Genomic DNA, 144,179 nt, shown 5'->3' with positions numbered 1-144,179 from the left:
TGCAATGAAAATCAAAGGCCACGACTCTGCGACGCCTGCAATTCAAGACCAAGAAAAAAAAGTAGTTGCTTTTCTGAAAGAGCTAAAAAGAGATGAATGCACTGGAGCAAATATTGTGTTGCTTTCAGAGCATATCTTATAAAGTCGAGGAATCAATAAAGAAAATAGAGAATGAATTTTCTTTTTCTTCTCATGTACAAACTGTGCAGTACGTTGTAAAAAATTAGGCACTGTCTCCATTGGCTCTCTCTCAGCCATTATTATCTTTTGGCATGCGCACATTTATATCATCATCCCTGTGCACTATCATTGCTTTAAACTGTGCCTTAATTACATGTGTCTGGAGTGCAAGCCACACTTTTTTTTTCCTGGCACTCCATGCACTACAGCATTATGCATGAGTCCATGTTTGGGACTCCATGCTTTTTATTCATGTTCTTTGAGGAGGTTGTCAGGCCTAATTAGGTCAACATGCTTCTAACCAGCCTGTTTGAGTAGCCTCTGCCTACGTGCACATGTGTATTTGTGCCTACGCTTAGTGTATAGCAAAGAATATGTATGTAAAGACGCAAGCAGTGTAACAGAGATTACACGGACTTTCACAGTTTGAGCAAAGGCAACAGATGGCAGGAAAATACAACACTTGTTGATATCTATGATCTAAATAAGAATAGAATTAGAACAAGTTCTAATGAAAGTGGACACAGCTTAAAGAACTTGATGCAGCTATTACACAATGCATCATTAAAGTCAAGTCCTAAATTTAAGACAAGAAAGACAATAAGAGTCAGAGAAAAACAAAAGGAGATCTAAAAGGAGAGAAAGGGCAGAGTTAAAAAAAATAGTGTAAAAGCTTCAAAGGACACTGTTCTGCTGTTTAATATTCCTGGTAACAACAAGACCACCTCCCCATTCCTGCCACATCTCATAGATTTACAAACATACAGTAAATGTTGTAGGCAAAGAAACTGGCATGAGGTCAGTGTTTGGTCCCCCCCCCCCCCGTTTCTTCCCTTGTGATCCAAGGTTAAGGAACAGCAGCAGGGAGAGATACAGTGAGTGAGCATAACAATTAAAAGGAATCTGCGTCTGTCTGTCTTTTTGTCCCTCGCATATCTCGAGAGCCATCCATCTCATCTCCTTCACACTTTATGGGTGCATTGCTCGGGACCCAAGGACATGCAGTGTCTAATTTGGACCAATTTGGCCACGCGAACCTTTGAGTGACCAAGCGATTGGCGCTCTGCACAGTAGCAGGGGCGGAGCTTCATGTCTTGACTCGAGTCAGTGAGTGAGACACGCATACAGAGAAGAGACTAGAGACGAACAGTCAAAGAAATAAGAGATTTCAATTTCACATGGCACGCTCAGAAAAGAGGACAGTACACAACAAATTCAGAGCTTATAATAAGCGGCAGTGAAGGAAGCTCAGCAATAAACACTGTGAAGGGGGCAACAGCAAAATGAGTGTTGGCCACTTCAAGCACACTTCAAAAACTCAATATCATTTTGAGAGTATGATATATGGCTATGCCTACAACCACTAGACTACATTTCAAAATGTTTCTTCATCACCCCTATCATGTTGAAAGTAATTTCTGCACCACTACTGTTATGGTAACATATTGTGACAACATGCTTCATCTCATCATGTTATTTGGTTATTTCATATTTTCTATTTACTTAAACGGCCATGAATGAGTGGCAAAATGGCTAATGCAGATTGTTGTTACGGTGTTTAAATCATTTCAGTTATTGTACTTACCCCACATTAATGCTAAAATGCTTTTCACAGTGATGATCTTAAGTCTTAAATCTTAAATAAATCTGTTTTGTCGATGTTTTAAGTTTGAAGAGAAGTACTTAAGTAAAATTACTGATGGGAAAAGGTTGCTATGACATATGGTAATTAAATGAATCTATGGGTCACATCCATTTATGATGAGGCATCTGACAAACAGGGTCTATTTTTATCATTATTAATATCATAACACAGCAGTGATTAGAAGGCTAAAATCTTGAAATTTTAATAAGGCAAGTTTTTGATATTTATTCTGGGGAAATGAATTGTTCATTAATTAGTAATAAAAATTTAAAAATACTCTAAATTAGTCGTTAGATTAATTGGCCAATCCCAATAGGGATATTTAGATTAATTCATTTAAAAAATAATTGTTAGATGTAGCCCTACATGACATTACGCCCAGATCCTAATAGAGAGAGATGGGATGAGTTAAACTTCTCTCAGTGGGGCTGGTTATAAACAGGGTGTCAGCTAAGTTGAGTTTTAATGTTAACATTTGAATAACTCTACACAGTCAGTGCCAAGTGCGAAATAGCTTGGATGAGCGGCTCTCTGTAAAGCTGCAAGCAGCAATACCTAAGGAGAAGCGAGTGATCTGCCCACTCTGAACAGGCACTGCAATTTTAGTGTGAAGGCAGAGAAAGTGGCCTGAGCAACATAGAAGGGAGATGTAGGTCTGTTGGTGACAGCACAGCAGCCACACAGGGGCCTATAGAGGCACTCCAGAGGCCCTAATTCAATCATAACACAACCGTGATGAAGACAGAGAGACAGAGCTGGGGGATGAACCGAGGGAGTTAGAGGCAGAGGAGAAGAGAGCGGATAGAGGCATGAGTAGAAAGAATCAGATTACCATGCTGTTAAAGGGGAGGGGAGGATGACACTCATCCGACCTGATTTAAACGACAGAAGCGTAAGGAATGAAGTCCACGGCTCATCTGTCCCCTGACCTCGCCAGGGAGCGACGAGTGTGTGAGAGGGGAGCAGAAGAATCGGTCATGCTTGGAGTGAGATGGTGTCTAATCATCCAGAGGCCTGGATTGAGTAACTCTGACTGGGTGCATCCATTGCAGAGCGAAGGGCATGGAAAATCTGAAAAGCTAAAAAGTCATAATCAGGTTTCTTTACGCAAGCGGGCGAGCTCAATTTTCACGCGGCCCGCTCGGGGCTGTGTGCGATGAGGCCGTCAGCCACTAGTGGTCCTGCAGACGTGACACAAGTCATTTCACCTCAGCTCCACTCCGCTCATGCACATTCACAGGATGGTAATCACGCCCTGCGCTCTCAGGCTGTCTGTGTGAGTGAAGCCAGTCTGTGCAGCTGGTTGGCCGGGGTGATGGTTTTTAGTCTGCATATTTCTGTTTTTCACCCGTCAATTCCACTTTTTCCCCGTGTCCACCTGTTTTTGTTCGTCACATGCTGTGATTGTATCAAACATCATTGAAAAACAATTTATCCCCTCTGTAAGAGCCCCTGCGATTAATGTTGAAGGGCCCAGATATGTTCCTTTAATGTACGTGTGCAGATTGGGTTTTTTTTCCTGTGTATTAGTTTGTGTGTGTGTGCATGTTTGTCTTGCACTATTGATCTGGCCAGCCCAGGGCAGACATTAAATGAGAAGAGCACAGGCTGAGGCCGACAGGAAGGGAGATGGAGAGAGTGATGGATGGCAATAAAATCGGACGGAGTTGTCGGGAGGCAGAAAACTCTACCTTCAAGTGGGCTGAATGTGTACAAGGCCGAACATTTTGAACTATAAAAAAAAGAGTGCATTCAAGAACTGAGAATGTTAAAACACTGCAACAGAAAGGATGTACGTACCCATGCTTCCAGTTTTCCCAGCGACTCCAGTATTACCCAGTTCGGCCACAGCTGGTGACACCCACCTTTGACTGAGGAATGAACTCTGTGTACACAAAGCAGAGATGGTCACAAGTTATTTTTTGCAAGTCCAAGCCTCAAGCCTCAAGTCCCTTATGGTCGTGATAAGCGTTCTATCATCTGCTAAATACCATCCGCTATGCTTAGAAGAATATTTAGATATACATAAAGAATTCCTTCAAACTTTATTTATTACCATACAGTATTAGCATTTATTAGTGTTTTGGTAGATGTTCACTTTGAACAGGTTATTGCAGTGGGACATGAAATTATGTCCAGCCACTGCATCATGCATAATGCCACATCGCAGACATCAATATGTGGAACAGTTGTGCAGTACCAAAGAATGTTTAATGTTCTCCATGAAGGTATGAAGATAAATAAACAAAACCTACGGCTGTGATAAAGTACAGACAATATTTATGCATTGTAATAGTCCGATGAGGGGCAGATTAGGAAAACAGGTAGCCCTCCATCCACTGACAGGCAAAAGTCAAATAGAAAAACGAGAGATCCTGCCAGATAAAAGCAAATAAAAGACCAGAGAGAAGACCAATAGGCAAACCACAGAATATATTCAGCAAAACACCAATCTAGTCAAGTTAACCTCCTCAGCTAGAGTAGTAACAAGCTAACATTAGATAGCCGGTGCTGAGCTTAACATGGCTGCTCACTGTCCATGGGCGCAAAAGTGAACTTTCACATTGCCAAGTGATTCACCTTTCCAGTGCATTTTCAGGTGCCCGATAAAGTTTGATGTGGTCGGTCCAGCATCCTTTACTTTGATACTGCTGATCCTGCACTGGAAGTTCATTTGTTTGGACCTTGTGTGAAGTAATTACAACTAAATGTTATAACAAATATCTCAGCAGCAGCAGGCGCGCGCTCCCCTTGGTGTTGTTATTGCAGCAACACCTAAAGCAGCACGGACTGACATTCAGCTCGTGGAGTCCAAGTCAAATCTCAAGTGTTTTGAAGACAACTCTCAAGTCAACTCGTGTATGATTTGTGTCCAGGTTGCAAACAGAGATGCAGACACAAGCACGATAAATGCACACTTATGAATCCATATAGCTCTGTGGAGCAGACATAACTGGACTGAAGGCAGTGGCTCAGAAATATCAGAACAACCTTGGGGAGTGTGAGCTCACTGTGAACACAGTGTGCCTCCACTACATGGGCTCTTTATATCTCTCCTGTTCAATCAATCTGTTCTCTACTCTTTCATCCATTACTTTGCTTTCTTTCTCTCTCTCGCTCTCTCTACCCCCCACATTATTTGTGTCAGTGTACTCTTTGTCCTGTTTAGTGAGTATCCTAAAGAAAGACACACACACACAGTTGTGTTTCCATCACTGTTGTGGACATTTCATAGACTTACATTCATTTCCTGGAGGCTTAATCACCACCAACCATAACAATAAACACTGCTTGCCTAATCCTAACCCTGACCTCAACCTGACCTTAAAGCAGTCTTCACCCTAATATTTAATGGTTTACGATGTGGAGACTTGCCTTTTGTCAACGTAAATAAGGTGGGTCCTCACAATGCGACCGTGTAGAATAGATTTTTGTCCCCATAACTAAAGGAACATGTGTACAACCACACACACACACACACAGTCTCACACACAGTCACACAATCGTGTGTATGATGCATTCAGAACAGGCAGTGGAAATACTAATATATAATAATATGGCATGAAGCTTTATTAACAAGGTCTATTTAACCGACGGGGACAGCAAACAAACAGGCTCCCTTCATCTGTCATTGTATGAATCGCAGTATGATTACATGTCATAAAACACATATGGGAATGTACATTCTCACATCCAGAAAAACATGTCCTTGCCATCCTGAGTGACTGCCATTTTTCAAGTTCATGCAATAGGCCAATCACAGGGACACACCCAAGTTCTATAAATTCACATGCAAACAGAGACACGTGTGTCAGTTGTTGTTGCATATATGTACAAAGCACTGCATTCACAGGAGGTCGCGAGCACCATCTGTGCATGTTCAATACTTAATTAGATTTGCAGCCACTGAATTATGTATTTGTGAGACAGAAATACCTGAGATTGCAGTTGGGTCTTTTTTTCTGACATATTTCACATAAACAGCTTTGAAATTATCATGTTTTTCTTTTCTATATGTGCACAGCTTGTCTGGTGGGAAGCCAGTTGCTCTCAGTCTCATTAACACGGCTATTTAAGTGATAGTCCACCCAAAACTGATTATCAAACCGGTAAATTTCTCATTGTTGAACAGCAGTTTGTTCTTTGGATTGTGAGTAAAAGTAAAAATCAGAGCTTTTAATAGTGAAAATCCAACAGAGTTGATCACCACCAGTTATATTACAGTTAATTAATTAGGTTTACTATTTTCACCATACCTTTTGGGTACAGTTTTACTTTAAGAAAGATCTTTACAATTTAAGTTGCCTTTTTTTATTATTTTGTAATCACTAAAAGTCAAAGTATGTGACATATTACAGATGATGTCTAATGACTGATGGCACATAAAGGCTTCTTTATGTAATAGAGAAGGTGAGTCAGTGTTACCAAAGTCAAAGTGTGTCATGGAATGTAAAAACTGTGTCAGCCTTGTGCACCTGTCCCGGCTACACCGAAAACAATGCAGAAATGAACTGATATTGAATTGAAACTCAAAAAGGAGGAGCTTCATAGTGCAGACGTATCTCCTTGCTGTCAACACTGACATGCTCATAAAACAAAAGGCCTCATTTTAAGTCAAACGGGAAATAGCCTGCACAATCCTGGGAACAAACAAGAGAGGACAACGGCGCAGTTTGATTGGGCCGTGAACGGTCGCTGTCGTTACAAAGCACCACTGTAAGCTCCATCGATTATCAAAGGGCTCTGAGCTCAGACGGGGAGTCTACTGATCTTTCCCAAGCTCAGACATGAAAAGCCCCCAGTGACAGCTCATAGCCTGGGCTGGATCATGCCGCTGCGGTGATGGTGGGAGGGTTGGGAAGGAGAGGGTGGGGGGGTGCTTCTGCGGTGCCTGTTTTCTAACCACCTGCTCCACAGGCCGTGGTTTTGTTTTCTTGTTTTCTCTCTCTTAATGCTGCGCTCTGTCAGGGGGCGACAAGGATGTGCTTTCATGTGAACTCGAGGCCAGCGAACACATAGGTGTGTGAGAGACACTTGGTAAAACAATGCAAGACAACCTTTTATTATGGCAGCGCCTCATTACTTTTTAACCAGTGTAATCGTACGTGCTGCTCCTCATGAATTATTCACAGGTGAGTTCTCGTCACAAAATGACAGGGGGAGATAGCAGAGCGCTCGCAGTGAAAAAAAAAAAAAAAACAAGCACAAAAATAGGAGAAGGCATATGTCGAGAAAGTGATGCAGTGATTCCTTTCTTCACACCTTCCATTAACTTGTAAAGACTTTTATGCAAAGGCCATTGATTATGTATGTGAGCCTACAGAGCCGACAATTGGGGTTTGAGCATATGGATGGCACATTGAGTGTCTTTTATCTGGTTACTTTCCCCTGAAATAAACTAATTTGAAAAGTGGAGCAAGGTTTGAGCCCCGGTGTGTTCTCCTTTCATCATCAGTATTTGGCAGAGAATAGAAAATATAAAAAAGGAAGCGAGTGCTGCTAAAGAGAGGTGAAAACATTGAGACAGGAGCGTCTTTGTTCATTAGAGCACCTGAGCTGCTCAGTTGGTCCGTGCACTGAGGAGTTTGTTTGTGTGTGTGTCTGTTTGAGAAAAAAAGAAGGAAAGAAAGGCTACACCTCTGTCACTGTTCTTTTCTACAACTGCACCTCATAATTTCTTGACTCACATTTTGTTTCTTTAACTTGCCTTGCGGTGCTAAAATCCTCGGATCAGAGTGAAATTAACTGGCCCTTTCTGAGTCATAGACACAAAAATCTGGGAGTTCTGCAACTTCACTGACTGAACTGAAACTGAAATCCAAGACCAGTTTATTGATTTATTTATTTATTTATTGTGGGGAGGTTCACACAGCTGTGCGACACGATATTGACACAGTGAGTCTATTCATAGACTTTTGTCGACTCCGCGGCTCCCCCGAGAGTCTGCCAATGCCGCCACACGCCCCTGAGGTTCACGCCTTTATGAAACATCCATGATCAATTAGACACCAATTAAACAATGTGTTAATGAGCTGCCTAATGGCTTAACAGCCATATTTCCTCTGTGAGGTCTCTCAGCGCTAACCCATACTGCCTCCGTCTCGGTGAGAGTGGGTATCGGGAGTCACGGAGTGGGTGTGCACTATCACTTAATTTGGCTGTCAGTGCGTCTTATTCTTTTGACCTCTCCTCACTCGTGTTTTTGTGTTTCTCGTGTCAGCTGTTAAACTCTTGCTGAGCTGTTTCCAGAACAGTCTGCTAAGAGAACAGCTAGAGTCAACAGCACATGCTAGATTTGAGTTGAAGCTTGACTCACCGTTGTTTTAAACACTTTTCTGCTCAGTGGAGTGACTGCAAAACATACTGTAACCATTCTGTAGCGCCAAAAATATTGGTATTTGTTACATAATCTGGCCCACTTTGCTAAATTTGCACCAGCATGACTTGTGATATATGATGTTACAACTCAGCATTAGTAGTTTCACTGACCAGCAATGCCCACGCAGGTTAAAACAGCCAGGGCACACAAGTTTGTGTGACTCAGAGCTCGAATGCGTGAGAAAGAAAAATAAAATTAAAGGTGAGTTTGAAAACCTCTAGTTCCACCCTGCTATTCTCTCCCTCCACTCCTCCACTTTCTGAGTCAACCGCCTGCTTTTCAAGGCTTTCATCCACGGAATGCAGAGTGAATCACAGAGTTTATATCATTAATTTTTTTTTTTTTTTTTTTTTTTGCCAAACTTTGTTTCAGAAGTTGAAAATGCTAATGCTATGTAGGAAGAGAGAAAAGACAAGGGAGCTCAGAAGGAGATGACCCACTTAGTGCAATTATCGCTAACGAAGAGACGGGAAAGTTGTGAGCTGGGGAAAACACACAGGCCTAAATGCGTTAAATTAATCCAGATAATTCAATAGACGATGATGAAACGCCACAATCAAGCCCCCTCTGGCTCCAGTGTTTGACTGATAATGCACTGGGCTGTTTTATGTGAATAGTTTTCCATAACCTTGCTCTCTGTATCAGACGGCGTGGCTGTGGTCGGTGCTGCTGGGTTTTGTTTGTCTGTGAAAAGTGACACACTAGCACACAAGCACATTTCCTTGCACGCATTACACACACCCCCACACACACATACGGATAAACACACCACTGTATATAGTCACCCTTGGACATTTTCCGAGCCTCATGTGAGATTCATACAATGCATTCAACCATGGCTGCCCTCTGGGTGTATGCAAGTGCAGCGTCTGAGGTTTAGTAACAAGATCATTAAAATAATCAAATTATGATAAGAGAGTCAGTCGTGCTGAAACCGGTTGTTGTCAGTCCATCAGAAACGATGCTGTTAGTGTGTGTGGAGCGACGACCGAGGGGAGGGCATCATCAACATTAGCTGACAGCATGGGAAAAAAAGCCTGCGGTGGATCTGAGCAATAATAACATTACCGCTGCTTTCTCACAATAATAACATTGCAGGAATAAAAGAAAAGTTCTTATTTTCCTTTTTCTAAGTGTCCCAGTTTTTAGCCTAAGAGCAAAACAATCCTCACTCATCAGATTGTCAGAGAAGACGTCTGACTGGCTCACCTCCTGTTAGCAGGCTGCTGGTCTGTTTCTGGAGGCGATGCAAAGCAGCATCTCCTCTAAATCACCACCACAGAAAGAGAGGGAGATAGAGAGGAGAGCGAGAGACCTACAAGTGTCTTCAGAACGGGTGTCTGCACCTTTATCGCCTGTGCATACATTTGTGTAATGAGAAAAATATTATTCCACCTTTAATTACAAATGTGTCTTTCCTCTCTGCTTACAAACATCTCCTTTGAGACGCCGTCTTATTACAATTGCAGTTTAATCTGAGAAGAAATTAAAGCAGCAGTAATTAGTTTATAGAGGAGTCTAATTGTGTTATTGTGTTTTTAAAAGCATTGCTTCATCTCCTCGGGAACTTTGAAAGTAGGATAGTGTTTCCCCCGTTCAGCCCCCCCCCCCCACCACCACATCAGCTTCTCTCTCTGCTGTACAACAAAACTATTCATTTAAACCAATAATCTCCTAAGTCATTACCACTTATCAAAAGGGCTGCAAATTAATTATGTTAACTGCAAGAATTTTCATTAGATCTTTAAGTTTGTACACTTCATCAGTTCTGAGAACTCAGCAATTTGATTACACTTGATTTCTTTTTATTTAATGAGGCAAGCATTTCTTTTTTTTCCCCTTGTCCTTTATGTCCGTTTCTCTTTTTTTCATTAATTGGATTATGATCAATGCAAGCTTTAATGTTATGGAAAACTTAACCGAGGCCTCTATCTACTATGACACAGTTTTGCGGCGGTAGACTAGAGGATGTCATATCTTCATTCGTCAAATATCAAACTGTCTTCCCTTAACGATGTTGGAATGAAACGTTGCTAATCACTGCTGACGAACGCACACTGCTGTTCTACAAAGATAATGAGTCTGCCAGAGTCAAGGGGAGAAACAAACAGCCGAGGAGAGGGAAGTGAGACGGAGAGGAGGCGATGTGACACATCAACAAAACATAGATTCTCCAAGTGCAACTACAGACTGACAACTAATCTAAAACAAAGCACAACTAGAGGAGAAAAGACAGGGGCAGCACAGGAAATGAAAGAAAGGAAGATATGTAAAAGGGTGTGAGGGGGAGACCGTCACATTGTTTCAGCTTAGAGAGTTGACCTAAATGGAGCTGTGAGGCAGAACAGGAGAGACGGAGTCAGAGACATTACCAAGACACATGTCAACCACCATGGGATGTAAGGTGTGAAAGAGAGAAACAGAGTGAAAGAGGGTGAGAAAGGGAGGGAAAAAAAGATAAAGACAACCTTAGAAGACTTTGACGAGAAAGGGAGACATCCTCCAGTGTGTCCACTTCCGCACACTTTTGTATCATACTGAGACTAAAACTGAGCGCTCTCCACCTGAAACGATGCGTTTAATTACCCCTGCTTAGCTCTGCTTTTGCACCAATTCATCCACAGATTTGGATTTGGATTCACCAGCCAAGACCTTGAAAAGTTGATAATTTATACCTTTCACATACCTTTCACATACCCAAAGCACACACACACAGAGACGATTTATATATATGTGCATATGTGCAATGCACCTGTACGCTTTAGCCTCCTTCACTTTGGAGCCAAAATGTCACACAGACACATAAATACACACACACACACACATATACAGGTGCTGTTGGGTGGACTGTGGGGAAGAGTTGAGAGCGCTCTCGCTCCACTGAGTGGAAAACCTGATCTTCTTACCTCAGCAACTTCAGTTGGAGGGACACAGTGGAGAGACATCTGTGTGTATGTGTGTGTGTGTTGTGAAGGAGAGCCGGTGCGAGAGCCTCACCATCAGGAGGAGAAGGAGGTGGAGTAAGCACAGAGATTGAGACGGGTGTGAGAGATGGACATGCAGGGCTGGAGATGCTGGCTGCTGTCATGGCACCACATTAGCAGGCTGTAATGTAAACAGGTAACTTAATCAGCCCAGCTAAAGGAGCTAATCAGCACTTGTGGTGTGATCCACAGAGCTGAGAGGGAACCGTGTGACCCCCTAGCCTCACGTCTCGCTCATCTGTCCAAGTTCAGGTGGGTCTGCACAGTGGTGTGCCATTCGGTTGGCTCACTACTGAACCAGGAGAATATGCCCACCAGCTACTGCTGTTTGTGTGCATGACCACCCACTATCATCATTAGCATCTGCTGAAGAGAGAGCACCGGTTGTGTGGATTATCACAGCCGCATGTGCTATTATCATAACAGTTACGCTAGCTACGCCTTCGTTGAATGGATAATCAGCAAGGTATTATGTGCTGGGATAATAGCACAGTGTGAAAACTGAGAATGCACTCCCGGCTAACGTACGCACACAACCATACCAATTATTATGAGCGGTGTTCATGCTGCATTTCGTTAAAGCTGTGTACCACCGCAGATCTGATTACGATAACAACAGCGCATTTTCTGATGATGATTATTAGGACGATTGCAGCGATGATGAGGGTGTTCATTCCTGGGCCGAGCTTACCTTTGTGTGATCAGCAGCCGTGTGTGTGTGTGTGTGTGTGTTAGTGTCAGTGTGAGAGAGAAAGCTCAAATGGTTACAACAGAAAGTTGTCTTATCCACTGAAAATCATTTTATGTGTGAAAGAAACATCATCTGCCACATTTTACACTGAAGTAGTGTTATTACTTCAGTAACATATTTTGAATTATTTACTTGAAGAAACTAGGAGAAGATTATCTCATTTGGCAAACTGCATAAATCTCTGTTTCTGCGATGACACACCTGCGTCTGTGGGACTCGAAACTAATGTTAGCAGTTGTCATTAGGAGAGACTTTGCACTAATTATTTCATCACAGACAGTGATAAGATAATTAGTGTCACCGGATTCACATCCTGTAAAAGCTGAGGAATTCCACACGAGAGCATACTCATTTGAAGTCTTTATCACTCTCACTCTCTGTCGAAAAGGTACAAAGATGCTTAATGATGACAAAAATATAACATGGAACAAAAGTGGTTAGCAGGTGAAATCAAATACGATGAAATCTGCTGAGTCGAGAGGTCTGCTCTGCTTCGGCATCTCACCGTCCCATTTTAAGACGGCAGCAGTTTTGTTATATCCCCGTGCTGCTGTGGGCATGTACACATTATTAAGCTGCTCAGGCCTCTCACCAGCACCAGGCCCCCACCCCTTCTCACCCCAAGTCCTCCCACCCAGCTCCCCAGAGATAATCAGGGTATTACAAATGAAAAGTCAGAGCCATAAATCAGGAACCCCCACCCTCCTATTCCTCCCTCCACTGGTTCTTTCATCCACCCTCCTTCCCTCACTCTCCCCTCCTATCGTCATCTAACCTGGACAAACGGTGGCTCTGCCTGTCTTGCTGGTGGGTAAAAGATGCAGACAGAAAGGCAGACATAAGATATATGGACAGAAGAGAAAGAGGGACAGATGAGATGGGTTAGGGGTGAGTAATCCGGGATTTCCACAGGATGACGTCAGTAGTTGGCCCATGTCATCCATCAAACTCACATCTGTGTTGCAAACTGTGTGTCTGTGCATATCAGTGTGTGTGTGTGTTTGTGTGTGTGTGTGTTGCAATCCTTCATGACTCAGGCACAGCTGTTCTGCTCCGTGCTGCTGAAGTGGACGTGTGGGGACAAATACACCAATTTTAGGAATTTAACTTTGATGCTCTGTGTGGAAATCATTCATCAGGCTTTTCTGGAGAAATGAAAAATAGAGCGAGTGACACATACATTTTTACAACACGTTATGTTGTAAAATCTTTCAAAAGAAAATGACTTCCCTCCCTCAGAAAGCTGTACACCAGACAGAGGTTGATGAGAAACTGATGTGGACTGTCTGAAGTCCTCAGATGTTCCTGGTCATAACTGAAAGGTTGCTGGTATTTTGTCGAACACACAAGAGCAGAGGCAGTGACATGCAGCCTGATACGGGCCTCAGACTGTACAGTACAACAGTTAATAGAATGAGGGAAGGAGAGGAGAAGAAATGGAGTGAGGGATAGAAAGAGGGGTGATGCCCCCCCCTCCACCCAGCCTGTCAGTCAGTCACAGAGGGGGAGAACGACAGGCCACAATGGGGCCCTTCAGTGCCTTGCTGAAAGTTGTAATTTAGCATGAAGAGCCATCGAGGGGGCGAGCCTAAATATAGCTCCACATATACATTGTGTCTTGTAGAAAGAATAGCAATTAACAGCCAATTAAATGAATGACTGGGGTCAGCAGCAGCAGCAAACTAATGGTGGGTGTGTTGCTGAGCTACCGGATAATCCAAAGAGACAAAGAGAGAGGTTGGGGCGCGAGAGGGGGCAAATTTCTCCATGTTTTCTCTCTTCTTGTGAGCATGGCAGCATAATGAGATTTGAAGGGCTCCAATTATCTGTGTCACCTGTGCTTCACATACAGTGTGTGGCTGCCATGTAAAGCACTCAGACATATAATAACTATACTGCATGCATGTCATCTTCATTGAGACGAGATGAGAAAGACAGAATGTGTGTGCGTTTAAAAAGTGTGTTTGCATAGGAAAAGGTTGCTTCGACAGCATAGGTGCACCGTGTGTGTGTGCAGTGCAGTCTTACATCATGTGTGTGTGTGTGTTAGTATTTCACCAGTTGCTCCTGTCCGGCGTTGATTGGCCGGTAGGTGACAGCTTTACTAAGCCACTGCTGCAGCCCAAGCACGACGGAACAAGTCCCCCTCTAATTGCCTTGCCTTTGAAAAGGCAACTTCTCGCTTCAAAAAACAAGGCGAGTCATTAACGCCATTCTGGCAGCCAGTCCACCTCTCCTCCACAACCCCCTTCCCTTCCCTCTCTCCCTCCCTCTCTCTCGCTCCCTCTCTCCATCTCTCTGTGCTGCAGCTGATAACACCTTGTTCAGAGCCTGTGATCAAGGCAGAATCATCTCCTCCTCACCCCCATCTCCTCTGCAACTCCACCTGCATAATTGCCGCACCTAACCTTTTCAGTGCTGCCTCCGTTGGGAGTCAGCCAGCCAGCCCAATTGGGCTGCAGGTATTAATAGAATCTCATTTCATGCCTACATCGGATAAAACAAAGGTTGGGATTCACCGAGCAAGTTTGATCTTATTACTGCAACTGTTGAGAAGGTGCACTGTGAATTCAGGAAGGTGTATGTGTGTGCATGTGTGTGTGTGTGCTCATGTAGGGTGATAACCAACAGTGTGGATGATCATAATTAACAAACCTTCAACAAGTCCTCCTAAGTAATGAAGATGTAGTTTGTCCACATCCTGTTCAACAACAGATAGAAACGTTTTCTAATCTTACATGCAACCGTTAGTATTAATGCCACTGGGTGGCGTTGTCACCATTTCGGTACCCCCATAAGCGCAAAGGGCGTAATAAAACTCCAGAGAAACGAAACTGGGTGTAGGAAGCCATCTTGTTTTGCCGCGATATTGCACATGCAAGGACGTTTCAGGTTGTTTTGGAAGATAAATATTCTGTAAAACGTTGCTGCTGGCATGAAATTTCAAACAATGGACATTCAAGAGTAACGGATGATTATGAATCATAAAATGTTGTCCACTAATGAGCTAATACTTGCTGGATGTTGTAAGATGTTCAGAGCTTGTCCAGAGCCTAGTTTTGTGAGAGGCTTGATGTGACTGGCATAGTGGGTTCCATCTAGTAGTTGTGTCACTCTGTTGTAATCCTGGAAAAGTTAGTATATGTTTGGGTTTTATGCATTCATGCTAGTATTACAAATCCTGAGAATGCAAGGTCGTAGTAAGTGAATGTATGTGTTCTTTGCATTAACAGGATGAGCCATTGTAGTCATTTTATTACACTCCGTTGTTATCGCACTCAGTGGTTTACCGTTACTGTAGTACAGACTACAGGAAGAGCCTGGAAGTTGTTTCTTAAGCGGATTAGTTCAGTTTAAATGTGACAGTCCTTAGCTGGTGTGGATTCCTGTTACTATTGACCAGTATTGTACCTACAGCAGCATATCCGCTGTGTATATGCGTTTTTTTGTTTGTTTTGTTTTGTTTATTTCATTCTTTAATCACACTGAACTCTAATTTTCCATTCAGAATAAAGAACATTAAAAGACAGCTTTGCATCCTGTACTGGTTGAATTTCGCCAGGCTGCATACAAATAACTACTGAAAAATAAGTAAGTACAATGATAATGGTTTGGTTATATTTAGGCACACAAAAACCTGTTTAGGTATTATTAAATAAAGAGGCAAAGGGAACTAACAGGTTACCATCATAAACGTGGTAATTTCTTTAAAAAAAAAAACAAAACTGATTGTTGGTTGAACATGAGAAACAAATGGCAGTCTCCTGTGTTAAATACTTCCAACAGGCATATTATTTCAGCAAAATCCAAGGTATGGAAATGATATCACAGAAACGCTCAGTGATGATGGGGCAATGCCCAATCTTTGCATGTAATTCCCAACTTAGAGATGGTAGTGAAAATGTCTTTCATAGTTTTTCTTCTGGTGCATATTTCTGCACCACAGGAATTCAAAAACATCTTACTCTCCAGCAGGTAACCAGGAAGTGCTCAAAGCACAGCAAAACTAAAGGCAAACTTGGTACAAAACAGGCAAATTTATTGTAGTTTCAATGTACTAAGGAGCATCACAGCCATATCAGCCTGCATGGTTGTGATGGTCATGTTTGAGTTCATTTGTCACCACAGACAATCAGGGATATCATTTGTACAAGCACTTTACTGAAGCAGCTGAGCAAAATGCCTTCATAGCACACTGGCAACAATCATGGAGGTATGAACAAGTTCACTCACTGACAGTCATATTCACTGATGTGGCGTATTATGGATCTACAGAGGTGTTTTTTCTTCTCAAAGACAAACAGGCCTGAATGCATTGCCTCTCCGATATGTCTGTTCTTTGTTTCAATGGGGGCACCACATCTTCAGTCACTCAGTTCACAGGTCCAAATGCACGCAAGGAAACAGGCAGTCAGTGCTAACCCAATACAGTGTATTAAATCATGTCGCAACACTTGCTTCTAATGTGCACTTTGACAAAGCCAACAACTGCAGTAAAATTCATGAAATGGCATCAGGCTTTGGTCTAACACAAACCAAATCACTCAAAATGTACATTGTATGTGCATGTATTTTTATTTACCCAGGGAAGATTTGTTGATCAATTTTAAAGTGATACAAGAGAAAGTAGTTTCTTCTTATTATTTTTTAACTGATTCCGAGACAAAGCATCAATGAGGGCTAAAGCTGAATGATTCATTTTACTGACTTTTGTGAGTTCAATATTTGGCAGGTCTGCATCCAGGAGTGTGTGCCATATGTACGCACTCTAATACCTGAAACTTCCTGTCCATGCTGAAATGCAGCCATAACGCCAAAGAACACTTAAGAGACAGCTCGTGGCGCTCGGTGCTCGTCAGAATACCAAAGTCAGACAGTCGATTCAGTGCTTGGTTGACAGATACTCGATGACTTGTTGGATGTAAACTGCACATGTAACTGCACGCTTCGGGGTGACATTTCCCTCCCTTCTGCTGTCTGTGTGTTACTGTTTTCAAAATCCCTGTCACTAAGGGAAACAACAACAACCTCTGAGCTAGCAACCTAAATGCTTTAAATGGGAAGTTGCCCGTACCCAACCCTAACCATGTAAGCTTAGCCTCATGTCTGATGGCTGAGAGGAATTTCCCCACTGGTTGTGCACTCACATGGCTTTGGACATGTGAGTGATATGTGGAGGTGCGAGTGAAGTTCATGACCTTTCAGAGCTGCTGTTAAATGAAACTCGTTAGCAGCTCGATAAAGCATTCGCTGACATATTTTCCTTTTTTTTTTTGTCAGTGCAGCATTTTCATGTTGATGTCCTTTAATTAAATCCCAAATTAGAGCCTGATTGTTCAGTTTGTAAATATCCTGCAGAAAGCTGATCTTGCTCATGAATCATGTATGATTTCTCAAAGATCGTGACATCATAAATTAAGTTAAAAGGTGAATCGTTGCCATAAGGGAATTTTCAGGTTACATGCCTTGTTATTGTTCTGTAATTGCCCTTTCTTGACACACAATGGATCTCTGCATATCAGTAACTATACATGTAAACTGCACAGAGCCTGCTGTTTGAGGGCTCTCAGGAGCTAAATTCGAGGCTGCTTGTCCTTCCTCCAACGTAGGGCCTTTTGAAATGCTGCACTTAAATAGTATCATGCCACCATTTAGAGATCAACGCGAGCCTCGCCATGCACACGCTGATGTTAGCTGCTTCTGGATGAGATACATCTTGGGAAATGTGTCATGCATTCTGCTCGACAGTCAAATCACTAACACACCGAGGAATGCATGGCCACATTGGCATTGAAAATGTTAAACTTTTATCTTTTGCCCTCCGTCTTTCTCTCTGCTTTGTCTTCCTGTTTTTCACTCTTCTTTGTATCTTTTAGCTCTGTAGCCAAGGCTGTTGCAGGCCATTTTTCTAGCTTTAATAATGCATAAATGTTTTGGGTTATGTGGCAAAGGCATCTTTGTTCAGGGATTCCCCGGTGTGACACAAATTGATGGAGATCTATGAGAATCCAGCTTGTTACGAGGGAGCCGAGGCCATTTATGAGAGGGGTGTGGGTGGGAAGGGGTGTAAGGCAGGAGGAGGAGGGAGGGGCGCAGCAGGTCACTGAAGACCAGCCACCAACTCTCATTTAAAAAATGATCGAGAATGACAAAGACTCGCTTTCATCTGGGGTTCGGGAAAGGAACAGAGAAGCGATCATTATACAAGATGCACACACACACACAACACACACACACACTGTTTAGTCTGCTAACCTCACTTCAAACCTTTGTAAAAAAAAAAAAAAATCTGACCAGGAAAAATGTTTATGTGCTATATGTACAATAAGGAGGTGTGTGTGTGGGTGGGCTGCTGTCTTGATTGGGAATTAATGAGGGGGCAGAGTGAGGTAGTGAGGTAGAAGTGAGGGCTGAGAGAAGAGATAGAGAGAGGGAGAGAGACAGAGAGAGAGGAGGGTATTACCTTGCAACCGGATGGCGAGTGGGAGGGATTCTCCTTTCTCTCCTGTTCTCTGGAGGCATGGAGGGACAGGGATCACCCGGGAAACAGCTGCCCCACCCCTCCTGTGTGCACACACAGAAAGATGGGCTTACATCTTCAAGACCTTTGAAAGATATTAGAAGACATGAACATGTGAACCCAAAGATCTCACCCAGGCGGTGCACTCAAATATTTCCTGAACAGTGTAGCACTTTTGTGGACAAACCTTTAAGTCTCAGCAATAAAAAGGTTTTTCCTCAGAGTTGTGGGGATTTATTTGCAGCACTGCTGCAAGTCCGTAGGGACTGCTCCACTTTCACCCATAATCTCTCATTTTCATTCGCATCAGAATACATTAATAAGAAATGAGACCCTGCAATATAATTCCTGGTTAAGACCTTTAAAAGAATACCAGATATAGGAGGCTTTCTTTCTTTCCTTTATCTTTCTTTTTATCTTTCTTTCTTTCTTTCTTTCTTTCTTTCTTTCTTTCTGTCTGTCTGTCTGCCTGTCTGCTTGTCTGTCTTTCAGCTCTGTTTCCACACCATCTCCGCTGGTTCCTTTCTCTCATCTATATTTATGTACTCCGTACTGAAAAGTTCTTTTGCGTTCAGAGCAAAGCTGTGCGTGGCTCCTCACTGCAATTACTGATTAATTACAGGGAATTAAAGCAATTAGAACTGCAGAGATATACAATTAACGAACACACGCTTCATGACGCCACACACAGGCTGTGCAATCACCAGATTGCAATGCAAATACCTCTCTCTTTTAATCTCTCACACACTTATTCTTTTCATTTTCTTGTCCCACTCTCCAGCACATCCCCAACATGTACTCCACACACACACACACACACACACCCACACACACACCCACACACTAAACGTGATGGGGGGAAGGTTTTCCAGTTCATTAGACAGTATTTAATTTGAAAACACCTCTGTGTTGTGGGAGATGTGAGTCCTCCTGGGAGATGAAAGCTGAAGCAGGAGTGGGCGATGAGGACGGGATTCCTCCATCTGTCCCCCCAGTCCCACAAACTGGAGACGAGTCCTCAGCAACCAAGGAAAATGTCTCTGGGATCTCTGTGATGGCATTTGAGTTGTCATTGTTAATATATGGCAGTGACAAACAGAATTATTTGAACAATAAAACTGCAACTTCCATCTTTCCATAAGCTAGTTTAGAAGGAACTAGCTTAGAAGATTAGTTAAAAAAAAGAAGGTTTTCCCATCTATCATATCTCTAACACGGGTATAGCTTGACATTTTGGGAAATATCCTTATTTTCTTTCTTTCCAAGAGTTATATAAGAAGCTTGTGACAATTCTTATGTGTGTAGAGTAAATTTTAAAGCAAGTTATGTAACTTTGTCCGAGCAGTAACAGCAGATGCCACGTGTGGTAATTAAAAAAGGTTAGTGTCGCTTCAGAATCCAGAAATGTTGTGGTGCGGTGCACTGATGATGACAAAATGGAATGGTTGTCTAATTTTAATGCTTTCTAAAGCTTGGAAAAAGCATCAGTGTGGCCTTGGTTTTAAAACAAACAGAACTCTAGTATTCACAGATAGTCTCCTCATTTATTGTTGGCAAAATAAAAACAAAACAAAACATGTGTTTCAGCTAGAAGCCATCATCATCATCATCATAATCCAAAATGGCCAAAAATGACAATTTAAAATAACAGGTGTGGTTCAAACAAGCGCCATTGAGCAAGGAGATCACATCATTGCATAACAGAATCCATCTGTGAATAATGAAGGAGGTGTGACCGTGATAATCAGAAACAACAATAACTGTTATCACAAGTTGAAAGGCAAAAGATAAAATAAGTTGAATGCCTGAAACTGGAAACATAACATAGCAAAAAGGCCATACTATCCAGACTGAATGAAGATGTAAATTAACTGAAAACAGATAAGATGATAAATTAAAAAAACATGTCATTATGTAAATACGTTCATATTGTATATGTCGTCTTTTGCAATAGTGATAGAATTAGTTTGTGCTCTAAATTCATAAATACTTTGTGTAAATAAAAGGTCCAGACTACTCTGCTAACAGACTTATCTCTGAAGCAACAACTAATACATCAGGGAATTAATTTTAGGCACAAATACACAAAAAATTTGGAAAAATTCAGATGAATATTGACCCAAGTAGATCATTAATATCCATATAAGGAATCCAAATATAACAAGAACACACAGAAAGAAAAATTAAATTAAGCTTGAGCTTTATGACCCTGTTACATAGTTTGAACCATAGTGTATGGAAAGCCAAAACGGAAAAAAGTCGAGCCAACATATATAAAAAACTGTGAAGGCTACCATGATTTCTCTGTTATCTAATGAGATCAACATATTTTATATAATGATCCTTTAGCGGGCCTTTCTTTATGAGATTCTCAGATCCTTTCCGGCTGATTGTTTCAAACATTTTATGACTGTAACTCCACTTCATTGTGATTTTCCATGCTTGACCTGTGCCCAATGTAGTGTTATGATTCACATCCCCATACATAAGAAGTTCTACATTAACAGCAAGATCACTTGCAGAACCAAATATGTCTTCTGTCTCTTAAAATGAGTTAAGCATATTGGATGCACACTTTACAAACTGAGAGCCCAAAGGGTGTGAATGAAGACCAAAGTTGGAAGCTATGCTGACCGTTTCAACTTTTTAGAAAAAGTAGTCTGCTGCAGCCAAAACATACGACATGGTGAGTGCAGCACATCATTTTATTGCCTAGAAATCTTTTTGTTTACTTTAAAGCTTCATACCTTTGCTGGTTAGTTTAGCACAAAGAATGGAAAGCAGTGGGAAAACAGCTGGTTCTGTCAGAAGTCAACCTACCAATGTGCCAGTTTTTTTCATTCATCCAAAATCTGTGTGTAAATGTAATGTGCTTTAACAGGATTTTTGTTGTGGGTTTGTTTTGCTGATTAAAAACAAATCTTGTGTAATTAAATGTGTTCTTGCTCCTGTGATGTCATGAAATTATATTGCAGCAAAGAAATCAACAGCTTTGTTAAAATATCACTGGATGGAAAGCAAAAGAAGCTCCTGCAGATAACAGCAGCAGTATAACAATAAGGATGGGTTACTTTTCTTGTTTGTTCTGATTTGAAAACCCAGCTTTTATTTGTTTAATTTTATTTTTCAAAAAAAAAATATATATATAAAATTATTCACTCTTAAAAGTGTCATGCTGGCTCGGTGCTTGACTCCCTGCTTGTGTGGAATTTGCATGGGTTTCCTCATGATGCTCTGCCTTCCTCCCACACTCAGGAAACATTGTTAGGTAAGAATGTGAGATGTGAGAGAGCGTTTGTCTATCTGTGATGGCCCTGTGACTGACTGACTGGTGATCTCTCTCAGGGTCCCTGGTGACTGTGGAAAGGATTGAGTGGGTAGAGACTATAAATGAATTCTTGATTTTTTTCACCCAGTTTGGCATAAATGTGATTGTGCTTTTCTGAGACTGCAAAGGGTGAATCACTGAGAGTTACTGCTACAAAAACTGATTTCCTTCATCTGTTCTGTTGGGATACAACAAATAATTTCAAATGCAGAGGAAAATGGTGGCAGAGGCACTTGAAAAACGCAGCGTACAGTGGTAAATACGCATTTCACTGAGCTATTACAGGCATAAACTGTACGGTTATTGTACAGTAAGTGAAAACTGACAGCAATAACACTGACAGCCTAAAGACAAAAGGAGAGATTTGGAGTTTGGAGGCCTCATTGTTGCCTCTCTCGGGTTTCCACTACAATAACATGCACTGACACTGAGCAATGCATAATTTGAAAAGCAGAGAGGTTGAAGGAAAAATAATCTGTGTAAACAGGTGAAGGGGAAAAACAGCAAAATAAATAAAACCTGAAGGGGAGAGATTGATAGGTGACAGGATGCTCCTCTACTCCTCTGTCGCTCTCTTTCTGGCACTCAGAGTGTGATGCCCTCAAGCAATGCCCACGGATACACTCTCCTGTCTCCCCCCCCCCAACCATCTTTGCCTTTATTTAACAAAAAAGCACACCATCACTGTGACTCATATGAACTCTGAGCTCTCTCTTTGTGTTTAAAAAACTTTTCTCACCTGCTCAAATACATCCTATGCATCAATACCTATCAAAACTGTGCAACACTAGAAACCTTCTTTCTTTCTTTTTTTAATTTCTTTAAAGTGATTCCACTACAGACCCTCTCTGTCTCTCAGAGCTTATATAAATGCTGAAATATTCATTTACATACATATCTTTTGCCTTCCTTTTTTTTCCATTTTCAAAAAGGAACATTTTTCTGCACTTAAAGGTTTGCTATATTTATGAGGAGGGCGGGAAGTGTCCCCATGGCAAACACAGTGACTCATCCCAGGGTCCTGCTGCAGTGAGGAGACAAACATCAGATGACACACTCACACCTGCTGCAACACACATATACAAACACACACATACACACAGGGGAGGGAACAATGGAGAGGTCAGTGTTCTTAGAAAGAGGAAGAAGAATGATGATCATTAGACCAAGCAAAACAGGTCGAATGATTTCAGCATTTCAGTGATGAGCCCTGCAACTATATTTGGGACGAAGTGGAGGATCATCTCACACTGGTGCTTTCAGTAACAATTCATGCTGGCGCCTCTGTGAGGATGTACTGTATAGAGTGTGTTGTGATAAATGCCAGAGGTGGTCACACACAAATGCAAATCACAAACAAGTCACAAGTTACATTAATCGTTATAAATCTTAATGATATGACATTTTGTGACTGTCGGTAACAATCTACCTAAATGATCAAAAATGCAGCCCTATAGCCCAGAAGCACCCTAAAGTGAAGACAGAAGTATATTCTTTGTTGCCCTTATTCTGAAAAGATTATATTCCCAGGACTCTGCTTACGTGGTTAATGAAAATTAATATTGCACTAATACTGCCACTTACATGCAGCTGTGCACACCTTGATAAACAAACACAGAGTCCCTGTTTCATTTGTTCAAACATCTCTTTTAAAGCAATATTCGATGCTATATTTGCGCACATCCCAAAACCTGTCTGTGTTCAAGTCTTTCTGGTGACGTGCAGATCACCTATGATATCTTTCGTATTGCCTCTAATCCCCGCAAACTTTGTGAGTCAAGGAGTATTCATCAGCTAAGACTGCAGCTTCAGATGCAGTCTTTACTTTGCAATCACTAAGGTAAATAGCTGTGTGGTCAGGATTTTTAATTGGTATGTCTCTGGCACTAGTTCCTAAGCTTTTAAAACTACAGTTTTGACCTTTTTGTAGTTTGCACTGTCACGGATACTTAAAGTTGCAAAAGCTTCCTGGGCTTTCCCAATGAGGACATTTTGGTGCAGTATTATTTAAAGAGAATCTGTCCACTTTCTAGTTTTAGATGGCCATTTAAATAATCATTTTTTTAAGGAAATTTTGGAACCAGTCTCAAGTTAACAGCAGCATCAGAGCAACCACTGGGTCCTGGCTGGTTACACTGGAGGCACTTGGCAAGGTTACCCATTCTAAACTTTGCTGCTGTTTTATTTCAGCTTCACGTAACTGAACATTTAGTCTTAGCCTCTCAAGTTCAAAAGCACGCCCTCACTCATGACACCTCAATCAGGCTCTAATGCCTGCTGAAGCTGTAACATTAAGAGTTCTTTCTGCTGCTCAAACATTAAAGTAGCTCCAAAACCACCAAAATGAGGAACTAGTTTGCTGGTTCCATGAGAACTAGTTGCTTCAGTGGTTATTTTTTTGATACTGCACTTTTCGACATTAGGTAACACCTCCTGCTCCACCTGGAGTGCCTTTAAATAGACAAAACCCAGACAGTGTCCTTGCATGCTTGATTGAGCCACTCATTGTCAAAATGCTTTGCAACCTTTGAGAGTTGTTCCAACCTGAGGGCCTTTAACAAGGATCTTCAATTGGACTCTGCACAAACTCCCCTTCAGAGGCCATGACCACATCAAACACTTGAAACCCAGTAAAATGACCTGATCAAACAGGACAACGAACTGGACGAAACTTCATATTAAATTCAAATATAATAAAAGACCGTGTTGCCAGACACAACTGAACTAACACGCTACTGGCGCAATAGCCTACAATAGCTCTCACAGTCGTATTCAACAAATCAGTCATATGGAGCATGTTTTACCCGGGCTACCTACCTAACCGTGGTGCTTTCTGGGTAACTCAGTTCCTAGACTTCATGCAGGAGCTGTGGTGGGTAGCTTAAACACAAAGCCAGTTGACTCGGCTTACATAACAAACTAAATTAAAAAAAAACAGAACAGGTCCAGTCAGTACCCAGATTATGGAGTATTATGAGGGGCTTACAGATCCAGTCTTACACCTCCTGAAGTAATTGCAGACTCATCTGGGCTGTCCCAATAATTTTAAACAAATGCCAGTTGAGAGAGACATTTGTCGACAGCAGCTGACAGTGCTGCAAAACAAAGTTAAACGCTCTAGTCCTTCAGCCTGACATTAGCCAGCATATTATTGCTGACAGAACCTGAATCTCATCTCCAGCTCTTGCAGAAGAGTTGAGCACGTCTCCCAAACTATTTAGCATTGTGACTTTGACCTTTCTCACAGCAAAGCATTACTGCAAACACAACTGTTTTGTTCTTCAACGTGACATCATATAAGGGAGCTCATGCTCACTCTGGCATGACAATCTCAATAATGTCCTGTAGTATGTGACACACAATTATTTTCAGATCCTGCATTGCATTACATTATGTGTTTATGCTCAATAAATGCAGAATGAATTGACGTCTAACATATCTTCAATTTAACATTAAGATCATCTAATTAGCTAAACAGGAGTAAATACAAAGCAGCTAGAATGGGAATGTTGTCAGTTTTGCAGGTGTTTGGACAAACTAACCTTCATTTAATTAGGACGTCTTGCGCTTTTGTTTTTGCTTGTTTGATTGTTTGGTTGATTATTTTTTCCAAGCAAGGCCTGGCCAAAATGGCAGCTTCACTTGAAAACAGCATGTATTTAAACCACACTCATATATGAACCTGGGGACCTGAGGAAAGACTATTTAACAAAATTAAATTGTTAATAAAACAAAATTTAATGTGACTATAAAATGTTTGAATGTAGTGTTTCTAAGTTTGTCTTCCAGGTTATTCCATGCCCAGGGTGAGTAGTATGTAAATGCAGTTTTCCCAGATTCAAACAATACTTTGAGGGCACCAAAGATAAACACTTTAGAGGACAGCTGCTGGTCATATGAAAACATGAATGTGTGTACCACACATATTCAAATATTTTAGTCTGGACCAAAGTGATGAACCAGCTGAGCGACAGACTGACAGCCATTGCCACTACAGAGCTAAAAGACTGCAGACAGGCTATGGATAATCCAAGCAAATGCATACTCCCATCTCCGCTGTTCCTGCGACCGCGTACATCTGTCACTATTATGAACATGAAGTTCATGCCATGACTTGCAGGCCAGCATGAGCCAGTTCGGCAGCTGAACACGCCACAATTGTGCAGCAGTGAATACAAAATGCAAAACGAATGACAGGAGGCCATTTTCATTCCTGATTTTCATCTCCCTGTTAATCCTTTTTCCTCTTTGCTTACAAGCTGCAGAACACCTTAACTACATTCTACACTGAATGTCGTTTACCATCACTCTCCCTGTCCTCCTATTTCCCACAAAACAGTTTAACACATAATGACTGTACTCAGACAAATGGCATCTAATGCATTCAGCTCTGGTAATGTGCGCAGTGGCATGTTGCATTTCCATACTGCTGCTTTGTACATCATCGTCACAAGAAGCCATTATGGTAATACAGCACCTGAGGGAAGACAGACGGAAGGAGGGAAGGAATTGCCAGAGAGAAGGAGGGAAGAGGAAAGACGAAAGGAAGAGGTAGATGTGTGACAGGAGAAGGGTACTTAGTGGTGAATATAGTGCCCAGGGACTAAGGTGCTGTGATTATTCTGATGTGCACTGCAGGCTGATGAAGTAAGTTAGTTTACAGGCAGAGAATAAAAGTAATATTGTTCTTGTGACCTTTAAAATGGTATTTAATGTTTATTCTCAATTACATATATTTTCTTTCAGTACATCCCTTTTGAACTGAAAAACGATATAAGAACCTTCGTGCAATTAGAGCATTAGAGAGTTTTCAGCTGGGCATAAAGTCAGTCTGAAGACATTTTTCATATTATTTTGGACTTCTCTGTCTCATTAGTATTTGGACTCTCCACTAGTCTCCTTCTGGATCAATTTAAATACTCATCAAAAACAGCCCAGTCTTTGGGTTGGCCTAGTATCATTAGAAACTGTCAGTTTCACATAGACACAATATTTTTCTTTAAACATATTACAAACACTTTTCCCATAATGTAAGAAATGTTTATTTTCCACAGTGTGTTATTGTCATGTGAGAGCAAAGAATTCTCATTTTCAACGGGTAGTTTCTTCTGAACTTTAAAGACAAGTGAAGTGAAAACAAAATATTTGTGTCAAAAAAGGCATGTGTGGTGTGAGATCTGCTTCTCAAGCTCAAAGCCTTAAAGCACGATGCCTGAATTATTGTTAAGAGGTTTAAACCCACAGTAACTGACATTTTGACCACAAACAAGTTGTAAATACAACACAGTATTTATACACATATTTCTGGTCACTTAACGAATATAGGTCCAATAATTTACTTCTGGTTTTGTCTCCACCAACTGCCATGGGAAATATCTGCCTCTGCAGCTGTTAATGATTTGCTGTGTTCACCCGCAAATTGCTAACATTGTTTTCCTGCTGTTTGTTACTGAGCAGGTAGTTGGTACAGTTGGTTTTGGAGCTTTACCACTGGTGACAGCAGTGACACTGAAACAAATCCATAAAGCAGAAAAACCAAAACAAGGAGCTGCAAGACACCACAAGACTGTTGGACTACAGAGTCATGTGATTAATCCATAAAAGTATTGATTGGTTCTAATCAATACTTTTATATACATAAATACATTTCTGTATTGCATACCATTTGTCTCATTCCTGCTAATGATATACAGATTGCTGTTATTGACTTAGCGTCATCATTCTGACACTGACATCTCAATGTGAAGAACAAACTTTCACACTCACATTCCCTTCAGATTGGATCTGTTTCCAGAGGAAGTCAAGTTATTATCATTAGTTTAAAAAAAAGGTATTACTACTTGACCCTTGAAGAAATTAAAATTAAAAGAAATTGCTGTTGCTGTTGAACACTTGATGATAAATTCACAAAATATTATGTCCTGACAGACATGAAACTTACTGATATAAACTTTGAATATTTGTATCGTACACTAATGTGACATAGTTCAATATGGCAGATAAGCAAATGTACATGGCATGATAATCATCATTTTACATACCATGTGACACCGTGACGCTAGTACACTGCTGTGACACGTTTAGCAGCCGACCAAAGCCTTTAAGTTAAAATGCAACTTTATCACCTCTGTTGCAACATCCCTTTACACGCAAGTAACTCACTCGTGAGCTCTTTCTCTCACTCACTCTTTCTGCTCAACATTATCACAGTCTCACCTTTCCTCTCTTACTCTCTTTCCATTTCTCTCCATCTCCATCTCCTCCTCTCTCAGCCAGTAACACACAGTGACAGCTTATGTAAGATGCCAAGTTCCAAACTGAACTCAACTCTCCTTGATCTGCAGCCTTTTCCCTCTTCTAAATGACTCACTTCTGTTATAACACTTCAGCCTGAGTGCGAGACACAACGGAGAGGGCGGGAGGAGGGGTGGCAGACAGAGACATGACATGAGAGGAGAGGAAACGCAGTTTTAATTATTCATACCTACTGCAGCAAAAAGAGAACAAGCGAGGGAAGGAGAGACATCGAGAAAGATAGAAAGAGAGAGAGACACTGAAAGAGAGAGACTGACCCAAATGGGGAGGTATTCCTAGGGCAGTAGTGCACCCTGGGAGCTAAAGCTGTGCCACCCTGGGGCCATGGGTGTGAGGGAACTCCACTATTAGCTGCCAGAAAAGCTCAGAGAGGGAATGACTAGGGTGTAGGAGAGAGAGGGAGATATTCATGAATTCCATGAAAAGTAGCCCATTAGTTTTATTCTGCTTCCTTAACGCACTTTTGCTGTTATCTATGTTGAATTCGCTTTTTACTCTCCCTCGAGCCTACCACACCCTATGAACATGACTGCTGCGGAGACTGGAAGTTTTATCTGTAATGCTCACTCGGGACCATATCCTCCAAGGTGTGTGTGTGTGTGTGTGTGTGTCCGCATGTAAATGTGTGTGCAGTGCACTTACGAAGGGTGGGGGGGCTGAACTAGTGGACCCACATCCCGTCGTCCCACTTTGGAGATGCTTCATCCCAGAGATGGCACGCCGCTGCGGGGATGAGAGCGCAGGGCCTCAACGCCGTTCAACGCTGGTGCTCCCCTGAGACCAGCTCTCTTTCATCTTCCCTTCTCCTCAGGGTGCCCAACAACAAACCACCGATGGAGGGAGAGGAGAAAGAAACATAGAAGAAGAAATAGCGGGAAGTTTTGGCCCGTGGGGCAGAGGGTGAACAACAGCAAAGCTCATGCATTCCCGGCTACGGGTCAGCCCGTTTTGTTTATCTTGGTTTGGCTGGTGTCTTCAGGAACCGCATGTCAACATAAACTCCTTTTTTCCTCTCTTACCAGAGGTTACTGATATGAAACACAGGAGGTTTTATGTGCACGCCAAAGCACAGTTCTTTTTATTTTATCTTCGAACCTTTTTGCTGCAAGAGACAGCAACGGCCTGGATGAGCCTGCTGAAACTGTGACTTCTTAATATTTCAGCAGGAGAATGTGGGCCTGTGTGGTGGTAGTCCTGCTGATTAGCAGTGATGTATCTTTGTTGATGGTGGGAGTGAGGAGGGGAGGACAGGACTGAGTGGAAAAAGGGAAGGAGTTTTGCAGAGATGAGTTGTGGCAGGTGTTGGACAATGACGGGAACTAAAGAGAGATTTGAACATTTTACTTCAAAAAAAACCTTTCCCCTTTCTATTCTGTGTGAGCCCTGCCTCATCCACCACTGAGCCTTTCTTCCCTTCCATCCTTCCTCTCTTAATTGCTGCTTGCTGAATCCCTTGGTCTTTCTTCTCATCCCCCCTGCGTTCTCCTTGTCTCCCTTCTTTGCTCCCTGTGTCCTCGTCTGTGTCCCTTCTTGAAACCCTCCCCCCATCGCCAACTCTCTCGGTCTCTCATCTCCTTCATCCCTCTCTCCTCGGCTCTGCGTTCCTTTGTGATGAGACGCGAGCACGCAGTTGTTGAGGAGGCAGCGAGTCGTCACGGCCGCAGTGACTAAACTTCCGATAAAATCAATGTTTAATTCAGATGACTACAGGCCATTGACAGAAAAAGTGGAAGCCTTTCATCTATAAAAGGACTGAGAAAAGGGGGTGGGGGAGATGGAGGGAGAGGACTGACAGGATTAATGGAATTGTCATCAGTTGTATCTTTAGCAATGAGAAGGAGCCATCAGCCCACTTTTGCCACCTCTTCATAGCCTGCACATGTTTGTGAGAGCAAGTAGGTATCCTCCTGTTTTTTCCCGCACCCAGCTGTATCATCCCTTCCTCACATTTTTTCCCGATGTCAGTCACAGCTGTCCTTCGCTTCCCATTTTACAGTTTTAGATAATCAGCCATTATACAATACTGATGCAGTGATGTTGGAAAAGATAATAGCGAATATGAAAATTGACAGTATAGCAAAGCTGCAGAGCTTGTCAAGTTCATATGTCAAATATGGAACAACACAAGTAGGGTGAGCTATTTGTTTAAGGTCACAGACATACAGACATGCACGAATGCTTGCTCACATAATCACACACAACAGGCAGAAATGTCTGTTGCCTCCCTTGCACGCGTGTGTGCACACGACGTCACGTGTATGTGAACATCAACCCTGCCGGCACTGTGTTCAAATGTCAGACCTTTAACCTTTTGAATATGACCTGAGGTGGCACCCGGGCACGTCAGCTGCCGAACACCATGTGAGGAGAGACGAGCTATAGGCATGAAATATAAAAAGGCATAAAAATAAAATGCAGACACTCAATCCTTCTAGCTGTTGTAGAACAGATTGAAGTGTCATGTGGAGAGAGGAGAGAATCTGTTCCCATACAGGTGGTGAACAGAAGGTGAAGGCTGAGGGGAGGATGAGGTGGAGAGAGCGAGGTGAGGAGAGAGAGAAGGAGCGAGAGGATGGCTGTTACTCCCATTACATAATGAATGAGGTGAGAAGCCACATATTTTCTGTGGAGGCTTTATTCATTTTTTTCTGCCGTGTGTTGGAGACCTTGATCCCAGCACCTTTAAGCACATAAATTCATACTACTGTACTTTTGGATACATATTGTAAGTATTCACTTACAATATGTATCCATTATATAGAGGCATTCTGTAGATACAAGCTTTATCTCTAAGCCAACTATAAATGCATGATCAATAGTTAACCTTGTTTGTCCCCACATTTCTCTTTTCACAACACGATGAATAAATAACACATGCACATGCGCTCATATTTTATTTCTCGCGTAGTGTGTGTATGTGTTATTACTAGGTGAGAGCAGACATGCATGAGTATTTGTGTTTGTGTGTGTGTGTTCATGCGTCAGATGCCCTTGTGTCAGTACAAGTGATGAGCTAACAGGCAAATGAAAGAATGACAGGTGACCACACTACAAAGATAGAAATGTCAAGCTGAACTGGGTGATGGTGGTGTGTGTGTGTGTGTGTGTGTGTGTGTGTGTGTGAGCAGGAAGCCTGGAGTGATGGGTACATCCCCGCAGTCCCTGTCACTTTCTATTAGCACCCCATACACACAGTGATTGTAATTAATTCATTGGGCAGGTTTGGAATGTGTGTTTGTATGTGTGTGTGTGTGTGTGTTGGTTTGTGGGGGGCGGTGTCTGTGCATGTGGCAGTGCACGTACCTGCATTAATCCATGTGTGTTCATGAACATATATATGTCTGTGTGTGTGAAAAGCACATGAGCATCACTGTAAAGAATGAGAGCTGACAGAATCTGTGATGGCATGCTGTGCCTTAAACCAATGGGATGCTGCTCCACACACTGTGACACCATTACCACACTCTGCGGTCTGTCATGCCCACTCATGAACCATGGATTACTGCCAGCTGTGTAGCATCCAGTATAGGCATTTACCAAAAAGAGGAGGGGGGCATTGAGGTGGGTTAGTGAGGTTTTAGTGAGGATTTTTGTGGCAAACCATTTTTTCGGTGAACCTCATATGCACAGTCCCATTTCTATCACTAACTGTATGTTCCATGTGATTTATTGCGTAGCTTGGAGGTGTTCAGACAGAATCTAGCCCTACCCCTGCGTTGGCGGAGGCATGTTGCTTCAGGAACCGATGACACATGAAATACGACCCAGATTAAGTCCAGTTTGAATAGCAGATCCTTGAGTTTGAAGGCTTATCAGACACTAAAACACAGAGGCAAGATTTTACAACTCTGGTGGCAACCGTATCATCTTTCATCCAAACGATTATAGGTAAACAGTAAGAATACAGTGTTCACATTACAAATCTACCAGGAATGTGCTCTTCTATGTATTTAATTGGTCAAAGCACTGATGATGTTGTGTGTTGTGGCAAAAGTCAAGTCAGGTTCAATTTATTTGCTGTAGCCTTCTACAGCAGTTTTCTTTCTTCTTGTTTCAAACAGCTACCGTGTGCCTTAACTGAGAAAATAAAGACTGAGAAAATAATTACTGTTGTTGTACATTCAAGATAACTTGAACACACAACCATAACTGCCTGAACAAACGCAAGCGACTCTATCAGAAAGCGTTCACTTTTAAAGTGTCCTTGATTAAGACACTAATTCTTCAGAATCCAGAGAGCCACAATCAACACCCCCACTCCTAGACTGACCCTGTGCACACAGTAAAACTACAAAGCATATCCCACTTTTTACACAGTTTGTACAACTAGTGTCTACGTTTGTATTTTAAGTTGAAGAACCTCTTGGCAGTAATGTGCATCCATAGACTGTTGTTTTTTGTTTTCATCGTGGTGGCTGGAGAAATGTCTTTGTTTTGCTGTAGTTTTTCTGCCATAGGAGACACAGACCAGAATTGTCGAGGGACTGCATTGTTTTTTTAAACTCTGCAGGCATGGATAGATCTGGGGACTGCACGCAAAAGGCTTTTAGCACCCCACACTACAACAATTTAAATTCATATTTACATAAGTATTTTGGACATACAGCTAGATATCCTATTCAGGAAGACTCACAGTGAACACTCAGTCAGTTAAATCCCTAACAATACCGACTAATTCAAGATTCAGGTGCTCATAAAGGTGACATGCGTGTTTTCAAGAGCTGGAGGAAACAATATCATATCACAGGTGAGTGTGTCGCTCTGTAACAAAACAAAACCTCTGTGTCAGATCCAGGTCTGCCCAGAAACCTGTGGGTGGTGCTTCACAAGTGAGGCCCACTAATCTGAGAGTGGGCTCTGACCCAGATCTCACTGAGTGGGAACCACCCTGACCATCTGTGGGTCTCCACACCCTCCTGGCACTGTGCACTGCACACACACACACACACGCACACTCGCACATTAACTGTAAAACAAGAGACAGGGCAAGAGAAAGAGAAGCGAGGAGGAAGAAGCTTGAGGCAAACATAGGAAGACAGAAATATGAGCATGCGAAAGTGGGGAAAAAAGGGAAAGATGACTTTAAAAAAGAGAAGTGTGTGTGTGTGTGTGTGCGTGTTCTCTGGTCAGTTTAACAGAAGGTCATTATTATATATGCACCTGCTTAATGACATAGATGGCACAAACTAGCTTTCAATACCATTTTCTGGCACTTTTTCTTCCTCTGGCAGGGAGCTGCTGGTCTGGAAGGCGGCATCGCAGGGCAGGCGGGCGGCGCGGTCAAGTCGACCTTCTGCGATGGCTGGGTGGGAGGGCAGGAGGACACCCTGCGCCCCGGCCCAGGCCTGCCGAGAGGCCATCTGGACGGGGGAAACACATGCAGAGTACCTGGCCAGACCTGGGCCTCAACTCTGACTCACACAATCGCACAAACAGGCACTTATACACTAACACACGTATATGCACATACAGCACATGTTAGACACATGCTCACACAAACCATTCACACGTACACACATGCAAACATACAGCTGATATGTGTTCCTGCAGAACATTTAGGGGGATGTACATCTGTGGGTGCATATGTGACACCCAAAATGAACATTGTTTGTATAATCAAGAACACATCAGCACACTATCCAGCCTGAAACTCCCACTCAAACCCACACACGCCTTCCACACTGCACTCGTTGCTTTGCAGTGATGTTAACGGTAAGCCCCTCTGATTCTGTCCGTCGATGAGTGTTTTACATTTGGTTAAAACAGATTCTGCCTGTACTGCTTTGGAGAGTGCTACATTTGGTTAAAAGCCATTATTATGGTAATGTGAGGGTGCTTGAGATAATGGCAAGATGAGAGCAGCTCGACTGCCTCTGACATAACAACCCTACTCTATCCATCTCTTCAGCTTCTTCTCTCTATACTGTATTTTGCCCACCCACCCCCCTTATCTATACCTCGCAGTTTCTCTCCCTGACTCACCTCTCTCACTGATTGCAAAGCTGTATTTTTTTTTTCCCACAACATACCTGCTTGCAGCAGAGCTATTTTGTCATTTAGATCAAACATTATTGTCGGAGAGCTTTCACTGTGGCCACATTTCAACAGTGTTTAAGAGATTGCCTTTCATCGGTTATCCTATATTTGTGATATTGTGGAAAATTATATGGTATCCCACTTCAATCTGTTGCCATTAAGCCTGGGTGCTACCTGTGACATGAGGAGCTAACAGAGTTTGTCCCTGGGGAGAGAGTGGATGGCAGAATCGCTACTGGCAGCAGAAAACAGAGGATCAGCGCAGAGAAGAGGAAGGGACCGTATAAGTCACTGGCAACAAATTTTTCAGGTCACTAGCATTGAAAATCAGGAGGCGATGGTGATGATGACAAATAGACAGAAGGACAGGGAGAAATGGAGTAAAAAAAAAAGTCAAAGAGAGAGAGAGAATGAGGGAAAGAAGAGCAAAAAGAGAAGAGAGGGGAGATTGGGAGCAATGTAATGCCATGCACATCGAATTTCCCTTAATATGATTTTGTGTTCTGTGTCTATTCAAGTCAGCCCTGATTTGGTTGTGTGTTATAATCGCATCAGAGCAGGGATTTGCTCTGGCTTTTTCACTGCTGTTGTGTTGTTTTTTTTCCTCTTATTGGAGTTGGCATCAGCCTTCATGACACAAATCCCCTCTGATAAATTAAAAATGATTGATTCAGAGTCAAAGATGGAAACTGCACCGCAGGGAGTGAGCAAGTGTCCCCACTTGTGTCCGCACACAAGTGCATGTCTTTAAATGCATGCATGTGCATGAGTGCTGCGCTGTAACATCGAGTGCAAATCCTCAGCTCATGCAAGCGTGTAAGTGCTGTCGCTGGAGTGAATGCGTGTGTGTACAGTATGCGTGTACATTTGTGCGCACTGCAAGAATGGAAGGGTGGGCTTATTACATTGGATTCCTGACACTTTTAAAGAATGTGAGAAGATGGCAGATATCCGACGTGTGAACCTCAAAGCCATCAGCGTGCATGTAATGCTCTAAGCTGCGTATCTTGCCAGCATCAACTAAAAGCGTGAAATTCTGGACCAAAAAGTGTGAAAATGCACCAAGAACACGGAGTGAGCTGTGAATACCTACATTAGCGCTATTACATACATTTACCCACCAACACACAATATGTGGGCTTAATTATGTGAGCATATATGAGTCTACTTTGTCTTACATTCACTTACTCTTCCTAAAACAGATACACACTCTTTTTGACACACACACCCGCGTTGCGGGCTCTGGCTCTCCCAATTAAGCGGAGGAGTGTTGTGGAGCATCGGTGTCGGGGGATTCTGCTTTCTTCTCCTCTGTCAGGTCCCATCACAAAGGCTCCTCATTAGTGTCAACCTCAGCTGTGCCACCACTCTCTCCTTCTCTCTCCCTCTCCTTATCTCTTTGACTTTTCCTCTCTCTCTCTCCACATCTCCATCCCTCTGTCTTCCCCCTATTTGACTTGTTCACATTGCATTTATTGCTGAATACCTTTCCCGAAAGCCGCTGCTGATCACCCCGTTGTCACTCCGGCGTCCGGCGTCATTGCAGCCACCTCTCGCTCTGACGCAGGCTCATCTCTCATATGTGTGTGCCGGCTGCAGCGTCGCACGCACACACAGTGAGAGCGGTTTGTCACATCTGCAAGAAACAGGTGTGTGAGCTTTAATGACAATGAGCAAAGAGACATTTCAGCGGGAAGAAGAGGTTGCAAAGTTAGTTCATTAGACCAACAGAGAAGAAAGTTGATTTGTGATTCGGCATGCAATATCACAGATATATAATGATGTTAATGATCAGCGCGCTGTGAACACAGCAGCGGCAACAACATGTAAACAAGGCAACAGGGGAGTTGGCGTGGAAGCGTGGAGTTCAGAGATCACTCGATGTACGCAGAGGACGAGATGTGGAGGAAAGGCAGTGAGATAAAACAGACGATTGTTGTTTGTTTGTTGTTGCCGTTTTTCCCCTGAGCAACAGTTCCCTCTACCCTTTTACCCCCTACTGTTACCCCTTTCTTCCATCTCTTCATTCCCTTGCACCCTTTTTTCCTCCCTGTAGTCCGTCTCTGTCTTTATCTCTCTCTGTGTGTCTCATTTTATTCCATAATTAAGAAATTGAGCTTTGATTTCAAGAAAGGGTTATGGGTGCCATATTGGGATGCAGCGTAAGATCCTCCTCTCATCGACTTCCACTCCCCAAGTCCCAAGTCCCAAGTCCCAGTCTAAACCTCCCAGTACACTCATTTCTTTCTCTCCCCTGCTCACTCGCTCTCTCACACTCTCTTTTTCTGCACAATTTGGTATCAAAGACATGATAATTAGGCTGAACAGAAGTTCATCTGGCTTCTATTATTTCTCTTTAATTAATAGTGTATAATAATGACATAAAGTTACTCCAATGCACTTTGTGACTCATTGTGTGTGTGTGTGTGTGTGTGTGTGCGCAAGAGAGAGCGAGTGAGTGAACTCACGCCTGTGCGTGTGCTTCTGCATGAATATCTTTTACAGCACACTCAACTTTAAACCCTGAGATACTGCACAGATAAAAGGCGCCAAGTGTCAAAAGCTCGCAAACTTTTCTCTCCTCTCTCCTTTCCTTCTACCTCTCCTCTCTCCTCTCTCCTCTCTCCTCTCTTCCCCTCCCCTCCCCTGCTGCAGCATGCCTCTCTTCAGAGCATTTGTGGAGACCTAATGAGGACATTTCTGTCACGCTCCTCAATCACACACACAGCTGCCAGCCCCAGCCAGCTATAAGTCCCAGGTATCTGAGACTTCACTCCTTTTTCCGCCAGATGAAAAACAACAAATAAATAAATAAACAAATAAAAGCACATTTAATGCGGCGCAATGATGTGAAGAAGAAGAGGAAGGGGGAGTATAAGAGGGAAGACTTAAAAGGAGACACAGTGGAAACAGAGCAGGGCTGAATTCACTAATCTCCGAGGAGGCATAAAGTGAACATGCCAACCACCTTCGGCTCCAAGGAAAAATTCCATTGGTTTGGTGGTAAATAGGATTTAAGTTAGGGTGACAGCTCTTCTGTTTATATGTGTGTGCATGGAAGTGCGCGTTTGTGTGTTTTTGTGTGCCTAAGCACATTCGACTGATACGCAGCAATGGGCATCCTTCCAGCTAGCCCCGGATGCTTTGCTCGGCGCTCGTTGTGACTTATCTCTCAGAAACAAAGATGGATGTGTCAGTGCGCTTATTAAAACATGCTTTTAGCCCTGGCCGCCACTCTTCAGGAGGAAATCGCTTTCTGGCGGAGATTGACAGAACAGAAAAGAGAAAACAACATCCTCATTTAGGCCCAACATCTCGGACATGATTGCTCGCTTTAAGCTGGGTGTTCCTATTGAGGTTTTTTAATTGTTGTTTGCTTCTTTTGCTTATAGCTCTATATTCACCAGCCAGGCGGCCATAGCTGGAATCTTTAATTACCTTCAATACTTGCCCCTTTATTTCAAATAAATGCATGAGTGAATGGTTACTCTGCAGTGTGCTTTTTCCTTAAAAAAATAAAATCACCACATTTTAAGTCAACAGTTTTGTGTTGGTTGGTTTGTTAGTTAAACTGTTGAGCTTTTATTTTTAAAGCCACAGTGCAAAAACCCACAAAGGCTCCACTTGTATTGTGGCGGAGTCGCAGCCCAGTTTGTGAACGCGCCCTGCTCAGATTCAATCCAGCTTTGCCTCTATCACATTATCGCACAGACATGATGGTGTCAGCTTACAGAGGAAATGAAAAGATTGCTGTTGACAAATCAACGCTGACAAGAGTAGCTGAAGAGATCCCTCCAGCTTCACACAGGATTAGCTGTATGCCATCTTAAAGACAAACACAGTGGCCCATGTGTTGCTATTTCCATCAGCGATGGAAACAAAGGCGGGGCGGGGTGCGGATTGGGGGGGGCGGCTTGTGTTAAGTCTTGGTGAGATGATGGGCTTTCTTCATTCAGTATTAGCAGATTAGACGTGATTTATGAGCCAATCGCCCCAGATGATATGCTGGCGTGTGAGGATGGTTCACTTATAGATTTATAATTAAAGATGGAAAACAATGTAGAATGAGAAATTTTTGTCATCCGTTAGGATGCAGCGTTACAGCAACGTACCTACTCTAGCTCCATCTTCTGCAGGGCCTTTGAAGAGACTGTCAGCTGAATTGAAGTTTGCTTTATGGTTGATCTTAAACGGATACTTTATTCATGATCCACACGGTTAAACCATACAGCTGACAGTTGCTGTCGATCCTTAGGTTCAAATGCTCCAGAAAAAAACAAGGAGAAAAAAAAAAGATTGTATTTGACCAAAGTATATCCCACTATGCAAGATGGCAGCTGCCCGCCAGCTATGATAAAGCCACACTTTCAGTCATGCAACAATAATTCTTTGCTTTCCTTTCTCCCTGTTTCCTGATTTCCTTCTGATGTCTTGCCAGAGTAATCGAGGTAATCTCTGGGAGGAGAAGAGAGGAAAGGAGAGAAGATGAGGAGTGTGGAGAAGCAGGCAGAGAGGGCCTGCCAGCACATCAGATCAGAGCTTACATAAGTGGCGCTAAAACTCCTGGGATTCACTTCTCTCTCACGCTCCTGGGCCACCGACAACCGAGGGCTTCCACTGGGTGCTCAGGTTTTGTGCCTAATTAAATGCAAAGCTCTCTCACAGGTGTGTATTGAACTCTTGCAAACAACCACAACTGCAGTTATTTGCCAGGGTCACAAACATGCAAGACATCAGATATGTAAAATTTTACTCCTTCTATCTTCAGTTGTCCCACCTTTGCTGATATGCGCCAATTTTCCTACAGCGGAAAGAACAAGTTAAAATAAATGTGACAGAAGTAGAAAGATCGATGGAGGCTCCGTTAGCCGTAGTCAGTAAACAATTTGTCAACAAAGAAATCACACACTGAATGTTTCTCAGACCATAATGTTCAGAGAACGGTATCATTTGAAGCTGCAAGCCATGAAAATGTGCCCTCAATATGAAAATTCAAATGATGAAGCCTATCCTAAAAAAAAAGTTGTCAATGTAATAATCTCTGGACAATGCAGACAATATGATTTTCCTTTCACAGTAATATAATCTTTCTTGATGAATCTCTACTGTCAGAAATCATGATTGGATGAGGAGGCAGCTCATCAGTCTTTGTAAGTTTCAGCAGGATCTTCAGCTGGCTATGGTAAAACACTTGAAGCACCACAGGGGGAAAAATAAAACAGTAAACGAGTAACTCTGCGTTTCATCCCACTGACAAATGTGCTTTGCTTTACTTCTCATGTTGATATTAAGTTTTAACATAACCTCTATTTTTCCACCTTTCAGCCTCTTACACCAGATACATGATGCACAATGAAAATATGTATACCTGTTACTGTCAGGTAACAGTGTGTGAACAAACTGGTCCCATCAAATGACCCTAAACAGAAGCTACACGTGGTGGAAACGGTGTCAAGTTACTTCCAAAGCACACTTGCCTGGCCGAATTCTTTGCCCACTAGAGGGCGCTGGTATGGAGGGGAGGTTGACAGTAACATGATGTCTATGTTCAATATCTACGTATAATGCCAAAACAATTTGGTTGTGTTGTCAGGACTGACAGGCCTTGGCAGAAATCTCTAGAAACAAGACCACGGACACACTCTCATACACTCTGTGTCACTCACACATATGCCTTTGTACATCTGTCCTTAAAGGAGCATCCCTTCCCTTTGCTGTGTTTACTCCGTATTCCCTATCACTAACCTTAACTAACCGCAGCACCGACCTAATCCATCCTATTGTCACCTTAACGCTAAACCTAAACACTAATTTATATAAGTGAAAATGTCCTCACTCTGATGGCATAAACCTCTTGGCTCTCACAAAGATAGATAGATAGATAGATATACAAAGAAGTATAAGACAACACACACACACGTGCACACTTGGCTCCAGCAGGCCATTGCTTGTATTAGCTCCTAATCAATTCTGTCAGCCTTTAATGTGGCTCTGAGTTTATGGGAGGTCAGGATGTGGTGGGTGCAGTCTGCTGCCCATGTTAGAAACGCCTCTGTCTGCTTCCTGCCATGTCCAGGGGGGACAGCCTCTACGATTCAGTCCTGGCCCATCCCGTGCCCTCATGTGCCACCCTGCCTAGTCGTGTGGACATCTGCCATTCTGACTGGTGTCAGCGCCTGTTGCCTCTCTTTGGCTAACGGCTTCTGACACCCCTTCACCCCCAGGCGCCACGCTGCACTGAGTGGTGGGCATCTCGTTTGTGTAGCGCATCTACAAACCAGCAGACACATTGACCTATTCTTCTGGCTTTAGCATCAATGTCAGACTGCGGACCTCCGCTCGTTCACTCCAAACACCTCCAGATAGACCCGGATGTCAGATAACCCCTTCACTGGGAAACATCAAAGAGACAAATAAGCGTGCCGGCAAACACGTCTATCAGGGAGGCACTGGAGTTAACCCTTTCAGCGAAGCACCTCTGGGACAACTTCAAACACTTAATGATGCCAGGGGCAGGAACAGCTAGTGATTACCACAGCAACTGCCTACAGTGGTTGCTATAGAGACAGCTCAGGATTCAAAGAAAGTCTGAGCATCCAACCCAGGTCCGTTTCTGGTTCTTGCAGTTCTGGCTATCGAATACCAAACATAAACTTTTGTAGAAGTGCTATCAGCACAAGTTTATTCTAAACTTTGAGGCAGTGGAAAATAATGTGGGATGCATATGCACATCAGCACATCAGGCTCCTACAGGCCTATATTAAATGACTCTACTGTTGACCGACAATAGTATGGATCCTCTGTGTGCTATATATCCTGGATATACTGTTATATAAGTGTTACCTTGGGGGCCGCTCTCTCTCCTGTCTGTCTGCCCATCCTGCCTTCATGCTCACCCAAAGCGTACATTTTGTATCAAACGACATAGCGTGCTTCTATTTCTGTGCACGCTGCTATGAAGACATGGTTTTAATGCTTCTGTGCTCTGACGCTATTCCTCAGTGTAAACACACAGAGAGATAAGGGAAATATAAAACAGTCACTTCATCCTGTGCTGCTCAGCTCTGACACAAAAAATGTGACATGGTCAAGAGACCGAAAAGAGCACTGGGTCACTGAATATTCCCACTGGTTTTAAGACTATCAAGCCTCGGTCTGTAGCCTCTATATTAGATCAAGTATACACATTATAAGAGAAAAGGGGCCAAGGTGTGTTTGTATGAGTCCCAGGTACGGCAAGTTATGATTACCTATGGTGGGATAATCCTCAGCTTCATAAAGATGGTGGGTGCAGAGCAACGTCCAGAGGAGCGTGAGTGTGAGTATATGCGCTTTTTGTCGGTGTGTATGCACTCATGTATGAATCTGTGTGTGCGTGAGAGCTAGGAGGGTATCAGTGCACCAAAAGATCCATTTAGAGTTAATATAGTCTTTGTTTTTAAAGGTGAGATGGAGGGAGGGAGGTAAAGGAGTACGAGGAGAGAGACGAGAAAAGGTGTGGACTTAAAAGCCTCTGGGCCTTTAAGAGATTACTGCCTTATTGCTTTGAGACTATCCAATCTGACATCGGTTGTGTAGCACTAAGAACAGCTGACCACACATACACGCAAGTCCAGCAATAAAGATAGCAACACACAACTCTGTAAAAACAGGCATAAAACAATGGCGCACAAAGTGTCAAAGGAAACACGGCAACGAGAAAGAAAATTAAGAACAGGTGATGAAACAAAAGTCAGTGACCTTACATGTGAACTATGGCTGTTAGTTTGTGTTGGGATCAATGTGAAAAAGAAAGCTGGCAAATTGGAAAAAGTACATGGAGGAGAAAGCGAGAGCTAAAACAGAGCAGGAGGTTCGGGCAAGTGGGTGGCTGTGGAGGTGGAGAAAAGGTCTTTCCTCAGACCACTGCGGAGTTCAGAAACCTCCATTCAAGAGCAGAGGGGTGTGGGGGAGAGACTGAGGACAACCCAGAAAGAAACACAGAGCTGAAACACTGTGAGAGATGCAGGGGCCGATGCCGGAAGAAAGTGAAAGATTGTGTTGGCGGGAAAGAAGAAGTAAAAAAAGAAGAAGAAGAAAAAAAAAGAACGAGGACAAGAGCCACAGGAAGGGGGCGTGCAGTATGAGTTGAAGAGACAGAGAAAGGGAAAGCGGTAGTCCCGTCCATCGCCCCCTCAGCCCAGCGACAGTGTCATGAGGAGAGAGGAGAGCCTGGCTGCTGGTAGCCACCCACAGAGCAACAGTAACCAGGGGAGCCCTGCTTCTGCCTGCCTGCCTCCCACTCTACATCCAATAACAGCCAGTACCTTTCCTCCCACCACACTGCTACTTACAGACTCTACTTATTACCTCACCCACCCACACACACACACACAGATCACATCACATAACACTCTGTATCACTCTACACACAGGCAGAAGGCTGATTAGTCAATAACGGTGGGAATGAATTCCGAAATAAACCGTGTGAACACTGTCATATGATATGGAGGTGTTCTTCTCCTCCATGGGGTTTCCTTTGGCATTTTGCAGAGGTGGTGTCACGTCGACATGCTGATTCTTGTTTCATGCTTTTGTGATCACAGATGGAGGTAGGATGACGACGCAGTCCGGTCAGTTTCAGCACACTGAACAGCTCCGCGGAACAGAACAGCCTCACATTATGGTTTAAAAGATTGTAAAAATAGGATTATGAATGAGAATTTTGACCAGCTTTATCCTCTGGGGACCATGAATGGCTGTCTGGACCAACTAACCAACCAATATTGCTTCAACACTACCTTCGAGAATAAAATATTAACTTGGAAGTTTCAACAATTGCTGATGTATTTAAACCAAAAGCAATTACTGTGAAAATGTACGAACTGAAAATAACCAACATAAAAATGTCTGAAGGTCCTCATATTTGCTGCCAGCAAAGCATCTTTTGCACTTTTGTCATTGAACACATTAGCAAGAGAAAGGATGGGGATGATAAAACTGGACAAAATTATCCCTTTGGCCTCTCTTGTTACTAAATTCTCACACAGACGCACTCTCACACATGTAAACCTGCCAGGGCTCTCCCAAAATACAGGCTCCATAGGAGGAACTCAAGCCATGTCTTGGTGTATGGAATAAAGTACAACCCTGAGAGGAAGTGAGAGAGTGAAAACATCAAACTGAGAAAGACTTCAGAAAGGGCAAAGAGAGCGATAGAAAAGAGAAAGAGACTGTGTGTGTGTGTGTGTGTGTGTGTGTGTGTGTGTGTGTGTGTAGTTGCATACACACACACACATGCACGAACACATACACATAGAAATAGAGAGGGAGACACAGTGATGCACAGAGAGGTATCCAGAAACAGTGAGTGGGTGGAGGTTAGCCCTTGGGCTTTCCCCAGAAAACAGCAGCCTCATTACAAAAGCAAACACACACACACACACGCACACAGATGTACAAAGGGCTTCCCCACGCTGTAACAGCTGTGAGGCCTGAGATCACAGTGAGATATCAAATGACAACACATAGTTGGCAGACAGCAGGTAAAACATAAAATATGTATTATTCACTGGCCCTAGTGCTCTAAACACAATGTGTCCTAATGAATACACTGATTGTGACACATGTTCACTGTGAACAAATGTATTTGGTCAAGTGCCTGCAGCATTGTTGTCTGAAGGCCTTACAACATGCTGCATGTGCATGGAGTGCGTCTTCCGACTTTTCAGGAGTTTCTGCTGTTTGTGTGGCTGCTTTGAACAAATAAGAAGGCAGGATTACATGGAAGGAAAACCCATTAATGTCAGAGTATTGATGTAATATTTATGAAGCCATATCAAGAGGGTCGTGTTTCATTATTCAAGGTGACAGTTGTAGTGTGTGTGTGTGTGTGTATCTGCGTGTGTGTGTGTGTGTGTACACGCATATTGTTGTAGTTCTGGGGACAAAAATTTGTTTACGTGGTCACATTGTGAGGACCTGCCTGACTTACGGGGACAAAATGCAAGTCCCCACAATGTAAGTCTATGTAATGTACCCAAAAGTGATGGAAACAAGACTCTGTATGCATGTGTGTGTGTGTGTGTGTGTGTGAACACTCATTAACAGACTGCAACAGTAGATGTGGGTGGAAAAGGGCTTTCCCAACACCATGGAACAGTGAAATGCCTGGTACTCTTATGTAAGCAAGAACTCAATGGTTCTTTTCTGTACAGCAAACACCCACACACACACACACACAAACACACACATATGAGGGATGTATGTCAGCTGCTCAGGGCAGCAGTTACATAAAGACAAATAATTAAATAATACAGGAATACTTGGTGATCACACACAGACAGACACATCGATGAGCATGTGCAGACAAAGAACACACACACGCACAAGGTATCTGGTATCACACCAACAAAAGAATCATATCAAACTGGCCACCAGATCATTGTGGCCATGGGAGCTCAACACACTGCAACTTCACATGCAAACAAACAAACCACAAGTAAATAAAAACAAAACAAACAAAAACGTTTTGATCAATTTGACAACATGGATGCAAACACACACAACACAACCAAATACAGAAACATGTTTTCTCTGCTTGCATGTGTTTTCTAAAGTGGCAGTGTGTTGTGCTCTCTTTGCTACTCTACAAATACTATTTATCGGCCTAAAGATTCAAGTATTACAAGCAAAACATGCAAGTAACAGAAACATGATCAGAAAAAAAGTTGTTGCCCAAAACTTCAGATGCATCAATAACAGTAAACTTGAAATTGATGTAATGAGCACGTCATACCTTGGATTGTTACAGCCTTATCTTCTATTAAAGGCCAACATTCATCTGAAAAAGGATCACTGCAACCTCACGGCAGAAATGAATGAACACCTCTGTGACACAGGCTCAACAAAAGCTACATGTCAGGAGTTTCACAACGCCTTTAACGACAACACAGTGAAAGCCTGTTCTGAGTAGAGGTTATCCAACATCTATGTGAAACGGAGGCGGCGAAAAGATGAATGACGTCTACTCTTAGTGTTGAACAGAGTTATCTGCGCTTTTGTCAAATAAGATTCATTTGTTCTGATGATTATCTTGCATGTACTCTGCAGCCACAGCCACTGCAGACTGAGTGATTTCGTGAGCAGTGGGATGAAGAGAACATGCTCTTTGGAAATTGATTTGAGTTAAGGGTGCTGGCTCTGAATATGCTAAATAAAAAATAAAAATGTTACGTCACTTTATTCAATAACCGTCGCTGTAGCTCTCAAGTGTTAATTTAGTTCAATAACTGGCTCTCGCCAATTACAGCTATAGGGTTGGGAATCTTTTTGAATTTTAGTGATTCTGATTCTGATTCGGTGTGTCTGTTGTGAATGATAATGAGCTTCAAACAATATAATTTGGTTTCTGTCACTGACAAATATAGAGGAAAGCGGCATTGCTTTAATTAGATGAATTCAGGGATTCTTACCTGGGAGATTGTTCAGTCATATCTCCATTCACATAACGATGCCATTGATCGTCGCAGTTCACCGTTACTGCTGTCAGTGAGTTGATGTCAGCCCTGGATGACCTGGCGACCTATCCAGGGTGCACCCTGCCTCTCGCCCAGCGCTCCAGCACCCCTCAGCCCTGCGAAGGATAAGCGATATATTTAACTTACCGGTAAGACAAATTCACCAGCTAGTCAAACAACTCACCAACGGCTAAGTAGGCTGAGAGTAACAGACTCGCGATTTAATAAGACAAATACATTAAAAGAAGGGCAGACGTGCACGCATTCATCTTCACTGACTGTTATGGTCAGTGTCTGCAGTATACTGGTTATTTAAAACTAGAGTGAGTGGAACTTGTTTAGGAACTGTTAAGAACTTTTGATTCTATTGGAATCTGGAACTTTGGAACGGGTTCTGTTTGGAACCCCACTGACATGAGAATTCTTCATTTTTGCCTTCGTAATTTTTGAGGGGAAGTTTTCTTTTCAATGGGCCTTGACAGAAGATGGAAGATAAATACACAAGTAAAAGCAATGCATTTCCATTATTACTGTTGTTGTTGTTGTTACTATTGTTGTTGTTAAGAAGAACCTAACTTGTGTCTCTGCATGTTTCTTAATTTTCTTGACTGCCTAAAGTTGTTGTGAAGGTGAAGGTGGCCTTGCTCTTTTCTATTTGATGCTCATTTGTTATGTGCTTTTGTCATTATGTCAGCTTTCTACGAACACACACACACACACACGCTCTCACACACACACACACAAGTGTTAATGCTACCATCTGTCTGCCCTGTTCTCTGGACCATGATTCATTTGTTCTGTTGTCTTCCAAATTCTCTCTTCTCCATTATTGATGAACGCTGCAGTACTTTCTTAGTTCTTGGTGCACTGTACATCGAGCTTGGTGTATGTGTGTGTGTGTGTGTGTGAGAGAGAGAGAGAGAGAGAGAGAGTCTTACATGCAAATTAAATGTCCCCATAGTAATAACAGCCTTATTAAAGCACAGATTATTTGAGCGTTAATTAAATTCTGCTTTATGTTACATTATTATGTATTTATGCTACAATCAACCTACAGTGTTTTTCTCTTTGTATCCCTCCATAATCATCTGCCACCACGGCAGCCCATCATCGTTCCTTCATTCTAACTCCTCTCCTCCTCTTCTTTGTCTGTTTTTCTCTGCCACCTCCAGCCTTTCTTCCCTCTCTCTCCTTGTTTCTCTCGTTCCTGTCTGTTCAGCACATTAAAGCTCAGCGGATGCCCTGAGTTCTCGTGACTCACCCCTCCTATGTGCCTGCGTGTGTTTGTTTATGTCTGTGTGTGTGTGTGTATGCTCATTGGCCTGGCATGAGGAAACAAATTGGCTTGTTTTCACTCTTCTGCTCCGTAGCCAGAGAGGACTTCGAGGCAACTGTCAGGTCGAGCCTGTGTCACTCATGTGTGCCTCAACAGGACTGCCTCATTCACTGTCTGTGGGTTCAAACTACTACAACCACATCCAGAGCTTCAGTGTGCGTCTGTGTACTGTATGCATGTTTGTATGTGTGTGTGTGTGAATGTGAGGCAGAGGGGAGTCATGCAACATATGGAAAACAACAATGAGCCATATGAAAACATTGCACAGAAGCCTTCAGTAAAGGAATAAGCACCATCAGAGAGGAATTCACTCATCCAATTAAAATTACATGTATAAATAATAACTTTGTTTATAAATCCCTTTTTGATAAATTGTCAGATTGCATTTGCAATTAAAAAATGAAAAGTGATTTTAAAGAAAGTTAACTCAGTTACTCAGTTGTCTTATGATTACAGAAAAGCTGAAGCTCCCACAAAAATTTACAAAATGTCATTATAACAAGGTTAATCTATGTGTATTGCCTATATTCATAAAAATTCACCCACACACACTGATGCAATTAAAATATGAAAAATATAAAGAAATTAGTTTTGTTTTTAGAGATTTTAAAGAAGAAGCTGGTTTTGTTGCTCTGATCTCTACAGGCAGGCCTTTCCAGAGTCAATCATCAGATCTCAGCCATGGAATAACCAGAGTGTTAACAGCTCAGTGAAGACACCATATTTAAAAAAAAACAACAACAAAAAAAAAACAGTTTAGACAGGCAATCATGAGGCAAATTTATAAAATACGCTTGTGTTTCTTGGTTTCAGTTAAGATCCTAGCCGCTGAATTTTGAACAAGCTGCAAATAAGAAAGTTTTTTTTTTTTTTATTTACTCATACAATAAGTGGGTCATTACAGTAGTCAAGATGGGACGCGATGAATCAATAAATCCAGTTTTTCAGAGAGACAAACAGTCTAACCTTAGAACTGTTCCTGAGCAAAGAGGACCAGGGCTCCACTAAAGAAACGTAAAACCACAATTCCTGCAGTGATGGTTTAAGGAGTAGGTGAGCCAGAACTATCTGAAACCTGCGAGTAATGTGCCATCCTGGACAAGCTGCATGTGATATCAAGTTGGTTTTGTTATCAAATGTTTGGAGCCAGATCATATCAAAAGAGGACTGCTGCTTCTCAGCTGTGCTTCTAGATTGCTCCCAGCACCAAGAAGAAATGGGAACCTCAGCATGGCCCCTTGTTAAACCTCCCCCTGTGTACACCACTCAGCAGCTAGGGAGAGGAGATACTCGTCTACGCGCACACACATTGGATTACACACCCCCCGCCACCAATGGCCAAGGTACCCCCACCCCCCAAAAAAAAAAAAAAATCTGTGTCGGTTATGTAAAACACTGGGCGAGGAGTATGGGAAAGGTCCCCGGAGAGCGACGTTGTCATCATACATTAAACAGCACCCCAGGTCTGACTAAACACCCGCTCATTAATAAACAATGAGGAGAGTGGTTAAATATAGATCCCCCCTCCCTCTCCTCCCTCCCTCCCCCCCTGGTTCTCCCCCTCTGGCAGTAGCCTCTCCATAAGGAGAGCAGAGGAGGCCTGCCCTGTTCTGCTTGGGCACTGTGCTGCTTCATGTTGGGTTCAGCACCATGGAGAGCAGCACTGTGACTGCTGCTGTGTGTGTGTGTGTGTGTGTGTGTGTGTGTGTGTGTGTGTTGACAGCTCACCAGGTGTCCTCTCAGTATGAGTTCCTCCGTAAACAGGAGCCGAGCGGTAAACAAGCCCTGCTGACAGTAATGATGTCAAACCCACGTCTCACCTTATCTGCCCTCTTCCAGCTCTCTCATCGCTCACTCCGTCCATCCTCTTCCTCATCAATCTGTGCTTTTTTTCCTCTCCTTGCTCCTTTTTCACTCTGCCCTCTGCTCTAACTGCATCTAACGCTCTCCTCACCTCTCTTTCACCACACTTTTGACTTTCAGTGCTCTCCTCTGTTACCCCCCCTCACTTTCCCTCCTTTCTCCCTCACTGTCCATAGCTAATTTCAGCTACTCGCTCTTTTTCTTTCACCAAATATTTCAGTGCTTCCTCACCTCAGCACTCTAGCCGACACTTTAGTTTCCACGCGCCGTCTTTTTCTTCTTTCTTAAGGACCTCGATCCATTCTTCTGTCTGATTTAAGCTGCAGGACTATTTTTTACTCTTTCCCCTAAAGGGCAGATGGATTTCTTTTCATGAGCCTGGAGAACAAGAAAGATGAGGAGAATTTGAAAACCCCAAGGAGTGATAGAGGGGATAGGAAGAGGAAGTGGATGATGCGTAGAAAGAAGCAGACACCTTGGTAACCTTAAGCTTTTGGCCAGAATGGAGCAAAGATATGGTCAAACTGTGCAGAATAGATTTGTAAGTCAGAGTATTAAGAGACAAAAATCAAATATTGCCACAGCATGAAAACTTTTTGATATTCCCCTTTTTCCCAGTAGAGTGAAATTGTTGTCTTCTGAATGAAAATAAACACATTTGTGTTTTTACATTTATAAAACAGGATTGTCTTCAAATCACATCACCTCAAAAACTTCAGAAGAGCTGGTCTTTGTAAGTTGTAACATAAATGTTAGTAAGTGAAGACTTATGCAGTTCAACACAGGTTGGAGCACACATACAAGTTCCTATGTAGATATTAGCTTTACTAAATATTTACACCTACTGACTGCCAGGTGTAAACTGGTATGTAGCTAACTGAACGAGCTGACAAAACTATCATTTACTGAAGAGTAAAATAGGAAATATGTCGGACATATCTGATACGTTTTGGGGGTGGGGGGGCTTTATTTGTAGTAGTGACAGCTGTAGAGAGATAGGAGAGGGGAGAGAGCCTTGAGGGAAGGAGAAGGGCCTCAGGCTAGAATCAAACCAAGGCCCCTGCGGTAAGAACTCAGTCTGGATGCGTGGTATGTGCCCTACCAGATGAGCTGCTTGGGTGCCAAAATGCTGGTAACAATGAATGTAATCTGACAAAATTTTAAATTACACAAAATTACTATTGATATGATCTAAATAGCATTGGTTGGATTATCAAACTATTTCCTACTAACTATAAACATCATGAATGCTACTAACTTTGGTAAGATATTTCTGCAGAATGCATAAAACAAATTAATTGTTAACTAAGGATTAGTTGCATTTAATGTCAAGATTGTTATTTTGGTGGTTATTTTTTTGACTTGTGCTGACTTTTTTAAGTTAACATATTTCTTAAACCTGTATTAGTTACAGTTAGTACAGGATTTTTTTTTTGTCAAGTTGTTTTTGAGCAACATTATCATTCCATTGGAGTCATCTTTCTGGCCATCTGATCAATTTAAGTCCAATGTTCACTCTCTGTAAGCTCTGGTTTTGATCTTCGCCAATTCCCAAGGGAAATATCTGGCTCCTTAGCTCCTTATACGCTCCACTGTGTTCGCCACCTAGTTGATAACTGTGTGCGGTGGATTTTTAGAGTGTTTTCACCAAAAACGTTTACCCGCTGCAGCCAAAAAGGACCAAAACAACCAAAATGGTAGAGTTGCAGCTGGACAGCTAAGCAAAGAGCTTAATCCCAGTATAATAATCTATAAAGCTCAGAGGAGCTGGGGAATAATTCTCTGCAGGTTTGTCAGAACAAATGACTACTTTCATGTTGTCACGTTGTTTTTACATTGTCATCCGATTCACTGCTTACATGCAACCTGATTTAGTAAATGATTAATTTGAAACTAGCAAGAAGTAACTAAGGAAGGACTTTATACGCAATCACACTAAGTGATTTAGCTGCAGAAAGAAACACAGAATGACAAATTTTTTATGTTTAGAAATAAACACTCCTGTTTATTGTTGCCATCCTGAAGCACAAAATATTCTGGGTGCCTGTGAACATTTTCAGATAAATTAATCAAATGCTGCTGTGGACTCCTGGAGACTATGAAGGTCAAAAGCTCCACCTCTGGTTGGCAGCCAGCTGTCAGTCTGCCCAGTCAGGGTGTGTCTATGTGTGTGTGTGTGTGTGTGTGTGTGTGTGTGTGTGTGTGTGTGTGGCGGGGGGAGCCTTATGATAATACACCCATCCAAAACAACAACAAGGAGAAGTTGCACAGGAGTGTGGTGCACCTTGCGGTATTAAAGTGACTGTGAGGAAGCTGAGAGGAAGGTATGAAAAAAGAGAGGGCAAAAGAGAAGACAGAAGAGGGGAGGACAGGTGGGTGAGATATAGCGATGAAGGTGGAGTAGCAAAGTTGCCAGTGGAAGAGAAAAGGAGTGAGGCATGGTAGAGGAGCGGGTGGAGGATGATGCAGGAAGGTGAGCCAATCATCCTGCTCACTTGACCCTTCCAATTACCACAGCGATGGTTAATTAGCGCAGAGGTAAGCTCCAGTAATTACCACATTGTGTCTCGGACAAGAGGCTACACATGCAGATCACACACACACACACACACACACACAAACATGTTGCCATGGATACCTGCAATCCCTTCTATCACTGTGCCAGAAAAAAACAGACAAAAAGAAGATAGGAACTGATAAAAGATATGAGGCGAAATAACAAGAAACAGGGAGAAAGCAAACAAGTGCTCTACAAAGCCAAAGGAAGTAGGAGCGGTGTTTTAGTTCAGAGAGAGTGGTTGGCTGTGTGTGTGTCGGCCACATTTCGGAGACGCATTTTAACAACAAACTCTCTGTCTAGGAATGACAGTTGAAAAGAAAAGCTACAAATCGTCAACAAGCAAACACGTGAGCATTAAGAAACTGTTGACTCTAAAGGAAAGATCTTTTCTTGGGGACAAAACAAGCTCTAAATGCAAGCAATAATGCACCATGATGTGTCCTGGTACAAGGAAATAAAGTGTGGATGTAAACAACAGCACATATCAACTGTTTGACGCATCAGATAGCCTATTAGTGATATTCCTCATCTCTGGAGCTACATACCAGGAGCCTGTGGGGGTGTTTCTCATAGCAACGCCGTTGTATGTGACATATTGACCCTTGGTACAGCCACACACACATGCAGTATATTGTGCATCCTAATTACACACATACATACATACACGTGCACTGGTAAAGCCACATGGACCTAAAACACAGATAGGTCCTGACACTCTGACCGGACTCCTTGGCCCTGCCAACACCTTCAACCCTCTATAACACTGATACTGTATGTCCTGAAACACACGTGTGCACATACACACACACAGAAATGTCGCTCCTGTTTAGCTGACCTGTTACATAAGCTGTCGAAAACTGTACTTCACAAGGTTAGAACGCAGAAGGCACAGTAGCCTCCTTACACCTCAGTCGTGATGTGCCCAAGCAGCCCCTGACAGGCCAGTTTATGGGGCCGTGTTTGGGTTAAAAGACATCACCTGACTTGATACCTGGGAGGAGAACAAAATATGTCATGAATGCTGCACAGCAAGCTGACTCTGAAATAGATTGCATGTGGAAATACATTCGTGCTCTCTTATGAACAGTTGCTAAGTGAAAGCAATCTTTCAGTTTCCTTCAAACCTCTGTTCAATTTGTCCACATTTTCAATTAAAACAGGTATCATACAGTGCGGCTGCCCCCCAATGCTCACAGGGTTTACCACATTGACATTTGCTGTAACTCACTTTCCTCTTCTCTTTTCCCTTGCTGGGCAGACAGCTCCATCAAGTGTTGAGAGCTTGTGTTACATCTGTTCTGTGAAAATAACACCAGACACCACAATTTTCACTGTTGCATTGTCAGTTTATAATGTCTAATTTTGCTTTCCTTTAGGAGCTGTAAACCTTTTGCACAAGAAAGTCAATCTGGTCTAAAAGTTCATATTGATGTACCATAGAGATCAAATCAAAGCAGGCCTACTTTTAATCATTCACCTCATTAAAGAAGAGGTAACCAAGATTTTGTTTTGTAGCTCTTAAGTTATGATGCAAACTCCCCCTAAGTGTCAGGTCAGTAAACTCTGGCTTGTTTTAATTCCTACCTCAATGCCTATTTTTCACATAGGCATTTTATTAATATTTCATCTTGCACAAGAATGAACAGGACCACAAGATGGCAGTAAACACCAGAGGAACCGTCGACAGAGATTTACATGTGCTGATGAAATTTTGATGCAGTAGTGCTGTACTCCAATTTTTTGCACTTCCTCAAAGTATTTCTTAAAACTCTGTGTAAGTACAACAATAGCCACTAGGAGTCAGGAGTCAAAGTTCTTGTGTACATTGTATACACTGGACAATAAATCCAATTCTGATTATGCATTATATGCAGGTGGCGAGTGAGTACTCTTTTGTGAGGTAGAGTGGACTAAAAACTGTGAATCATAGTCAAGATGTTGAGTAACTTCTGAATGCCGCCAAGAGCAGGAAGAATGTCAACCACATGACTTCCTCTGTGCTCTGGCAATGTCGTCAGAGGGTAGACCACACACACCTACAAGATGTACAACTCAAGTGTATTATTTGCAGAGAGAAGACAAAGAGGGTTCTATATTTAAGTCCATTTAACAAAGGGTACAAAATCATTTACAAATCAGAATCAGCATTACTTTTTTCATCCCCAAGGGGAAATTCTTCTTTCTTACAGACATTGCAATTTGCAAATTAATTAATTAATATAGAGAAAACATTTCAGTCTTAGGTCTTTATCAAGGAAGCTACTTTTCAATGCAGAATTAACATGTTTGGGGAGTGATCAAACTTTCCAAGATTAACAGTATAAATATTTGAGAGAAAGCCAAACGTAACAAACACGAAAGTAATTTGTTTCAGCCAAATTGTCAGGTTGTAATCTTTTCCCACATTAATGTGAAATCAAGCCATGGTTGTAATATGCACCATGGGCCAGCATGGGTTCACTTTTTAACACAGGGAAGACTGAAGCCTGCACCAGTGGCAAATAAGGCTGTAAGGATCTTGGAGGTGTGAAAGGGTACGCGCCTTTATCATTTTATAGTTTAACAGCAAGCACCTTAAAGTTCAAACCCAATTTTAGAAGATATCAAAAAATGAATGTGCTGTAAAATATATCGTACACAAGTGCCATACAAACCATGTATATGACAGATGTCAGAATTGTAAACACTAAGCTACTTGAAATGATGGTTGTCCCCAAAATATGTTACTGACTGTTAATAGTTTTTACACACATTTTTACACATTCAAAAAACCTGAGTGTTTCAGACTGCAAAGTCCACATTACCTTTGTCCTCGTAGGATTGGTGAATTCTCATACAGGTGGTTGAGTGGCTCCCTGTCTGGAAAATAAAACAACCAGCGAGGGTTGAGGAGAAAACCCAATAGGTGGCACAACATGGCATCCTGCAGTGAATGACAGGATGTTTCCCAGCTTTACCGGTCGTTCTTCTGATGCATAACAAATGAAAATTATGGTTGAACCATAGTCATAGTCAATGGTCTTCATTAACCCTCTGAAGTCATGTATAATTGTCAGTTGTTGACTATTTTTGATTCTAATTTTATATTTCAACTTAGAATTTTTTTTATCTTGCCATTTTGGAATCATTTTTGATCAGCACAACCTCACAAGTGTGATTTACTGTTGTTTTTTTCATTTTAACATACTGTATTGACACACTGGACCTAAAATCACACAAAACTCTAAAATCCGACTGGGGAAAATGCGCTGAAATGCGCTGAATGAAGTGCGCTCAATGCGCTGGTGTTTACTGCGTCTTCTTGAATAAAATGCGCGCCCCAAACGCGCACCAAACGTGATGGCAATGGTCATGAAAAAAACAGTGCGTATATTTTTTATCATAACTCGGGTTTTACTTGACATATTAACAAAATAAAAAACTGGTATATAGTTTGAAGTGCCCACTTTCGACACAAAAAAAACTGGGATTCAGCGAGGCTGCATCTTGCAGCTACGTCGTCTTAAAGTGGTCTTGTGATAAGGACGCGCCGGCGCGTCTGTCGACTCCTACAAGACTTTTCCTCTCTTTGAACAATGATAATTAAATATAAAGATGTTTAGTTATATTAGCTATAGCAGTCAAAAACAAATTGCCCATATGCATAATAAATAATTTTGATATGTTTAAAGGACACACACTGTCCATTGATTTCAATGAACAAATTAATATTGTTTTCACCAAAAATTACAGAATTTCTTTTTGCTGCAAGTGAAATAGGGTCTGGCTTTGACAAAATTATATGTCTTCCTAAGCAAATGTCACTTCGTTTGGAAAAAAAAGGGGAGCGGGCATTATTCAGCATACTAATGTTAACAAAATCACAAGAATGTGAACAGCAGTTTTGAAACGCACTTTTATTGTATTTTCAGGAGCATTTAACCCATTTTCTGAGTGTTTTCTTACTTTTAGACTAGGCAGTAAAATTGGTTGTCAAGAACATCTCTGATTTGTATATGGGCAGAACACTTCTGAAAAATCTAAATAGCTGATAAGGCATGAATTAAATCCATGTAAAAGCCATAATTCCAGTCAAGACAAAAGACTATTCCATATTCATAAACTGTCATGCTAAGTAACAAACAACAGATAAATACAGACTAATATTTGCATATGTGTTGAATTAATAAGACAGGTATACTGTTAATGCTGGTTTATAACAGTCTGCACTATTTATAGTGTGTATTCAAACAGTGTATAAACCATATCACAGTAAAGAAAACAGAGTTGCTGTTACGCCCTCATTGAGTCAGCCGGAGGCTGTAACACAACAACCAAATAATTTAATGGAGCCAAGGTGGTAGGGAAAAATAAAAATGTTTTATTTTTATAGCAAACTAAATTTAACAGGAATTTAAACCAAAAAGAATGGGAAGGGGGCTGTGTGGTTGCGCCAAAATAATCAAAAACAGTACAATAAAACTAGGCCTGACTAATCACTACTGATTGCAATAAAAGAACAAACAAAAGGCCTACCTCTCTTATCTAAAAAGAGACTTAAATAAATGAAATACAATGGGTGGCACCAACCAATAAAGCTAGTGTATGTAGACAAGTAACTTCTATTTGCTGCAGAAATGTATAGGGTGTACATCCCAAACTAACCTAGTTACCCCTATCTCCCACCACATACCTTTACCTTAACTTGCCAAGTAAACACAAGACTCAGCATGAAAGACAAGAATCAAGGTCCAGAGAGAGCATGCAGGTGTGCCAGCTTTTATATATAGAGGCCCCTAATGATGATTGGCCAACTTTAAGCTTCAATGGACCAACAGCAGCACAGCCTGGCTACACAGGTGGATCCACTCTAGGAACTTTCACCTGTGGAACACAAGAGAGAAGAGGAGGAGTGAGTGAATACTTTTGGCAATATAGTGTACATCCTTGAGAGACACTTGAGGGTTGTGGTTGGTAAGGATCTGAATGGGATTAACACTCGACCCCAGGACAGCAATAGCTGAGACCTTGGCATCCACAGGACACGCTTGTCCACTACCAACATGATGACCAAGATAGAGCACAGTACCTTTCCCAAATTCACATTTGGCAAGATTCAAGGTAAGGGATGTAGCTGAAAGGCGTCTGAAAACTTCCCTTAATGTAGTTATATGACTCACCCCATCATCAGAGTAAACAGCAATGTCACCTAGGTACGACCTACAGTTCAGAATATCTCCTAGCACCTTATTTACCATTCAGGTTGCAGGAGCATTTTCCAAAGGGGATTACTGTGTACTGGAGGAAGTTTTCTACTTCCCAGTCTTGGGCCCCTGTGGAAGGTGCACATGAGTCACAGGAGGTCTAGGATTGGCCTGCAGTCGGCGACAGGCTCCCCACAACCTGTGCCTAGCTGTGCCTGTCCGGCGTCTGTACCTCCAGTCCCGACTCCACACGCCAGACCGTCCGCCGCAGTAGAGACCAGCGCTCCTGTCCCGACTCCACGGACTAGGGCGTCCACCGCTGTGGAGACCAGCGCTCCAGTTCCGATTGCACGGACCAGGCTGCCTGCCGCCGTGGTCCATAGCCCTCCAGTCGCGACTCCGGATTCCCACGCCACAGCAGAGTTCCACGCCATGCCTCGCCAAGCCTGTATCCCACGTCAGGCTTCCATGCCATGTCTCATCAGGTCGCCACGTCAGGCCTCCATACCTTCATTCACAGTCCTCCTCCTCGTGTCTTCCCCAACCAGTGGTTGCCCTCCGCCCAGAAAAGCTTCGGGCCGTCGATCTTGAACGCTGATCTTGAACGTCGATCTTGAACGCCGATCTTGAACGCCAATCTTGAACGTTGATCTTGAATGCCGAGTTGTTGAAATAAGGCTTAGTCCCGGGAGCTCGAGAAGCCGCTGCTCTACTGTGTGCTGCCATCTTGTACTTGATGACTGTCGTGGTGCTTAGGGTCCAGGAGAGGTGAGCTGATATGAGGGTGCCGAGGAATTTGAAAGTGTGTACTCTCTACACAGTCGTTTTTGATGTATAGGGCAGGAGGGGCTGCTATGTTTTTCCTGAAGTCGATGGACAGGACGAGAACGAGGCATGATGTCTTCCACACCACAGTGACTCTGTGAAGACTCACTTCAGAAGCCAGTGCTGAGTGTGCAGGTAGGAGAGACTGCCAATCTTCCCAGTCTTGGGCCCCTGTGGAAGGTGCACGAGTCACAGGAGATCTAGGATTGGCCTGCAGTCGGCGACAAGCTCCCCAGAACCGGTGCCTAGCTGTGCCTGTCCGGCGTCTGTACCTCCAGTCCCGACGCCATGGACCAGGCAGTCAGCCGCCATGGAGATCAGCACTCCTTACCAGACTCCACGTACCAGGTCGTCCGCCACCGTGGAGACCAACGCTGCCGTCCCGACTCCACGGACCAGGCCGTCCGCCACCGTGGAGACCAACGCTGCCGTCCCGACTCCACGGACCAGGCCATCTGCCACAGTGGAGACCAGCGCTCCTGTCCCGACTCCACGGACCAGGTCGTCCGCCACCGTGGAGACCAACGCTGCCGTCCCGACTCCACGGACCAGGCCATCTGCCACAGTGGAGGCCACAGTGGAGACCAGCGCTCCTGTCCCGACTCCACGGACCAGGCTGCCTGCTGCCTGCTGCCTGCCACTGTGGTCTATAGTCCGGTCGTCAGCCGCCTCGGATTCCCACGCCACAGCAGAATTCCACGCCATGCCTCGCCATGCCTGTATCTCACGTCAGGCCTCCATGCCTTAATTCACAGTCCTCCTCCTCGTGTCTTCCACCAACCAGTGGTTGCCGTCCGCCCAGAAAAGCTCCAGGCCGTCGATCTTGAACGTCGATTTTGAACGCCGATCTTGAACGTCGATCTTGAATGCCGATCTTGAACGCCGATCTTGAACGCCGATCTTGAACGTCGATCTTGAACGCCGCCCAGCATTTAGGCTGGGTCTGCCTGCTGTTCACGCCACAGCAGAGGGGCAGCAGCTCACTGTTCCCGGGCTGGGTCCGCCTGCTCATCACGTCACAGCAGAGGGGCCGCAGCTCACTGTCTCAGGGCTGAGTCCGCCTGTGCTCGGCGCCACAGCAGACAGGCCTATAGAGTCCCCTAGAGCATCGGAGGTTCACTCACCATAGTCTCACAAAGTCCTGTGGGAAAGACTGGAAATTACTAGTCAATACTCAAAACCATGAATGGCTTCTGCTGTATCTAAAACAATGTTAAAATAAATTAAAAGAAGAAGAACAAACAAATAAATACAATCTTAATGCCTATACTGTGAAAAAATGCAGTCATACACACCAGAGGCACTGGGAGTCAAGTCGAGGTGTACCTCTGGTCCTTTAAACATGTCAGACTGCTGATGCTTCCTCTCAGCAAGGGCGATCAAGGTCCACGGACATCTTATTTGGGTCAAAGAAGAGCGATCTGAACCTGCTTATTGTTCTTGTACATGTGTCTGTAGTCCATTTCGAATAACGGGCTCGAGGCTGGAGTGCTGGGCAAATTTTGCAACAATTACCCATGCGTCACCCTAAGAGCGACTTAACAATACTCCACGGACCGGGCCCTCCACCACCATGGAAATCAGCGCGCCTGTCCCGACTCCACAGACCAGGCTGCCTGCTGCCTGCCGCTGTGGTCCATAGCCCTCCAATCGCGACTTCGAGGGTCCAGTCGTCAGCCGCCTCGGATTCCCACGCCACAGCAGAATTCCACGCCATGCCTCGCCATGCCTGTATCTCACGTCAGGCCTCCATACCTTAATTCACAGTCCTCCTCCTCGTGTCTTCCACCAACCAGTGGTTGCCGTCCGCCCAGAAAAGCTCCAGGCCGTCGATCTTGAACGTCGATTTTGAACGCCGATCTTGAACGTCGATCTTGAACGCCGATCTTGAACGTCGATCTTGAACGTCGATCTTGAATTGGTGGCTTGCTAGCCTTTAGCTGGGCATGCGAGCCTGCCCGCTTTCCTTTCTTTTCTCTCCGGGCACATTGTTTCTTCTTGTCTGCCATTCCCTGTACTCTGCTTGCGCCACTCCCTTGTCCTCAGAAGCCCCTGTCTTCCAAGTGTAAATTTCAGCTTCGGTGAGATAATAACTGAAGTATCTCTGATGAACATAATTTCAGTTTGGCTGCACTTCACACGCAGACAGAACGAGAACGAGGCATGATGTCTTCAACACCACAGTGACTCTGTGAAGACACACTTCAGAAGCCAGTGCTGAGTGTGCAGGTAGGACAGATTGCCAGTCTTCACAGTCTGGGAGTGACTGGTCAAAAGTCTTTGACCCAAGCACAAGTGAGTGAGGGCAGGCCTAAGGCTGCCATCTTATTGACCAGGATGTCTGGGATGATGGTGTTGAAAACAAAGCTATAATCCACAAACAGCAATGCTAACATGACACAAAACAAACAAAAAAAACAAAAAGCAAAAATGAACCAGAAATATGATAGTTATACAAAACATTATACACACACATATACACTGCTCAAAAAAATAAAGGGAACACTAAAATAACACATTCATTACATAGTAGAATATGTTGAGTACAAAATAACATAAAAATGATCAATGTAAATCAAAATTAGTATCCCATGGAGGTCTGGATTCAGAATCATATTCAAAATAAAAGTGGAAAATCACATTACAGGCTGATCCAACTTGAGTGAAAATTCCTCAAGACAAGTCAAAATAAGGCTCAGTAGTGTGTGTGGCCTCCATGTGCCTGCATGACCTCCCTACAACTCCTGGGCATGCTCCTGATGAGGTGGCAGATGTTCTCCTGAGGGATCTCCTCCCAGACCTGCATTAAAGCATCAGTCAACTCTTGGACAGTCTGTGGTGCAACGTGGCGTTGGTGGATGGAGCGATGGATGGATGGATGCTCTCATCCATGAAGAGCCCAGGGTGCCAATGGCGAACCCGCCAGTCTTGGTGTTCTCTGGCAAATGCCAATCGCCCTGCACGGTGTTGGGCTGTAAGCACAAGCCCCCTGTCTCCGGGTATCTCCTCGATGCTCTGGACACTGTGATGACAGACACAGCAAACCTTCTTGCCACAGCTCGCACCACCTGCAGAACCACTCCTTTTTAGTGGTTGTCTTGCTAATTGCTTCTCATTTCCACCGGGTATCTGTTCCATTTGCACAACAGCAGGTGAAATTGATTCACAATCAGTGTTGCTTCCAAACTGGACAGGCTGATTTCACAGATTGACTTGGAGTTACATTGTGTTGTTTAAGTGTTCCCGTTATTTTTGTTTGAGCAGTATTAATTTGCATAGCACCTTTCAAAAACCAGCTTTCCCAAGTGCATAACAATCATTAAAAACAAAAATGACAATTTTTACACAAATAGAAGGCAATAAACAAAATAAATAATAAACAAAACATAAATAGACAAATTGTGAACAAGGTTCAAGATTTACATTTTTAAAAAAGGAAATATACAATTTAAAACCAATAAGTTAAAACAATTAAGTTAAGTTAGTGAGTAAAGCTGAGCCAAATATAACACGTAGCTTTCTGGCAGTGAGTTTTTGACTGGTGGACAGAGGACCAAGGTTGACATCGTCGTGGGGAAATGGGGGGGCTAAACAGTATGATTTCTTTTTTTAAATTGGTGAGTTGAAGAAGGTTCGACTCCCTTTCGATCGGCCGGGGGCGACGTAGGCCATCGCCCCATCCTTCCGAACGGCGTTCGTCCATTTCTTAGGACTAACTGACCCATGTTCAACTGCTGTTCACATGGATTAAAAAACTTTCCAAAGCCCTTGGTTTCCTGTCGCATCATAAGCAATGCCGCAAGAATTCTTATCTTAGTCCTGCTGTCTGCATAGGTAATCAAACGTTCTGCTTCGTGATCGAGCACAAGAGCGCCGAGGAGACAAGCGGGCAGGGCAAGGAATACAGTGAAGCCGCAGGGGGCTGCTCTTCCCCACAGATGACTCCAACTGTTCTCTAAATAGATGAACTACAGCACTGTTGAATTCTTCTGTGATGGTTTTTCTGATCACTGTCATCGAACTGTTTCTGACCATTTCCTTCCAATCCTTCTCCAATTTCTCACAAATTTCATGGTGAACTTCGGGCAGAAATGAGAAAGACTGAATTGCCTGTTCTCCACATTCCAAATGATGTTTACACAGACCATGTGAATTTTGAGCCAGCGTCACAAGGGTTTCATGAGCAGACTTAATACTGCAGCGTAGAGTATTTTTATCATTGTCTTCAACACGTGACAATGTCTTGTAGACGTCACTTTTTTTAAAAATGCTTCTCAGATTCTTATGATCCAAACAGAAAGAAGTGCCCTTGCTTTTTTCAATATACGGATAAAAAACACTGCAGGGACATGAGATAGTGGCATAACTGAGATTTTTAAAATAATTTGGACCGTTTAATCCCCATGACTTTGTGAATACCACATAAGTGTAAACACCATAACGCGTAAACCATGCAGCGGCACTGTCTATAACCTGAAACATACAAGGGTCAGGTCTGTTCCTCTTTAAACACGGGCTGTAATACGTGTAAATCAAAACTTGTTTCACCTTTGTTCCATTTTGGCACATAAAGTTATCCAGTTGTTTAATTAAAATTTCTTCACTGTGGATTGCTGTTTTTGGACCACCAGACTCTTTGTTGGTTGTAAAATCTGGATAAACTGGTGGAAAAAACATTTGTCTGTTGTCTTTCATGAGGATGACAGAAAATGCATATTGCTTCTCTCTTTCAGCTTCTTGTGGTCTTATATAAGGATGCAATACCCTCTCAAAAGACACATCATTATCATTTTCCTCTCCTTCAGTTGAAAACTGTCTCACCAGGAGATTAAACATTTCTGTGTTGTCACTGTGGTTTGTTGTTTGTTTCCAAATGTCTTTTAACGATTGAATACTTTCCATCATATTACAAATTAAATCTCTTCTTATCGCCGCGTTGCCGTCGCGTTATCGATGTGATGGTTTGGTTCTCAGAATGTTACCGGTCCTTTCATCAGCGCGGCGGTCGGCAGTCAGGAAACGAAACCGCTGATGTGTAAAGAAAACTTATAGTGATGGAAGGCAAGGTGCGTGCCTGTGTCTCTGTCCAGGAAATACACGACAAGATAAGATTATTTCATATTACACGCAAACTATGATCGAATTAAATAAAAATCCTAGTATTCGCTTCAAAGACTTTGTTTTAAGGTAAACACTTTTAGCTTCCCTCGTGACCCTTTATCATTATACTCTTTATACAGCCAAGGAAAAAAAACAACAGGAAACTGAAGACAAGAAAACTTACATCAAGAAGTGTCCGCTACTGGATGATGCAACTGAAGTCAAACTGAAGGCCAAGTCATTCATACCAATATTTTCTGGAATACAGGTTGTCACTCTGTCCAGGAAATACACACCATGTAGTTCTTCTGTTACTGATTGATTTATTTATCCCGACTATATCTCTGTCGCCGAAAACCGCCGTCGACTTGTTTACACACATATTACACTGTGTTAAGATTACTTCATATTACACACAAACTGTATATACACAGAGAAACATAAAAACACATAAATGACATAAATGAACAAACCTCGCTGGCTGCACAAGACCAAGATCAGTCGACGTCCTTTTCCAGTCATTTGAAAGAAACTTCGGTGGGAGTAACGCCCTTTCCGCGGACTTTCCCGCCTGAAGTTCAAAGATGGGGTCAAGCCAGCCTCCATAATGTTTTCAAGTGCCTCTATATAAGAGACACTATGGTAATACGAGTTCCAATCGATTTCACAATAAAGGCAGCGGAAACTGGGAAAAGTTACATTCAGTCATTAAATCAATTTCAAATCAAACTGTTCAGTGCAGCAAGTTTCCTTGAAACAGCACTCTGAATTCAGAGAACAAATTTGATGGCATATTTAGAGCTTAATTTGTTTATTTGTTCATTATTTTATTTATTTATTATATCAATGTGATCATGTATTGTTGAGTGAATGTAACTTTGCGGCCCTGCGATTGACTGGCGACCAGTCCAGGGTGTACCCCGCCTCTCGCCCGTAGTCAGCTGGGATAGGCTCCAGCTCCCCCGTGATCCTGACGGATAAGCGGTATAGAAAATGGATGGATGGATGTAACTTTGCCTAGTTGCAAGAACACTGCTTTTATTGTGAAATCGGTTCGTTATTACCATAGTGTCTCATATATGGAGGCATTTGAAAACTTTGGCGCGACTACAGTGCGGGATATTTATTTATAGCGTCTGTGCAGTGATGGGCACGACAGTTACTTTAGATGTGATTCGTTCACCGAATCATTCCGTGCTTGGCGGGAGGAGACTGGTTTCAGGTTTCAGGTTTCAGTTCAGTGCACAGCTTCCGGATCGGGAGACGAGAGTGTTGTTGCTGTGTTGCTTTGACAACACGTCTGTAAGAGTAAACTTGTTTATAAATCACGATGTTTCAAGTGTCCTGTCCTATGGAATGCTATTTAACTGGTATTCTCGGCAAATTGGGCTCAGTGCCCTGCAGTTCATTCAGTGAAGGATTCACACTGAACACGCACTGTTCCCTCGCAAATTGTTGCAATGAGAGTCACAAACTGCAGGTTTTATACACTACTTGTTACATGCTGTGTCCTACTGTACGTGAGTTGTTGCGGTGGCAATTTAGCAGAGTTTAAAAAAAGCGAGTTTTCTCCGAGATACACTTGAATACAACACACCCCTATCTCCCTGCGTTGCTCCTGCCTTGTGCCTGCTGATGGGTTTCACTCTCTTCATTACTGCCAGCCTAACGTTTTAAGTTTGTTTATCTGGAAACTAAATCTGTTAAAACAACCGGGGACAATGGTCACCATGAAAGTGTATCCCTCAGAGGAAAATGACTCAGGAGAGTGTAGTTCACTGAGTGATTCAGGCGTCCACGAGGTGGCGCAGTCGACGCCCGCGGTCCCTCCCTCGGGTAATATTTGCTCTTATTGTCGTTTGGCAAACAGGTGCCAAACAGGTGCCAAACTGCTCCCTGTCACACAGTGCCTAAAAATGATTGGTCTGCCCATTCAAAATCTGTCTGCTCAAAGGCTGTTCAAGGAAAAAAAAAGCTTTGTCCCCCTCAGCCACTGAAGCTCTTAATAAATTTTCACAGTGACCACGTAATGTCATTATGTTTGTTCTTATGTGTTTTCTGTTAGACGTGTTGTTATTGCATTTATGTATCCACGTGCCCAGTGTTAGGAAACATGACATGAACTAGTTCAAAGTTCAGTTCACAATTTTTAAATTGAACTAGTTCAGTTCAAAGTTCATAATTCAAAATTTTGAACTAAGTTCAAGGTTCCAAAAACGAACTAGTCCATAGTCTTTTTTTCTTCAGTACGCTGCTGCGAGCTATTATTTGTCAAAATTATTTCCACAGTCCACAGAGAACCACAAACAGCAATTATTTTAGCAGCTTTAAGACTGAAACTATGTGGCACATTCATCTTCGTATCCAATCTTGAATCCTTGTCCAACCAGGGTTTACATTAGCATTGAGGCGACAGCACTTAAAATACTGGTATTTCCCTAACGCAGGGGTCGGCAACGCGCGGCTCTGGAGCCGCATGTGGCTCTTCAGCGCCTCCCTAGTGGCTCGCTGGAGCTTTTTCAAAAGTGTATGAAAATGGAAAGAAATAGGGGGGAATATATATTTTGTTTTAATATGGTTTCTGTAGGAGGACAAACATGACACAAACATTCTTAACGTTTTCCAGTGCTGTAAAAATGTTTATAATAAATATTAAATTTCAACATTTCTGTCAACGACGATGTGCGTCACAGCCTGCGACACACGTTTTGGCGCGGCGCGGTGCCAGGCAGGTGGCTGTTGGAAACAAACCGGCGGGTGTGTCATGGGCCATGGATCCCAAAGGGGAAAAGCGAAAGATAGCTGATGAGAACAGAGGATTCCAGGAAGAATGGACCGAATCATTTGCTTTCATTGCCGATGCGGAAGGATTGCCTGCATGTTTGCTTTGTAATGAGAAGTTGTCAAATAACAAAAAGTGCAATTTGGAAAGACATTTCCAGGGAAGGCATGCTAAATGTGCAGCAGACCACCCAGTTGGGAGTGAGAGAAAAAGTGCGATTGCTTTACTTCTGGAGAAATTAGAGGAGCGCAAAGACAGATTTAAGAGGTGGATTGCATCTCCAAACTCCACTTCTGCTGCTAGTTTTGCTGCAACCCGGGAGATAATAACGCGTGGAAAACCTTTCACAGATGGTGAGTACGTGAAGGATTCATTCATCAAATTAGTCATTTTGGTAAGCTAATATACACTTACAGCCTGTGTTCCCTTCATACAAGGCTTATATAAGGCTTTTAATTTTTTGCGGCTCCAGACAGATTTGTTTTTTGTTTTTTTTTTTGGTCCAATATTGCTCTTTGGACATTTTGGGTTGCCGACACCTGGTCTTAACAAACACCAGATATAATTTCACCATAAGGTTGTGCTTTGCGGCCCTGCGATTGACTGGCGACCAGTCCAGGGTGAACCCCGCCTCTCACCCGCAGTCAGCTGGGATAGGCTCCAGCTCCCCCGCGACCCTGACGGATAAGCGGTATAGAAAATGGATGGATGGATGGTTGTGCTTTGCAACAAAACTGTTACAAGTTGAGCTATTATTTATTTCCCTCACGTTGGGTCCTGTAATTAGCCAACGCACTTTTCATATGTGTAGGTAGTTTCAAAGATGAACATTTGCCATTTGCTACATCTCTGTTTTGTGACAAAACGTAGTTTAAACAGTCATAACTAAAAGCTCAAATTCTATACTAAAAACATAGAATTGGAGGATTGGAGAACTGGATTTTGCATCAAGGAAGGCCGGAAAAGTCAGGTTTTAGTTTTAGTTTGTGTTTTGTGTTCTTAGTGCAATAGTGTAATAATTAGACTTTATTTAGTGTGTTTTTTGTGTGATGAAGGATTTGTGCTATTTAGAATATTTATTCTACATTTTATTTGTATATTATTCTTAAGATTTTATATTATTGTTTGTTTAATAGGGGTGGGCTCCAGAGAGAGGAAGAGAAGGTGTTGTCCTTTGCATCCAGGACAGGATTAACATGATGGCCCTGTTTAGTTCCACACAAAAACTGATCTGTTCACATAATTATATTGTCATAACATCATCATCATCAACATAACATTGATCATTATTGTATAAATTTGTTGTATAAAATAAAATCTAAATGTATGCAAACTCATTCACAAAGATAAAGTAAAGGTGTATAGAATTTTACAAAGTTATTTTCAATAAACTGGCAGGAGACAAGTGATAAGTTAAAGGGACAGCAGTGAAATGCTTTGTTGATTTTTAAAGCTGAGTCCTGCTTCACGTCTCCTGTGCATCTGTTGAAACAACTAAAGTGTCCCCCGTGTAACATAAAGTCTATGCACAGCACCGAGGTTTCTACATGCCTTGTAAGTTAAATCACATAAATGAAGTATTACACAACACAACATATCAAATAATGATATAAATAATATTTATGTTACACAGGCAACGGACAAAGATTATTTTTTTAGCTCTGTCAATGGCTGACAGACTGCTGACATGAAACTGAGATTTTCTTGACCTAACAGTATAGTTTGTCACCTGATAAACATTCTCGTAGTGTCTCTGCACTGCTTCTATGTCGGCTCTCAATACATCAACACGTCAAAACACACATCGGTGCTTCACCTACTGAACCTGAAAAGTATCATTCCAAACTCTCAAAACGAAACTTACAGACAGCTGACTGTTGAGTCGTGAATTAATTATGATTTCACAGTGTATATTTTGACAGGACAAGTTTATACCTGGTAATAGCACTATTATATTATTATAATGTTACTGTATTTATGTATTATGTTATGATGTTACTGTAGTCTTACATGACTCTGGACTGTTTGTATATTAACTCTCTATCGTAACTTTAAAACACACAGTGGCGCTTTATCAACTTTGAACTTGAAAACCCTTTCGGTTTCAGTTCATAACAAAACTTGCCATCGCAGCAACATATTGCCCAACATGAAGACAACTCAAAGCCGGAGAGAGTTAACCTTGTTAGATTTCAAGCTTTTTAAGTTTTGCTTACTTGATCTATACATTCTAGTATACATTCAGTCGTCTTTCAAGTGATTTTTTTAAATAAATTAAATTGTTAAGCTGACTTAACATTGGGAAAACATGTTTTAAACAAATATTATGTTAACTCAATACTGCTCTGATAAACCTTACCAACGCATTTGTTTTTGACATTTTGTCAGTTTGAAGAGTCATGTCTTTACATCACATGAACTTTAAAACACACAGTGCTGCTTTATCAAGTTTGAACTTGAAAATCCTTTCGGTTTCAATTCATAATAAAACTTGCCATTGCAACAACCAAAATGTCGCCCAAAATGACTGGCTGAGGGAAGGCTTTATAGGCAACTCAGTGCCAACACACGATCTTTTTGGCGGTACTTTCTCCTGACAAGGACTAAGAAGACAACCCAAAGCCGAGGAGAGTAAACCTTGTTAGATTTCAAGCTTTTTAAGCTTGGCTTCTTCCTTACTTGATCTATACATTCTAAAGACTCTTTATGAATTTAAGAAGAAGATCATTTTACTGTGCCACGGATACAAACACAATTGTTATGGTTTGGCTTTGCATGTTTTTTGTTGTGTTTTTCTCCTTGTGCTCTCTCTGTTCCCCCTCCTTTTTCTGTTCTTTTTGCAGAACCTGTGTGTGGCAGGGGATGTGGTTGGTTCCTCCATTTGGCAGCAGAGGCACACCTGAGTTCTAGGCCTGCACTCCTGCTTGCTGCCGGATTATTCTGCGCTCTACCTCTGTGTGCTGTTCTCCTGTGTTATGCTGCCGAAGATTTCTTCCTGCCAGCCAGCTCCCTGCCTCCTCAGCCTGCTTTTGTTCTGCATGGTGAGGCTAAAGTGACATTGGCCCACTCAAAATGTCCTGTGAAATTTTCTAGTTTGCACTGTTACTAGAACTTTAACAGTGTCACTGCGCTGCACAAGGATGTTTATAATAAACTGAAAAGACTTTAAAACAAGAAGTGTTCAGACATTATTGCTTGAGTAAATGGCATAATCTCACAGAGGACTTCTTATGGCTCAATTAAACTAGTTGGAATATAATTTCTTTTATTTCTAGTGAACTACAATATTTATTATCACCATCAGGCATAGTTTTATTAACTTTCTTTGTAAAGTATAGGCCTGGTGTTTGTCGCCATATGAGCAAGTAACAGGTGAGGAGGTTTTCCTGTGCTTGACATATCAATGGCATGTTAAGGATAAACACAAATAAGCAGAGGAAGGTTAAAAGTCATTCATTTTATTTTCAAAAAAAACACCACCAACATGAGTCTGAAAATGTCATGTACACACCATCATGTCGGGTGACTGCGTTGAAAGTGATGTCCCACGTTGAAAATGAGAAAACTTTCCAAAGCCCTTGGTTTCCTGTCGCATCACAAGCATTTCAGCAAGATTTCTTATCTTAGTCCTGCTGTCTGTATAGGTTTTCAAACGTTTCGCTTCGTGATCGAGCATGAGAGCGCCGAGGAGACAAGCGCGCAGGGCAAGGAATACAGTGAAGCCGCAGGGGGCTGCTCTTCCCCACAGATGACTTCAACTGTTCTCTAAATAGATGAACTACAGCACTGTTGAATTCTTCTGTGATGGTTTTTCTGATCACTGTCATCGAACTGTTTCTGACCATTTCCTTCCACTCCTTCTGCAATTTCTCACAAATTTCATGGTGAACTTCGGGCAGAAATGAGAAAGACTGAATTGCCAGTTCTCCACATTCCAAATGATGGTTACACAGACCGTGTGAATTTTGAGCCAGCCTCACAAGGATTTCATGAGCAGACTTAATACTGCAGCGTAGAGTATTTTTATCATTGTCTTCAACACGTGACAATGTCTTGTAGACGTCACTTTTTTTAAAAATGCTTCTCAGATTCTTATGATCCAAACAGAAAGAAGTGTCCTTGCTTTTTTCAATATACGGATAAAAAACACTGCAGGGACATGAGATAGTGGCATAACTGAGATTTTTAAAGTAATTTGGACCGTTTAATCCCCACGACTTTGTGTAAAGCACATAAGTGTAAACACCATAACGCATAAACCATGCAACGGCACTGTCTATAATCTGAAACATACAAGGGTCAGGTCTGTTCCTCTTTAAACACGGGCTGTAATACGTGTAAATCAAAATTTGTTTCACCATTGTTCCATTTTGGCACATAAAGCTATCCAGTTGTTTAATTAAAATTTCTTCACTGTGGATTGCTGTTTTTGGACCACCAGACTCTTTGTTGTTTGTAAAATCTGGATAAACTGGTGGAAAAAACTTTTGTCTGTTGTCTTTCATGAGGATGACAGAAAATGCATATTGCTTCTCTCTTTCAGCTTCTTCTGGTCTTATATAATGATGCAATACCCTCTCAAAAGACACATTATTATCATTTTCCTCTCCTTCAGTTGAAAACTGTCTCACCGGGTGATTAAACATTTCTGTGTTGTCACAGCGGTTTGTTGTTTGTTTCCAGATGTCTTTTAACGATTGAATACTTTCCATCATATTATGGTATAACAGATTTGTCTCACTGTTGTTATGGTTTTGTTATTGTCGTGTTATCGATATGATGGCTTGGTGCTCCGATTGTAACCGGTCCACTGTGAGCACTGTGGTCGGTAGTCAGGAAACGAAACCGTTGATGTGTAAGAAAACTTCAAATTCGCATCAAAGATTTTGTTTTAACGCAAATACTTCCCTCGTGACCCTTTGTCACTTTTTATATGGCCAAGAATAAACAGGACACTAATACAAGAAGTGTCCGTTTATTCATTCCGATATACTGGTTGTCACTCAATACACACCATGTAGTTCTTCTGTCACTGGTTGATTTATTTATCCCGACTGTATCTCTGTCGCCGAAAACCGTCGTCGACCTGTTTAAACACATGATGATGAATACAGTTAAGAGTACTTCATATTACACACAAACTGTAAATATACACAGAGAAACATAAAAACACATAAATGAACAAACCTCGCTGGCTGCACAAGAGATCAGGCCCGCATCTTTTCCAGTCTTTTGAATGAAACTTTTGAAGGAAACCTTTGAAGAAAACTTTAGCGGGAGCACCGCCTCTTTATTGTGAGATGGGTTCGAACTCGCTATTACCATAGTGTCTCGTATATTGGGTCACTTGAACACATTGTAAAGGCTGGCTTGACCGCAGTCTTTTTTGTGCCGCCTACACGTTACTTACTTACTTCCACTTACTTACTTACCTGCACTACAGATGTCATTGTAGATATGGAGAAAAAACGATTTCAACACTTTGCTTTGTTGAATGTTAACTCTCTATCGTAACTTTAAAACACACAGTGCTGCTTTATCAAGTTTGAACTTGAAAATCCTTTCGGTTTCAATTCATAATAAAACTTGCCATTGCAACAACCAAAATGTCGCCCAAAATGATTGGCTGAGGGAAGGCTTTATAGGCAACTCAGTGCCAACACACGATCTTTTTGGCTGTACTTTCTCCTGACAAGGACTAAGAAGACAACTCAAAGCCGAGGAGAGTCAACTGTATGAAATGTATAAAATGGAAAGAAATAGGGGGAATATATATTTTGTTTTAATATGGTTTCTGTAGGAGGACAAACATGACACTAACAGTCTTAACGTTTTCCAGTGCTGTAAAAATGTTTATAATAAATATTAAATTTCAACATTTCTGTCAACGACGATGTGCGTCATAGCCTGCGACACACGTTTTGGCGCGGCGCGGTGCCAGGCAGGTGGCTGTTGGAAACACACCGGCGGGTGTGTCATGCTAAATGACATGCTAAATTTGCAGCAGACCACCCAGTTGGGAGTGAGAGAGAAAAAGTGCGATTGCTTTACTTCTGGAGAAATTAGAGGAGCGCAAAGATAGATTTAAGAGGTGGATTGCATCTCCAAACTCCACTTCTGCTGCTAGTTTTGCTGCAACCCGGGAGATAATAACGCGTGGAAAACCGTTCACAGATGGTGAGTACGTGAAGGATTCATTCATCAAATTAGTCATTTTGGTAAGCTAACATACACTTACAGCCTGTGTTCCCTTCATATAAGGCTTTTAATTTTTTGCGGCTCCAGACAGATTTGTTTTTTGTGTCCAATATGGCTCTTTGAACATTTTGGGTTGCCGACCCCTGCCCTAACGCTTTGTTGCCGCCCATTCAGTCCACACTAGTAGCAGCTTCAGCTTTCACGCCTACAGCATATTCTCAAAAACACGAGCAAAACTTGCTGCTTGAATCGTGTTTATCTTTATTATGAAAACAAAACCAGGACTGTAGTCCTTAAGGTGCAAATGTTTTTCCATTTCAGTACTTTTTGAAATAGTCAAACGAAGTTGAGTCTGAGCGGTCCGAGCTAGCGCTGCCTTCGTCCATACTCCGTCTTTTGATGACGTATTTGTTACTGCGACAGGTATGACAGCTGTCGCCAGGTTGGATGCTTTTTCCGCTACATATTAAGGGTTGTTCAGCGTGGGTTTTCGCCTGATAGGCTCTACTGAAATCTGGCACGCTCTTGAACGAAATTATACTGTGAGAGAGCGCCGTTCACAAACGCCAGAACTAACGCGTTCACAATAACGATCATCAAGCGGAAATACCGCACGTTCAGTTCACGTTCGCTCAAAATATGAATGAGTTAGGAGAGGAGATAGGAGAAACAATCAGACAATCTGTAGTTTTTCCTGTGTTTTCCAACACCTGTCGGACAGTCGGTAGCAGGGATCTAGAGAAGTAGCAGACGCAAACCCAGGAGCAATACCATAGCTTTCAACTCGCAGCATCACTGCAGTTTGCAGCAGGTTGTCCATGCATACTTTTTTCGAAACTTTGCTAAATAAATTGATTATTTGTCAAAGCAACAAAAAAAAAAACCCCAAAAAAGGTTCGTGCTTCCTGCTATAGATTGTCTTTGCACAAAACTATTGCTGGCATAGATTCACTCATCTTACTCTACTTTTGGCGATGCAAAGATCTTGTATAAAGCCGACATCCTACTTTCTCGTGATCGTTTCATCATTGTGTATGTGTGTAGGAGGGTGAATGATCGGTGGAGTGATAGCTCTTGCCGTTAATACGAGATCTCCAAGTTTTTGGGCCACGTCAACAAACTGCTTGTAGTTACACGTCCGGATGGGGACGAAGTGAAGGTGTCATCCTTCGCGCTATGTTTTTTTTTATGTCTTAGGCACGTGCGAACTGCGCAGCCGCTTTGCATGACACAAGGAGGGCGGCACGAGCGCTTGGGAAAACATGCGCCGCTACATGGTTTTCTATTATCTGTGATATCACTGTGTAGGGAATCGGCAAATGGGCGCCCCCTGCAGCTGCAAGGTGCTTGCTGAGAAGCTGTCGTGCACTGAAGCTGTGTGTGAGAAAGGGAAGGGGGGGCAGTTCACCTCTGGGTGGGTCTCTCCCAAATTGAACGGGTGGGGGGAATCCACTGTTTCTGTCTTTTCGTGAAATGGCCAAATGAAAATAGGTAATACAAAACGATTATGTGGTCACCAAGGTGAATTGGTTTAGTCGACTCCTGGTCGTGAGTGACAGCGTTGAGAAACTTGATGATTGTCGAGTGCCGAGTAAACGCAGAGATGGACAGAAAAAGGTCAAAGCCATCAGGTGGCCAATTTAGGAAAGAAATAAAAGAAGGAGAGGTGAAACGAGCAAAAGATAAAGGTATGCAATGTTCTCTCTGTATGATTACAGTATCCATGTCATGAACGAAGGGCTAATGTTAATTGTTAGCCTTCCTGCTATGATGCTTGCTGTGCTTATACAGCAGTAATTCATCTTAACAAACACCAGATCTAATTTCACCATAAGATTGTGCTTTGCAACAAAACTGTTACAAGTTCAGTTATTATTTATTTCCCTCACGTTGGGTCCTGTAATTAGCCAACGGACTTTTCATATGTGTAGGTAGTTTCAAAGATGAACATTTGCCATTTGCTACATCTCTGTTTTGTGACAAAATGTAGTTTAAACAGTCATAACTAAAAGTGTGCCAAGCATAGAATTGAAGGGCTGGATTTTGCATCAAGGAAGGCCGGAAAGGTCAGGTTTTAGTTTTAGTTTGTGTTTTCTGTTCTTAGTGCAATAGTGTAATGATTAGACTTTATTTAGTGTGTTTTTTGTGTGATGAAGGATTTGTGCTATTTAGAATATTTATTCTATATTTTATTTGTATATTATTCTTAATATTTTATATTATTGTTTGTTTTATAGGGATAGGCTCCAAAGAGAGGAAGAGACATCTAAATGTATGCAAACTCATTCACAAAGATAAAGTAAAGGTGTATAGAATTTTACAAAGTTATTTTCAATAAACTGGCAGGAGACAAGTGATGAGTTAAAGGGACAGCAGTGAAATGCTTTGTTGATTTTTAAAGCTGAGTCCTGCTTCACGTCTCCTGTGCATCTGTTGAAACAACTAAAGTGCCCCCCGTGTAACATAAAGTGTAGGTATTGTATTGTATTATTACAAATCAATATCGCAGGAAGTTAAATCACATAAATGAAGTATTACACAACACAACATATCAAATAATGATATAAATAATATTTATGTTACACAGGCAATGGACAAAGATTATTTTTTTGGCTCTGTCAATGGCTGACAGACTGCTGACATGAAACTGAGATTTTCTTGACCTAACAGTATAGTTTGTCACCTGATAAACATTCTCGTAGTGTCTCTGCACTGCTTCTACGTTGGCTCTCAGTATATCAAAACACACATTGGTGCTTCACCCACTGAACCTGAAAAGTATCATTCCAACCTCTCGGAACGAAACTTACAGACAAGCTGACTGTTGAGTCGTGAATTAAAGTCCTACAGCTGGCAGTGAGTGCAATTAGAGAAACTCAGGGGAATGACAATATAGATTTTTGATAGAAAGGTAACTCACTCGTTAAACTCAGGTAGCACGTTAGTTTTGGCAGGTTATGGCTGTTATTCTGTGCACATTATTTCAAGGCCAGTGCTTTTCATCATAGCGTGTGATAAAGTTTCATTAAGCCAATTCTGGTCTGACCACATCCACAGTTGTTCCACACCCATGGATAACATTTACAGTGAACAACAATAGTGGACTCATTGATGTCATAAACCACATGCTTTTCATAGCAGGAGACTCACAGGTGTAGTGCTGACTTTCTGTTCGTCTTACTGAGACATTTACAAGAAACTGAGCTGTTGGTACTGTTATTACGTCCACCAGTGTTTCTCCTGTTGTGACAAGTGAAAATACTGTGTTATCAGTCCACTGACAATATCTTTTAAATTGAAGATTGAAAGATTTAATTTCTAAATGGATTGATACATCCATTGTTGTTATTTTTTATTATTATAATTATTATTTTTTTTAGTTTAATCTATGATAGTAGATCATGATATGATATTATATTCTGTTCTTTGGTCTGGTTTGGAAATGCTTCTCTCTCTCTCCCCACTCCAGCCTTTTCCAGGTGCTTTTCTTTAATTTGATGAATAAACCTTAAGTGATGCCTTAAATATTTGCGTTAACATGAGTTGAAAGTCTCCTTTCAGGTGAATGATTTTATAAATTAAATTGTTAAGCTGAGAGAACATTCAGGAAACATGTTCACTAAGGTATTGCATTAACTCAATACTGCGGTGATGAACCTTACCAACACATTTGTTTTTGACATTTTGTCACGTCTTTACATCACATGAAAAAGATCATTTTACTGTGCCACGGATACAAATGCAATAAGTAAAACTGCTCTTGGTGACTGTGAAGTGTAAGGGACGTGGAGACTGGATTCAGTGCGAGTCCTCATGGTTCCTCAATGTGAAAACAAACAACTATAACTTGTGTTAAAATAAATCAGATAAATAAAACTTTTATATTTGTAATAAGCTAATGAGGAGAGATAGAGTGATTCCACTTAATTCCTGTATAATTTCATAGTGAATATTTTGACAGGACAAGTTTATACCTGGTAATAGCACTATTATATTATTATAATGTTACTGTGTTTATGTAAAAGAGACTAGAGATGTTCTAAAGACTCTTTATGAATTTAAGAAGAAGATCATTTTACTGTGCCACGGATACAAACACAATTGTTATGGTTTGACTTTGCATGTTTTTTGTTGTGTTTTTCTCCTTGTGCTCTCTCTGTTCCCCCTCTTTTTTCTGTTCTTTTTGCAGAACCTGTGTGTGGCAGGGGATGTGATTGGTTCCTCCATTTGGCAGCAGAGGCACACCTGAGTTCTAGGCCTGCACTCCTGCTTGCTGCCGGATTATTCTGCGCTCTACCTCTGTGTGCTGTTCTCCTGTGTTATGCTGCCGAAGATTTCTTCCTGCCAGCCAGCTCCCTGCCTCCTCAGCCTGCTTTTGTTCTGCATGGTGAGGATAAAGTGACATTGGCCCACTCAAAATGTCCTGTGAAATTTTCTAGTTTGCACTGTTACTAGAACTTTAACAGTGTCACTGCGCTGCACAAGGATGTTTATAATAAACTGAAAAGACTTTAAAACAAGAAGTGTTCAGACATTATTGCTTGAGTAAATGGCATAATCTCACAGAGGACTTCTTATGGCTCAATTAAACTAGTTGGAATATAGTTTCTTTTATTTCTAGTGAACTACAATATTTATTATCACCATCAGGCATAGTTTTATTAACTTTCTTTGTAAAGTATAGGCCTGGTGTTTGTCGCCATATGAGCAAGTAACAGGTGAGGAGGTTTACCTGTGCCTGACATATCAATGGCATGTTAAGGATAAACACAAATAAGCAGAGGAAGGTTAAAAGTCATTCATTTTATTTTCAAAAAAAACACCACCAACATCAGTCTGAAAATGTCACGTACACATCATCAGGCAGTCGTGGATCAGCGGTTAGGGTGTCGGACCCGTAACCGGTGGATCGCTGGTTCGATTCCCCATCCCGGTGTCCATGGCTGAGGTACCCTTGAGCAAGGTACCTAACCCCCACTGCTCCCCGGGCGCTGCACGCGGTCGCCCACTGCCCCGGGTTTGCTGTGTGTGTGTGCACGTCACTTGGGTGGGTTAAATGCAGAGAACAAATTTCGTTGGAGTGAGTTCCCTCCAATCACAAAATATGTCACTTTAATCTTTAAATCTTTAATCATGTCGGGTGACTGCGTTGAAAGTGATGTCCCACGTTGAAAATGAGAAAATTTCCCTCCAATCACAAAATATGTCACTTTAATCTTTAAATCTTTAATCATGTCGGGTGACTGCGTTGAAAGTGATGTCCCACGTTGAAAATGAGAAGACTTTACAAAGCCCTTGGTTTCCTGTCGCATCACAAGCAATATAGCAAGATTTCTTATCTTAGTCCTGCTGTCTGTATAGGTTTTCAAACGTTTCGGTTCATGATCGAGCACAAGAGCGCCGAGGAGACAAGCGCGCAGGGCAAGGAATACAGTGAAGCCGCAGGGGGCTGCTCTTCCCCACAGATGACTTCAACTGTTCTCTAAATAGATGAACTACAGCACTGTTGAATTCTTCTGTGATGGTTTTTCTGATCACTGTCATCGAACTGTTTCTGACCATTTCCTTCCAATCCTTCTCCAATTTCTCACAAATTTCATGGTGAACTTCGGGCAGAAATGAGAAAGACTGAATTGCCTGTTCTCCACATTCCAAATGATGTTTACACAGACCATGTGAATTTTGAGCCAGCGTCACAAGGGTTTCATGAGCAGACTTAATACTGCAGCGTAGAGTATTTTTATCATTGTCTTCAACACGTGACAATGTCTTGTAGACGTCACTTTTTTTAAAAATGCTTCTCAGATTCTTATCATCCAAACAGAAAGAAGTGTCCTTGCTTTTTTCAATATACGGATAAAAAACACTGCAGGGAGATGAGATAGTGGCATAACTGAGATTTTTAAAGTAATTTGGACCGTTTAATCCCCATGGCTTTGTGTAAGCCAAATCAGTGTAAACATCATAACGCGTAAACCATGCATCGGCACTGGCTAGAACCTGAAACATACAAGGGTCAGTTCTGTTCCTCTTTAAACACGGGCTGTAATACGTGTAAATCAAAACTTGTTTCACCATTGTTCCATTTTGGCACATAAAGTTATCCAGTTGTTTAATTAAAATTTCTTCACTGTGGATTGCTGTTTTTGGACCACCAGACTCTTTGTTGTTTGTAAAATCTGGATAAACTGGTGGAAAAAACTTTTGTCTGTTGTCTTTCATGAGGATGACAGAAAATGCATATTGCTTCTCTCTTTCAGCTTCTTCTGGTCTTATATAATGATGCAATACCCTCTCAAAAGACACATTATTATCATTTTCCTCTCCTTCAGTTGAAAACTGTCTCACCGGGTGATTAAACATTTCTGTGTTGTCACAGCGGTTTGTTGTTTGTTTCCAGATGTCTTTTAACGATTGAATACTTTCCATCATATTATGGTATAACAGATTTGTCTCACTGTTGTTATGGTTTTGTTATTGTCGTGTTATCGATATGATGGCTTGGTGCTCCGATTGTAACCGGTCCACTGTGAGCACTGTGGTCGGTAGTCAGGAAACGAAACCGTTGATGTGTAAGAAAACTTCAAATTCGCATCAAAGATTTTGTTTTAACGCAAATACTTCCCTCGTGACCCTTTGTCACTTTTTATATGGCCAAGAATAAACAGGACACTAATACAAGAAGTGTCCGTTTATTCATTCCGATATACTGGTTGTCACTCAATACACACCATGTAGTTCTTCTGTCACTGGTTGATTTATTTATCCCGACTGTATCTCTGTCGCCGAAAACCGTCGTCGACCTGTTTAAACACATGATGATGAATACAGTTAAGAGTACTTCATATTACACACAAACTGTAAATATACACAGAGAAACATAAAAACACATAAATGAACAAACCTCGCTGGCTGCACAAGAGATCAGGCCCGCATCTTTTCCAGTCTTTTGAATGAAACTTTTGAAGGAAACCTTTGAAGAAAACTTTAGCGGGAGCACCGCCTCTTTATTGTGAGATGGGTTCGAACTCGCTATTACCATAGTGTCTCGTATATTGGGTCACTTGAACACATTGTAAAGGCTGGCTTGACCGCAGTCTTTTTTGTGCCGCCTGCACGTTACTTACTTACTTCCACTTACTTACTTACCTGCACTACAGATGTCATTGTAGATATGGAGAAAAAACGATTTCAACACTTTGCTTTGTTGAATGTTAACTCTCTATCGTAACTTTAAAACACACAGTGCTGCTTTATCAAGTTTGAACTTGAAAATCGTTTCGGTTTCAATTCATAATAAAACTTGCCATTGCAACGACCAAAATGTCGCCCAAAATGATTGGCTGAGGGAAGGCTTTATAGGCAACTCAGTGCCAACACACGATCGTTTTGGCGGTACTTTCTCCTGACAAGGACTAAGAAGACAACTCAAAGCCGAGGAGAGTCAACTGTATGAAATGTATAAAATGGAAAGAAATAGGGGGGAATATATATTTTGTTTTAATATGGTTTCTGTAGGAGGACAAACATGACACAAACGTTCTTAACGTTTTCCAATGCTGTAAAAATGTTTATAATAAATATTAAATTTCAGCATTTCTGTCAACGACGATGTGCGTCATAGCCTGCGACACACGTTTTGGCGCGGCGCGGTGGTGCCAGGCAGGTGGCTGTTGTAAACACACCGGCGGGTGTGTCATGCTAAATTTGCAGCAGACCACTCATTTGGGAGTGAGAGAAAATGTGCGATTGCTTTACTTCTGGAGAAATTAGAGGAGCGCAAACATAGATTTAAGAGGTGGATTGCATCTCCAAACTCCACTTCTGCTGCTAGTTTTGTTGCAACCCGGGAGATAATAACGCGTGGAAAACCGCTCACAGATGGTGAGTACGTGAAGGATTCATTCATCAAATTGGTAAGCTAATATAGCTAACATACACTTACAGCCTGTGTTCCCTTCATATAAGGCTTATATAAGGCTTTTCATTTTTTGCGGCTCCAGACAGATTTGTTTTTTGGGTCCAATATGGCTCTTTGAACATTTTGGGTTGCCGCCCATTCAGTCCACACTAGTAGCAGCTTCAGCTTTCACGCCTACAGCATATTCTCAAAAACACGAGCAAAACCTTGCTGCTTGAATCGTGTTTATTTTTATTATGAAAACAAAACCAGGACTGTAGTCCTTAAGGTGCAAATGTTTTTCCATTTGAGTACTTTTTGTAATAGTCAAACGCAGTTGAGTCTGAGTGGTCCGAGCTGGCGCTGCCTTCGTCCATACTCCGTCTTTTGATGACGTATTTGTTACTGCGACAGGTATGACAGCTGTCGCCAGGTTGGATGCTTTTTCCGCTACATATTAAGGGTTGTTCAGCGTGGGTTTTCTACTAAAATCTGGCACGCTCTTGAACGAAATTATTCTGTGAGAGAGCGCCGTTCACAAACGCCAGAACTAACGCGTTCACAATAACGATCATCAAGCGGAAATACCGCACGTTCAGTTCACGTTCGCTCAAAATATGAATGAGTTAGGAGAGGAGATAGGAGAAACAATCAGACAATCTGTAGTTTTCCCTGATGTGTAATGCGGGCTACTCGAGCACAGTTTCCAACACCTGTCGGACAGTCGGTAGCAGGGATCTAGAGAAGTAGCAGATGTAAACCCAAGAGCAATACCATAGCTTTCAACTGTTTGCAGCAGGTTGTTGTTGAAGCACACTTGCTTCCCCGAGTAGGTTGATGTGAGAGAGTTAAACAGAGTCAGTTATTTATTTAGAAACAAAGATCTTTGGAGATCCCACCTCAGAGTACAAGTCTGTTTCAGCCAAACGCCAAGTGGGATCTAAAGCACTCAAGGAAGTACATCATTATATACTTTAAGATAACACCGGGTGTTAGTCTCAACACCTTTCCACTCAGTCACTCGATTTTAATTAACCCCTTGGTGTCCATACCGGTGTGTTCTACACCCAATACTAGGTAAAATGATTTGGCGTTGGGACTAAGAGCGTAAGGACCTTGTTCGAAGTTGTGTCAAAGTTGCGTTGGAATTTTACCTGGCCCCATCTGCTTTGGGATGGTGCCTTTAATTTATAAGGGCTCCAGTGTCCGCCAGTGTATGCTCTCACCATACTCCAGTCACCACACCATGTTCCCATTATGGCCTTGCCTGCGGAACATTCTGCATTAGTGGGGTTATCATTACATAAATGAATGTCATATTCCTTCCAGTCACTAGGTCGGTTGCCACAGGGGATGACTGAACACAGGTCAAATACAAACGTGGTCGTACTCCCTATGGTGTAATTTAATTCAATTCCGCCGTATTGCTGCAAACAATAGTCTGTTGTTTTGCCTGAATGTGCGGTTGCTCATTTGACTCTAGAAGCTATCGTGGAGGAGGCAGGGTGTTGGTCAGTGGATTCACACAAGAGTAATATTAAAGTTACAATCAGCACGGCCAGCAGGCTGAGTCCTGCTAGCCATTTAGCATTACCATACATCACTTCTCTTTTCTTTATCCTGTCAATGTTTTGAAGTTGATTATGCAAGCGTGACTCAATTCTAGCAGCCACGAGGCTGTACAGCTTATCCCGTTTATAGTCTGGTATGACCGCACAGCAAAAGTTTTATTAGAGCAAGAGCCAAAGCCACACATACAATAAACAAACAAACAATAAAGAAAGATACTTGACAGTTGGACATCTTTGTGTCCTATTTAAACTTCTTAAATTCTCAAATCATACCGTCTCACCATCTGTCTATTTTGACATATAACATCTGATTTCGTCCAACGTATATGTAATGTAGAAAAGCCCAATTGGAAAGTTTATCTGTCATCTACAAGTATTGGTAATAGACCTGAGTGCATTAGGCTGGAGTGGACAGTGTAGTTCTCCTAAAATGTCGGTGGTGTCCCACCACTCTGCTCACTTCAGTACAGCTGAAGGAGGAGTTTTAATCAAATCTGTATTTTGTCTGAGTGATACCACCGGCTCGGTCAATTTGTTTTGTTCTCTGATTATTGTATTCATAGATTTCAGAGGTGTCTGTTTTGGAGGTTGGTGGCTTGGCACGCCACATGCAGGAGAGGAGCGTTATTTCACCTCCTCCCTTGATGTCTTCTCTTCTGTTCCGGTTCAAGTTTGATGGTCGGTCTGGCATTGCACTTGGTGCAAAGTTCACATGTTCTTACCCAGTGTTTTACCATATCTTTCAAGTGAGGATGCCGCTAGTTCTCCAGGTTTCTCAGCATCTGTGCCGCTCCCACGTGTCCTACTATTTGCGCCTCGTCTAGCACTGTTTTTCTCATGGGATAGAATAAGACGTCCATCTGGACTCCTCCCACCTCTTTAGCTCCTTGGGCTTTCCAGAGCGTTTTCTCCTGTGGTGAGACCCCCTTTTGCAATCTTATAATGTCAGTTAGTTCTGGTTCAGTTCCATCTCTTCTTCTGAACACATTAGTTCTAGTTTTACCTGATACCCAGCCGCCATCTCTGCTGCATGATCTGACCCTCCTGCATTGTTCCCTCATTTCTGCCTCGTGTTTGATGGATTTGTTTATTGCAGTTATGTACATTAGCACTGTTTTTTCTCCTCCTTTTTTCTGGAACAGAATGCCATTAACAACTGCATCTGTTCCAGAAACATCAAGGTAGAATGGCAACGTGTAGTCTGGTAAGGCCAATTCAGTAGCAGTAGCCAATTTTTGGAGACATCCCTGCTCCTTTCTGGAAGATCGCTCTGCCTAGGAATAAAACCTGTTTCCTAGCTATCTGTAATTTGGCTTTACTTACCTTAAACCCTTTTCTGGCTAAGTGTTGCAGGACAGAGCTGGTTGCTGTAAGACAGACAGTAGCTGTGGGCGCCGCCAGGAGGAGACCATCTACATACTGAATGAGTGTGGTGTTGTCTGGCAGAATGCAGTCACTTAAAGCCTATTTGAGGAACTGATTGAACAGCCCTGGTGATAGTGTGAACCCTTGTGGTAGCCTGGTGTACCTCAGCTGTCGACCCTTGTAGGTAAATGAAAAAATGTCACAGCACTCTTCTGCTAATGGGAGACAAAAGAATGCATTAGCCAGATCAATGCATGTAAACCATGATTGAGACGAATCCAGATTAGTCAGAGCCACATATGGATTAGGCACGGGCACCGTAGTAATAGAAAGGATGTTATTAATGGTTCTGAGGTCATGTGCCATTCTGTATTTACCTGTCCCTTTCTTTTCTACTGGCAGGATAGGGGTGTTCCATGCGAAGTGTGAGGGTTAGCCATGTCGTATGTCAATCAATGCGATATGTCTTAGCTTAGTAGTAAAGATGAGGGATTTGTGTGAGTGTCCAATCAGTCTGAGCCAGAGCGTGTTTAACCACACCTCCCAGGTCTTTTGCCTGATGTTTAGGATGTAATCCTAGTGAGACACGAGGAACCGCCTCTTCTGACACCATATACCAATCTAGTTTATCTTCTGTGAGCATGACTGCTGCTGCAACTCCCTCTGGAGCCACATATATGTTGGTGGAGTGTATTTGCCAACTTTTACCTTGTAGCTGTTCTTGGAACCCATCTTGATACCACTCAGTTTGCAGTCTGTCATAGAAGAGGGTCACGTGGCCTGGGTCAGGAGGATAGATGTAGGGCTCGAGAAGTGAGATCCAGGGTTTCCACTGCAGGTAGGCTGACAGGATGCTGTTGTGCTCAGGCGTTTCAGGTTGCAACAGAGCCCAGCAGATGTCTGCATACTGTTCTTCCACAGACTGGAAGAGGTATTGCCCTGTGGTTCTCAGACCTGTACAGGGGAGTCTGGTGCCGTCTGTCAATGTCACTATGAGTCCGTCCGGGCTACACAGTATGGATGCCCCCAGCTTGATGAGGAGATCTCTCCCCAATAGATTGACTTTATAGACAGCATCGGGTCTGCTGTCGTGGTCTCTCTGTGGTGTGTTCCCCACTCCTCCCAGTCATCCCAGTTCACCATGGGATACTGGATACTGTAGGTGCTGCTTGGTGATTGAGTGCCTGCGTCAGGCCTGGGTGTGGTGGATTGCCTCGACCTCAGCCCCACCCTCATTGCGGTATACTGGAGCAGTCTTTCACCCAATGTCTTGGTTGGTTGTAGTAGTAGCACACGTTTCCTCCCGGCTGTCCCTTTGGTGGTCCCCCCCTTCCCTCATGTCCTCTCGTCCCCTCTCCTCCCCACGGTGGCCAGCCCCCGGAGCCTCCACTTTTTGTCTGGCCTCGTTCAGTTGTAGCTTCAGTAATTGACCCTGAAGCTCTTTAATAGTGTCCCGCTCCTTTTGCTGTTCGTCTTGTGATCAAGTGAGGTGATGCACTAAATGTTTTTTTTCCTCTAACCTCCTCTGGAACACCCTCTAACACCGCCATTCTCTTTGTACCCCTTTTGGCCCTGGGTGGACACCTGTGTGTTTGAGCCACGTGTCCTTACATTTATTTAGAAACTCGCATGGGTGCTGTTCAGGCGCCCACTGTAATTTTGGAACCATTGCAGCGTTGGGCAATGGATACTTCTCTCTCATTGCTTTGCCTATGTCAGTGCTTACCCTAGTGATTGGTGTGTTATCAGTAGAGTGTCTTGTATTAGCCTCCTCCTAAATCTCCCTCAGGTCTGCTCCCGTCATGCATCCAGCTGCCACCGCTCTAAAGTCTCCAAGCGCCACAGTCTGTCCTGCAGTGAGACTATCTAGTTTGTTTAGCCACAATCCTCCACCTTCTGCCACTGGAGGCATTTTATCAACTATCGCTTGCACATCACCTAGTCCAAATAATTTGTATTTGACTCCCTAGCTGGTGGTGATTAAAGGGAAAATGTTTGCAGTTGAGTGTGTGTGTTATCTCAAGGTCATAGGGTGTTTATGCTGCTCATGGGGCGCTTCATCCTCGCCTGGTAGGAGTGTGTGTACGGTGTGTAGTCATTGAATAGCCTTAAAACAGAGTTATTTATTTAGAAACAAAGATCTTTGGAGATCCCACCTCAGAGTACAAGTCTGTTTCAGCCAAACGCCAAGTGGGATCTAAAGCACTCAAGGAAGTACATCATTATATACTTTAAGATAACACCGGTTAGCACTGTCGCCTCATAGCAAGAGGGTTCCAGGTTCGAATCCCGGTCTGGGCCCTTCTATGTGGAGTTTGCATGTTCTACCTGTGCCTGCATGGGTTTTCTCCGGGTACTCCGGCTTCCTCCCACAATACCAAAAACATGCACATTAGGTTAATTGGCTACTCTAAATTGCCCCTAGGTGTGAGTGTGAGAGTGTGTGGTTGTTTGTCTTTGTGTGTGGGCCCTGCGATTGACTGGCGACCAGTCCAGGGTGTACCCCGCCTCTTGCCCGTAGTCAGCTGGGATAGGCTCCAGCTCCCCCGCGACCCTGACGTATAAGCGGTATAGAAAATGGATGGATGGATGGATAACACCGGTTGTTAGTCTCAACACCTTTCCACTCAAGCCAGAGGGGAGGGGTGGTGTATCAGTGTCTTCGCCCATCGGTCAGAGTGACTTGAGATATGGTGTCCTTCTCCTACTATGCATGATACCTCTATCTCCCTCAGAGTGTGCAGTCCTGAGACAAACAACCAGTTCTACATGGTTATAACATTATGAATTATACCAAAGCATATAACAGAATAAGGCACGGTAAATATTTATTAATCCACATTGTCCATGCATACTTTTTTCGAAACTTTGCTAAATAAAACTTTGATTATTTGTCAAAGCAACAAAAACATGGTTCGTGCTTCCTGCTATTGATTGTCTTTGCACAAAGCTATTGCTGGCATAGATTCACTCATCTTACTCTACTTTTGGCGATGCAAAGATCTTGTATAAAGCCGACATCCCACTTTCTCGTGATTGTTTCATCATTGTGTATGCGTGTAGGAGGGTGAATAATCGGAGGAGTGAGAGCTCTTGCTGTTAATACAAGTTTTTGGGCCACGTCAACAAACTGCTTGTAGTTACACGTAGGCACGTGCGAACTGCGCAGCCGCTTTGCATGACACAAGGAGGGCTGCACGAGTGCTTGGGAAAAAATGCGCCGCTACATGGTTTTCTATTATCTGTGATATCACTGTGTAGGGAATCGGCAAATTGGCGCCCCCTGCAGCTGCAAGGTGCTTGCTGAGAAGCTGTCGTGCACTGAAGCTGTGTGTGAGAAAGGGAAGGGGGGGCAGTTCACCTCTTGGTGGGTTTCTCCCAAATTGAACGGGCGGGGGGAATCCACTGTTTCTGTCTTTTTTGTGAAATGGCCAAATAAAAATAATACGAAACGATTATGTGGTCACCATAATAGTGTCTCTGCCCCGCTTCTACGTTGGCTCTCAGTATAGCAACACATCAAAACACACATTGGTGCTTCACCCACTGAACCTGAAAAGTATCACTCCAACCTCTCAGAACGAAACTTACAGACAGCTGACTGTTGAGTCGTGAATTGAAGTCCTTCAGCTGGCAGTGAGTGCAATTAGAGAATAGGCAATATAGATTTTTAATAGAAAGGTAACTCACTCGTTAAACTCAGGTAGCACGTTAGTTTCGGCAGGTTATGGCTGTTATTCTGTGCACATTATTTCAAGGCCAGTGCTTTTCATCATAGCGTGTGATAAAGTTTCATTAAGCCCATTCTGGTCTGACCACATCCACAGTTGTTCCACACCCATGGAAAACATTTACGGTGAACAACAATAGTGGACTCATTGATGTCATAAACCACATGGTTTTCATAACACGAGACTCACAGGTGTACTGCTGACTTTCTGTTCGTCTTACTGAGACATTTACAAGAAACTGAGCTGTTGGTACTGTTATTACGTCCACCAGTGTTTCTCCTGTTGTGACAAGTGAAAATACTGTGTTATCAGTCCACTGACAATATCTTTTAAATTGAAGATTGAAAGATTTAATGTCTAAACTGATTGATAAGGAAAACAATACAACCATTGTTGTTATTTATTTTATTTGTTTTTAGTTTAATCTATGATAGTAGAACATGATATGATAGCATATTCTGTCATTTGGCCTGGTTTGGAAATGCTTCTCCCTCTCTCTCTCCCCTCTCCAGCCTTTTCCAGGTGCTTTTCTTTAATTTGATGAATAAACCTTAACATGAGTTCAAAGTCTTATCTTATCTTAACTGTCTTAACTTAACTCTCTATCGTAACTTTAAAACACACAGCGGTGCTTGATCAGGTTTGGACTTGAAAACCCTTTCAGTTTCTGTTCTGTTAAAAGCCTTCGCAACAACATATCGCCCAAAATGATTGGCTGTTGGAAGGCTTTGGGAAGGCTTTATAAACAATCCACTGCAAACACACGATCTTTTTAACCGCGATACTTTTTCCTGACAAGGATTAAGAAGACAACCTTAAGCCGGGGAGGGTAAACCTTGTTAGATTCTAAGTTTTTGAAGTTTCCTTCTTCTGATCTGTAAATATTTATCAAATTATATCCTCAAGTTAAATAATAATAATAAAAAAATCTAGAAAAGAAAAAGATCAAAAACAAACTTTGCCCTCCCCTGCTAGGGTGGGTCACTGCAGAGGACCAAATCTGGTAAGAACTGATTTTCCTGTGTTTTGCAGCTTTGTTTCATGTGTAACACAACATTGGGCAATTATGTCCCGCTATGATAAGCAAACCAAATTCAAAGCAATGATACAAAGTAAAAAGCAATATATTCTCATTTTCAATGTTAATGTAAATAATCAAAATTTTCTCTCTCTAGTGTCCACAGTTTCTTGCCATGGAGGTAACTGATTACTCTTATCTTAATCTTTTATGTATCTATGTATTAGCTAATCAAAAGACAGTTCTTCAAAGAAAAAAACTAGTTGACAACTCTTGCAGTTGTCAGGAGTTACTGACTTATTACATAAATATTCCACAATAACATGTTGTTTGTTAACCATCACATTGGATATATAACACTTTAAGCCAGGGGTCGGCAACCCAAAATGTTCAAAGAGCCCTTTTCCCCTTTGGGATCCATGGCCCATGACACACCCGCCGGTTTGTTTCCAACAGCCACCTGCCTGGCAACGCGCCGCGCCAAAACGTGTGTCGCAGGCTATGACGCACATCGTCGTTGACAGAAATGTTGAAATTTAATATTTATTATAAACATTTTTACAGCACTGGAAAACGTTAAGAACGTTTGTGTCATGTTTGTGCTCCTACAGAAACCATATTAAAACAAAATATATATCCCCCCTATTTCTTTCCATTTTCATACATTTTTGAAAAAGCTCCAGAGAGCCACTAGGGAGGCGCTGAAGAGCCGCATGCGGCTCCAGAGCCGCGCGTTGCCGACCCCTGCTTTAAGCCAATAAGAACATAATGCTGCAATAGGCAGTAATAAAACAATTTTTCTTCATTAAGCAGGAGGGCAGCAGGCAACAAATTCCAGAAATGCCTGAGAGAGAAGAGATGGCATCAAGCAATTCGATCGAGCTACAACCTATCTCATCTCAAAGGTTCGCCCTAAGAAATAAAATGCTGTGTTTAACTCAGTTTATTTATGTCAACTTGTCTTATGTAAATGGCTCGAGTAAAAGACTTGAAAGACAGTGAATCATTATCAGGGTTAAGAAAAGATAACTGCCTTCACTCACTTCAGTCAATACTAAATAATATGATAATTAATAAATGGTTAAAATTATGCATTCAATATTAGTAATTAATAAACCACATTTTAGAAACATAATTAACATAGTTTATAATATTATAATATTGTCACACATTGAATAGAAAAGATATCAACTTTGCAAGGATACTTTAATATGGTGCGCCACTTAAGCCCTAATCCAACACAAATCCAATCCAGCTGTGAAACAATGTCTTACTGAGCCTTATAATGTATGTTGTTTAATTGACCCAGATTCATATATATTTAATTTGCAACAGCTCCTCCAAATGAAATCATAAAATACATAGTTTATGTACATCCTTCTGGAGGGTTTCTGATTTGACGCTGCTTTCAGCAGGAGGACATCATTTGCCTGTTCCTTTCTTAAATAACATAACGTTTAATGTATCTTTTTTTCATATGAATTAAATTAAGTTCAACTTTTTTATTATCCAGGAAAAAGGACCAGCAGGAGAAGAACCATCACTCTGGCTGCAAGAACACTTATCTAGTTTTGTATTTGGAAATGTTACTTAAAGAGCCTCAGTCACCTGACTTGCTCAATACAAGTCAATATGGAAATATTAGTGGTTCAATCGATTTGAAAAATGTCATAATTTGTGACATCTCAGACCAGTTACATGACTGGCATGATATAGATATTAACATAAATCTAAATTTAGACTTACCTACAAATCAATCAGACAAAAACTCAAGTGATCTACTTTCAACATCAAGCACAACAAAATTTGAAATAAAATATCAGGAGTTGAAAAAGCATTTTGGACAAAATATACCACATCCTGAGAGGGGTAAGCAGTATGATGACATAATGTCTTTGCATACAAAAAAAAAATTAGGAGTACATCAAGTCGTTGCAGGACCGCTCTTGCTTTATCTCGTAAATCACTACCGTAAGAAACACAAAGGAATTGGCAAACAATATGCCTTTGCTGTTGTTGTTTTGAAAGACAGACTTGTAATTTCAGCTCCTGCTTACCCAAAAAGACAGGAGAAGAATAAAGACAATGATAATAAGCACAGTGAGGAATTTCTAATTGAAAAACTTTGTACATTTTTTCAAAAGTATAGAAAAAATGTGGAAAATATTTATATTTATACAACCAACAGCCCATGTTTGAAAAGAGAAAAAAAACATCTTATCTCTTGCATGTTCAAACTTTTACATAAATCCTGTGAATGGCTAACTGAATATGGGTTTCTCACCACTGTGATATTCTCAGAGTTTTATGGATTTAGTGGCTCAAATTATTTTCAAAAGGCTGACATTTCAGATATTTTGGATGGCTATTCCAATAAATGCCAAGGCGACTCCTTTGTATTAAACTACGAGGATTTTAATAAATTAAAACCAGGAGATATTAGGACAGTCTTGGACATTGAACCCAAGCATAGAAAGCAGCAATTGGATGTTGTGAACTCTGCTCTCAAAGAAATTAAGAGTGAAACAAAAAACTTGTGTCTGATAAATGAAGAATATTTGAACCATGGAAAGAAAATTATCCAAGATAAAATGCATAACCAACCAGAAAAGACAATTAATACTCTGATTGGGGAATGGAATAAAATGGTAGATAGAAGTTTTGAGGAATATCAAAGAAAACAGATCACATCAGATTTCAATACTGCAGTGGTTCATGTTTTTGAGAAAGAGCTGAAGTCATCATTTGGGAGCAACTGCCCTTTACAGCTTTACCACCTTGTGTCCAGAAGTGAGAATATACTGAATTGATTAAATTAAATGACTTTACCTTGATCACATCATTACACAATATTCATAATATATAAACATGAAATATATTTCTACTAAATATATTTTATTTTTGAATAGATATTTTTAATATCTACAAAAGTTGGACCTTCAATTTTTGTAGGGACAGAAAAGTTTGTGGCCTGTCTAGTATGATATATATGTATGTACATATATATATATGTTTCAACTGATAAGGTTGTTTTTGTAATTGGAACAACAACGACCATTGTAACTTAGGTCTATGGATTTTTTTTTCTGGAATTTGTTGCTTGTTCTGCCCTGAACTCTTGGCAATTAAATTTTTTTAAAGGAGACTCTGTGTGCTTTGTTCCTTCATCATCAAAATATCTCCGCTTGTGGTTAAAATACTGAAGTGGACGAAAGCCTATACAGTGGCTGAAACATGATAAAGTGCCCTCTATGGCTGCCCAAAAAGCATAACAACACGACAAAGTGGCCACCTCTCCAGCAGACAATATGGGAAGAAGTGCTCCATAGTCTGCCCTACAAACTATGGAAAATTATCTTCACTGAGTATTTTTATTACAGAGGTGTATAACGTCAGAGTCACGTAATACATTTAAACTGTGATCTTAATCAGGGTCTGTTAATTGGTCACTGGAAAATACTGAAGGTTGAATCTCAGTCGGAAGATATTCAGCTTCATCCAGGCTTGCGCTCAACCTGTTTCTTCAGGACCTTTCATTCAGCTGTCCAATCCCTGGCAGCCAAATATTTTTCATATTTGTTAATAGTGTGCAGAAAGTCAAACTACCTTTTTTAGTGAGTCAAACTTGTACTTGTATTTGAGAGAACCACCAGGAAAGCAGAAGAAAGTACCAGTGCATGTGTTTACAGGGGTGTCTTCTGTTGGGTGGACAGTTAAATATCTACATGGTTGGTTTTAATCACTTATTGAATGTTTCTAATCTAATGCTTCTTTAACCTTCTATTTGCATTCATGATTAGCATTTTTTTTATTACTGTTAATATTGTAAAGACACCCTGTAACCAGAACCAATGTAAAATCAACACTAAACAGACAGCAGTTTAAAATAGAAGCTTTCAGCATTTTCAAATACAAAAGTTTCAAAATGTTTTTTAAGAAATAAAATCTGAAAAATTAGGTGGATATTTGTCCTTCCCCTCGAGAGCTCCAAGAAGGTTGTGGCATACACTGAAAAAAATGATTTTTTGTCCCTGCAATTATTACTTCAATTATGTATATAATTCTACAAACAAATAACATTTAAGTGCTTAAGTACTTTAGAATGTCGGTTTTCATGTGGCGTTTGTAAGAATGTATCCTCAATTTTGCATATAAATTTTACTCTTTATTCCAAGTGATATTCACTAAACTACTCCATTAACTTTATTAGTTGAAATGTGCAAGTAAAATGTACTTGGGTGATATCAGTGAACCTGGCAACCTCCTTTGCACTCGGTGTGTGACGTCAGGCCGTTCGTTGCACGCTGTGCTGTTGAGTGCGCAGGTAAGTCTTGACCAGGGGTCGGCAACGCGCGGCTCTGGAGCCGCATGCGGCTCTTCAGCGCCTCCCTAGTGGCTCTCTGGAGCTTTTTCAAAAATGTATGAAAATGGAAAGAAATAGGGGGAATATATATTTTGTTTTAATATGGTTTCTGTAGGAGCACAAACATGACACAAACATTCTTAACGTTTTCCAGTGCTGTAAAAATGTTTATAATAAATATTAAATTTCAACATTTCTGTCAATGACGATGTGCGTCATAGCCTGCGACACACGTTTCGGCGCGGCGCGGTGCCAGGCAGATGGCTGTTGGAAACAAACCGGCGGGTGTGTCATGGGCCATGGATCCCAAAGGGGAAAAGCCAAAGATAGCTGATGAGAACAGAGGATTCAAGGAAGAATGGACCGAATCATTTGATTTCATTGCCGATGCGGAAGGATTGCCTGCATGTTTGCTTTGTAATGAGAAGTTGTCAAATAACAAACAGAGTCATTTGGAAAGACATTTCCAGGGAAGGCATGCTAAATGTGCAGCAGTTGGGAGTGAGAGAAAAAGTGCGATTGCTTTACTTCTGGAGAAATTAGAGGAGCGCAAAGACAGATTTAAGAGGTGGATTGCATCTCCAAACTCCACTTCTGCTGCTAGTTTTGCTGCAACCCGGGAGATAATAACGCGTGGAAAACCTTTCACAGATGGTGAGTACGTGAAGGATTCATTCATCAAATTAGTCATTTTGGTAAGCTAATATAGCTAACATACACTTACAGCCTGTGTTCCCTTCATACAAGGCTTATATAAGGCTTTTAATTTTTTGCGGCTCCAGACAGATTTGTTTCTTGTTTTTGTTTTTGGTCCAATATTGCTCTTTGGACATTTTGGGTTGCCGACACCTGGTCTTGACAAAAGCTAACAAGCACACAAACGTTGTAAGGCCCGTTTTATGTGTTATTTTTTTGTGTAAGTCGGCGGTTTTTGTTTTTCGTCGTTGTCGTCTTCTAGCTAGCTAGCTAGCTAGCTAGCGCACTTGTCGTTTCTGCCTGGAGGCTGTGGTTTTATCAAAGTTGGATATGTTGCTGGCTGGCTTGCATGGTGTGTCTGTGTATGTGTCGCCCCATAGTCTTCCGCAACTCCCGACCATGTTTGCAAAGTTTGGATGAAAACAAGTGCAAAACCGGATACCATTTGAGAGGATTATCGCGTCCGCGTGTGAGTGTGTGTTTTTCCATCCACATGGGGACAAAATCCTGACTTTTACTATACTGGTGGGGACTAACTGTCTCTTTGTGAGGATCAAGACTTGGTTTTAGAGTTTATGTTTGAATTGCGTTTTGGTTAGGTTTAGGTTAAGGAGCTAGGTAATGCATTATGTCAAGATGAAAGTGGAACATCTTTCAGGTCTAAGCCATGGCCAAGTAAGTTTGAAATACCGCCCTTTTCTTATGATGTTGACCTTGTACTGGAAACTGGAAACAAGGATTATGAAAAGGAAGGCACACTGTTGAACAACCCAAGAGTAACAAATAACATACTTGAGAAGCTATCAGAGACAATATTTAGCTTCACAGCATACCCCACTGGTGTCCAGATTTTAGCTGTTGCTGAAGCTTTTGGTAGAAAAGTACCCATGCTTCAAAGAGCCAGGGTCTTTTAATGGCTTATATGGCTGGCAACAGAGGATCAAGTATAAAATGGGCAATTACAGGGCAAAGTTAGCCAGCTAGCCATTTCAGAACTGGAGGTTAACACACTGAAGAAATGATGCATCAATGAAGATGGTTCATCAAAAGGGCGAAGAAAGTTGAAGTGAATTACCTGCCACCACTGCCATTAGGAGAGACAGAGGAAACTTTAGAGAATGAGAGACTAGATCTGCTCAAGGAAATAAAGAAGAACAACAACGGGAAGATAATTAACGAGAAAATGGAGAAGTCTTTCGCTCTCAGAAGAAAAGAGGTTGTCAATGACTGCCCCACAGTCCAAGACCTCATGGAACAGTGGCCTGGTCTGTTGAGTGAAACTCAGGTAACTCCAGTTCTCTCTTACACTACGAGGTTTGTCTGATGGGGACCTGTTCATTCAATAATGAAGTGTACCTGGGGTCTGTTGAGTCATCTGGATATGATATTTGTGTTTATATATTTTGTGTTTATATCTTTCGTTTCAGATCAAAGAAGAGTTCAAACGAATAACCGCAGTTCATCTGGAGCAAACGTTTTTGTCCAAACTGGACAGGCACACCACCAAACTTGTGGAGATATTTAGGAAGAAAGGCGGGATTGCAGGAATCAAGATAAGACCGATGTTGGACTCACTAAGTGAGGTAAATGTTTTAATTAATGTAACTGCATCATCTAATGTTAATGAACGTATTGCTGATGTCTTATTTTGATAGTGTCTGTTCACCTCAAACTTCTCTCTGTATCTCATCACTGTGTGTGATTTCTCACAGAAATGTAGACAATCTTGTCCTCTCTCGTATTATGTGCTCAAAAAAAGCAGAGACATTTACATAATCTTCACTGTGAGTCTCTGAGTGGTCTCTGGGTTTGATTCCTATTCCTATAGCTACAGTTGAGCCCTTGATGGAGCACATTGTCTCAACAGATACCATTAAGAAATATATTTTATGTTGCACACTTCTAATACACTTACCCACGTAGAATGCTGGTTCTTCTCACATTTCCTTCTGTGATCACAGCGATTCAGTGTTAGTAGACAGTTGATTCAGTTGCTGTTGTTGCAGTGATACCTCTTCTCTGTTCTGAGGTTTAAAAGAAAGGAATACCCTACATATGTGAAATTGCCAAGGTGTGTGTGTGTGTGTCATTTCTGAAAGTCATTTCTTCCCCGATTTTTAGAAATCTGTGAACATTGTGTCATCAGCAGCAGGTCATGTTTTCTTTTAAGAGGATATTCACACTAATTCTCCATTGAGTGTGTGGAGGATTCCTCACCTGCAATACCTGCAATAGGATGTTCACGATTTCTCAGCCCTATTGTGTGTGGACAGGAGTGTGTGTGCGTGTGCATGCGTGCATGAGTGGGTGTCTGTCTGTAATGAGACAGAGGTGTGTGTGTGTGTGTTTTCAATCCTTGTTCGTGTACACCAAAGGAAGGTTATGATGTTATGTAGACATACATATGTCAGTGCAAATGGGAAAATAAAATGTCCATTTGAAAAATTTAAAATGTTTATTTATTCACTTCACAGAAATGGCAACAAATTTATTGTGGTAATGTGAAGTCATAAATTAAATTTAATTCAAGTAAATATTACTTAATCATTTCATAGAATTAAACAAAGAAAAGCTTAGTTAAATAAGAGTAAGAACCAGAAATATTTAACTGGATTTTGCAATTAAAATGCAATGGTAATTGAGTAAAATTTACTTCCAATAGGTGAGTACTGCTTGTGAGATTTACTTGAGTATTTTTTGTAAAGAAAAGGTGTTTTTAGGAAGTAAATGCTACTTAGAATTATCCTGAGTAAAAATTACAAGGGATTTCCATGTGGAAAAACTTGCCTAGTAAATGTCACTCCAAATTTTTTTCAGTGTAACCATTTGGCTTCAAATATATAACAAGCAGCAATACACTGATTTGATTTCCTTTATTAGTAGTTTTATATTACTGATACATGACCTTGTTAGATACCATTGTCCCAACACACATACTGTAATCCTTTTTGACACGGAGCTTTGAGAATTGGCACAAACAATACAGATGAACATCCCTGTATACAGTACTGATTTAAAATAATAAATATCCAGAAACTGCATTAGTGTGAGATATTATTTTTTTAAAAAGCAGGTTTTTATGCCTTTATTAGGCAAAATGGCTTAATTAATAAGGTCTTAATCATGTGCCATCTTCTTTTAATTCAGTGGAACATTAAATTAAAAAAAAAAAAAAACAGGCTGGATATCAAATTTTGGCCCAAAAATACTTTCCAATCAGTCTGAGTAGAGCACAGGATGTGAACGTAAAAACATCAGTTCAGATTCTCTGCTTTGCGATGGACAGGAGTAAAGGTGTCAGAATAAGAGAAAAAGAAAAGTAAACTCGTTAAAAATACAAAACTCACTTCCAACACCAGAAGCCCATACTAACAAAGTCTAGTTTCAATAAGTGTGATTTCTCCAGACGATAAATAAAAAAAAAAAAGCACAAAAATGATTAAAAAGTTAAATGAATTTGAGCCCAGAGAATGAATAAGGCAAGCAAGCTCATACTGTATATACAGTCAAGGTTACTATTTACATTGTGTCTATGTATGGTTTAGTTTGACTTTGCCAACAACTGAAGTGGGGGTTGTCTCCCCCTACTGGGTAATACTAGTACTACACTGCAGACAGCAGTAATGAGAGCAGAGCAGTCTCATGCTTTTAAACTCCTCATTATAGAAGAAACCAGGCCCAATGCAGTGGCTGGCAACCAGAGGAGCTCATCCCAGAAGAAAAGTCCAGTGTTTAGAAACACCCACAGCCTGGTCCAACACTCCCTCACATCTTAAAAAGCAGCATGGGGATCACAGACTAATTCCTCACAGTCTCCTGATGTCGGCTTTAGTTTAATTATTTCCATAATGCTTTGCTTTATCCAGGCTTCTAAGATCAGTAGAAATATTATAAAGACAGCTGGGCAAAGGCAGTGAGAAAGTGCAAAGCCACTCCTTAACCTTCTAATGTAATGACACAAACAATACACAGACATTACAACTGTACTGAAAGGAGATATGTTACTTCTTATGTGACTACTGTATTGCGACAGCGTTCAGTTATAGTGTTATGGATATGCACAACTGATGATACTTACTTCTTACTAATATCACATGACCAAAAGAACCGGGATGAATAGAGACTAAAAGAGAGTGAAGTCTAGATGAAGGATAATTAAGCCAACATTAAACCAACAACTCCATCACCAGTACACGACTTGAAAATCGCACTAAAAGCAATGAGGAAGAAAGTCGCTGTAAGTGAAACCTGAACTTAGCAGAGTCAGACTCACTCAGAGGTATTTAATCACGGAAGGCTAAACTTCAAACTCTTCCACAAGCTGTGACGCTTAAAATTCTGTCAAAAACTTAGAGGGCCAAAGCAGATTTTTATAACAAATTAAACGGTTACATGAACTTGGTGGTGGCTGAAGGACAAAAGCAGGAACTACTGGGTCTGCAACTGTCAACGTGGGCCTTGAAGTGGATCCCAACCACCTTCTTATGCTGCAGTACTGCAGCCAAATGTCTGTAGAAAGCATCTGAGGATTTCTACCATCGTGGGCAGATCAAGATGCAGACCAAGACCTGAGGCCTACATGCATTCAGAGGGTGGTATTTCTTAACTGTAGGAGCAGCTCAGAGGAAAAAAGGGCCCAAAGGGGTGAAAAATGTGATATTTTACTTAAGATACTTCAACCAAAGACAGCCTCAATCAAGAATGTCAAAATCTATGCAGGAGAAAACGAGTCAGTGAGACTGGAGAACTGCAACATGGCCAGCTTGTATTCTCATCTACTAAAGGGATCTACATATTTGTCTAGAGCCTTTATCAATCTATCACTATCCATGTCTTTTCCTATGTATAGGAAACATCCCGACTGTTAAATCAGAGAGGAGCTCGCAGTAAGTAAAGATAAAATATACAACTTGGTAAAGATAAAAGAATTGTTCCCATCCTAAAGGAGGTCACATACACATACCTGTATTTTGCTCTAGAAACCAGCAAAAGTGACACAATTTCAGTGCTTGATATATACAGTGTATATGTGTTTGTGAGGAGACCAAACGGAGGAGGCAGGGCCAGCAGGCTGTGGGTGGAGTGAGTGTAGGTTGGTGGACAAGCACAGCCGGCCTCATGGCGGCGTCTCTGCATTAGTAGCGGTGGTCTTTTTCTTTGTTGGCTTCTTCACTGTCTTGGACTGAGTCTTGCAGAGGGAAGAAAGGGACAGGGGGGAAGGGAAAAGTAAAGAAAAATTAACAAAGGTAATAAAACAACAAGGAAAGAGAGGTAACAGTGAATAGTAAGTTGGCGGGGGGTTTATCAAATTTATTTATTGATACTCGAAAAATATTTCACGTCTTTGAGGTGATTCCCTTTTGCAATTGCATGTTTTCTGCATCGTACTGAAAATGGTGAGGGGGAAAAAGGTAGAACACTAACTTCTCCAGCAGCGTTTCTACTGACCAATCAAGCACATCAGCTTGAGCTTTTCAAAGATTAACTAGCCAATCCACTGGAGCCAGCCAGAAATCACACTGAAACAGGGAAGGCATGCTCGAATTTGTCCATCGTTTGAAGTAGGGCCGCAATTCGTACAGCAAGAAAGAAGTGTACCCTTTCAGCTTGAAACTTTAAAGAGAAACTAAAGCTGGAAAGCTACAAGCATTTTACATGCAAGGGAAATCAGAGATGCTGTTGAGTTGCATTATAGGTGTTGCAGGATCCAATGTTGACCCACACACCAACCTTTTTTTTTGTAAATCTGTTACTTTCAACTCCCAACTTTTTATACGTGCACTTCTAGACCGCCTGATGTGTAAACCAAGTAACAACACTTTCTTTTTTGAACTGTAAAGACTGACAATATGAAAACTGATGAGCATTTCTTATGAAAACTCGGCAAATTAAACCAACTGTTACTGGCATGCTAAAGATTATTTAAGAAAGAACAAAACAAGAATTATTAAATATTGCCATTTAGTTCAAAAATATTCTGAGGTAAATTTTAAGCCTTATAGCCAACTGCATGATAAGTTACAGTTTTATAATGTGGAAATCACGCATATATTCTTTTGGTTACATCAACAAACATGGACATCAATAAGGAGCTGCCATTATGGTTTAAAACAATGTTGTGCTCACCTGGACTTCATTTTATGTTAGAAAACTGATTTTCTCCCTTTCAAAAATAAAAAGTTTGTAAAACCTAAAAATGATTTTACTGTGCTCTCATAAAATACAGCACAAATGAATGAGCATTAACTCATTACGTGTGTGTGTGTGTGTGTCGTCACTGGCCCTACCTCTGTCTTGGCAGCAGCAGGTTTCTTGTTTGCCTTGACACTGGACACTCGTTTCGGAGCTTTTTCTCCCACCTCTTCATCAGAGTGTTCAGTCCTTGTGTCTGATTGGTCAGAACTGTGTTGGGATGATGCGTCATCAGCAAGGGACGTGGCTGCCAAAGAGCGAGCTGCAGGATTGGAGAAACAGGATAAATACCAGTCTCTTCAGCACAGCCACCGTTTACAGTATCTGGGAATATATGCATCGATTCATTGAGATCCACGCAGGGTCATCAGAGGGGCATCCATTTCAGAGCGCCCACACCGAAAGCCACACGAGCAGCTGAGCGCTTTGGTCGCTGTCTGCTGCTGCGGCGAGCAAATCTGGACGCCAAGAGACGGTGGTGATTAAGCACTTAAAGCCAGGATGTGGAAAAACAAAACAAGCCTCTTTCACTAGGATTGGAAAGCCCTAATCTAAACTTTAACCATGTACAGAAGTGGTTCCCAACCTTGTTTGTGTTGTGTGAGTTCACAACATGAATCTGTTGGGTCATGAGGTGATTGCAGAGGTAGGAAAGAGTCAGAAAAACATTCCACCACACTAAAATATGTTTCATTTTCAGAGTTTTCTTCCTATCTTCTTAAATATAGATGTCTTTTATATTGATGACTTTTCCAACCCCTCCCCTCAGACAGGGGGCTGAGGAGCATCTGGAGCAAGACCACCAGGCTCAGAAACAGCCTGTTGTGCTATGCTGCACATGCTAGAACTGGCTTCTTTATTTATTTATTTCTTTTTCTCAAATGTTTAGTTTTTATATTGTATTTGTTTTTAGTTTATATATTCTATTTTTACCTCTTCATTTCAGTCCTAAGTTTGTACCATAAACACGTAAATGTGAGCTGGTATGACAATAAATTTTCTTGATCCCTGATCCTTGATATCCTGTTAGGAATTATGAAACTACTTAAACAATCGCAGTGATAAAATATCTCACTAAAATTAAAAATTGAAAAATTAAAAAAATAAAAATCAGTCTGCTCTGTTCAAGGTAAGACAACATTCTCTTGTTGTTACAGAAAGCTGCATGCATAAATCACCCTGAAGAGCCGATTTTAACTCCAGCTGTCTGATTCTTTCACTTGAGTGTTTTGTTCCATCTGTCTTTCAGACAGACCTTTTGAAGTCGCACATGTTTTGTTATTAGCACAAATTAAAATGTGCCACTTTGTGCTGTTCGCTCGTTGTTTGTGTCGGTCCTCTGCGTCTCTCTCTCTCTCTCTCTCTCTCTCTGTATTCAGTTCACAGCTCATCAGGCCCACACGGCCAGCCAGCCAGCAGTGCAGTGAGAAACAAAGAGTCCTCCTGCCAGGCCTCTCCTCCCACTGGAATCACATGCTTTCAGCCCCACTCGATACTTCTTTCCCTGCCATCCTACAGTGCTTTAAATCACATGACTCTACTCGGACCGACTAGAATCAGTTATGAATAAAGGAAGTCATCTCTGTCCAAGTAAAGATAGTAATCTGTGAGAACACTCAATCAACTAACTGGACACACACTATGTATGTATTTATGCAGATGTGTGTGAGTCCACATATAGTCCTAAAGAAGCAGCATGGGTATGGCTTACTCTGACGTGCAGTGGAGCTCTTGGCCCGGGGCAGCGTGCTGGCCCCCGAGCTCATCTCGTCCATGGGGTCCCGTCTCATGCGAGAATCTGAAGTGTGCAGAGCCAGGTCATCCTCAGCGTTGATGAGAGTCAGATCCTGCATGCTGAAACTCCGCAGCTTGTCTGACAGCACGCCCTGCCCCTGGGGATCAACGGAAAAGTAAACACAGACATGTCAGATATGTGACTGTATGATGATATTAAACCATTCAATTCTCATATTTGGTGAAACACTGACTGATTAAGTTTGTCTAATGAAAGGCTGACAAGATAGGGTAGATTTGTTTATGGCAACTATATTATACAGCCAGGATTCTGAATCTAAATATCCCATTTATTTCTTGTACATGTTATATTACTGGTTTGGCACCATTGGATTGGGATGCGATGATTATTCCATTCACTGATTAGCTGATCAGCAGAAAATGAATAAACAACTATTAGTGATGATTTGTTGTTCTCTGTGTTTCATATCAGTGTAAACTGAACACATCAGTACTGGCAAAGTCTTGAAGTCTGTTGCCTGGAACAAGTTTCCAGTGCAAGTGAAAATAAGCTTTATTTATAAGCTTTATTTCTGCAGTCAAAGATCCTTCTGATAAAAAATCACATGTGAGCAGGGAAGCACAGTGCCATCTCAGCGTGACTTGAAAAGTATTTGAAACACATTCTAACATCAGCGTTACACTGCATCTTGGTTGGGCTCAGTCTGCACTGATGTGGATCTAAGACCGTAAGTCTGAACAGAGCTAAAGACAAAACCTAAAATGACAACACGATGACAAACATGAATGAATTTGTCTGAGTTATTAACCCATAATGGCAACCTACTTCAGAGCACACAGCTCACCTTGGTGGCAGCAGTGACAGCAGCGTTAGCAGCCAGGTTGAGACCCCTCTTTCCAAACCTCATCATGGTCTCATAACTCCTGTCTTTGGCCTGTGCGATGTACTCATCTATTTCCTGTCGTTGTTGGGGAGGAGTGAAGGAGGCAGTCGAGACAAAGAACAAAAAGAAACATTAGAGGAAAGGACAGATGGCAATATTTGAGTGTCAATGTGCAAACCATTTGCAAATTGGGCTTAATGATTTTTTTTAAAAAAAAGATGACGTTCCTACCTTCTCTTTGTTGGACAGGGTTGGGTGGACAAACTTGCGGTAGAGCACGCTGGAGCCCTTGGTGTATGGGGACAGGAGCCAGATCACAAAGGCAATCTTCAGCTCAAAGTAAAATGGAAACCTGAGTAATGAAAGTTGAGAGTTAAACCATCAAAAGAGAGAAAAAGAAAACATAAAACTTTGACAAAGATGCATATATCTGAGTTGTAAAGAGAAAAACACAATTGGAAGGTAAGACACTATCTCAATAAGAAACCACTGTACTAAAAATATCAGCACTAGATACACACATGAATGCATCTATTGATATTATATAAGCTAGCTGAGAGTAAAGATCATGAGCAGCTCCTGACTCACCACGATAGGAGCAGGTCTGTGGCCGTTTCTGCTGTCGTGAACAACGCAAATACTATCCAGTACATCATCCACTTCACCTGGAGACACACACACACACACACACACACAGGTGAGTAAGCTAACATGACAAAAATAGCACATGAAAACTCACAGCATCCAGTCTACACGTGCTGAGACACGTGGCGCTGAACAGATGCACAAATGAAACATGTTTCAGTGCTGTCAGATCTCATCATTGTGGATGGTTAATCTGCCACAGACAAGGAAAATGTAGCTCATCGTCCAAGCTAAATGAAACGCTACAAGCCAGGCCAGACTCAGAGCCAAACTAACATTATGAAAGAAATAATATACACAGGAGGTTTAGCGTCAATAAATTATCAATAATCAAGCATTTTGCTATATAAAATGGTACTGAATCAGTTGCCATGGTAACCTGACAGGAGGAGACTGTTGTTCACTGCAAATCTAGGCAGAGGGCCAGAGTGCTATGAGGTAAGCAGGGAGGACCTCATTTCTCAGCCATTAACACAACAGGAATCTACTGACTTATCCTGGAGCGCACTGGGGACACTGGTTATTCAGTCTTAAAGTCACTACCACTTTATTTGTTGTGTTAAATATTCCACCTTTTATAACGCTGCCAAATCCCAAACTTTTCTCTCAGGTCAGTGTTAGTGTTTGAATGCTTCTGTGTGCGTAAAATTCCAATGGCAAACTGAAAGGAAGGAAAGGAAATCTGGTGTTTAGCAGACACCACAGGGTGTGTCATGACAAAATAAGGTAAGGAGTATCAAGGGACTGGCTAGTTTCATGCTCTTAATATGCTATGGGTGTCACATCAGTGGTTCCTAACATTACTGGTTGGTTTCCTCTTTAAACAAAGCTTTTAACAGTGGAGTTGGATAAAAAATGATCAACTCAAACAAATCAAAGACTACCCTCAAACACCACTTTCAGCTCTTCTTTTATTCTACATGGACCACGTAGAGCCATGCTATGTTCTTGGCCCCGTCTGGGATACACTGATCATTATCAAACATACTTGATATTTTGGTAATGAGTCTTTGAATGATGACCTTCAAAGAAACAGAACAGTCAGTGTGGCAAACACCGAAACAGAAATTGCTAAGGTGATTAATGTGTCCTCCAATTCAACAAAGTCAAGTGTGTGTCTGGCCTTAAGTCCATCTGTGTGCTTTGTACAACATTCACTCCCACAACGAACATTGAAAACATTAGTGTGAAAATAACTTAAAGCGTCCCAAAGTGCTACTCACATATTCCTTTACATTCTTCGTTTTGACAGCCTTATAGGAGGAGTATGCTGGATAGAGCGTCCCAAAGGCAAGGCTGTAAGAAAAAAAGCAGAGGAGCCAAGAAGTCCGGGTCAGAGGAGGCGGGTTCAGCTTGGGTGTTGACTCTGACATCTAACAAATGCTGACAGAAGTGTCCCTGCTTAAAAAGTAGGTTAGCCTTGTTGGTACAAAGACACTGCATTTTATGTTTTACCTCATCATTTTCATAGTTTTTTTGTTTTTTTTTAAAATATATGCTTATTCTGAATTTGATGCCAGGAAAACATTTCAGAAAAGTTGGGGCAACAAAAAAACTGTACTAGTGATGGAGTACTCTAAAAACACCTGTTTGGAGGACTCCACAGGTTAATTGGTAACAACTGGGTTTAAAAGGACCATCCTCGAAAGGCTTGGTCACTCACATGCAAGGATGGGGCAACGTTCACCACTTCTGGAAACACACGACTGTATAAAGGATATTGCTGCATGTGCTTAAGAACACTTCATAAACCTTTGTGCAAAAATTACTGCTACAGTTACATACGTTTTCAACACCTTCCCAACTACTGTGGAATCAGGGTTGTAAATGTCACAGCAGAAAGCTAAGGCACAGTGGTCAACACACGCTAGCTTAATAACCAGCACAAAAAAAAAATATACAGGACATCAAGGAGTCAGGAAAACTGCAGCGAGACAAAGTGGAAAAACACACAAAGTCTGCCAGGGGTGGGTCACCACGTGTTAATCCAATACAGACTGCGACACTGTGCACGCAGAGCCGTGTTTTTGATGTGCGTTTGGTGGCATCCTGTGCTGCTGTGGTGATTTGTGCTGATGTGACAGGATGTCAAATGCTGTGTGAGAGGACAGCATGGGGAATACAGTTCAGAAAGTCACTCTCCATGCATCCAGCATAAACCACTGATTGTGACTCCTAACACTAAACTAAAGACCGAAATTTTCACACCATGTCTGCCTACGAGGCTTGCGCCTCCAGCTGCTGGCAGCCTGAGCACATATACATTTTTTTGCTAGGTACAGAAGTAGATCTTCTTTCCCAGAGTGTGTCTGAGCTGTTCAGTCATGTGTGCAGCGCCTCTCAGCTTTGTACAGTAAGCTGAGGCGGCTCTTAGAAAGGCCTCTAGGCCAGTAGACTCCCTCAGCAGACGCTCTGTGCCTCTTGCTGTCCCCATCTCCAGTTCACTTCTTCGAGTATGAGGGTGCCCATCCTCTCACGGAAACTCAGAGATCAGAGACACTGAGCAAACTGTGTGTTTAAGCTGCTTCGAACAAAATTTTAAAAAAACACTCCTGTGTATCCATTAAAAAGAGGCAGCTGCATGTTTGAAGCACAGAATAAGAAATGAGAAACGACTGATCCTGTGTCAGATGTGCAGCAGCCATTATGATGCATAAGCAGTCACATTGTTTGTCTCCCATCGGCGCATGACTACCTGAGGTGCAGTGAAGTGGAAGAGCCAGCTGGAAGTGGCTAAAAGTAACAATTTGCTAATGTGTTATCTTATGTAATCCAAGGAAGCAGACTATTTACAGGGATGAAACATCAATAACATCTGCATCTGGGCCTTTCAAAAAAAAAAAACAAAACCACACAACATTTTAGCTATGTTTCAGGATTATACTACCAAGCTTTATGTACAGTCCGATTAAATACACAAAATAATGACAGTATCATTGACAGACTGCTTAAAAACCTAACACCTGACATAAGGCAACACTAAGAAGACATTTTAAAAGCGTACTGATGAGGACGAGGACAGCTGCTGTCTTTAGTTGAGTCATCCACACTGTCTGGATGTGGTGTGGAAAGGTGGAAACTGAGGCCTGACCTGCTGATAATGCTCGCCTGACCACAGCTAAGAATAAATCTGCAACATTAACTAATAATGAAAATGTAAGCCATTCACGTTGATCTGGACAGCTCATGAACGCAGGTCCAGCCATGGACAGACAGACAGACATTCATTCCTGACCGGCCTGCTGGGCCACCTCATTTTCACCAACTCGTGTTACCATATGGTGCTGAGATGTTAAATATTATATAACATTTTTTTTAAAAAAGCCACGCCAGGCGGTTTGGAGTCCGTCCCCTAGTCTGCAGCCGGTATCTTAAACAGGTTTCACCTAAAAAATGTGGCCGGCTGACAACAACTCCTCTACCCTGCCGAGACATTATCTGTCAGTTGGCTTTCACTTAACTGGCTAGCCAGCATACGTTAGCTACCAGCAGCTAGCAAGCGCTGGATGCAGAGCGTACTGCATCGTTGTAATAAATGAAGAAAGCGACGAACCGTTGCAGCGGTTTATGCCGACTACCGCGGTGCTCGTCGCTTAAATAGCAATTTAGCCGAAGTATTTTCTTACGTCCTTGACATGTAACTTGTCATATGCGGAAAACGGATAACCGAGCACACACAAGCCTAGCTCGTTGCCGCGGCGCATCGTTCAGCATCAGACAGCCGATGAATGGAGGAGCCGCTGGAAGAGGCTAACGTTTAAACACAACGGGTGCAGCCCTGCCCGTACTCACACTACTATCCTCGAAATAATCCAGGACACCATCTTGCTGGACCACCGGCCGTTAGCCTTCTTTGCTTCTAGGAAATGCTGTTAGTTAGTTAGCTAGCGGGCTAGGTGCCCCCCATTCCCGTCCTGGACGCGGTTTGTTGTGATGGGAACACAGCCTGGTTGCCCGGCTCCGCTCTGCTGTGTTGTGTTATCAGGTGTGCCGACAGCATCTGAGGATGTGCTGCAGTCTCTGGATCCAAGCTGCTCCGCTCCGCTCCCACTGCTTTAAAGAGGGACTCTTAAAGGGGCCAGAGCCTTGTCAGAGCCCCTTTAAGAGTCGTGTCATTTAACTTTAATTAAGTGTCATTTTAACTTAAAACTTAAAAAACAAAACATGTGCTCCTCCTATTCAGAGCAACAACAGAGACTCATATAGACTCAATAGTCCAATGAGGTAAATCAATTAGCGGAAATAACGAGCCAAAAGCCAGAGATCCTGTGGTTAAGTGACAGATGATGAGATGTTATTAAAGAAAAAACAAACATATGTAGGTGTGTTATGTGAAGAGTTGGTAATACAAAAGATCTATCTGCTCCTCGGGCAGGTACAGTACGTTCAGTCGTCCCCGTCCCAATTTTGTGATCTACTTACTAATTCAGACATGAGCAGTGAAAACGAGGCCACACAGGACAGATAGTGTAAGAGCATCGGTGAGACAGTCTGATATAAGGTACTGTGTGGGGTTTACATTTAAGACCATGTAAAATCATGTACTCATTATTATCATCGAATATCTGTTTTATGATTGTAAAAAAATTCAAAAGACCTTCCTTATGTCAGTTAAGGCAGAAAATAAGATCAAATTATGCACACACAAAAAATGAAATTTAAGCCACCGTGGTTGAAAATGTTAATTTCTCCTCTTAATACAACATTCTGATACTTCCTTGAGTTAATTTAAGATGAAAACTCAATTATTCAATACCACGCACTACCTTAGATTCAGACAGACGTTCAGACATGCCATGAAAAAAAAAATCTCAGTTAAGAGATAATTCAATCATCAGAAAAGTGTCAACTATTTCAATAATCCATTGACTGTTGAAGGCATTTCTCAGGACAGAATTCAAAATATTTGCTGTCTAAAGGTAACATTAGCTGCTTCTGTTTATCTTTTTTGGACTTTGGATATTACCATGTCTCCCAGGCACACTGTGTGTACACACAAAGAGGTTTCATGAGTAAAAACCATTAACAAAAAGTAGTTTTTGTAAACTTTATTGTGAAAAATCAAACAGACTGCTAAGATCAATATATATATTGATACAATGTTAATGGCCAGTAGTTCTGTTCAGCTGCAATTGTGATTCTTGAAAATGTTGTTGGAAGTCTGCAGTTCATTCAGCTCACGGGACAAAGATAAGTGACCAAAAAAGAAAAAAAAGAAAAAAAACCCACTGCCCTCTCAGAATTCTCTTTTGATCATTACCTTATGGTGTAGAAAATGAAAAGACTTCTTTTAAAAGTGAAATAAGAAAACAAAAAATACAAAACTTTGGTCTGCTTCCCCTCATTGGCTGGTTTGAAAAATTCATTTTAGCCACAGAGGGCAGAAGCAATCAGCTGTTTAAAAACTCCAACAACAACAAAAAAATCTACAAAAACAGGTTAACTTCGCTCCTATTGAACAAAAATAATAGCAACGGCATCAAAACAGGAAAGTTAGCCCAGTACTCACATTTTATCGTTCATTTATGTGGTAGCTGAATCTCTGCCCCAAAAGCAGGACAGCTTTTACCTCCCTTACTCTCACATCTTACATATACAATGAAAACAACAGAACAAACACACTGACCTTAAATACAGAGTTAATCCAAAACAACAGCAAAAAAAAAAAAAGAAAAAAAGAAAAAATTGGAAAACAACTAGACATGTTTGAGCATGTACTGTGTGACAGCAATAAAGGACTTCCTTCATCGACTAATCCCTCCCTCTCTAACCCCTCCCCAAATCAAATGTTCTCTTTTCCCAAACCGTGACCTTCACTGCCCTCAGAAACCTAGGCTCTATCTTTGTACTCTGCACTCTGCAGCTTGTACTTGTGTATGTATGTATGTAACGCATACTGTGTGTGTGTGTGTGTGTGTGTGTCTGTCTGTCTTGTGGAGTGGTCGTCAGGCTGGTTGTTTTGAGACAGCGTTAAGTGAGTGGAATTAAGGGCGTGCTAGTTTAGCTTCGTGCGCCTTCAGTGTCCCGACGGCATCCTTCACTGCGTGATAAATGATGTTCTTCACCTGAGAAAGAACAGACAGCAGAAGTCTGTTAAACGAAGACAGAAATGGAGAAGACGTCCTACTCCCAGCACACGTTAAAACGCCTCACACCGATCAAACAGCAGCAGGTGTATAACAGCTTCAAGCTCTTATTGCACTTACAGTAACCTAAGATTACCCTGACTTGTCTTTCCTGTGCTCTGTGTGTGCGTGTGTGTGTGTGTGGAGAGCAAACGAGACGAGAGAAACTAGCCCCACCCTGCAATGCAGCAAAGACTCACACAGAGCTGAAACGAAGCAATTGCATATAAATCATGTGAATAACACTCAGGAGCTGCACCAGCCACTTTATATATGGCAGAACTGACAATAAAGTTGACTTTGAACATGTTGGGTCTGGTCAGGGAGCGCAGAGTCAACAGTTAGATTTACTCTTGCTATAAAATCACACCAAAACTTAACTGTCTCTGGACATAAATGCGGCTGAAGGTGAATAATGCGCAACATAAGGTAAATGACTGAGACACAGATTTGCTCGCAGCACCATGGCAGGGGAAAAAACAAACTACAACACAGCCTCTACTTCTTCTAACTCTCCTCAATTAAGATTAAGACAACAAATTCAAAGGAAAAGGATTTAAAAATATAAATGGTTATTCAATCCAGCCATAAGCAGATGTGAACATGTGAGCAGATGCGGGCCATTTCATTTTGTCATGTTCATGTGCCAGCATCATATAAATTAATATAAATTATAGCAACCATTAAAACTAGTCTAAATGAATCACTTGTCTTGTCCAACAAACCAGCTGTTAAGATGTAAACAGAGATAAACTGTGGCTTACTGCTGAGACATAAGATCATTTTCTATTTGAACACATTCAACTGGGACAATAGAATTACATGAGAGAAAAGCACACCAACCTGTAGCTTGTCTTCGTGGTTTGTATGAGTAGTGGACAGGTGTCTGAACTCCTGGGTCAGTCTAAAACAGTGCCTCACGTGCTCAGGAGACACAAAGTCCTCAGCCACCTTGATACAGCTGTACAGGTTGTGCACCTGAGAGGCAAAGGTTAGACAGGGAACAAATATGTTACGGAGTTTGAATCATGGACCATTCATAAATGTCTAAATAAATGGATACCTATATAGCAGGTTTTCTTAAAGCAACATGTCTGACCTGGTGTGGAGCCCCAGCAGGGATAAATACGGCATCTCCTAGGAACTGTACAATGGCCCAACCCTGGACGCCATATTCTTCATAGAGCCTGCGGCGAAGCACCTGGTCCAGGTACCAGCTCTGGTCATGAATGGGATCGTGGTCTGGAGGGTTCTCTTGACCCTGCTCCTCTCCCACCTGACACACACATGCAAACCGTGGTACAACATGAAGCAATAAGAATGCTCATTTAATAAATAAGGACCTAGTGCATAAAGGACATATGTGGATTCAGAAGAACATAAACTGACAGAATATAAGTAGTCTTTAAATAACACAAGATAGTCTGCATAAAGCGTCTCTGAAGTGACAACTGACTTTTTGTCCATTACATTGGCCATCTGTTGCCATCAGGCCACATGACGGCTTCCACTCGATTCATCACTGTCCTTCTAAAGGACCCTGGGTCTGAGGTTAAAATTGCTTTACAAGTACAAGTATAGATCAGGCGCTATTGTGATGGAATTTTTGCATGCTTTGTAGTAACAATGAGATAATGTTATACTTTTATTTTATAATTGATATAATTATACTATAGCTTCAGTTGTGTACTGTTATAGTGGTTCAAAAGATAACCTGGTGAACCCTACTGCTATAGTCCAATTGTAAATAACTTTCTGGGTATGAAGAAGATGGCAGGATGATATCTTGTTCGCCACAGCAGATTACACCCAGTTGTAAATTCCTGAAATGGGTCACTGCCTTTAATTGTATTTTTTCATCTGTAGAGGAATGTTTGTGAAGCTCCAAACAAAGGACCAGAGGCATATCAGAAAGTATAAAAATGGGATGAACCATGTGAACTGCTTACTTTTCCTGTGTGTTGCCTCCTCTCTATAGAGATTAAACATTTTGGTGCATGCTACCCTTCCAGTCTTGTGTTTTTTTTTAAACTCACTACAGACAGACGAGTAATTTCCGTAACACTATTTTAGACAGAAATCTACTGGCTGCTGACCTTGCGGAGAAGCTCTCTAATCTTCTCAGCATCCTTGGCAGCATAGATGTGCCACAGAGCTCCAGGTTTCTCCTTTGCTTCATATATCCTCCTTTTTGTCATTTCATCCACATCTCCTTCCTCAATGGTGGTCATGACCTCTGGAAAACCAAACATAAACAACAAAGCACACACATACAGGACACCAGAGGGGTCATCAGCAGTGCCTTTATGATGAAAAGATTTTACAAAAGAGCTTGCTCTTTAAGTGGCCTCGTAAATTACAACCGTCAACTGTCTTTTCCTATTCCAGTTTGTTGACTGGCTGAACATATAAAGTCTGAGTCCTGGGACAGTGACAGCAACTATCACGATACATCTGCATTTCTCATTGTCTGTGGTATAATACCTAAACTGTAAGCACAGCCATCTTATTGCTTGAAGCAGATGGTGTAGAGGTGTAGTTCCCAACTGGTGCCTCATGACCCAGAAAAGGGCCACAGGTCCATTTTAAGTGGACAGCAGGACTATGGGCCGCAATGGTTTTGTACACTAATTTTCCCAAGCTTCTCTTACAATACTGTTTGTAGCTGCATCGTGTGGCCGTCGTGACACAAACGTCCCAAGCAGCAGAGCTCTGTGTTCATGTCATTCCTCAAAGAACGGTGTCTAAACAGAAATTATTATTATGTCACTGGGCAAAATGTGAAAATGCATGAAAGTCTCGGAGATTACAGATTCATCCGTTTTGAGAAATAAATGTAAATAGTTCAGATTTTCAATGATGTTTGGTTTGTCACTAAAGACAAATGTGGATCCTGTGGCTGGACCAGTTGAAAACCACTGGGGCAAAACAAAGGACGAGCTACAGACTACACAGTCACAATCACTGACACAGTGTTCACATAACACAGCCTGAGGTCGATCATAGACAGCAGCTAACACGACTACCTGAAAATATTTTGACCTCTCATTTTAATACTTTGTCAGAAGGATGAGAAGTGAAACACACACATTCCTGACAAATGTGTTTGTTTCTGTGGACCTTTGTCTTTCATCATTATTTACAGTGTTTTTCTTGGCTACCTACCCATGTGTAAGCATTTAGGCATAAAGCAGCAAAGTCATGTATATTAACAACATCTCTGTCTGTGTGTGTGTGCTGACAGATATTATCTAGTCTCTCACAAATGATTCCGTCACAGCCTTAAGTTCAGTTGCTTGGATCAATCAGTAAATGTTTGGTTATTTTGTGTGAAAAAAAATCCTCTGGTCCCAAAAAGAAGAAAAGGGACCAGTATATGAGTGTGGCGGCATGCCTGTGGTCATACTGTTGGGTGTGCATCAGTGTCACCATGAAGAGCGACGGGAAGCCAGAGAGGGAATAGGGAAGCCAATTCTAGATGCCCTTCATTGAAAACACTCCTATGCTAGAAGGACCAGAGCACAGCCCACCCAAATGTCAAACAGGGCTTGAAGATATTCCTTGTGCAGGAAGTCACTGAAAACTTGTATGAACTCCATGTCAATTCATGGAAAACACACTGCTGCACTTACTGAACCCCAAACAGTACACATTTCAACTCAACCCTGAAAACTACATAGACAGAGAAAGTCAGAATCTCCAAACGGCAATAGAAATTTCTGTGCAACCTGTTATTCAGTAAAGGTGTTAAAAAGAGTTGAATTTGTACATAATGAAAAAAACATGCCACAATTGGTCCCAGTGCTCTGGTCCCTATTTCACAGATAATAACAGAAGGATGGGTGTGGGAGGTGGGGGGGAAGGAAGGGGAGTTAGTCGAGAAGAAGGGCATGCTACTGAAGTGATACAATTGAGAGTCTACAGACCTTTGCGTCCAGAGATATCTGCCTCTGTGAATGAGAAATTTTGTCACAATGTAAATGAGCGAGACCCACTGAAGGGTATTTTCAAGGTCCAATCCAAGCCAATCAACTTGAAGCAATTTAAACAGTAGAATACGAAACAGCCGTGAAAATAATCTCAAATATTTTTAGGAGGGATTGGTTAGATCAAGGACGAATTATTAATTATAAATAATTAAGATTGGACGGATTGAAATAACTAAAAATGTACATATAGTATTGTTAATTGTAAAATTTTACTTCCCAAAACACACTTTTACTATGTAAGTAGTGCTTACACCTGCTAGCTCAATATATAGTGTCATGTAAGAAATGTTTATTAAATATGTGTGTGAGTGAAGAACAGGGGCGCTTAAACAGGCACAGAGTGTGTGTGTTTAAGTCCACTGACCTTGCTCCTGGTCTCCCTCTCCTTGCGGGATGCCAACATAGACCATGACATTGACAGCATCAGAGACATCCAAATGGAGGTTAGTGGTTCCCACCTTCCTGTCTTCAGACGAGATCAAGCCTGAGGGAAAGAACGTCGGTGAAGGAGTGAGAAAGAGACATCTGACTGAGTTTAAAGTAAATTAAACATTTCTGCCACAACCACCCAGTCCTTCTCACCATAGGCGTTGTACATCTTAGGTCCAAGGTCAGGACGCACAAAAAAGTTAGGCAAACGAGCAGCAAGGTTCAGACGACCGTCTCTTTTCGTGTACTCAGGCAAAGGGAGGTTCTCCATCAGGTCCTCAAACCTGAAAAAAGTAGGGGACGGCATCACATAATGAAAAGTAACTATGCAAGTAAGATGTGCAAATGTGTTTTGTGTCTTATACATAAAACTATTAACAAAGAACACCAAAGTTAAATCCAAGACATATGCCTTTTTTTATTTCACAAGGGAAATAACTTGTTCACAAAAATAGTTTTGCACTTATAACCCGCATTTAGGAAATTCCTCAAACAAACATAATAACACACACAAGAAGCAACATTTTTCTGTGTTTCTCACCGTGTAGGCATCATGTCCCTGAAGTCTTCACCTGGAGGCCAGTCCTTCAATTTCAACACCATGGGACTGCCGCCACTATCTTGCAGTCGCTCTGCATTCACAGAAAAATACATTAGCTGCAATTTTAGACATCAGAGAAAAACAGGAGCTAAAATAACAGTGACATGCACATTAACCAATCAATTCAAGCGTCATTCAGGAACAATAGTTTGAGCACTCACTAGAGATGACCTGAAAGCCGTCCCAGAAGTCTCGCACCTTCACGTCAGAGATGATAGCACAGTTTCTACAGTTGACCAGGTCTACATCCTGGTCTCCAAACTCCCTACTGAAGGCATCAGGCTGCCACAAATGACTTTTCAGACGTTTATCTACCCCCGACACCAACACAGGCTGGACACAAAAGAGATTAGATAGAAGACAGAAGACAGTGTTCTAAAGTTTAGAAGCATCTTTCATGAGCAGCAATTTCTCTGGTTCTGGGCTATCACGTTTCTGCCACAGAGGCATCAGAAGTTACAATACAAATTTTGGTTCTTACTTGTCCCTGTTTCCAGCACTCTCTGAAGATCTTCCAGTTGTTGCTGTTGCTAGGATCCTGTAGGCAGAGGAGTCGCCCGTCACATAGCCAGGAGTGCGAGGTATGTGGTTCCAGAACACTGAGGCCCATTACTCCGTCTTTACGCGCCCCCAGCACACCAAGCTCACCGCCCTCAGAAGCCCCAGTCCGACGGCCTTCTGCCTTCTTGGTCTCCACAACTGAGGCGATGATGTGATCCAAGAAGTTCGGAAGGCTGCTCTTCAGCTTATCACTCTGACAGACCGAAGAGAAATTTTGATTGGACTGGAGCCATTCATTTTTTCCCTGCAAGTTCCACCATTTCAACTCTTTTTGCAGAACATGTTTCAGTTGACTCACCATCTTTTGAGCTTAGGATGCACAGATTGACTTGCGTGCAGGCAAATATGAGACTATAACACTCATTCCTCACTACTTCCTATTGTATTTTTCTGACTGCATTTAACATTGTGAAACATTTTGTTCACACCCAAAAAAAAACACTCTAAAACACTCTACATCAATACATAAATGACGTAAAGTTTAGTTTGAACTGAAACACAGAACAACAACGAATGATACAAACATTGTACTCACGCCTGCTGAGGTAAAGACAGAGGGAAACGGTACCCCGCTCTCTCCAGGGCCCTGGGGGAGTTTGCCAGGTCCGGAGTTGAGCAGGTCCCGGAGACTGGACCCTTCAGGTTTGGACTGGGCCATGCTGGAGCCCAGTAACAGGCTGTTAAATAGCTTAGGGCTGGAAGCAGAAGGCTTTGACAGGGCACCGAGTGAGTCCAGGCCAAAGGGAGGCCGGCTGTCTCGACTCATCATAGAGCGAAGTGAACCGGATTCTGTGAGAAGATGGCAAGAAGACGGTGATGTAAGTTCAACGTTAATAGTGATTTTGACTACTTAAAACACACTGCTTACGCTGAATGAGTTTTTTGTTTTTTGCCTACTCACCCTTGGTGTCGTCCTTGGCTTTCTGTGTGGCCAAGTCTGCCAGCCAGTGCAGAGCAGAGCTGTTTCCCTCTCCTGATGAGCGCGACTCCTTGGCAGAGGACTGGCTGAGGTTACTGGGAGAGGATGTAATACTGGTGGCATTACTGGTACTGCCCACAGATTCTCCTCCACCACTGTCTGATTGTGCTGCTGTTTGAGTGGTCTCCGTTTTGACTGCTGATGTTTCACCGTCTGACTTTGGAGTTGTGCCTATACCAGAAGCTGCAGCTGCAAGGATGCCACCACTGTTTGTTGCAGACTGCTGGGACAAGCACAGCCAGACATTAGAGTTTCCATGTTTAACACTCTTCGAAAAGAACTTAAAAAAATATTATGTGGCACAAGATTACCTGTGAAATCCCATTGGGGGCATTAGGGCGCACTAGAGGCTTTGTCTGTCGACTGGCACAGGGACAATTGGCCTTAATACCCCACTTTCCCCTTGCTGAGTGCACCATGTCACCTATGTTGTAAAGCGCTAAAGGAGAAAAGTGATAGGGAGACAAAAATTCATCTGCAGTTTTAAAACTCAATGCGCATGAGGAGGAGATTTATAGATTTGCAATTCACTCATGATGTGTGTGTTACCTGTCCCAGGTATTATTTGCGTAGGCATGAGGTTCTGTGGCTCATGAGGCTGGCCTTTGGCGCATTTCAACCAAGCAAAAACCTCATCCTCTGGACCTTCATCTACATCTGAAAGAAAGGACATATTGTCCTGTGTGTTTTCAAAGCACTCACACACAAAAGGTCTCGCTGTTAGCCCTGTCAACAATGTTCCTATTACTGTAACAAAAACAATATGAAGTAAAATGAAACTAGTTAGGTTAAAAAGCAACACTGTAGTGGTTACCTTAGTTCTAAAGGTCATAAAGGCCACCATAATGACTCACCCTCCCTTGGCCTGTTCCTGCGGAGCCGATAGCAGTCCAGACACACTCCAAAGCCACACTTGCGACACACCCAGTGGATGTTGAACAAGGTGGTCTCACACACATCGCACATTTCTCGGACACCTCGCACAGCACGTTTCCAGGCCACTTTCTCTGAAGAACAGGCAGACAACAAACAGGATTATAGACACAGATCAAGTGGTGACAAAATATGAAATGAATGAGACAAGATAAAACACTAAATGTGAAAAAAAAAAAAAACATGGGTTCAGGTGAGATCAGTAAAATGTCTTTATGCTCACGGTGAGGCTCCACCATCATCATGGCCTCCTTCTCAGACATGACCAACTGACAGAACTGGTCTCCCACATTCGCCAGGATGTACTTTGATGTATCGAGATCAAGGCCCTCTTGGACAGTTGGAGCAGGTAGCCACAGACCCATGGCCATGGAATCGCTTTGCTGAGGACTTAGGAAGCCTTCCACACGCAGTACACCTTTACGAGTGAAAGCCAACCTGGTCACGGGTGAAAAAAGACTAATTCAGTAACACATTCTTGTCTGTGATGATTGTTTCCTCTCTCCGGACAGCCTTGCTCCATGACACAGTGCAAAACATCAGGGATCACCGGCATATAAACACATACCTTCTGAAGTGGAAGAAACGGCAGGCAACATTTGGGTCGTCATCATCATCACTATCTTCGTCCGTAGTTCGATATTTACGGTAACGCTCCAGGCGGCACTCTCGACACTTGTGCAAGTGAGGAGCGACATTGATGCAGGAGCCATCCTGGAGAAAGGACTCGCCAGACTGCTTCAGACGACGCACTTTACTCTGGTCTTTTAGTACAGACTGGCCAACTGGAGAAGACAACTTAGTGTTAATTTTATTGCTTTTGCAGCCATAAATGATCCTGCGGCATTTTAAGAGTGGGCAAGACTTACCTTTAAAAGGCTTGTTACGTGGACGGCTCTTTCCAGCACCTTGGACTTTAGATTTCTGTAACATGGACCCATCCTTGGGAGGGTGTGGTGGTACTCCTGGGACTTGGCCTTTCTCTGGACCCTCCTCATTCTCACTCAGGTCTGACAGGTCACTGTTGCTGCTGGAATCAGAGTCACGTTTGGACGACTGGCCTCTTTCCTCCAACGTAAACTTCTGAGACTGGCTCTGGTCAAAAGACACAGGGACCTCCTCTACTCCACTAGGGCCAGTGCTTCCAAACATGGCACAGCCTGCGGTGGATGAAGGCATCTCCCCAGATTCTTGCTCCTCCGTTGTCACAGTCCCTTCACTCTGTGACCTCTGTGATGAGGTTGGTGTTGGAGAGGAGGAAGAGCTGGGTGAAACAGATGCTGAGAGTGCTGGGAAAAGGGAAGGCAGAATGCCTTTAGGCGGCTCAGCCATGGTGAATAGGTTTGGCTTGGTGTCCGAGGCAGGACCAAGGGTCTGCGACTCAGCCCCAGTGAGGCCAGCGAAGGAGGTGTGGGAGGTGTTGTCCCCATATGACAGAAATGGATTAGCGGGCTCTTTGGAGGCCTGCAGAAAAAGGTTCTGGTGACTATCTGAAGTATTAAAACCAGACTGCAGCCCTAAACCTCCCACAGAAGCCCCGTTACTACTTCCCTTCTTGGAAGTACTTTGAGCCCCTGGGGCTGCAGCCAAACTACCAGTACTTAGACCAGAGCTTCTTCTTCCTGCAGAGCCACCCATGCCCTGGAAAGCCGATGACGATTTGTTGAGCACACCATTTCCCGTTGGATGGGTCTCAGGCACTTTGGGTTGCTCCGGCTTTTTCAGCCCATCAGTGGAGGTTGTGGGCTTGAAGAGGCTTGGGGGCTCTTTGTTCAGGCTCTCAGACACAGCGGTGAAATAATTGGTACCCTTGGACTGGGTCTGACCAGCAGCTAGGCTTGGGCTGGAGCCAGAATTCTGGGTCATGCACTGGAAAAACAAGTTTTGGTCTTGCTGGGATTGAGTCTCAGTCTTTGCTGCACCAAAGCCGAAGCCAAACGGCCTCAAAGTGTCCTGCGAGGTTGTGGTAGTTGTGGTGGGAGCTCCATTGGTCTGAGAAGTAACATCTCCAAATACAGAGGCACTGGGCACAGCCTGGGGCAAACGAAAACTCGAAGAAGTTTTAGAGTTCTGCAAAAAACAAAACAACGTTGTAAGGTAAAATGACAGTAATGGCAGAAATAAAACAATGGCGACTTCCAAACATATCATATAACAGTGATGACACAATAGATCATACTGAGTGTCTTACCTCAGTCTGGCTTCCCCAAGAGGGAGCTTTAGGACTAAAGCCAACAGAAGGAGAAAGTGCCACACTTGGACCACTGTCATGTGACCAAGAAATGGTGACAGGCCCCGGGGAAACAAGAGCAGCTGTTTTGGAATAAGCTGATTGGGAGGCCTCCTCTCGGTCTGGTTGGGGGGATGGGGAAGTCTTGGGGGCTGGAGCTCCAGGGACCAGGCTTGGCATCTGGCCAAGAGAGGGGAAGGATGTGGTGGAGAAGGGAGAGGGTGCTGGTTTGAGGGGAGGAGGGGTGGGGGTGTGAGTAAAGGCAGTGGTTGAGTCCGCTGTCCCTTGTGTGGAGAGTGAGCGACCGTTTTCCTTGATGTGGGCAGGATAATGAGGAGGAGTGGTGTTTGATTGGTCCATCTGGAGTGAGGAATTGGTGTTAGGGGATGACACTCTGCCCTGAGGAAAGGTTCCTTCGGTAGAGCTTCCATTTTTGGATGTGCTGCTGACTCTTTCACCAGAGTCTCCACCCCAGATCGCCAAACCTTCCGCTGGAGTTTTGTTAGAATCGCCACAGTTTTGGCCATCAGCTCCCGCATTTCCTGCTCCTTTAAAACGCTTCAAGTTCAAGTCATCCTCACCTTCGGAGGCAGTCCTGCGTCTGCGTCCACTGTCACCTTTCATCGTTTCACTGTCTCTCCTTCGCCGTCCATTCTTACCAAGCTAAAACAGGCAAAATGTTAGGAAGGAATTCCAATGTATGTCAAAAAATGTTCAATCTTGAATTTAAAACACTTTAACACAGCATACAACACAGTACTATTACACAGTATTAGAGTATAGTCAGCTCTATAATACAACGACCTTACCTCCTCCTCTGCCAGCATGACATGTATTACACGAGGATCTACCATCTGATTTTCGTCTCCCTAGAGCAAAAAAGATGTTTTTAATTAACTTTCACGCAATGACTGAATATACTATATTCAGTCAAAACATACGCTTTATTTTAAGAACAGTTTGTGCTCAGGATTTTTAAGGTCAGCCTGGCAGTTACTGCTGACTTAGATTATTTATTATTACAGTAAACTGTCACTCGTAGGTGATATTATGGAAATTCTAATCATCACAGATATTATGTTGTATATATTGCAATACAATGAAAAAATATGACAATAATAAAACAGGAGAGCCTGTTTGAGCATGCATATCTAAAATACTAATCATGTGAATACACTTTCATCCACATTTGAATTTGTGTGGGATATTGATTTAGCTAAACTGGTTCGTCACATTTGTCTACTATTGGGCAGCCCCTACTCCTCAAATTTCTTATTACTTTCAAAGCGCTTATTTTCAATATTCTAAGTAAATATTTGTCCGTTTCATCCATCATTTCAGGAGACATTACACCTAATCAGGCAAAGAGAAAACTATCTCAACCCATAGAAACGTTCGTAATACATTCCATTTCCTTCTATTTCCACGCTACCCAAATATGATGCTGATATTACAAATCTTCTCCCTCCTATTGCTCAGTGTCTACCACAATTTCTTTCTCCCATTCTTGGTTAGAAAAAAATAAATATCTGTGCTGCCCCATCACATAATAATTTCATGTCAAACACTGTATCCTGTATTTCAGTTCACAGTAGCAGAGCTAATGTGAACTGAAATGAAAACAACAACTGAGGCAATACAGTTACTTGAATCCAACTTATCCAGTCCGAAAGTGACGCAGAATCTACGTTCCTCTAAATCCTCTAAATCATATTCTGCTAAAACAGACACTGAAACTGAAGTGAATTGCTGGTATGATCAGTGTCAGGTCTACTAAAGAGCATGTTAAAGAGTATGGTCTAGACCTGCTCTATTTGTAAAGTGCCATGAGATAACATTTGTCGTGATTGGATGCTATATAAATAAATTGTTCTGAAACTGAATTGAATTAATTTTGATGAGACATGTGAGATGTTGAATCTCAAAGATGATGCGTCACTGCAGCCTCAGTGTAACTCGGTAATGCATGTGAGCTGCACTGCTCATGCAGGCTGTGTTGCTGCTCTTATCTAATTAACATGGACAGCAAAATGAAAAGCAGGAGGCTTCATGAGGCATACACTCTGCTCACGCAGGCAGTGTGTCCTGGCCATAATAAATCTGCATCCCAAAAGTGTTATTTACCTTATCTAATGTAATTTCCATGATGTGTGAGATAGGGTCGTGCTGTGAGACCAGTCCTGAGGCCCAACACTCTTCAAATTCAGGCTGGTATACGCGAACCCTGCGTCCTTGAATTGTGTATGAACCTGCGGGCAGGAACAGGGAGAAAAGTTGAAATTTAGTCTGGCAGATTTAAATTAAACAGAGGGGATAAAGATTGTATGATTTACTAGCTTACTTAAAACAGGACAGGTTAGTTTTGTTTGAGGATGGAAAGCATCACCACACTGGCTACACTGTGCTACAATATTCGCATTTTCGCAACGCTACCTATTACATTAGCCCGTTTTTTGTTTGTCCCGGTCCATGTTAGAGTTATGGATAATTGAGCTATGCTCACAGGAATGTACAGACCTGACAGCCAAAGGGAAGGCCTGCCAGATCAAAAGAACATTTTTTAAAGGCAAAAATAAAACCACATATTCATTCCTTCCACAATTTTGAGATTACCAGTTTATTTCGACTTTCTTTTCTATCACATTCATCCTCTCTGCTTGGTGTTGTTGTGGTCGTTAGTGGTGAGGAAGTCACAGACGATACAAATTCTAGTACGACTGCTACAAGGTTCATGCAGCCTCATCACTCCTTTCTCTCTATGTATTTCATTAATGACTTTCATTCACTGTTCTTTGTCTGTTAGTATCATGCTTTCACTGCTTATCTATTCGGCCTTTCGAGTGAACATTATCTCCAAGGTTGCTAACTTGAGCAGGAGCCCAAACTAAAAGCATCACAAAGGAAACACACAGAGGTAGTTGGTAAAACAGTATTTAAAACGTGGTGATGATTTGAGTCTTACCCTTCCTGAAGATCTCTTGCAGTTCAAAGTCAGTATGCCAGGTGGTGATGGCAGCCTGCAGGGAGGGCTGCTCCAACAGCAAAGGGTGTCTTATGTCTTTATCAACCTGCACAAGGACATAAACCATACTGTCTTGAAATAGTGACAGGGTACAGCAATAATGTGTAACAAAAACATGTGTGAAACAGTCCACTAGAAGATTACAGGGAAGAGCAACTAACTGTTGCTGATGGCACTGTGTTGTTGTTACAATAGTTTACCATTTATTTTAAAAATGTCAAATAACAAATAAAATAGAACAAAGCAAGGAAATAAATATAATCAATGATCTATGATAAATATTATAAATAGTTAATCCATTTTGAACTAAATGGTTCCTGAACTAATAATTTCAGTTTTTTCCCCACACCTTCATTTAGCTGTGACAGCCCACCACAATATCAGTTTTGCCTGCCACATGTTAATTTCCTAATTTTGGGGCTGTGTTTCTCTCTCTTTTTAGTCAGCCATTAATACACCTATAGCAAAATACATTTGGAAACCCAGTCTATTTTAACCTAACAGTACTAAAGGATTAACAAACCCTTTAAAAACATGCATACACACCTCAAACCTCTGCACAGTTGTGTTATCAGGCAGGAACTCAAAAGTCTTGCTTCCAAAATACTCCACAGGAACCAATGAACCTAAACCCACTCTGTCCACCAGGGGGCGGAAGACCTGAGGAAAAGGAAACAACGTGTAAATCTTTGATCTTACGGAAAAGTGCTTAATACTGCAAGAACTTTAATTCACCAGATAAGCTCTAAATGTAATTTAAAGCCATCTAGTCTATGTTTACATGGAAGGTCTAGGTGTCCTGAACTTTTAAGTCATTATAAAATGTATCGGATTCCCATGTGTCTGACCATAATACCCACATGAGCACATTAACTGACTTCAGACATTACCTGAGGGACACGCACACATGGCCATCTGCACTAGGCAGAAGACAGAAGCAAGACAGAAACAACGACAGAAGATGGAGACTAAACTAGAGGTGTGACAAGGGCTTTGAGTGTAGGAGAGGGTGGGCGTGTGTTCAACGTATCTGTAGCTCATATCAGGGTCGAGTGCAAGGTTTGACATCAAAAAGGGGGGGGGGGGGGCATAATTTTAATTTCAAGTGAATATTACTGACCTAGAAGGTACATGAAAGATATATGAATTTATTTTAGCATATGTCTGTGTCACATGTAGAAAATTCTAAATTGGTTTAAAGGTACATTATACTTGCCCAAGTCTTCAGTATTTTGCCTGCATATCCTTACTGACAAATAAGTATTGCAATCCTTACGTCAACTTCCTGTAAAGTGTGATGTAAAATTCTAAAAAGGTCCAAATTTGAAAAGAAAAAGTCAAACTACAAGCTAAAATTACTGAATACAACCATGACTGCCAAAGATTCAAGCCTGGCAGCTGCATTCGACCTTGATTTGAGGTTTATTTCAACAAAGTTAAGCTTGAAATGAAGGAAACTCTGGGTTAACGCTTTCAGTAAGTACAGTAACTCAAGACAGAGAGGTAACTCCAGCTCATTTCAGAAAGAGAAGTAACATATACTCAGAGTAACTTAACCTGTAAACTTAACCTGGTTGGGAGCAGGTTTTCCTCAGTAAAGCCAGAGTTTCTGTCTGTTTCCGTCCCCTTTATAGAGCCGAACCGCCGCTTCACTTTCTCATTCATCCATTCAGTTCAGTGACGCACATTTTAGTGTAAACCAACTGAGTAATTACTATCACAATGGCATGTCCTTTTATTGCAGCCCTTATAGATGAGCAGGCTGCTTTAGTTCATGTCAAGAGAGAAGTTTGAGGCCCAGACTGGGTTGTTTGCCTTCTTAGTGGAGCAGTACTGTTTATTTTTACAGTCAAGCAGATATATCATCCTTCCTTACATCATATTATATAAGGATAAAGCTGCTGCATATTTAAATAACCACTGAATGATGTTTACCTTGTTTAATATGTCAGATGTTATTACAGTAAGGTACAGCCATAAACATGTTACCCTTAAGTCTAACCTGATTGAACTGAAATGCATCTATATGAGAATACATTTTTAGGTTCAATATAATTTACCACTTTTCACCTGTGATATTATAAGAGTGATTAAATACTAAGCTTGTGCTTTGACTCGAACAGCAATTTTTTTCCCACACTAACTCTCTGTCTTTCCCTGCTGCCACTGTGACGCTTTTCCTGCGAAAGATGTGCTCATACCCCTGCATGGGTACTTCAGCTCTATGAACAAAAAACACTGGTCGTTGCCATGGTGAATCGTAGCATCAGGGCTCCATTGATAATGGCTTTTTAAAGTTGTGGTGCATGCGCTTAACTCAGAGTCAACCTACTCACAGTTGACTGAACTAACTCAAATCAGCTCTTCTGAAACCGGAAACTCAAGAATTTTCAACTCTTTCAATCAGCTCAAAGTTTGTCGAACCTCCTTCTTGGAACAGGCCCCAGGTAGACTAGATCGTTTCGAGGCTTGACTTGTATGCACGATGCAGATGTTCCTGCCTGCTCCCACTGTCTGATTGGGCACTCACCAGAGCAGGCCAGGCTGTAGCTGATGCTGAGGTTCCAGTAGTCCCGGTACCATCGCTCCGACTGGCCCAGGCAATGGAATCTTCAACCAACACAGCTTTCACACCCTCATCATACACCTGCACCCAAGACCACCTCTGCGAAGCATTGTCAAACTCCACAAAGACCTGCAGTAGGAAAAACACAGAACCAGAACATAAACTCGAGGAACATTACGTGCATGAAAACAGCTACGTTTGCCGCAGTAGGCTGCTACCTCAGGAGATGACTAACTTTCATAAACTGTAAAGTTTAAGCAACAACAGCTTATCCAATTAAGAATGTATTTCAAAGTGGAAATGTGTGGACACCAACACAAGAGGGATGCCTGACAATTATGAAACGATCATTATGATTGTCCAGCTACTGTGGTTTAAGTAGTGATGGTTAACTTGATTATAATGGAATACACTGCTTTAGAAATAGGAACTCTGGATGATAGTATCAAGCATAAGTAAAAGTGATGCTGACTTTTTAATATTACATACATCCATATCCATATATGATAATAGTCTATACCAGTGATGTGTGGATCGTATTCATGTCCCTGGGCGCTGTGGTTAATCCGCAAATCGGTTTGATTGATGGCGGCTGGGTTGCGAATGAAGTGAAGTAGGGTGAAGCGTCTTTAAGAAAACACTCATACAACACTTGATATAATTTTAAAAAGGTAACATAACCTACAAGGCCCTGGTAAAAATGTGGGACTGTTTTTAGTATGAATAACTGGTAAGAATAAATGCTCAGCAATTCCAACCAGGAAGAGGGGGTTATTTCTCCGCCAGATCTGCTCACTCCGCCAGATCTGCTCACACATACCAGCCTCCCGGCCTCTTTCTATTTCTTTCTTTCTCTGCGTCTGCTCACTTATTTTGTCAGCAGGGTATTTTTATAAAGCCGACAAGGACAGGCGTTGTCAAAACCATCAAAATCAATGTATTTCCAAACGACGTGCCCCAACCAGGTGCACTTGCAAGCTCAAAACAACAGCACAATTAAGACTAAATTAAACAGAAGAGATCGCACCACAATTACAGGCGAGACAAAATACGGTACAGCGTCTCTGTCGCTGTCTCTCCATCTCTCGCCCTCTCCACACCACTTCGCCTAGCGTTTGCTTCTGGAGCAAACATGTTTCTGCTCAGGATTTAAAACAACAACAATAATAATTATAATAATAATAATAACATACAGAAAACAATAACATTATGGTGGGCTGCCACAAATAAATAAACATATGGAAAACCCTGCTGTAGAAACTGATACTGCAGCAGATCTAAGGAGATAAAATAGGTCCTGAAATAATGTGATAATTTTTTTTGTAACTCTGTTTCTTTAAAATATTTTAGTTATGCACCCTCTCTTCTGAGTCAAAATAACAATAAAACCTATTCACAATGGCTGATCCAGTTGAACAATAGCAACTACACAAAGTCATTAAGTAAACTTGACAACAGCTGGACTCCTGCTTGCCAAGCACTGTGAGATTCACAGCATTAACTTTTAACACACATACTGAAGATACCATGACACCTCAGATTTGTCACAGTTACAAAGCTGACGGTGGAGGTTTGTTATGCTGTGAACTTGAGAGACATAGCTGAGCATTTGACTACAGGTGTTTTACTCAGTGGAGCAAGCTGTGAGACACACTGGACTGTTATGGGTCTACATTTTCCTGCAGTGACATTACTGTACGCATGGAAAGGTTTAAAATTACACAAAGCAGTCTCTCTAATCGTTAAAGTAAATTGTTAACACTCAAACATCAATGCAACACACAATGAAGAAATCACCTGGAAAGCTCATGCTGCTCCACTTAATTTAAAAGGCAATATAACCTGCAGGGACTAGTAGAGTGGAGTGAAATGTCCAAGCAGATGTGGGTCTATAAATTGAAGAAAATTCTACTACTTACTTACTAACATACTTTGCTATTAATGGAAAATAAGTCCAATGAGAGAGGTGGAGTGAAGGGGAGATGTCAGCCACTGTCCCATACATCCCAGACATACTGGTGCATACTGTCCTGTGCACTTAAACAACATGCACGTGCTTGATTTTTATAAGCAAGAGTTTAGAGACCAATCAAATATCATACAGGAGCATCAGTTATTTTGCTCATTGTCTTTTGCTTCTTTTTTGGTGTAGCCAATGCAACATTTCCATCCAAATCAGATGTTTTTGGCCAACACGTTAGCAAAAAACAAAGCTTTGAAGCGGTTAGTCCTACAAATTGCAATACTTGTTATACTGTCAAAATAACTGCAAAATGGTTTGTTTTGTTTTTGCTTTGGCAACAATCATAATTTACTTTACATAAACAAGACCCGTAGCACTCTGTATAGTCCACAGACCTCCACGTAAACAGTTTTCATAGGGACCATGAAATGATGACAATTTTTGAAGCAGAACTAGGGAGGTGCATCAAAGCCCGATATTAAACAGGCCCTGAAACTAAAGACGGTTTTTATTGATTATTAGGACATTATCAGTTCTGCTCTCGGGATTAGAGAAATTAAGAAAACAGATTTCATATTTATCACAGTTACATAAACGTGATCTGGCACATCTTATCTCATCAAGTTGGTTTTTGATTAAGACATTTGTCTGTGATGCACTGTCACAATTTTCAATCCAGAGGACAGATCTCTCTGTGGGAGCCAGTGTGAGGCTCCCACAGAGAGATCGTGCAGCTGTCACTTACAATGTGTGTGTGCGCGCTCCAGCACTGTGCAGAACACACACACACACATAATACATGGTCAAAAGTATCCACCATAATCGACACCAACAATGTGTGTTGCTATGAGTGCAACAGGCCTTTTGTCTGTAAGGCTGGAAACACGTTCAGTCTGTCTAAACATCTACTGAATGCACCTTCCATACAGGTGGACAAATGCAGTTTTGACAGCCAAGCTCATAGTTCATCTGTTATTGCCCAAGTGTGTACGTCAGCAGCCTGAAAGCCACACACAGATTTAACTTAATTATACGAACGGGGGTAAATGTCTTTATCATTAACCAGCTGACTGTTAGGGGTGCATTCATTAATTCATTCTGAAACGGTCAGAGCATCGCCACAACTGTCATTCAGACATTCAGTTTCACGACACTCAGAGCAGAGACAGATTTACTGTTTGGGGGGCTGCAGACAAACTACCACACACTAAAGATGTTGTCAAAAAAGAAGTCCTGCATTCAATTGTGTTCTGAAAGTGAGTGATGACAGGTATTATCAATATGCTGATCTTTCTTTCTTTCATTTAATCCTGACTCTTTTCTTTTAATCTAGGTTATTTTTAATTAAATAAACCTAGGTACCAATAAATCCTGCATAAACCGTTCACTTAAGTCCCACTTCCAGCTTCTGAAACGTAAGTATTTGCTGCGTCTCTTCGTTACTTATTTTAGTAAATAAACAGTCCTTGGATTACGGACCGCTCGTTGGACAAACAGAGCAATGTGAAAACTCGTTATGACTTCTGGTAATTGTGGTAAGTATTTTTCAATGTTTTTATATATGTTGTAAAATAAATTGGTAATCGATTCATCGTAATAGCAAAATTATCATAAATGGTGAATATAATCGTTAGTGGCGCCATGGAGTTGCGTAAATCAACCGTCCGCCTCAATCATTTTTAATCTTGACAACTGCTTGCCTGTCAAAACGCCTTGATTTGAGCCAAGAAGCTTGTACCTTTATGTAGGTCACCCAGCACCACCCCAATTTAAAAAAAACAACAAAACAATAAATTTCACTTAAAAAGATCAGCCCGATTCAATGTAAAGCAAACACACTTTGCGAAGATTAATGTCTTTCAGTTTATGAGTTTATTTGATTACAAGCTTGCGCATTAGTCTGCACATTAAACAATCTCGACTTCACAGTGAAGTCGGAGGAATTCCTGGTTCACCCTCTCATGAACTTGTGAGGCCTTTAACAAGACTAACGCTAGCTAATGATGGGAACTGACAAGCTAATGCTTTTATTCACTGCTGTTTGACAGCGATTTGTCCCAATATCGTGATCGTCCTTTTAGCTCTGACGCATCTGTGCTTTGCAACCAATTGGCCCGTGGTTACTACTAATATTGGAGGAGCTGAATGTCACTCGTTATAAAGCTAAAAAGCGAACAAAGCAAAGGCCGGAAAATCCCCGGCCTCGAGTTTAGCTCCGCCTCACTGCCTGCGACTTGAAGCTTGCTTATATATAAGTTAGGTAAATGAGCCAACGTTAACTGCCGAGAATTTTGCGGTCATTCGCGGTTAAAAGCCGGTTTGGGAAGGTAAAAAAAACATACTTATTATGTAATGCGTAATATTATTATCAGCTGATGTATATCAAATATTCAGCACGGCATTACTTGTATGTAAACACTGACCGTCAGCCCTGCAGCAGTGGATGTTGTTGTAGCCTCTCCTCCGCTAACCTCCGAGGCGGCCAGGCCGATGACGCTCACTGCCTGCACCGTGCCTCGGAGCCAGTCCCGTCCCCATGCAGCCTTCTCCGTTTCGGATCCATTCGCGGACCTGCCGTCGTCGAGGAGCAAAAGAAGACGCTTCCCTATCAATTCGAGAGAGTCCCCCATGGTTTGCTCGCAAGCTAGCTGCCTTTAGTGAGCCACCATGAACTTCTCCGCTTTGGATGGGAACTCAAGAATGCTAGAAGACAAGCAGAAAATAGCTGCAGCGAGTTTGTTTTTAATGTTAGTGCACAAGACAGTCCGCTTCAACGGTTGCACCCGGAGGCACACAGCGGCGGACCGAGTAACGCCAGAAATTCACACAGTCGAGATGTTATTGTCCTCGGAGCTAGAGGGACTATCCAGCTCTGTCCGCCATTGAGTCCTGCAACAATCAAACGCACTCCTCGTAGACAGGCAGCACTGCGGAGACAGAGAGCGAAACTGTGGAAACAGCGACCCCTAGCGATAAGTCTGTGAATGTGGTTATTGACTACGTTATGCACTGTTGGGTGTTTTAGTTTTCAATGTTTTCCGCATTGTTAAAGCAGAGCTGGATGACCTCACTGTAAAATGATGTATAAAAAAATGGTTGAATAATTTTAAATCAAATAATACATTATTTCTATTTAACTGTGGAACCAGTTGCCTATTGAATTTTTGTGACCAACGTTTACTTCAGAAAGTTATGAGAATACTACCTTTGCATTACGTGGACTTCTACATTAAACACATAACACACCCAAGCATGTTGATAATTATTCATAAAATGTATATTCAGTTTACGTGCTACAATTTTTTGTTAGTTACTTATTTCTGACTTAGGCCTCTTGCTATACTGGTGTATCCACTATAAGCACTATACTATAAGCACCACTATAATTTTTTTACCATCAAGGTATAATTTCTATTAAAGATAACAAATGCTATACATTTATGCAACTATTGTTTAGGTCATCACCTTTCAACCCAAGTGATCTTTATTATAATTATTGTCATTGGAAGGAGTAGAAGTATTGTTGCTGATTGTGACCACTGTGTGGTGCTATACTGTCACAAACTCCTCATTGCAGTGCAGCGGAGAATCAGTGTTTCTCAGGATGGTCTGCAAGAGTAAATGTTTGCGATTTCCATCAGAAAAACAGAAAATAATACATTTACATTCATTTATCCAAATACCACAAAGAAAGCAGAACCATGAAGTGCAGAGTTATCAAAGTTTAAGCTAGAGAGATATTGTGGAATACATCTAATTTTCATCTATAAATATCCAGAACTGTGACTTCTATCTTGGTGAATATAAAGCATCATAACCTTGTCATACTGCGATATTTATGGCTGTGTATTTTTGCATTTGGACCGTGAGTTCTTCAGACACAAATAAAGAAGTGTAAATACTGTTCAAATTATTCTCTGACATACACAAATAAATTGACTTCATCATGTATTAGTGGAACATGTGCAAATCAAGAATGTTCTGTAGTATGATAAGACTGTTAAATATAGACGATGCATTTACATACATGATAGCACTTTCCAACTGAAAAGCCAAACAGGAGACAATAGTAACACAGACTTGTTCTACTTGAAAAACATACACCTCCATATTTATTCATCAATGATAAAAGATAAGATAAATCATACAGTATATACAAAAAACATTAAAAGAAATCATAATACAAATATTTATTTTTCTTTCTACAAAATCCTGCATCTTATTATAAAATAAGCCGGCTTCTTCAGAATAGCTTTAAGATTCAAGTCATCTATAAGGCGTTTCTTGTCAAAGGTGATATTTATAAATCAGGGCGTGAAGTTATTTTGAAAGAGCTGCATGTGCCATGAATGTATGTAATGTAATGTATGTAATGCAATGTAAGTTATGTACGCAAACAAACGTCCCCATGCCTGTCAAAGTATGTAGTATGTGCAAGGACTCTTGTGTGTTTGTGTGTGTTGAAGATTTGTTAATGTGGTGTGTCGTGATCAACCTACAGATTAAATGCATACGTAGCCATGTGACGAGGAACAAACCATAAGTCTCATGCAGGTGTTTTTGGGGGGGGGGTGAGCGGAGCACATTTCTTACCATTTCTTCTATTCTGCATCCACAACAATTTAAAAAAAAATCACTTTTTATCCAAACACATTTAAAGTGTTATCTCAAACCTTAATGACTGCCCGATGCTCTGCTACACTCAGACTTCAGTTTCCTTTTAGTTCCATTAAAATACACCCAGAGGGGTGTGCACACTAATACTAGTCTTAAATTTCTACAATTTGACCGTGACAAATACAAAAATCCTTTTCATTATCGAGGAAATGCTCAAGACACAGCGACATTTCTCAGTCCAGCAGTAATAACATGAGAGTCCCAGTGTTGTATACTGGCAGTATCTGTTCTTATGTGCCCTGTGGGTTACTGGAATCTCATACAGCTGTGTGGTACGCATTCAGCCTGTTCCTCCAGCTCAGGGCAGGGGGTGCCAGCATTGGCTGGCCGCAAGAGAATGTAGCGTGTGCGGTGGCGGACACCACCTCTGGAGCAGGGACCCAGACACAAACCCCAGGATGACCAGAGAGACACTTCACAGTCCAGTGGAGTCACTGAATTTAGGGGAGAGATTAAAAGAAATTTAAAAATATATATGTATGTGTGAGTGAAGAAAGACAGACTTAATAAATAGAAGTGTGTGTTTTTAGCATTTATATGAGATGTGGAACTGTTTAAGTGAGACTGTGAGTTCAGACCTCTGAAACTGGAACCATGTTATAATCTCCACATAATCCTAATCAGTGGAATATCACAAGTTTTTTGACCCACTACTGACTCTGCAGTCTTACCTGAGAAACGCTGAGGACTGATGGAGTTTGGCAAAATGTGATTGGACATTTGGGTCTGACGATCAGGTGATCTGGTCTGTCGACTGATCTTTACGCTGGCAATGGGTGGAAGCGCCTCTAAGCGTGGATAGTAAAAGGAGTTGGCTGGATGGTTCGGCATCTGAGATGTGATCTGCAGCGAAGAACAGTCAGGCATATTTCATCAGGAGAGCCAACAGAGAAGGTTCAGATGCACAATAGCCCACTTTAAAACACATGCTGTGGAAGGATAGATGGTCTATTATGTAAGAGAGGCCCTTTTTTACTCAAATCATTTCAGGTCAGGCATGAGGGCTGCCAAGCAATCATTTAAGTGGAGACAGCTAAGAATGATGCCTCATCCCCACACTGCTAAGCCATTTCAAGATTAAGACGAACACCATCCACCTTGCTTTGTGTTTGGAATGAACACACAAATGACTAAAGTACTGAGTCCTTATGATGGTTTCTTGTATGTGTGAACACTGCTCTAGCTCACCTTTGTGATGTTTTCTGGGGGACTGGTGGGGAAGTTGGGGGAGGAGAAAGTGAACCCACTGTCTGTCCCTGCATCATAAGGCTGGAGGTCTATTGTCACTTCTTCTTTCCACTGGCCTCCCTCACAAAGGTTTAGGCTGTCCACACCGACAAACCAGTCAGGGCTGGGGATGATCTTCACCATCAGGGACAACTGTCAGTCAGAAAGAGAGAGTGGAGTTAGTTTAAACTTAACAGTCCATGACAAAAGCATGGTTAGACCATGACTGTTTATGCCTGTGTACTCCCATACAGTAGACCAACATTACTTGATAAGATTAGATATTTATTCATCAGTTAAGATGGCAACTTATTAATCTCAAGCATGACTAAAAGGATTTGAGGAGTGAGGCCATAAAGTGCTTTAGAATCGCGAGGATTAGTGTCTTTGAAGCCAAGGGGCAATGTCAGCCTGTCCATCTGTCACTTTGGTCAAGGCTGAAATATCTTGACAGTTACAAAATAAATGCTAAAAGCACTCACTTCTGCTTATCAAGTCTGTCTTTCTTCACTCACATGTACTGTTTTTTGGTTTTTTTTTTAATCTCTCTGCCTCCAATTCAGCGACACCAATGGAAATTTGCTCTGCACATTCGATGATGGTAATTCACCCTCATCGAATCAATTGATTAGCAAATTTTGTACAGTATTTCGGTTTATGGCTAAATATACGCGATGACTATACTTTGTGTTTAATTCTGATTCTGAAATATTAGAACGTTAGCATGTTAACATCATTACTGTGAACATGTTAGCAAACTGACATATGCATTTAGCTGAAAGTGCAGCCTCTAACATGGTTGTATAGTCTTTTTTCTTTCTTTCTTTGTATGTATGCGAATGTGGTTTTGCACTGATAAATTGACACAGATTTCTTTACTTTGTCAAATGAAAGTGAAACTACAAAGAAAATGTAAAGAAATACACAAAGTCTACAATCAACCCTTCAGGTTCCAGAGAGCTGGAGTGGTAATCTAAGCACAGCTGTGATTATTTTTCAGCTCCAATCAAAAGTCTAACTGAAGTGAATTTGATTACACCATCATCATAATGTTGTATTATTGTGTTATAGTAAGTAATAATAAGATAAACACACACACACACATGCACACACACTACTGATTTATAAACTTTATAACTTATAAATGCAGGGACTGGAACATGTGTGCGCCCACTCAGTTTTCCTGTGCAGGGTTAGACTGTGTCTCCTGTGTGATGGATGTTTCCTGAGAGCTGGTGACCTCATACAGGAAGTGGCCTGGGGGTCAGCACACGCTGAGGTGGCAGACGCCCAGAAAACAGCACATTTGAAAACGCCCCGTCACTTGCAGCCTGATACTTGAGGACCGGAGCAGAGCTGCTATGGCTCGGTTAGGGTGGGTGGGCTTGGACAGCTTTTGGATGGCTAGGAAAGGGTGGCCTGGAGTCGGATGGAGCTCTGCTGGATAGAAGATTGCTGGAACAGACACCAAACCGGTGCACCAGGCACCACTCAGAAGAGGAGACGGGCAGTGTCAGTGTGACACATGGGGTCTGTTTTCTTGCCTCTGACGCACGGCAAGAAACACAGAAACCAAATCACAAACAGCTCTGTTACTCTTCAGAATCCTCCACTGATCCCCTTCTTACTTCCCTAGTTTCTTCCCTCTTCTGCAAACACCCCCCATCCCCACCCCCCACCTCCGTCCTTTTCAGCCTCCTCACAATACTTTTTTCCAAGAAGTTCTGTCCTGCTATATCCATCAGTCCACTCAGCGAAGATGTCTACTCAGGGGTATCCCTCATCACCAGCTTGATCAGTTCGTGGTCGTTTGCAATATACAGGCCAGGGAGCATCTCTAGAGACAGTGACTCAAAGCTCCAGCGATCCCTCTCCCTTTTCCTCGACCAAAACAAATCTTTCACAAAGCTAAGGAGAGAAGACATGCAACTCATGAACGCAAGCACCTTAATGATCAGGAGCTGTCCCATTTTCTGTAGTCCTACTGATGTTAGAAAGTACTAAATCTTTAAGAATAACGCTTGTTGCATCCTGAATGGAACTTATTTGGATTTATCTGCCTGTTTTGAATTACACCTTTCACAGCAGCACCAGGAGGCTCATGAATATGGAGATAGGAATCATATGTTTGGGATTTTTGGGGGATTGCGTATGATTGTTTTGGTTTGTGGTGAAGAAAAAAGGGATGGTTTTTATATGAGTGTACAAGAGCGAGAATAAACGCAGAATATCAGATTTAGCTCAGACAAACAATAGTCATACTGTGTTTCTTTTTCCATTATGCCCGCTGACCTTAAATAGATGGGCCCTTTTAAAAGCCACCATAGACAACCTGTACCTGGATAACAAGCTGATTTTTAAAGACCATAGGGTTCAAGCAGTGGAATAACCAATAAAGAGATTTAGGTCACTAAACAGGCACAGTCCAGTTTCTAAAACTAACATGCCCACCTTTGCTCTTCACCTCTTTCTGTTGCATTCATTAGCTGCCTATACTTTATTCATAAAGCAATACCTTTATTTCTAGTTCTAAATGTGTGAATAGTATGACACACTCTTCCACCAGGTCATGCCACATTCCTACTTCAAATCCTTTGCTTTTGTTTAAGCCCTGAGCCCAAATTTAGCTCGAGACTCAAAAAAAAAAGAACACCGTGACCCTCTGCTCCTAGTCTCACTCACTATTCAACAGCAGCACTACCCTGTAGGGTAGGGTAGGTAGGATAAGTCATGCTGTACTTGGACCAACACCAGTCCACATCCATCAGCTCATTTTTCAACTTAAATATGGGGTCACATGGAGCCAGGAGTCAGTTTACTAGATTGAGTCTGTCTGAAAGTAACACAATCCAACTAAAAGCACTACAGAGGTTACTAATAAACACATTTTATCTAGTTTGTTTAATCTGTACAAAAATAACATGGGTTTTAGTTTATCTGGGATTAAAAGTTAAGGGTATGTCAATATTCATACCCATACCAATGTATAAAGTCATCTTCACTTTTCTCTGTACAGATTAAATGGGATATCAGCTGTTAATTAGTGAGCTTTAGAGGTGCTGGTAGGCACTTGTGTCTGGGCCAGACAGAGCCAGGGTGGTTTCCCATGTTTCCAGCCTTTACTCTAAGCTAATGGGCTTCTTGTTGTACCTTCATATTTACCACACAGATGGGGTATTGATCTTCGCAACTGTCTCTCGACAAGGAAAGGAATAAATGTGTCTATTCCTTTTACTAAACTTAATCCTTAGCCTCTCATCCAGATCTGACAGAGTTCAATGGGACAGACAGCATCACAGCACAGACTGTGCAGGATGGATGTGGGCGTTTGTGGCTGTGGGGCTTCAGCAGTTGAGCTAAACATAGTGTGATTGGATAGTGGAAAGAAGTAGTGAAGTGTTTGGTCAGAACGGATGGACAATATTATGTAGAGGTCCAGGTCACCACATGACTAAATAGATTTAGTCATAGAGGGTTTGAGTGACTTACTATGTCTGAGCATGTGTGTGCTTTTGTGAATGAGTATTGCCTCTACTTAAGTTTTATTTGCGCCTACCAGTGAGCTCCGGGGCTGCATGAGCAACTCCGTGGAGCTGTGCCCAATGCCGTTAGGGATGCCGGCTGTTCGGTACATGGCGCCAACTGCGCGTCTCTTCCTGGCCTCCTTAGCCGCCTTCATCATCTCCACCGTCACCCCTAGCTCAGCGAAGTTCTGCACCCCTGTGCTGGCTGTGGCACCCTCTTCCCACAGCCGAAAATGCCGATTATGGCTTACCGCTAAAGGGAGAAAAGAAACACAAGAGGGAGGAGGAGACAGGAGTAAGATGCTTATTCGCTGGAATGCATATCAATGTCAATGAAACACCACAGAGCCTCAGTCAGACGGTGAGATCATTTCCACCATGGAGCCTGCATGTATTTCAACGGCTGCCTCCTACTTCCTGCCATTAAACAGATAATTCTTAAAGAATTGCCTGCATGGATGTCTTTGACATTATTGTATGGTTATAGTTATCTTCATCTATCACCGATAAAACCACAGCACAAGACGGAGCTGCCAGGAGATAGGTCAGGATCTCGGAGTCGGCAGCCAAATGGAGGAAAAAAAATTCTCTAACAATTTCGAAAACCCTTATTTATACCTTTTCATACACACCCCTGGGCCAACAGAACCATTTCATTCACATTCTAATATTAAGTTCTTGTTGTCTATGTACTCTGCTGAGAATCAGGTTAGATTGAACTGTATGTAGCACAGGTTCTGGAGCGCATTGAAACCCACAGAGCCACCAGCCTGGGCCAGTGGTTTTAAGGGCAGAGTAAGGTTAGCCAGAAACACGCTGACAAATGCTCTGATGGTTCTGCCTTACCTCACTTTTCAGAGCTGCTTACAGACATACATACACAACCATGCATTTATACTTAAATACTCTTGACACATGTATTAATACACACACCACACAGAGCCACACTCAGAGCCTGCAAAGCACACTTCACACACTATCTTGTTTCTCCCAAACTGCCATTACTTACGTCCTTAATTGTATTTCCATTCTAACAATTTTCCCACAAGCGTCAGGACCCCGAAACTCGATCACACATCACATTTAAGCCCCACTAAGACGTTAAAGCTCACTTCCCGCCTCTCCTAAATTGCTGGTCTTTTTTCATTGGCCAAGACAAACTCCATTCCTTCTTCCCTCTGGCAGTGTCCTCGACCCCTTATCCCCAGGTCTCTGCAATAATACAAAGCCCCCAAGCCCCTTGACAGATTAAACTTTTCTTTGTGCTGTGACAAACTTGCTTCCAACGTTCTTTTATCCCCTACCAGCAGACTACCAGTCATCTCATTGAGGCCCTTATGTTTTTCTTTTCTTATGACAAAGCCCACTCTTGACACCTGCCGCCATACATTCACCGGTGCCCAGGAACATAAAAAGCCATTATGAGTTTGTCAGAATCTCCGATGCCTGTCTCCATATGGAATAAGTAGGCCATGACCCGCTGGCAGGACAGTGGAGCACCACTGAGAGAGCTGGAAACCAGACAAAGCCACAGACAGTGATGCACAGGGGCAGTCCAACACACATACATGCGCACACATGTACAAACATCTGCCATCCATCCCATGCTCCACAGCTCAAATAAAATTAAAAAATAAAAGAGGGGCCTGAATTGCTTCTCCTTCTCCTCCTGGTTCTGAGGTAAGCGGTCTGACCCCACCACACCCCAACTGTCATCACCCACCTTCACAGGCCTCAAAACCTCTCCTCCAGTGTTTGCCGCCAATACTGTGGTAAACCAGCAGAAATGTGGGAAGTAGCGTAGGATCAAGTTGAAGAAATAGAGAAATATTAACGATATGGCTGGACAGAAGTTCGAGAAAGGAAAAAACCCATCTGGTTGCATTTAGACAGTCTTTTTTATTGCTCTCTGCGTCTTGCTGCTTGGCTCATTAACATCTCTCACCCCCATGCCTGTGGGCACTCATTATATAGACAAAAGTATCGGGATGGGGCTGTTTTTCAGGTAATGGGCTCGACCCCTTACTTCCAGTGAAGGGAAATCTTCAGCATACCAAGACATTTCGAACAAATGCTGTGCTGCCAACTTTGTGGCAACAGTTCGGGGAAGGCCCTTTTCTGTTCCAGCATGACTGTGCCCCTGTGCACAAAGCAAAGTCCATAAAGACATGGTTGGATGAGTCTGGTGTGGAAAAACCCGACTGGCTCACACAGAGTCCTGACCTCAACTCCATCCAACACCTTTCGAATGAACTGGAACGGAGATTGCGAGTCAGGCCTTTTGGTTCAACATCAGTGACTGACCTCACAAATGCTCTACTGCAATGATAGGCAAGCATCCCAATACTTTTGTCCATATAGTGTATGTGTATGCTGACATTAAGGCCCTTAACCTCTGTCACATGATGGGAAGGATAAATTGTGTCTTTAGGTGAAGCTAAGTCTGAATTTGCCAGCACTTTGACTAAGAGAGGTGAACCGTCTGACCCCTGTCACTAGCAGACTTTCTCACCCATGAGTTTGGACCACTGTGCAGGAGGCCGGAACAGTGGATACTGCTTGGGGAAGGCCTGTGGGCTCCAGTGACCTGTAAAGACCAGGATGTAGGAAGCAGGACCCTTGGCTGTGCATTCTGTCCCACTGAGTGGTCCAGCAAAAGTGAGGGAAAGCTGCAGAAGAGCAACGAGTAGCTGCAGCAGCCAACCGCATGTCAGGTGGTCTGTTGCCATCATCTGAAAGAAATAAAGAAATGAAAAATGGTTGTGTATGTGTTCTTCAACCACAGTAAAGGTTTGCATATGGTTCAGTTCCCTGACACATTTTCTCTCTGAAATGCTTGGGCATGTAATGCATGCCCATCAGAAAGCAAATGAAAGGATCTTAACATGAACACTTAGGAAACCAAACCCAGACAATTCTGGAAAATCAGTATAACGGGGGAAATTCCACGTCCCTGCCCTCGTATCACAACGCATACATTTTATCTAAGAACAAAGCTTATTGAGCCCATTGACCCTGAAGCCTTCAATTAAAAAACGGTAATGTCTGCCACTGAGGCTGGCCTAAAATAAAACAACACAGATGACATCTCTGAGGACAGATGAAAATCCTGTCTGCTCTGCTGCTCTGCTGACCTCACCAACTGACCATCCGCTGTCCACAGCCTGCTGAGTCAGACTATTAGGAGAGAGGAGGAGGACACGTGCACGATAAGTGCTTGAAACGCTTTTCAGCCTTACTTTTCATTGTGTTGGGATGAAGAGTTGGGCTTTTGCTTGCGAACCTGCTGTCAGTGAACAGATTAGATGTAATCAGAGGCACTCAGGAGTAGCCCTCTCTCCTCCTTGTACTGCTGAACACACATCCTTTCATCCCATATTTTGATCCCGTCTCTGCTCTTTAAACCAGCTTTCCGTTTTGTGTGGGTGCCGAAGTAACAGAGCAGCAGCCAAAAAGACAAAGCATTCTCTTGAAATGTATGTGAGAGTCTCTCTCTGTGTACATTAACTTAATTTACTCAGCATTTGACTTTTTAAGGCTGCATCTACAATGTGAGCTTTAAAATATCCCAGAAAACCACCCAAAGAACAACAAAACATCATAAATAAATATTCACGCTGTGAAACGCCAGTCATGTGTTTATGTCCAATTTGCAAACATTTTAGCCAAATAAGACCATACTGATTTAAATACATTTTGTGAAAATGTGCACTGTGAAATATTATTTAAGTTATATCCAGCAGATGTTTCAACATCGAGGTGACAGCTCAAGACTTGATGACAGATGAATTTTTCTCTTTGTGTGTTACACAAAGGGAGGATGATGTTCTATGGCTGCAGCCTTGTGTGGCGTTTTTTTGGGTTACTATACTATAACAAAACCCCCAAGCAGCTGCAGAATGCAGACAGTTAAATTTGGGCAAGTCAACCAGCGAGCACACACACACACACACACACACACACCGATGCACATAACACTCATGTCCTGCTGCACATTGTCCCTGAAGTCTATTTCCAGTGGTCAGATAGTATTACTCTGCCAACTTTTCAGTGTAGCCTTATATGTCACTGAGTGTTTTATCAATTCCCTGTCTCTATTAAATGCGTATTAACCAGTGCACAGTTTAACAGCCAGTCATAAAAATACCTTTAGTATATAGACACACAGGGCACAGCTTTGATCTCACTGCTCACTCATCCAATCATGTCACTGGTTGCGACTGGGCTGCCCTGCAGGAGGCAGATAAAGCTCCAGGTTGAGCTGCTTAACTACAATTCAAACAAGTAACTTTCTTCTGGAGAAACTTCATAATAATATTATTTTCACACTAATAAAAAGCGTTATTTTGATGCTTGTGATTGAGCTCCGTGTCCTCAGGTTATTGGAGGTTGGAGCTGGAGGTCTTTCACATCAGTATGTGATCTTAACTGCTACCTGTTGGCTCCGTCCAGTACAGAAAAGGAGGTCAGTCATGTCACAGGCTGTTGCAAAGATGGACCTGTTTTTCTGTCTATTTTACACACACATTCCGGACAAGGCAGGTCAACAAATTTAAAATTCACAGCACGACTTTGAACATGATGTCCTCGTCCAAAAGATTTGTTTCTGATACTGTAAAGGAAGTCATAAAGTGGTTGTCATGTGATCTCTGTTGCTATAAATCCAATTAATCAGATGACCCGTATTCTACACTTTGGCTAAGCTGACCTTTCAACCTTCCCTCTGAACTTGTCACACTGACACTATAACACACTAAAGAGACATTTCTTGAATTCCCACACCGACACACTGAAGTTCGTCAGTCAACCCACACACTGACCTGCTATCAGCTGATGTCTGCTGCTGCTGCTCCTGGAAACACAAACAGTAACAATAAGTGACTGTAATGTGTTTATTGATGCAAACAGAGGCACACATTCATTTCTCAGTCACGCTAAAATCCACACTGTCGCACATATACGTCCTCACACTGCTGCTCACATCAGTCAACGTGCAGAAACACACCGCAGTTTTTCTGTCAGGCACAAGACACAATAAAAAGAGGGGATGTGGCACAGAACCAAATGTAGACGCCGCCACCCTATGGGCACCTTCACTGTGTAATTACGGCAAACTCATGCAGAGATAATACACACATGCAGCTCAGCTCATATACACAGGCACGCAGGTATGCAGGCAGAAGCACAGATTTGTGCGCACAGCGGGAGGTATGTTCGTTTTTAACAAGGGGATTGTGGGGAGGTAATTTGCTGTTTTCACTAAGATTTTTCTCCAGCAGTTTTCAGTTTTGGGCAGTGGAGGAGTTTAAGCTGAGAAAAGAAAAGCGCCACACTGTCTTAAATTGGTGTTTTTACACACTTGTATAATGTGCACTGTATGCACAATTTCACCTTCAGCCATTTGCACAGAAATGCAGACAGATGCACTCAGCCAGCCATGCGTCACAACAGGAGGTCAGAAACTTGACTGTTTCTCGTGCAGGTCAATGAAGACAGTGTGAGTAGCTGTGCAGACAAAGAGACGAGTGAGGAGGGCATGCAGATTTTGGTTTGCCTGTAGTATTTTAAAGAGCAGTGAGAATGGACAGTGTATGTGTTTATCTGTACATTGTACGTATGTTGCACCAGAGAAGATGAAGCAACTACTGGCAAACAATAAGCAAATAAACTGTAATTCCAACAAAAAAGAGCAAATTATTCTTGCATGAGTACAAACATGACATAAAATACCTCTTCTGAGATACAGTTTTGTGTACTTGTGTATTTGCTACTTTAAACTTTTACTCCTCTACATGTAAAAGGAAAATTATGTAGTTTTTACACACAGTGGCAGTTCTAGCAACAAAATATTTTGGAGATACGAATCTGCACTTAAAAATATATATTTCTACAATATGATGCATTGTTGTACATTAAACCACTAAAAAATATACAAGAAGTGAGGTTGGTTCCTCCTGCTTATTGGATGATAATTTGACATTCTGAAAGTCACCCCTTTTTACTAACTTACATTGCATATTTTGCTTGCAGTTCTATCCTACATTTCATGATAATATACCTTTACTTAAAATTGACATATTGAAAAGAAATGCTTGTAATGAAGTATTTTTACATCGTGGTATTGCCACTTTAACTTAAATAAAAGATCTAAACATTTCTTCCACCGCGGCATGCATTTACTCAAAAATCCATTTTCCCAAGTTAAAGAAACAAGCGGCTGGGTCTGGCGAGGCTGGAGAATGAATGGAGAGTCAGTGTGTCCTACCTGTGTTGGGTCAGTCAGTCAGTGACAAGAGTGAAGCTGCGGCACAATCACACGGTTGGGACCTCAGAGGGGATACGGCGCTGCTCGCCCTCTCACTTCTTCTTCTTCTCTTTCTCTCTACTGTAACCCGCTGTTTGGTGCAGCCTTATCAGCCTTTATCCCTCTGTCTTTATCTCTCTTTCCAAAATTCTCTCCTCCTCCCTTCTCTCATTGTATCTCCTCATATTACCCTCCTCTCTCCTCCCCCTGCTCCTCTTTTCTCCCCCTACCCTCTCCTTGTATGGAAAGGCAGTTAAAAGCCTCGCTCCTCTCCTCCACTGTCCCTCTCCCTCTGTCTTTCTCTCTCTCTAGCCTTTCAGTGGCTGTGTAAACTCAGCAACCTCTTTACTGACAAGGTAATCAACACCACATTGGCCTCTTAACATACACCACTCAGCGCTGTGTATTTTCTTACCCTGGTTTCTTCAGCACACTTGGCGGACATGAGAGGTGTAGTTTGCTGAATAATGGCAATAAAACAGGAAGAGAAATGAGGAATGGGGCTTACGCACAGACGTGCAGCCTGGATAACAGTCGTCTGGACAGAAGCACAGGCTTCTGCAGTTAATTTACTGATTGGACATTGCGGACAATCAAAAGGTTTTAAATGATCTTGCTTCTCCTTTCAAATAGTCCGTCTGACTTGCGGCTGGTCCAGATGTGATCTCAGCTGAGAAACCCCTTTTCCTCAGGTCAGTCTGTGTGTGTGTGTGCGCGTGTGGGTGTGTGGGTGCATGTGTGTGTGTGTGTGTGTGTGTGTGTGTGTGTGTGTGTGTGTGTGTGTGTGTGTTGGAGATGTGTGGTCATCAGTTCCCACAGCTGGTACACACATGGATGGAACCAGGGAGGTTTCTCCTACAGGCCGCCACTCACTTATCAACATGTCAAAGCTCAGACTAAATGAGGCCGTGTGTACGTGCGAGTGTGTGTGTGTGTCTGAGAGCGTGTACGAAATCCCTGCGAACTTTTGCTACTTTCCTGGTCAGCAGTCTGCTTATATTTCATCAAACCATCTCACACATACCTACATATTCTGGTCAGGGCTGTGATCTACTTTGGAGCAAATACTGCTAGTCAGCTATAGACTTGACCTGGCTAACATCAGCCAAAAAGAAAGGCAGCCCTGCCATTGGACAACTGCAGACCTTTAAGTCGGCTCAGCCACGTCACTGGCTCGCCTGTGAACCTTTCAGGAATGAGGGAAGACGAAAAGAGCAGACAGAGGAAGAGGAGGAGTGGGGTTAGATATGGATCAGGTAACAATTTAACAAAGCAAACAATTATACCAGTCTGCCCATCTGTTGCTTGATTTCTTTTCTTTCTTTACTCCCATCTATCTATCTGTCTATCTATCTATCTGTCTATCTGTCTTCGTCTGTCTATCTATCTATTGGTCTGTCTCTGCAGTTGAAAGTAGGTTACAGGAAAAAGCCAGACTTCCCTGCTGCTGCCCACTGATTAATGACAGCGCGAATAGCAGCCAGATTGACTCACGTTAATGAAACGTCGCTGACACACTGTCAGATACACAGGTGTGCGTGTGTGTCTCAAAGAAAAAGATCACAATCATACAGCAATGGACATTTAGACAGATCTATATGGGAACTGATGATTATTTTGATTACTGCAACACAAATCCGTATTGGTTAGAGTTCAACCATATGCTGCTGTGACACACACACACACACACACACACACACACACAGGGTTAGCATTAGAACACCAGATACAGCAGAAAAATGGCTGCAGATTTCCTGACTGATGCAAATCAGTCTGAAAGTTTTCTTCCCGTCGATCACATGCTCGCTTTAATGGTACAGCAGAAAAGTGAGTGAAGCAATGAGAGGCAAACTAATCACAGAGTGCTGGACCTGGACCCTACTAACTCAACACCAAAGTCCCTCCAGACCCCAGACAGGAAAGAGCAGCATTAGAAACAGATAATATTGACTGTTTATTGTGCTGTAGTTAGTTGCCTCTTTAGTTTGTTCAACATTCCAGTTTAGCATGCTAATTTTTGCTAATTAGCATCACAAACACAAATTAGCAGCTAATGGGGACATTAAAGCATCATTTCTACCTCTGACACGGAAAAGGGCGACCATTCAAAGTTGGAATTCCAAGTCAGAAACTCAGGCAAGATCCATCTAGCACAACTTCACCGACAAAAGCACACGTCGGTACAGCAGTCAGAACCCTTTCATCACTTTTTTCTCAGCGTTGTGAAACGTGACAGCTTTGTAGCTTTCATTTCCATGCGGTTGAGTCGTGCCTGATTGCGCTCTTCACAAGCATGCGATCCTGACATGCCTACACATCTCCCATGTCTGTTTAAGTGTGCTAATCAGTTCAAGCCCGCATTGGTTACTTATGAAGCTCACACACTTGACATGAAAACATCTGCTTGCTGTGGGCATCCATGTTTTCCCCCGCAGACGCACTGGGAATCAAATATAGATTGAAAACCAGCAATACCGACTGGGAAACATCAAACCCTGACTTACAGTGGAGTGCAAAGTTTGTGTCATGCCTGCTAGCATGACTTGAAACATTAATATATATTTTAGGCTCAGTAATTTACTAAAACCTCTGGGTGCTGTAGCTTTTTGAAAACATTACTCGTACAAGACGTTTTGGTTGGAGAATATTTCCTGCTATTTTCAGTTTTTACCCAACCCTATATGGTAAGTGAAATATACTGCGGTGTAATGAAAGAACATGTGCATCAGAGAGGCTCACTGATTGTTAACCATTTCTAGACAATAGTGTCAATTCATCATTAATTTCAGTTATTTCATGAGATTTGATGACAATAAGAAAAATACAAAATATAACCAGTCTTATAGGTCAATGGATTGTTAGTGCTGGTCCAATAAAAGATGCAGTATCTGAAAAAGGTCTGAGACAACATCTGAGTCATTCAGTGACTGGAATAATATTTAATCATTCCAAAGACAACCAAAGACAAATATTTATCCACTCAGCTTCGGGGTTGGTAGTTTGATCCCTCCAAGCGGGATAGTTCATCTGTCTGGAGACTAATTCATCACGCAGACATGTATGCACAAGCATGCGCATATGCTAAGTTCCTCTCACACACACATCCCGATCTGTCAAACTGCTAGTCTTTCTCCCCTGTCAAGACTCAAAACAATATTCTGCTTTGTCAATGTTCTCATCTCATGACCTTTGACCGACTTCAAGTTGTTTTCTTCATTTGTTCTGACCTATTCACTCAAATCAACAGAAGGATGCCTGCGCAGGGTGACTCATCTTCTTGAGCACTTTACTGAATGTACTGACCCATCAGCAGAGCAGGAACCAGTACTCACTTTCTACTGATTTCACCAGTGTGTTCCCAGACCTGATGAAATCTTTGAGGCTTTCAAATAACCTTCTTTTCAAATAACCACCCCCATCCCCGTCTCTTCCTTCTCCTTTTGAAC

General features: G+C 42.0%; 7 protein-coding genes across 18 annotated transcripts; 1 reads left to right on the top strand and 6 right to left on the bottom strand.

Moving 5' to 3' along the window:
• Positions 1-55,735: 55,735 nt before the first annotated feature.
• LOC124068035 lies at positions 55,736-63,166 on the bottom strand. Of its 5 annotated transcripts, XR_006844878.1 has the most exons (4): positions 62,977-63,124; positions 62,688-62,780; positions 58,699-62,485; positions 57,165-58,544 (listed from the first exon to the last, which is right to left on the bottom strand). XR_006844878.1 is itself a non-coding variant. In XM_046405921.1 (3 exons), exon 3 carries the CDS (start codon positions 58,106-58,108, stop codon positions 57,731-57,733), a length of 378 nt encoding a protein of 125 aa, XP_046261877.1. In that variant the 5' UTR covers positions 58,109-58,544; positions 62,688-62,780; positions 62,977-63,158; the 3' UTR covers positions 57,165-57,730. The 5 variants fall into 5 exon arrangements, 3 of the variants coding, with proteins under 3 accessions (XP_046261877.1, XP_046261878.1, XP_046261876.1); XR_006844879.1 differs by lacking the exons at positions 57,165-58,544; positions 58,699-62,485 and adding an exon at positions 55,736-56,258 and having other exon boundaries at positions 62,977-63,120; XM_046405921.1 differs by lacking the exon at positions 58,699-62,485 and having other exon boundaries at positions 62,977-63,158.
• Positions 63,167-68,723: 5,557 nt separating this feature from the next.
• LOC124068036 lies at positions 68,724-71,000 on the bottom strand. Its single transcript, XM_046405923.1, has 2 exons — positions 70,473-71,000; positions 68,724-70,371 (listed from the first exon to the last, which is right to left on the bottom strand). Exon 2 carries the CDS (start codon positions 69,998-70,000, stop codon positions 68,909-68,911), a length of 1,092 nt encoding a protein of 363 aa, XP_046261879.1. The 5' UTR covers positions 70,001-70,371; positions 70,473-71,000; the 3' UTR covers positions 68,724-68,908.
• Positions 71,001-76,488: 5,488 nt separating this feature from the next.
• LOC124068034 lies at positions 76,489-78,571 on the bottom strand. Its single transcript, XM_046405918.1, has 2 exons — positions 78,388-78,571; positions 76,489-78,286 (listed from the first exon to the last, which is right to left on the bottom strand). The coding sequence occupies exon 2, from the start codon at positions 77,913-77,915 to the stop codon at positions 76,863-76,865; it is 1,053 nt and encodes a 350-aa protein (XP_046261874.1). The 5' UTR covers positions 77,916-78,286; positions 78,388-78,571; the 3' UTR covers positions 76,489-76,862.
• Positions 78,572-86,823: 8,252 nt separating this feature from the next.
• LOC124068033 lies at positions 86,824-90,213 on the top strand. Of its 5 annotated transcripts, XM_046405917.1 has the most exons (5): positions 86,824-87,053; positions 87,226-87,249; positions 87,879-87,973; positions 88,582-88,681; positions 88,727-90,213. In XM_046405917.1, the coding sequence occupies exons 2-5, from the start codon at positions 87,244-87,246 to the stop codon at positions 89,876-89,878; spliced, it is 1,353 nt and encodes a 450-aa protein (XP_046261873.1). In that variant the 5' UTR covers positions 86,824-87,053; positions 87,226-87,243; the 3' UTR covers positions 89,879-90,213. The 5 variants fall into 5 exon arrangements, with proteins under 5 accessions (XP_046261873.1, XP_046261870.1, XP_046261869.1 ...); XM_046405914.1 differs by having other exon boundaries at positions 87,882-87,973; positions 88,582-90,213; XM_046405913.1 differs by having other exon boundaries at positions 88,582-90,213.
• Positions 90,214-94,981: 4,768 nt separating this feature from the next.
• On the bottom strand, positions 94,982-105,684 carry reep2 (receptor accessory protein 2). The gene is made up of 8 exons (XM_046405911.1): positions 105,396-105,684; positions 102,827-102,899; positions 101,547-101,623; positions 101,190-101,310; positions 100,920-101,033; positions 100,031-100,211; positions 98,415-98,581; positions 94,982-97,315 (listed from the first exon to the last, which is right to left on the bottom strand). The coding sequence occupies exons 1-8, from the start codon at positions 105,425-105,427 to the stop codon at positions 97,244-97,246; spliced, it is 837 nt and encodes a 278-aa protein (XP_046261867.1). The 5' UTR covers positions 105,428-105,684; the 3' UTR covers positions 94,982-97,243.
• Positions 105,685-106,636: 952 nt separating this feature from the next.
• Positions 106,637-128,270, bottom strand: kdm3b (lysine (K)-specific demethylase 3B). 3 transcript variants are annotated; one of them, XM_046405908.1, is made up of 25 exons: positions 127,425-128,269; positions 123,003-123,167; positions 121,019-121,132; positions 120,413-120,518; positions 119,575-119,699; positions 118,260-118,319; positions 117,412-118,113; positions 116,090-117,290; positions 115,789-116,005; positions 115,444-115,658; positions 115,142-115,294; positions 114,837-114,944; positions 114,599-114,726; positions 114,210-114,510; positions 113,844-114,097; positions 113,229-113,501; positions 112,909-113,080; positions 112,688-112,778; positions 112,300-112,430; positions 112,082-112,201; positions 111,655-111,678; positions 109,825-109,964; positions 108,828-109,004; positions 108,572-108,706; positions 106,637-107,668 (listed from the first exon to the last, which is right to left on the bottom strand). In XM_046405908.1, the coding sequence occupies exons 1-25, from the start codon at positions 127,629-127,631 to the stop codon at positions 107,588-107,590; spliced, it is 5,400 nt and encodes a 1,799-aa protein (XP_046261864.1). In that variant the 5' UTR covers positions 127,632-128,269; the 3' UTR covers positions 106,637-107,587. The 3 variants fall into 3 exon arrangements, with proteins under 3 accessions (XP_046261864.1, XP_046261865.1, XP_046261866.1); XM_046405909.1 differs by having other exon boundaries at positions 114,210-114,507; XM_046405910.1 differs by lacking the exon at positions 111,655-111,678 and having other exon boundaries at positions 127,425-128,270.
• Positions 128,271-128,889: 619 nt separating this feature from the next.
• spon2a (spondin 2a, extracellular matrix protein) lies at positions 128,890-141,872 on the bottom strand. 2 transcript variants are annotated; one of them, XM_046405907.1, is made up of 7 exons: positions 141,758-141,872; positions 139,250-139,281; positions 136,942-137,161; positions 134,462-134,682; positions 130,867-131,058; positions 130,350-130,521; positions 128,890-130,112 (listed from the first exon to the last, which is right to left on the bottom strand). In XM_046405907.1, exons 3-7 carry the CDS (start codon positions 137,159-137,161, stop codon positions 129,925-129,927), a joined length of 993 nt encoding a protein of 330 aa, XP_046261863.1. In that variant the 5' UTR covers positions 139,250-139,281; positions 141,758-141,872; the 3' UTR covers positions 128,890-129,924. The 2 variants fall into 2 exon arrangements, with proteins under 2 accessions (XP_046261863.1, XP_046261862.1); XM_046405906.1 differs by lacking the exon at positions 141,758-141,872 and adding an exon at positions 140,695-140,902 and having other exon boundaries at positions 128,891-130,112.
• Between the last annotated feature and the right edge of the window lie 2,307 nt (positions 141,873-144,179).

The sequence above is a fragment of the Scatophagus argus genome, chromosome 12, assembly GCF_020382885.2.
Source record: "Scatophagus argus isolate fScaArg1 chromosome 12, fScaArg1.pri, whole genome shotgun sequence".
Classification (NCBI taxonomy): domain Eukaryota; kingdom Metazoa; phylum Chordata; class Actinopteri; family Scatophagidae; genus Scatophagus; species Scatophagus argus.
This window is presented reverse-complemented; position numbering and strand designations above follow the sequence as displayed.

What these genes read in the sequence shown, in the direction of transcription:
- LOC124068035 (XM_046405920.1), bottom strand. Translation starts at nt 62,308, where the DNA reads ATGATGGAAAGTATTCAATCGTTAAAAGACATTTGGAAACAAACAACA.
- LOC124068036 (XM_046405923.1), bottom strand. Translation starts at nt 70,000, where the DNA reads ATGATGGAAAGTATTCAATCGTTAAAAGACATCTGGAAACAAACAACA.
- LOC124068034 (XM_046405918.1), bottom strand. Translation starts at nt 77,915, where the DNA reads ATGATGGAAAGTATTCAATCGTTAAAAGACATCTGGAAACAAACAACA.
- LOC124068033 (XM_046405913.1), top strand. An exon ending in CAACCTATCTCATCTCAAAG is followed by an intron (nt 87,974 to 88,581) that starts GTTCGCCCTAAG and finishes TTTATTATCCAG; the next exon opens with GAAAAAGGACCAGCAGGAGA.
- reep2 (XM_046405911.1), bottom strand. Translation starts at nt 105,427, where the DNA reads ATGGTGTCCTGGATTATTTCGAGGATAGTAGT. An exon ending in CGAAGAATGTAAAGGAATAT is followed by an intron (nt 101,624 to 102,826) that starts GTGAGTAGCACT and finishes GTGTGTCTCCAG; the next exon opens with GTGAAGTGGATGATGTACTG. An exon ending in ACAGACCTGCTCCTATCGTG is followed by an intron (nt 101,311 to 101,546) that starts GTGAGTCAGGAG and finishes TTCATTACTCAG; the next exon opens with GTTTCCATTTTACTTTGAGC.
- kdm3b (XM_046405908.1), bottom strand. Translation starts at nt 127,631, where the DNA reads ATGGGGGACTCTCTCGAATTGATAGGGAAGCGTCTTCTTTTGCTCCTC. An exon ending in CTACAGCCTGGCCTGCTCTG is followed by an intron (nt 121,133 to 123,002) that starts GTGAGTGCCCAA and finishes CCTTTTCCTCAG; the next exon opens with GTCTTCCGCCCCCTGGTGGA. An exon ending in CTTGGGGAAGCCAGACTGAG is followed by an intron (nt 117,291 to 117,411) that starts GTAAGACACTCA and finishes TGTTTTTTGCAG; the next exon opens with AACTCTAAAACTTCTTCGAG.
- spon2a (XM_046405907.1), bottom strand. Translation starts at nt 137,161, where the DNA reads ATGATGGCAACAGACCACCTGACATGCGGTTGGCTGCTGCAGCTACTC. An exon ending in TGCAGCCCCGGAGCTCACTG is followed by an intron (nt 131,059 to 134,461) that starts GTAGGCGCAAAT and finishes TCTGACTGACAG; the next exon opens with TTGTCCCTGATGGTGAAGAT. An exon ending in CCCCAGAAAACATCACAAAG is followed by an intron (nt 130,522 to 130,866) that starts GTGAGCTAGAGC and finishes TCTTCGCTGCAG; the next exon opens with ATCACATCTCAGATGCCGAA.